The sequence below is a fragment of the Rhyacophila brunnea genome, unplaced genomic scaffold (assembly GCF_057557595.1).
Source record: "Rhyacophila brunnea isolate RB1 unplaced genomic scaffold, BYU_Rbru_1.0 scaffold_16, whole genome shotgun sequence".
In the NCBI taxonomy this organism is placed as follows: Eukaryota; Metazoa; Arthropoda; class Insecta; order Trichoptera; family Rhyacophilidae; genus Rhyacophila; species Rhyacophila brunnea.
In genome coordinates this window covers 27,768,519-27,875,818 of record NW_028232816.1, presented here as the reverse complement: position 1 = coordinate 27,875,818, position 107,300 = coordinate 27,768,519, and the positions used below count along the sequence as shown (strand labels likewise).

At 35.3% G+C, this 107,300-nt stretch overlaps 6 protein-coding genes across 7 annotated transcripts; 2 read left to right on the top strand and 4 right to left on the bottom strand.

Annotated features, from left to right (window-relative positions):
- Positions 1–1,665: 1,665 nt before the first annotated feature.
- Positions 1,666–30,524, bottom strand: SMC2 (structural maintenance of chromosomes 2). The gene is made up of 18 exons (XM_085944091.1): positions 30,231–30,524; positions 28,867–29,016; positions 23,421–23,582; positions 22,089–22,199; positions 21,715–21,836; positions 20,319–20,475; positions 19,497–19,688; positions 19,191–19,335; positions 18,620–18,795; positions 17,702–17,959; positions 16,620–16,766; positions 15,007–15,225; positions 11,931–12,515; positions 10,229–10,423; positions 5,633–5,833; positions 4,521–4,736; positions 3,762–3,971; positions 1,666–2,015 (listed from the first exon to the last, which is right to left on the bottom strand). The coding sequence occupies exons 1-18, from the start codon at positions 30,396–30,398 to the stop codon at positions 1,899–1,901; spliced, it is 3,531 nt and encodes a 1,176-aa protein (XP_085800217.1). The 5' UTR covers positions 30,399–30,524; the 3' UTR covers positions 1,666–1,898.
- Positions 30,525–32,387: 1,863 nt separating this feature from the next.
- Positions 32,388–45,567, bottom strand: LOC147074584 (lipid transport auxiliary protein 1). Its single transcript, XM_085943799.1, has 5 exons — positions 45,293–45,567; positions 44,117–44,279; positions 42,911–43,130; positions 41,492–41,684; positions 32,388–39,030 (listed from the first exon to the last, which is right to left on the bottom strand). Exons 1-5 carry the CDS (start codon positions 45,449–45,451, stop codon positions 38,917–38,919), a joined length of 849 nt encoding a protein of 282 aa, XP_085799925.1. The 5' UTR covers positions 45,452–45,567; the 3' UTR covers positions 32,388–38,916.
- A 581-nt stretch (positions 45,568–46,148) lies between these two features.
- Mettl4 (Methyltransferase like 4) lies at positions 46,149–55,090 on the top strand. Its single transcript, XM_085944104.1, has 6 exons — positions 46,149–46,486; positions 48,502–48,743; positions 50,005–50,133; positions 52,066–52,240; positions 52,738–52,912; positions 53,799–55,090. Exons 1-6 carry the CDS (start codon positions 46,238–46,240, stop codon positions 53,930–53,932), a joined length of 1,104 nt encoding a protein of 367 aa, XP_085800230.1. The 5' UTR covers positions 46,149–46,237; the 3' UTR covers positions 53,933–55,090.
- Positions 55,091–55,095: 5 nt separating this feature from the next.
- On the bottom strand, positions 55,096–86,685 carry LOC147074582 (UDP-glucose 4-epimerase-like). Of its 2 annotated transcripts, XM_085944103.1 has the most exons (8): positions 86,550–86,685; positions 69,601–69,840; positions 68,568–68,681; positions 64,081–64,257; positions 60,507–60,687; positions 58,490–58,578; positions 56,575–56,767; positions 55,096–55,495 (listed from the first exon to the last, which is right to left on the bottom strand). In XM_085944103.1, exons 2-8 carry the CDS (start codon positions 69,835–69,837, stop codon positions 55,404–55,406), a joined length of 1,083 nt encoding a protein of 360 aa, XP_085800229.1. In that variant the 5' UTR covers positions 69,838–69,840; positions 86,550–86,685; the 3' UTR covers positions 55,096–55,403. The 2 variants fall into 2 exon arrangements, with proteins under 2 accessions (XP_085800229.1, XP_085800228.1); XM_085944102.1 differs by lacking the exon at positions 86,550–86,685 and having other exon boundaries at positions 69,601–69,846.
- Positions 86,686–90,337: 3,652 nt separating this feature from the next.
- Positions 90,338–94,523, top strand: Irbp (Inverted repeat-binding protein). The gene has a single exon (XM_085944101.1). The coding sequence runs from the start codon at positions 90,529–90,531 to the stop codon at positions 92,299–92,301; it is 1,773 nt and encodes a 590-aa protein (XP_085800227.1). The 5' UTR covers positions 90,338–90,528; the 3' UTR covers positions 92,302–94,523.
- A 36-nt stretch (positions 94,524–94,559) lies between these two features.
- amx (TM2 domain-containing protein 3 almondex) lies at positions 94,560–102,070 on the bottom strand. The gene is made up of 4 exons (XM_085944105.1): positions 101,896–102,070; positions 99,739–99,980; positions 98,290–98,411; positions 94,560–97,399 (listed from the first exon to the last, which is right to left on the bottom strand). Exons 1-4 carry the CDS (start codon positions 101,981–101,983, stop codon positions 97,120–97,122), a joined length of 732 nt encoding a protein of 243 aa, XP_085800231.1. The 5' UTR covers positions 101,984–102,070; the 3' UTR covers positions 94,560–97,119.
- Between the last annotated feature and the right edge of the window lie 5,230 nt (positions 102,071–107,300).

Below are 107,300 nucleotides of genomic sequence, written 5' to 3'. Positions count from 1 at the left end.
TAGACATATTATTATAAAAAGCTTCAAATTACATAAATTGATGGATCCATACAGTACGGGAGCGTAAAATGAAATAATAAGTTTGGGGGCATTCCTCATTTAAAAACAGAAGTGCGATTAGTTTTACTGGAAGGGATTGTTAGTTCACAGTTTTAACACGTGGACAAGAAGTTCTTGTTTGACAATAAGTATGACTATATATTATAGGACCCTAAAGTTGTGATTATATTGAGATGCATGTCGCGTACTGTCACAGTGACAAATTTAGTCTATGGTCTTGTCATTTTGCAGAATATTTTGAATGACCACCTCTGTAAATTCAATGATGGACCGTGCCAACTCTAATGTATTAGAATTTTGAATTATTATTCATGGTAATTTCAACAGTTTCTACGTGTGCGAACGTTAAAATTACTTGAGATAGTATATCCATAGATAATATTTTGAACAAAACCCAACCTGCAGACCGTAGATAATAGACAACATTCTTATAGAAAATACATGGTGCCAACCGCTAAAAACAAAAAATACGCGATTTTGACATGAATCAAAAACGTGTAGGCATGTAGAAAATGATAAAAAACGTTCATTGAATCATGCAGGTGCCGATGTAGTGCAGTACGTGAGGTGACCTCATTGATGTACTAGTGATTTCGGCAGATTTTGCTAACTGACAATGTTCGTTTAAAGGTTCAAAATGTGCTACGGGATCATCAGTCTGATAACATTTTTAACACCAAGAAAAATGACATTACACACTATTTTCTTGTAGCGGCAGCTTACTGTGACGTCACGTGATAGTACGCGACATGCACCATAACATATTTCGCGTTTTAGAATCTAAGGATAATCTAGAATTGAGAGGGCTAGAACTTGATTTGGGCTGTAGCAGTGATGCCAACCATACTATAATTAGTACAATACTATTTTACACCAAAATACTATAATTTTAAAGAATTCAAGACGAAAAATGTTCTTGTACTATATATTTTTTTGAAATACTATAATTTTTAAGCCTTTGTACTATAATCAGCATAGCAAAAGATGGCAACACTGGGCTGTAGCAACATTGGCAGGATAGAGGAAGGATAACGTCCACATTTGGTCAAAATCGAGAAAAAAATACACACGTATACTTTGTATAATTTTACACAATATGTATTGACCTATACATTCCAAAACGCGACATAACCCTACGAAAAAAAAAAATTTAAGTCTCAATTTATTACAAAAAGCGCCAAGTCCGTGTTTCATAATATTTAAAACTTGGTTGATTTCGCGCGTGTTTAATTCAACCAATAAGGAAACGTTCAATATTGAAAAGGGCGTCTCCCATGCTGTAGCATCTGGTAAACTCATGACAGTGCCACAGAATTATGTGCCTTATGCGGAATAAATTAAAAAGTGAGATACAAATAGCACTACGTCCAATTTTATTTTGCCTATATTTATTACATTTAAGAGTTTTTCGGCTGAAACAAATTGCCATTTGGTTCTAATTTCGACATAGAGTACAACGGAAAAAATAACCTCACGTTAAAACAAATAATTGGAGGTTGAAACATAAAAATGTTGTTTTCCGAAAATATTGAATTGTGAACTTAGACTGGACTTATTGTCTAATTAGACGCCTCATATACAGAAAATAAAATTAAACAATTGTTTTGGAAGAAATTCTGTAATTTATCTTTAAATTAGTCACAATTCGATTTACAGATTCACTTATAATGACGAACTTATTATAATACAAAATGGCATTAGAAAAATATATCAATTCAATAATCATATATGTATGTAATTATAATAATCAATAGGTAAAATTTATTCCTAAGTATGTAGAGGCATCTTCATATTTATTACATTTATTAATAACCAGCTGTACAAGAGAGTATTTAAAATTATGTCTTCTTAGTTTGCGCGGTTCTCGTAACTGTAGACATGCCGTCCACAAATTTCGTACGGAAGAGGACATTTGCATTATTGAACATGCCGTCTTTTAAAGATACAATGATGAACTGAAAAAAATAATAAAACAAATAATTAATATTATCATAATGACTTATTTTGCTTTTGAGATGTAGGTAACATCTCTCGACTCTCTCTTATAGATAATGAAAAGGGATTTTCATTCTACATGTTTAAAAAAGTTTTAAAAATATATTTAATTCTCGGATCCAAAAAAGTTTGGTTAACGAAGGACTCTATTTAAGAAATTTTCCTCTTTTTTGCCATCCAATTTCTTTTGTCTAGACTTAGGCAGAAAACAATGCATCGGAAATTTAATGAAATTTTTCGAAGATGTTGAAGAAAGACTTCTCTGGATGGACCCTAAATATTAATATGAAAATGATGCTAAAAAAAGGGACCATAAGAAAAAATCTTTAAATAAGCATCAAGTAATACCCCTTTTAGACGTGCATGGATTTACCGCCGACAGTAAGTATTATCGCGGCCATAACAAGAAAATGTACGTGTAAACATGTATTATCCTGCAGTTGCAAGATTGCATGCATGAATCAAAAAAGTTCTAAATTTTAATGCGACAGTTGGGATTTTTTCGATCTGTGCCTGTGCAGTAAGAACGATAGTGGCGAACCTGCCGGTGAAAAACGAACTAAACGCGCAGAGACTCTTTGCTTAGACTCACTGCCAATCACACGTCTGTGCGGAGTGAGGGGCATGCGCGGGGTGCCGATCTCGCACTTACGCGTGACATTAGTATGAAACTTCTATACATTAGTATTCAGTCGGCAACAGTCGCAGTGACTTGTTTGTTCGTTGACACTGCGCTTGAATATTGCGAAATCTCATACGAACTCGCAGATTTTTTGCTTTACTTTTTTGTTGTACATATTTTATGATTATCGCTTATCAGTTATAAACGCGTTATTTTCATTTTTCCATTTTCCAACACATTGAGTATTATAAATCATAAAATATTTGACTAAAACATAACCAAACAACCTAGAAGCAACCAAGATTTCGCATGAGAAAAAAAAATCAGCATTTCCCAATCTTCATCCTCATCAGAGTGGCATTGGACCTGTTAACTGATTTTTATGACCTGTAAAATAGTAGGTACCGTAAAATGACAACATCGCGTCTCGCTTACTCTTGAAGAATGAGATTGGAGAGACAGTCAGCACTTTTACGTGTAAACAGTTATTATAGTTATAGTCATGATAGTTTAAAATACGCACTATTGCTCCCAGTAAATCCATGCACGTATACAGGCGCTATTATATCGGATTGCGGCTTCATTTGTAACAAACGTCACATCCACAAGCACTTCAACACAATTTTTGATTAATCGAAAAAGCCAATTGCATATTATGTATTCTTATGCCCAATTTATAAAGTTGCTGAATTCATATCTATCTATCAAGGTTCACTCTGTGTGCTTCCATCTACTTTTATTTTGTTACTTATTTTATTTATTTTCTTAATTTATTACTTATTCTCTGTATTTTTATTTTTTTAAATTATTAACATTTATTTTATGTCATGTCGTGAACGCTTTGAATCTATAATTTGTTATGTTCATTATATGTAAAATAAATAAATTTGATTTGATTTGATTTTATATATGTATGTAATTTTAACTACAAATGACATAACCTAACACAAACTATCCTGAATGATTTAAGATAAAGAATCAAATGACTTTTCAATATGGAACTCCTGCAATGATATACCGCAATATAGCATAGACGTGTTGATAAAATTGCGTAAATCGTACAAAATTTGAGTATGATACTTACTTGGGAGTGCCTAAAATGTTTTGACAGCATATAGCCGATGTTCTGCGTGTGGCTGAGATCCAAAGCGGCATCCACTTCATCGAGGATGTAAAGTGGAGCCGGTCGGAACAGCAGCATAGACAAGATAAGTGACAGGGCCACCAGGGATCTCTGCCCACCCGACAGCTCCCCCAGACCCTCCTTCCAGATACCGTTGAAACCAACTTTGACCTGAAAAATACATCATTGATATAATACACAATCATTAAACAGTATCAATTATGCTACAAACACATTATCATCACACTACATGAGCTCACAGGCACGCACAGCAAAAAATATGCAATGTTGTTTTACTTAGTATTTAAAATGTTATTAGACAGATGCTCTCATCCCGTACCATATTTTGAAATAAAAACTAAAAAATCTGTCAAAATGCATCAGAATCACATTGAGGTCACCTCAGACGTAACACACTACACCACTAATCTCACGCGTGATAGAACATTTTTTATTTTCTACAAGTTTCACATCACATGTATTTTTTATTTAGTGGTTTGGAAGGTAGCTACAAATAACAATGTTTTTGTAGGATCGATTGAAGAAAAAATCCAACTGAGTTTTATTTTCCATCATAACAACACCAAACCCTGTACAAAGGAACCTGTAAAATCTGAAACCATATTATAGACATGGTTAGAACAAACGACATTCAGATGGGTGCACCCTTAAATGGACATATTGTGCATGTCAAAAATTCATTTGAAAAGAAAATCATACCTCTAGTCCATCCAACACCGTCATCCCTTCGGGAGGAGTGAGCTTGGCCTGTGCCCCGAACAGCAGAGTGCTGAAAATGGAGCCAAAGTCCTTGTTAACCTGCTCGCACGCGTTCACGAGCGCCCGCTTTTTCTTCTCGTCCAACTCGCGCATCACCTGCACCAGTTTGGCCCGGTCTTGTTCCACTATTTGTTTCTTCTTCATTACCTCACCATACTGAAACGGTCAACAAAAGATTCATATAATATGTAATGAGCACCAATGGATTTGACATCATCATCATTGATAACTTCAAATAAATTTTTATTTGCTTTGCCGAATAGGTGAGTGTTAATTTTTCTTTTATATAGCGGTTGAAAGCTTTAGATTAAATAACTTTCCGTTGCTATGGCCGACTCTCCCTTACCCTGCAATGGTGCTACAAAAGTTATCTACATCAAATATAAGCAGGTTTCAAATAGCGGAACGGGCAGGACGTGATGATGGACCGAGGAAATGGCGCCACCCTGTGCTTGCCCCAGTTAAAAGGGTGGAGGTAGGCTATGGTGATCTGACAAAAAAATGCACACTAAACTTTATCAGTCATAATTTCTTTTATTGTGTAAACTGTCAATTCATGGTGGAAATATATTGTAGTATTATTAATTTTTTTAATTTAATAAAACGCAAATTTTTATCGTACTTATTCCACTTTTATTTAATATCTGGACGAAACCAGGATTTTCAATTTATAATGTAAACCACCTTTGTCAATTATTAATAACCATGACCTTGCTTTTTCGTACAAGGTGGTTGCTAGTAATTTTGAACAATCACAAACGCCCAGGCTTTGAGAAAATCACATAAATATATTGTGATCTCACCGGGAATCCTATCCAGAGCTCCCGAATGGAAGGCCAGCGCCATACCCACTCCACCATGAGAACCGCCCAGTCATACTTATTTGTTTTCATTGAACTAAGAATACAAAATTGCAGAGTGTGTTATATAGTTAGTTTTTAGAATTCAATTAAGCCCTGCCTAAAGCAAACCAAACAAAAATTATCTTACAACAGATCCAATTGCAACAATATATTATTATAATGTAATGTAGATTAATGTGTATGTAATACCTGTTCTTCTTCTTTCCCTAGTAAAGAGTGCGCTCTGGTGTTGAGGTTTCTGCCGAGCTTATCCTTCCTCTGCTGGAGTTGCGTGGCTCTCTGTCCGGCGGCGCGAGGTTCTCTCTCCCGGAAGTCATAGAGGCCACCCGGCTCGCCAAAGTACTCTCGCTCTGACACTATCCACTCGTACTGGTTCCGCATGCCCTCCATCTAACAAAACAAGATTTAGTATCACAATTCAGTTTTTACCACATCTCTAATCGCCAGTCTTCTCGTTTCTTCCCCGTGTCATACCAGAAATTTTGTGTACCGTATAAAATGAATAATGGGGATTCTTTGACGCTTCGATCTGACATATGATATGATATCGTCGGTCCCTATTAAAAAAGTCGAATCTGAAATTTTGTCATTTTCGGATTATTACGTAAAAGTTATTTAAACATTTATACCACAATCAGTTTTTTTTGTTTGTTTGAAAAATTTCCATATATTCAAGTTAAAAATGACGGATCTGCCGAGAGTGTCCGAATAACCATGTCGGTTCTTACCAACCGACATTGTTGGGTGGGCGTGGGTGAGCAAAATGCGTCGGATCTGACAGTTGCTGCTATGTTCACCGGACAGACTGATGTTTTTATAAACGTTTAGAAAAGTTTCTATAACCCGTATTTTTATTGATTATGGCAAGCAATAGGTCACAAAGGATATTTGATGAAACATCTTTGATTGCTCGTACTGAAAAATAGCATTTTGCAGATCCGACTTTTTTAATAGGGACCGACGATATGATAGTCAAGGTTCAGTCTCTCCTGAGATCATGACCCCAGACCAGGAAGTTTGGCGGGCTCCCCTACCTATCCCTAAAATTAACCTTTTCTATGCCTCACGATATTACTAAGGCAGTATCTGACAGGCCGCAGATTTGTAACGACACACGTTGAATGTAGAGCAAAGCTCTTACTAGTATCACTGTAATACTGGCTTAGTATTTCATAATTATTCAAACACGTGTGTGTTTAATTTTCTAGATCATGCAAAACAATCGACAGTGGCTAGTAATTCGATTTAAAAGTCGGACGAGACAACTCACAAAATTTGTATGTACTGCCTGTCGATCACGGCCTTATAGAGCAAGAAAATTCACTGAAGGCATGGAAACAGTTAAGGGCAGTGTGGTGTTCTACTGTCCGACAACATTAATTAGGCGAGAACAGGAAGTCGCCCTTGTCGCATTTAGAATATTTCTCAGTGTTGTCATTTTTTGAGAAAACATATCCGCGAAATAAGGTGTTAGTACATTTTCTTAATACATTTTTGTTTTAGTACATTTTAAGTACATTAATTTATAAGTCTAATTATTGTTCAATAAATATCAATAGATTTTTTTTTTCAAATAATTTCAACTCTTAATTATTACTATTATATTAGGTTAATTAATACAGCGTAATTATTGAATTTGGAAGGAAATGTATCATTGAACCCACATTAACGGCCCACGTGCTCGTCGTAGGTCAAAATTGAGTTTTTATTGTATTTTCAAACCATGATCCTGGACACTCCTTAAACGTTGTAGATAATCTATTTATATAATTTTGAAGCCTTATTATCCCTCATATTTATTTTAAATATTTGATGACTTTATATAGTATTTTTGTTACATAAAATAGTATTCTTTTAAACCTCTCGCTCTAATGTTTTAGAATATAGTCATATTTCGGTACATAACTGTGCAATGGTGTTGGGCAAGATTAACACATTTGAAAATGATTCTAAAGATACTTATTATAAGCTATGTCTTTGACCATTTAAGTGTGATAAACATCCTATGAATAATGATTGCTTTATAATAATTATTGACCTAAGAATAAGGTAGTGTTTTTTTGAAATACGCCATTTCTTTTGTCATTTCCCAGTAGTTAAGCTACAACATACGGCCGTAGCCATAAATTGACAAACTATAATTGAAGTAGGAAGTAAAATGATATTGACGCGCGTGTTTGAACATGTACCTAACCGACATTTTTTTTATTTTATTTTTAAACGGTACATGTTCAAACACGCGCGTTATTATCATTTTACTCCCTACTTTAATTATAGTTTGTCAATTTATGGCTACGGCCGTATGTTGTAGCTTAACCACTGGGGAATGACAAAAGAAATGGCGTATTTCAAAAAAACACTACCTTATTCTTAGGTCAATAATTAATATAAAGCAATCATTATTCATAAGATGTTTATCACACTTAAATGGTCAAAAACATAGCTTATAGTGAGTACCTTTGGAATTATCTTCAAATGTGTTAATCTTGCCGATTTTTGAATAATAAAATGGCTAATTCTTGTCAAATTTGGGATCACAGAGATTACCAATATAATTTTTTATCGTAAATATTTCAATATAATAATGTCGATATAAATTATACTGATAGTTTTATAAATGCGTTTAAAAATTAATAAATGTAAAAAATCTTAACACCACTGCACAGTTATGTACCGAAATATGACTATATTCTAAAACATTAGAGCGAGAGGTTTAAAAGAATACTATTTTATGTAACAAAAATACTTTATAAAGTCATCACATGTTTAAAATAAATATGAGGAATAATAAGGCTTCAAAATTATATAAATAGATCATCTACAACGTTTAATTAGTGTCCAGGATCATGGTTTGAAAATACAATAAAAACTCAATTTTGATACTTTTGACATGTCCCCCCTTAACTGATAGTATTGGTGCAGGTATTTTTTAATGAAATAACTAGAACACAAATTATGACTAAATAAGTAGAAGTGAAAGATATAACATATTCAATATTATATTGATGACCCAATCACATGTTTTAGAATTTACAAATGATGTCTTTATATCGTATTTTTAGTAAAATTGTTGTAGAAACACATACTGTGAAAATAATTTTCTATAAATTAAATTATATCCACCTTACATAAATTTTAAAACAATATGTACCTACTTATCGGTTTAAAAATACAAGGATAAATCATTAATTAACCAATGATCATTTATACTTAATTATTATACGTCTAAAAATATTAATAAAATAGATTACGATTCACATAACTTTATAATATACAAAAATAATTTCCAGGATTTGGGGAAATATTTCTAGGATCGCAACACTGAATTTTGACATACCTGACATGACAGGAACCCGTATAATGGGCTTGTTTAAAGTATTGTATAAGCTCGCCTTTTAAATACGACTATTTTTCTTCTTCGCAATAAATCAAAAGTTTACTGATAATATTACGAACATCATTTCGTATTGTTTTAGACATCTTTTGAATATAAAAAGCTTCAAATTACGTAAATTGATAGATGCGTCCAATACGAAGTGTCAAAAATGTAATGAATAATTTGGGGGCGTTCCTAATTTGAAACCGGAAGTTCGATTGGGGATTGTAGTTCACAGAATTGCCACGTAGCCAAGATGAAGTTGCCGGACAATACACTGTAGTATTTCCCAAATGATATTTCGCAGAACCCCAGAGTTGCACGAGGTAAAATTAAGGGTAGTTCCATGTATTTTTAGCAATTTTTTGTATTCCAAAGTAAATCCACTTGAATTATATACTGATCGCGACCCACTTTTGTGGTACATAGCCAAGTAACATGCAACTCTTTGCCATATTGCATAAATACACATTTTTATTAGTCAGAAAACACACTACAAATAATTATAAAAATAAATTCTACGCATGAATTATCATTTAATTATATGTATCAATCATCACATCACAGCAAATTGCATCGCATTGCCACATAATTGAAATGTTAATATTCTTTAAGTAAAATAGCACCATTTTTATCATTAGAGCAAATTTGCGGTGTGTTTATCTCACTTAACTGCTCGACCCTCCATGCCGGGCCCCAGGCTAGAGCCCTATCAGCCCCCCTTGTGGGGGCCATGCCTGAGATATGTACAACATGTATCCTAGCTGAGTTCAAAATTAAATCTTCATAGTGAATTCCAAGTGTCCATTAGCCGGCTCGCACATCAAAACTCGTCTCGTCTGCAACGTGTCGAATACGTTGATGCGACGTCATCGTTTTTCACAAAACACATGTTGCCAAATGGAGCTCCACGCATTGATGTAATACGACTTTTTAGATTGAAAAAAACATCTAGTACTGCTAGCAACAAATCGCATGCGTCGAGTCGAAGCCACCAGAACGCATACGCACACCTACGAATTGGTCATTCCTATACCGGCTCGCCGGTCGCCGCATCCCAATATGTCCACGTTTTGAGAGGTTACGAGGGACTGTCTCTAGGTGCCTATGTGCGAGGTCTTCATATGCAACATCGGAGCGAAGTTCCTAGAAGGTTTGATTTATGGCTCTGCAACAGACGAGGCGAGTTTAGATGTGAGAGCCGGCTTACGGCTACATGTCCTGTATAATGGTTGAAAATGAAAATTTAAAGAGTATGACGTCATGATTTTCTTTGTACCTATAGGATTACATCTCCTTCCAGTAAAATAACCTTTTTAAAGAGGTGACCAAGATCCACATCAAATTGTAGAAACAATGGAGAGGTTGAGAATTAAATTCTATGGAATAAATACTTTTATTAAAAATACCTTATCCACACATGAGGTGGCTTCCGTTTGAAGCTTGACAACCTGATGCTCAAGCTCTTTGATCTCCAATTCAATTTCCGAATTGGCTGCCGCTAATTGCTCCTTCTTCTGCGAAGTTTTTTTGATCTCTTTGCTCTGCGACGCAATGGCGGCCTTCTTTGCTTTTACCGTTGCTTGTGCCGCTTTCACAATTTCCTGTTGCAAAAAGAAAACAGATTCAAAACTCTACATAGGTAGTGAGAAGAATACACACAAAATTGGCTGTGATAAAAATTAGCATTTTCACTACACAGCTAAACATGATAATGACCCTCCTCCTGGAGAAAACAGTATCTTAAGGTGATACATCAGTGAAACGGCAAATAATTTTCAACTATGGGCACGACAAAATTTTGGACTCGCTGCCATTCGGAGAGAGAACGTCGAGCTGGAAACACATCAATTTGTTTCGTGATGGCGACGGGGGTATTAATTCTTAAATCGTGTAAAGATGACTAAAAACGTTACCCATTTACTTTAAAAAGAAAACATGTCAATGAATATATTATTATTGTTACTGATAGAACAATAAACAGAACATTAAATGGACACATGTTGGATTTATATGACAAATTATATTTCGTTTTTTTTTTTTTTGCACCCGTTTTGCACCCGCGACCCGCAATCCGCGCATCGCCTAGCCACGATCTTTTTAGACCGTGCCTCAACTGAGGTATAGCCTTAACCAAATCTTATCTTTACAAGGAATGGCCATTTGTTCAATTCATTGGGAGATTGGGTCTCCACTCTAAATCAAACATACAGTCAGTTTAATACAAAATACCTTTTTTATTCTATTATTTATTAATTGTTTAGGATGACTGTCACTGTCACTAACAGAATCACTACTAACTGTTGGCTCATTGTAATTTTTTTCTATTTGTGCGACTTGAATGCTTCAATTACATTATGATGCTGTCACGGCGACAAATTTAGTCTATGGTTTCGTCATTCCGCAGAATATTTTGAATGAAATTCAAAGATGGAGGGTGCACACTCTAATAATAATATATTTTGAATTTTTATTCCTGCTATGCCAATTTCATGCTAATTTCAATTATTTTTAACAGTTTCTACGTGTGCGTACATGAAAATTACTTGCGATATTGCATCCATAGATAATATTTTGAACAGAACCCAACCTGCAGACTAAAGATAATAGATAATAATTTAATAGAAAATTCAGAGAAAACCACTAAAAACAAATAACACGCGATTTTGACATGAGTCGAAAATGTGTAGGCATGTAGAAATTGATAAAAAACGTTCATTGCGTCACGCGGGTGTCGATGCAACGCGGTACACGTGAGGTGACCTCATTGTTGATCTGGTGATTTCGGCATATTTCGCTAACTGACAATGTTCGTTTAAAGGTTCAAAATGTGCTACGGGATGGGAGCATCAATGTGATATGATTTTAAACACCAAGAAAAACGACATTACACACTTTTTCCCCAATGGCAGCTTACTGTGACAGCACGTAACGTAATGATAATATATTTGTAGCATTATGTGAATATTTAGTAATGCAATCATTGACAGAGGGGAAAAGAGCAAGCAAGTAGTACATAAAAATTATGTTCCATAGATACCTTTGGTTAAACTCCGAATTATGTACCCAAAATTGAAGGTCGTTATGGACAAATTGTAATGGAATACATACCTTGATATTGTTGAGCTCTTCATCATGCTCTTCCGCCTGCTGAGTGAGGTCGGCGAGAAGTCGTTCCCCGGCAGCCAGCTGCTCCATCCCGCCTTCCACACTCTTCTTCAACTCGCTCACTTCCAACTTGAGACTCTCAAAGTCCTGCTCCCGCTGCTTCCACAGATTCCTACTGTTCTCCGCCTGCTTCTTCATCTTCTTCATTTCGTCCTCCACAGATTTGAGTTCCTTCTCCCGATGCCCCTTCATGTCTTTCATTTGATTCTCCAATTCCTTTGCCTTCTTGTTACTCTCGATCTGAATCTTTTTGCATTCCTCGATGGTAGCGGCGTACTCTTTGATCTTGTTGTTCAGTTCTTCCACTTCACTGTGCAGTTGGTGCGTGGTGGTCGTCTGCATTCTCTGTTTTACCACCGTCAGTTCGTGACTCTTCAATTCATACCTCTGCTTGAGACTATTATACCTATCGTAGGATTGGTTCAGAGAGTTTATTTCTAAATCGATCTTTTGCAATTCGTTCTGCGATTGTTCAGCTTTCAACTCAAATTTCTTTAGTTCTTCCAACTGTATGAGAACAGAACCTCCCTGAAAAAAAATAAAAGGCAATACGTATGTCAAAGACTGTGGTGGCATCTGTTATGGATGTTTCATTAAAATTAGTTTTATACGCATTTCATATTAGGAAATTTGAAGACATTTCGATTTTCGAATTATATAATTATATGTGTGGTTACCCCACGATGGTCGCACAGCTTAAGCGTCGGCCTATAGCGACGTGGGTCCCAAGTTCGAATCCTGGGTCTAACAAGCACACATTGTTTTTCAATTTGTGTATGAGTCCAGAGTATGGACCTAATAGTTTGAGCAAATGGCTGACATCCATTTCTCGTAAAAAACAAAAATGTGTTAATACAAACCTCCACTCTGTGGAAGTCCATATCATTTTATTATGATCGAACATGTTCGGTACAGTAAAACCTCGATATAAAAGAATACGGATACAACGGACAAAATATCCAGTCAAATGTGAAAATTGTTAATGTTATAAATGGTTAAATCCACAGAACAGATTAACAAATAGAATTTCGATAGACTATATCCCAATACACTACATTTTGACGCAGGGTTTGGATGTGTAAGTGTCCTACGAAAATGAGCCACACATTATAGACGTGCAATAGTGTGTTGCAACCTTAAAATACACTAATATTGAATGAGTGTCAATGCATAAACTGAGAGCAGTTGTCAGAACGAAGGAGAAAGTGTATTCTTTACACATGTTTAAGTTTATCCCATATTCTTCCACTCGAGATCGGTTGCCTGTTACTCCACACCCAGGTATTTCAGTTCCCTAGTTAAATCCAAGTGTCACCGCATGTAAACAATGTTCTGCACATGATAGTCACGTCATACTCTCGCACTCGAATTCAAGTCATAATGCTATCCTGCTCGTATACTGATATAGCACTGACGTTTACAACGCTGGCCGCTAATTCACACAGCTACGCAGCAGTTTAATTTGTTTACTCGAAATGAATGGATTACTCCATTCAATAAGTTTACAATGGTTGGAAGTAGATGAAGGTGACTCTGTGTATCACATCATGAGTGAAATTGAAATAGCAGATGAAGTCTTGGAAAATAAGAATGGAGGTAAAGATAGCGAGGAAGAAGAAACAACACGCCCAAAAACAAAGTTATCAGTGAAAAGATCGCATCTTGACGATTTAATAACAATTATAGACTATTTGTCAGATAACAAAATTCAACTATATTACACGCATTTTTGTAATTTTACATTGTTGATTATAAAAAAACAGCAAAAGTGCAAACAAAACTTGATTCGTTTGATCAAAGCTGGATTACCGAAAGCAAGCGCGTCGACATCGAACATTAATGTCACTCCACAACGAGTGAGTCTAGTATGTATGTATCATCCGAAAATGAATAAACATGATTTTGTTTGTGTTTTCATACAATGGAATTTTGGTTTTAACGGACACCCCTCACCTGCATTAGTCCATTATATTGAAGTTATACTGTATTGGTAAAAAGATTATTATATACTTCTTCTATTAGCAGACCCTAAAACAAAATGGCATCTCATGCTCTGGTTTGAAGTCTGTTGCTTTGTTTACATAACCTACGCACCCATTTCTCGGTGTTTTATATGATTATTCATCTTAAAAATAATGGTCAATGCTTTTGGTTGCCTACATAAAATTTAAAAAAGAGTATCTCTCCACAGGTACCATAAACCAGTCAAAAACTAAATATATGGTCAGCACACGCGATCAGGTACCGCTGCAGAATATAGACATAGGACAGCATGCATATGAAGGGGTGGACAAGTTCACGTATCTCGGATCCAGCCTAAATACCCAAAATAAGACAGCAGAGGAGATAAAAATCCGCCTTATCTCCGGGAATAAATGCTGGCATGCCTGCAAGCGACTGGTAGGGTCGAAAATTCTAGGCCGAAGAAGTAAACTTCTAATTTATAAAACAATTATAAGGCCAGTGGTCACTTATGGCTGTGAGACTTGGTGCTTAACTCAAAACGAGGAAAACAAATTAGCTGTCTTCGAGCGCAAAATACTCCGCAAAATCTTTGGACCCACGTTGGAAAATGGGAACTACAGAATAAAAATGAACCACGAGTTGGAAGAGCTGATTGAACAGCAAACAACCATAAGATACTGTAAGTCCCAAAGACTATGATGGGCGGGACATGTGGAGAGAATGCCTGAAGTTAAAGCGCCAAGGATCATGACGAAGTGGCTACCCCAACGGAAGAGACCCAGAGGCCGTCCAAGAAGGAGATGGGCTGACGCCGTAGAAGTGGACTGGCTTCATATAGGAAGACCCGGTAACTGGAGAAGTGTGGCGAGAGACCGGAGTGAGTGGAGAGCGGTTGTGGAGGAGGCCAAATCCCACCCCGGGATGTAGCGCCGTGGAAGAAGAAGAAGAAGATCTCTCCACAGGTATATATAGCTAAATTTTAAAATGTATAATTTGATTCGGCAATATGTGATGTAAATACGTAACACTATTTAAATAATAGATATATATATACCCTAATACTGGAGCCTCCAGACATGGTACCGGCAGGATCGACAACATCTCCATCGAGGGTGACACAGCGGCGCATGATGCGAGGGTGGTAGGTGACCTGGCGAGCCGTGTCCAAGTCTCTGCAGATGAATGAGTCTCCGAAGATCCACTCCATGGCAGGCCGCAGCACCGGGTCAAAGTCAATCAGGGACAGAGCCAATTTCACATTGTCATCGCCAACCTATAAATATAACATTGTTATTAACTTTTACCCGGACAAGCAGTGTCATACAAAATCTCAATATTAAAGTTATATTGGACACATCAGCAAAATGGGTCAAAGACACGAATGAGAATTTGCAATAATCACCCTCATTCCAATGTAGATACAGTAAAACCTTGTTAATACGATTTTTTTTTTGTTTTTCATTAATTTCGTTTCTGATCATAGATGTGCCTACCAAATTGGGTCATAAAATGTCTTATTATTTTATAGATAGATTATTTTTATTACCTTCATAAAATAAGCAATTTATGATGTTTTAAAAAAAGTCTGTCACAATTTTCAACGACTGACTCATGAAATAGTGTACATTATTACGATTTATTGAATATTTTTATATGCCAGGACACTGAAATAATTTCGAATTACGAAATTCGAATTAAAGATGTGGTTTTATATGAAAATAATGTTCAAGGGACCTTGTTTTCGCGAAAATTTCGAATTACGGCGAATTTCGGATTATCAGTGTTCTTACTAACGAAGTTTTACTGTAGCACAGAACTAATTAATAAGATAGAAATGCGAAACCAGCACCATAGACCAAGACTTTGAAGCTACATTTGGTTAATGACATACGCAAGAAATACAGAGTCTGAATATTGAATACGCGTTTCATTGACGTGATATTATGATAGAGATGTTACTATTGAAAATAACATGTTCTTTAGGATGTGTTTAAGTTTATCCCAAATTTCTCCACCTTCAAGAATTGTAGCTTCTTACAGAAGACACACTCAGAAGTGTCTCGTTCAGTGTTGCCAAGTCAAAATTTTTAATTTCAGTAGAATGTGTAAAAAAAATTCAGTAGATTCGACAAAATATCAGTAGATTTCTGTTTTAGGAAAAAAATTTCGCCGCGGGCCGCAGGTTCCCAATTTTTCATAGTCGGCTTGTTTTTTTTAGGAAAAATATTTCGCCGCGGGCCGCAGGTTCCCAGATTTTCATAGTCGGCTTGTTTTTTTTAGGAGAAATATTTCGCCGCGGGCCGCAGATTCCCAAGTTTTCAAAAATGGCTAGTTTTTTTCCCGGCTGGTGGGAATTTTGTGAAATGACGAAATATCAGTAGATTTCAGAAAATATCAGTAGATTCAGTATATTGCCAAAAATATCAGTAGATCTACTGAAATTTCAGTAGACATGGCAACGCTGGTCTCGTTTGTGTAGCGTACCAAATTACAAAATGCAATCAAATACATGTTATTATTTACGCACGAAAGACGTGAATTCCCAATAATGGGTAAAGTTGTAAATTGTCCCTTTGCTCTTTTGGAATGCAACCTCGAATATAGAATATTTCAGATGGAAATCAATTTATGTAGGTATAATTTAAAAATACCAGTCATAATATTTACCAAATCTTGTGCAATTTTGAGGGTCTGATTGTTGATGACTCTTCCGTTGATCTTATTCAGCGGAATGATGGTCGTCCTCTGTTGCAGTTGACCTTTTTGCAAGATCAATTTGCTCGTCACGTCATTATCCACAATTACATTGTACAGCTGAAAGAATTAGAAACAAAACTAATCGGTAATTTAAGAAATAAATAATACACCATTTGTCAAAATATACAGAAGCCAAAAATTTATCACTACATGAATTAGTGCATCCACATTGACACGATTTGGACAGTGTCCAAATGAATGCATGAAAATTTGTTCAATACACAAGGATTGCAATCCTTACAGGATTAGTATGCACCATGTATAGCATCGAGAGAATCTGCCTCCAGCAGTAAACTGATTCATGATGATAATGAATATCATAATGATTATTGCATTCAACATAAACTTGTGGAACTGTCCACGACACCAATGATTGTTCATGCAGCCAACACTTATCCAAGCACTGTTCTTCGTATGCAATTTAGCAGTGATCTATCGAAAGAATTTCGACTATAAATAAAAGGCGCCATATACACTAATTCTGTTATGACATTTAAAATTATTTAAATTTTAAAAGCATAAGTTGGTTAACTACACAAATATTAATATCGCTCATATTAACATATTATTCACGCAATATGACATTTTTTATGTTTATTGTGATTGCTTACTCGGTTGCAGTTATAAACCGTTCTACACAAATTTTACAGGATTTTTCAATAAAATGAAATAATAATACAGAAGTGTAGTATTATTGACTCCTTTTCTACTCATCGTGGCAGATTATTTATATTCGGCCTGCAAATTGGTAAATAAATGTCATAGCATTAGTCTGAAGTACTTTGCAAATGAACCTGCAATGCGTCACTAAATTTTATAATCAGTGGACCAGTGGTCCTTTTATTTGGCTTAAATTTCATACATTTAAGCAACATCTCCAAAGAATGAGGTTTTTAACATCTTTGCATCTAACTCAGGTGCACGTGGCAATGATATGCAAATCTAGCAGTGAACTAATCCAAACCAATGAAATAGATAAAGTTATTCAATACCTTTCCGCCGGCGACAATTTCCAGAGCAGTGCAGAAGTCGGTGTCCCTAACTTGAACGAGGCGGCAAACGATCCCTTTGACCCTGCGCCTATTGAAGTTGGGCTCAGGGTCCGTATAGTTGAAGGTGCAGCGCCTCAGCTGAGCAGTCAGTTCTTCCGCCTTCTCACGAGCCTTGCGAACAGACGGCTGCAGCGACGCTCGCGTCCGCTGGAGGTTGGAGATGCGATCCTCATCGTAGCCCACGCTCGACAGGTCATGCTGCAATCACATCATCAAATAATTATCAGACTTCCCTGAACATAATGCAATGTTTCCAAACTTTTTTGTCCAAACTCGAACATTCATTGAAGATTATTTGAGGTGATAAATGAGTGTATTACATTACATCACCATGTTCGATCCTAAGAGGATCATATGGGCCTCCACAGACTGGAGGTTGTATTAACAGATTTTTGTTTTACGAGAAATGAATGTTAGCCACTTGCTCAACCCATAAGCCCATACACTCCAAATACACATTGAAAAACATGTGAATTAAGTCAGACCTGAGATTCGAACCTGGGACTGACAACATGATAAGCTGACACGTTACCATGATGTTTTTACATCACTAGTGTTACTGATACATATTATTACGGATGGAATATTTGGTTAACCTAAACAAACTGAGTTTAATTTTATAGATTTTTGACAGGCATAATTCGAAAAGAAACTAATACAGGCCTTATCAGTCGCACGAAGCAACAGTTTTTGCCGCGTACCTGAAAAGATCCTTTTGGGTTGCACGACAAAAATGGATGACAAACACCCCCTACGATATAATTTGCCCGTAATGTCTAAATGTTGGCAACCCTGCCGACGGTGTATGAATGATGCTCATATTAATTTTTCTCTTACACCCATGTCAATCATACTGACCTGAAGTTTGGCTACTTCTTTCTCCATGGATGAAATATTAGCTTGATCCTTTTTGTACTGCAAACTCGTAGCGGAGACGTCCTTCTGAAGAATCTTCAATCTCTCCTCGGAGTGCTTCTTCTCCATGTTGGACTGGCTGATCTGCGTGGACGCCTCCGAAGCCGCTTGCTTAGCACCTGTTCGCAGAAAACATTGCCAAAATATAAATATTAGGCATGTATCATAATTTTCATTTAGCACGGATTAATATTCTTTCTAGCTGGAAATACCAGCATGATTTTGCAAATGCTAATATACCTATAAATGTCTGTGACATGACAGACCACATCATTTATTGTACATAGATAGGCAGACAAATTCACCCTTCTATTGTTATTTAGAATATTTAGATGACCAATCGCATATTACATCATACATGCATAATACTGGAATGTCAAAACCGACGACAAAGCATGTACATAGACAAACGTTTCAATATGCTGACATACAGAATATCAATGTTTTTTGTGGCTACCAATAATTAGTGTTTCTGAATTGCAATCAAGACTTTTCCAAATTGTTTGTTCTTTACCCATAAGCTGGTCTTGCAGAGTGGCCTGTCCGCTCTCGGTGACTTGCAGGCCGGAGCTGACGGCTTGGAAGCGTTCCTGCACACCTGCCAGCAGCTCCGAGTCCTTCGTCATGGCATCTCGGAGACCACCAAATGAATTCTCCATCTACACAAAATACAACAGTTAACATTGTCAGTTTTAAATATATTCATCTTACTTAACTTACACTGGCAAACTTTCAATATTCCAGTTTTTCAACAATTCAATTGTAGTAAAAGTGAACTACATATTATTATTCTATAATAGAAGACATCCAAACAAATCACCTTATCGAGTTGATCTTTCTTGGTGTTGAAAGTCTTGTCATCATCGTTGATGCCGTTCTGCAGAAGCCTCTGTTTGTTCTTGTGAGCCTTGAGGCCATCGTGCACCGCCCTCGTCTTAGCTGCAATATCCGCCTCCTTGGCTTCCTTCTCCTGCACATCCTTCTCAATTGACTGTAACTCGCCTCCGGTTTCCTATTCAACAAACATAAAAAGTTATTCACAATAGTCATTTGTATCCCAAATAGCGGCGAAGGGTGGAGGTATGCTGTTAAGATCGGACATAATATATAGTGCACACTAAGCTTAGTCAATCACAACACTTATTTGTTTTCATTAAACTAAGAATACAAATTGCGGATGGTGCTGGTTGGTTTTTAAAAATCAATTAAACCCTGCCTGAACCAAAAGATATAGTTTAGGTATGCTATGGGCGATCCGACAAAAATAATACACACTTTTCCAGTCATACCAGTTTGTTTTTGTTAGATTAAGAATACATGCATTGCAGATGGTGTTTGTTAGTTTTTTTTTTTAATTCTTTAAGCCCTGTCAAACCATAATAGATAAAAATATTCTTCTATCTACAAAATAACTAAAATTATGTATGATGTAATGCCATAATTTTAGATATTTTATAGATAAATATAGACCAATATTTTTTTACTATTATCTATTATGGCTTGGTTTACTATTGGTTTTATATTGTAAATATTTTTTTCTCGTACTTTTCATAGAATAACCAAATGGAGTTATCCTCCCATCAAATAAATATAAAGTGCACTCCAGATCAGTGAAGAACTAAAGATTTCTTAATTATTTTACCGTGTCTAACTTCTTCCCCATCTCTGCGATCAGCTTATCGATGGTTTTACATTCCTTTTGGTTCTCAGATATTTTCGTGTGCTTGCTTTTTATCTTATCTTTAACATCGTCCACCATCTGCGTCGCCTTGGTGGTATTTTCCTCAGCAGTCACATACCTAAAACGCAATGCAAAGATTAGAAGAAGTCCAATACTATCCTTAACATGAGTCCCGCACCCATCCAATGACATATTGTCACCCATGGAATAGTAACGTTGGCACTATCTACATCACTACTACAGCTAGGGATTTGGGTACCACCAGCTGGATGAGATTCAAACGGATTGTCTTTATGCCAACAGGATGATTAGAGACTACGAGATTTTATTTTAATTCCCACAGTGAGGTTTTATTTTTAACATCCAGGAAACCCTCATCCACTGCGACTCCGGCGAGTGTGAATTTGTTATATCGCGATTCATTTTTAATTGTATTTTTTTGTCCCACACTTTATTGCAAAGTTATATTACTTTTATTTTATGTATGACGTTTATTTTGTTTTTCATATCTCCATTTTTTTAGTCTAGTTTTTCATATAGGTACATGTACAATTAATAATATGGATTGTGACCTGGTACGAAATGATTTGATTGGGTAGGAAAAAGAATGGGGCTCTCCCAATGTGGTGTTGACGGGAACGACACTTTTAAGAAACACATTATTGTGTCAAGATTGACGGTCATTTGAGAGCTTGTTATCCATTCATGGATCAAATGAGGCGTCTAATTACAAAAAGCGACAAGTCCAAAATTCAATATTTTCGGGAAAAAACGTTGTTATGTTTCAAGCTTCAATTATTTGTTTTAACGTGAGATTATTTTTTCCGTTGTATTCTATGTCGGAATTAGAACCAAATGGCAATTTGTTTCAGCCGATAAACTCTTAAATGTAATAAACATAGGCAAAATAAAATTGGACGTAGCGCTACTTGTACCTCACTTTTTAATTTGCTCCGCATAAGGCACATATTTCCGTAGCACTGTCATGAGTTTACCAGATGCTATAGCATGGGAGACGCCCTTTTCAATATTGAATGTTCCCTTATTGGTTGACTTAAACACGTGCGAAATCAACCAAGCCTTAAATAATATGAAACATGGACTTGGCGCTTTTTGTAATAAATCGAGACTTAAAATATTTTTTTTCGTAGGGTTATGTCGCGTTTTAGAATTTATAGATCAATACATATTGTGTAAAATTATATAAAGAATAAGTGCTTATTTTTTTCTCGATTTTGACCAAATGTGGACTTATCGCTTTGTGGAATTAGACGCCTCAAATGATGTATTCAAAAACTTTAGTTATAAATAATGACAACTGTTTAAATAATCAACGCTTATAATAATATGTACTCACTTCCAGGCCACGTAGAGTCGGGTCAGATTCTCAAGTTCCCTGACAACCTTTTGATATTCTTGGAACTGTGTTCTCTCCTCCTGAAGTTTTTGGATTTTCGGAGCTATTTCTTCATTGATAATCTAAAAAAAGATAAGATGCTTTAGGCATTTTTATTTCAACACACCTATTACCAAGAATATAATATGACCTTGAATTCAACATAATATTATGAATGAGAATTATTGAAAAGCAAAATCAAATACAAATAAGAAAGGAAACAAATTGATCTGTATGTAAAGAATCATGACTGCTTGATGCATCATGTATGTCATTTTACCTCTTCCTATAAAATGCCATTCTCACACCAATCTATAGGAATACCAAATACATACATCATTCAATTCCTTCAATTTGGCGTCCTTCTTTTCGATAGTCTTCTGTGCGGCTTGCTTCTTCGCCTCATACATTCTGGTCCCAGCCGCTTCCTCAACCATAGACAATATCTAAAAAAAATTTAAGTGTGAGATGAACAGTATTGCCAATTTAGGGCTTTTCTTGCCAGATCTAGCATTTTTCGATAGGCATCTAGCTTGTAAAAAACGCATCTGGCTTGTGGCATTTTTACTAGCATTTTTTGATGTCTTTAACAGCTTTAAATGTGCTGAAAATACACTAGATATTTAATTTATTTATTTTCATGCACATCAAATTTCCGACTATCGGATACTTAGTGCGGGTAGGTCGGTACCTATTTCAGTAGCATGAGAAATAAAACAACAAACACGATGAAACAATAGGAGCATTCAGTGCGTTATAGTGAATGGTATCATATAATTTAATGTGTGCTTAGCTATGTGACTTCAGTTTGACGATTATCGAGGATTCCACTCTTCCGATATTACCTAATCATTATTTATCACTCGTTGTTAAATAAATAAACTATTTGTTCGATATTTCAAACAAAGGTCTTCTTTTAGTTCTTATAACATGAAATTTTTTTTGCAAGTTTTGCACTTTTTTTCGATACACGAAACGAAAGATATTGACTTTGTTTTTGGTAGAATAAGTAAATTTACTTGCAATTTTATTTCGCAAAATCTAGCGTTTTTTCCTCCTAAATAGCTTGTTTTTGCACCCCGTCTGGAATGTTTTTGTCAACGACAGTTGGCAACACTGAAGATGAGTATCATCAGCAGACACTGGGGTTAGTCAAAATAACACAATTGTTCAATTATTGCCTAATTCAGCATGTTTTTGTGGAAACAATAGGTTTATTAAGGTTATTATCAGTTGGCAACATTCTGCGACATTTGAAACAGCATCTGGATATTGGCTACATAATTTTATTACAAGTTTCTTTAAAAAATCATTACATGATAGATATTGAAGAATATTAATAACCACTTTTACCATTTTGTATATTTTAGATAAAAGGAACTAAAGTAGGTATACTGATTATGGGATAAATTCTTTTTCTCATTTTTTCTACAAATGCTTTTAAAAATTAACAAGAAATCTAAGCGTCTTGTATACTGTGATAATTTTTATCGTAAACCCTGAAAACACATCAAACCTACGATCACAAACTGATGGCTATAGCAGATAATCGTTTCACTACCAATTGGTCGACAACAATAATCGATTTAATTTTACCACTGAATATTCAACATCGATAATTATTTAATAGTTTTTTAAGAATCAAAAAATGGTCATTGTGAACTTACTTCGGGCGGTTTCATATTGAGCACTTTCGTTATCCGGCCCTGCATAATAAGAAAGTGAGGGTTGTTCACATTGAGCTGAACTGAACAAAAGAGATCGGCCACTCTTTTGTTTTGAACGTTGATTCCATTTATGAGGTATTTATTCTTCCCGCCAATTACAACCTAAAACAACAAATTTAATGTAAATCGTGTTATTGACGCAAAATCTCGACTGCAACAGGAATTGTTTGTCTAGATCATGGGTGGCCAACCTTTTCAGCAGCCGGGCCAGACTCTGAATATGAGATTTCCTACCGGGCCGCACAACCGATTTTTTTATTATACAAAACAAAAAAGAAATATATTTTATATATATTAAAAAAATAAAACAAAAAATGACAATCAAACATATTTATTAGATTAGACTTTTTTAAATATTAAAAAATAAACAAAATATGTAATATAAAAATAATAAATTTTAGTGAGAAGTTTGAACTAAGTGCATCGATATCGAGTGAAGTTGTTCCTACACGCAAACAGTTTTCCAAACGCACATCAGTGATTCATGTTCTCACTCGGGATTTGATATGCTTCATCTGACTAAACAGCTGTTCACACGTGTAAGTGTTTCCAAATGGCGAAAGTCGTCATTAGAGCATGTTTGTAAAATGCAGGATATTTCTCCTTGTCCAAATTTGTTTTGTAAAACTCTTCCAAACCAACCTGATGAAATTTCTCCTTTAACTGTTCATCGCATCATATTTCACAATGTTCCATTTGTAAATTTCCCGGTAATAAAATTCACGTCTACGGAGAATGGCGTTACAAATGCAGCAAAAAGCACACGGTGCTTTTTAAAATCTTGAGCCAATATCGAATCTCAATTTGCGAAATTAGCACATCTAGCGGCAGCATTAAATTTGATATTATTTTTATTTTCTCACTACTCCACGGGCCACAAGTTGACACCCAGCGGGCCGCATGCGGCCCGCGGGCCACGGGTTGGCCACCCATGGTCTAGATAGATATGTACATCATTAACATCCAGAACTTGAATAGGCTTGCAAAAAATTTGGACAATCAGAGGAAAGCTACGAAGTTTTCAAATCCAACACAAATCTTTCATTTTTAGCAAAAGTGCTGTTCAACAATTATTGAGACATTCGCGGACACACGTTAGCTAATACATGTTAGTGATATGGCACATATTAAAATTTTAATTTTTTAAATTTTCGATTTAGATATTGTATAGAAATGAGAAAAAGACTTAAAGATATTATGACACTATCTAATGGAAATATGTTCGCACCGTGACACAAGTAGCAGGGAACATATTGTTTTAATCCAAAGAACGACTTCTATAAATGTCGTGACGTATTCCGTTCCACAGCACATGATGTCAATGGACGTCCTGTCATATCCCCCCCGACCATGTCCGATCCTAATAGGATCATATGGGCCTCCACAGAGTAGAGATTTGTATCAACAGATTTTGTGTTTTACGAGAAATGATGTCAGCCACTTTTGCTCAACCTATCAGTGGCGAAGGGTGGAGGTAGGCTGTTAAGATTCGCTATAAATAGTGCACACTAAACTTTGATAGTCATATGTATTTGTTTTTATTGAAGTAACACTACAATTTACAGATGGTGTTAGTTAGTTTTTAAAAATCAATTAAACCCTGCCTAAACGAAACCATAATAGATTTGGTCTAATTTGGGCGATACGACAAAATTGTGCACACTTTTTCATTCATATGTATTTGTTTTCGTTGGATTAAAAATACATATTACACATATTGTTGGTTCATTTTTTTAATTCATTAAGTCCTGCGTAAACCAAACTATAATAAATAAAAAATATTATTCTATCTATAAAATACTCAAAGTTATGTATGATTTAATTGCATAATTTTAGATATTTTATAGAAAGACATGTAATTTTTGACTATTATCTATTATGGCTTGGTTTCTCAGGGTTTAATTGAATTTTAAAATCTAACCAACACTATCTATAAATTGTAGTCTTATTTCAATGAAAACAAATATGTATGTATGAAAAAGTTTAATGTGCACTATTTATGGCGGATCTTAACAGCCTACCTTCACCCTTCGCCACTGCAACCTATTAGGTCCATACCCTGACTCACACACAAATTGAAAAACAATATGTGTACTTGCCAGACCCAGGATTCGAACCTGAGACCCACGGCGTGATAGTCCAACGCTTAAGCCGCGCGGCCACCGTGGGTGTTATATCACCTGTCATTTCACATCTCACAAAATATGACGTTTATAGACGTCATCTCCGCGAATGTGTTAAGCTATCAACCCATGATATTACTAAAATGATTATTAGATGGCATCAGGATTAACCCTTTTACTCCCATTCGGCCGATATTTCGGCCCACCATACCTATGCGAAAACTCCATCTGGGCCGATCCATCGGCCGAAAGTTTGGATCCAAATTTACGATTTATTCCAATTTTTTTCCCGTCATATTTCTTCTCATGTAGACATAGCATTATATTCGGTCTGTGTTAGGTGTGACTAATATTTATTTTAGTATGGCACTTGTTTATAATTATGTCATACCCTAATAACTCACAAGTCATAATTGCTCTTGCCGTCGAACTCGAAACCAAAGAGGGTCATAAAAATAATAAAACAATATTTTTATGACACATTTTAAGTTCTGAGATTTCTTTTAGTTGTTTTATGATTCATATATCACATAATTATGAATTTTGTAATTTTTATGAACTCTGACGGAGCGAACAATGAATGCCCACTGTTTTTTTGGTAGGATGGTGAAAAAATACATGAATAAATATTATTATAATAGATTTAATGCTTTGAAACTTATTTTTTGAAATTACTTCATTCCCATAACAGTTAGTCCTCGATACTGTATCGAATTCTCGTGCGATTTCGTGAATTGAATAATATTCTTGAATACCTTGACACTATACGATTTTTTTTTGATTACTTTATAAAAATTCTAATTCATAGAGAAATAATAATAAGTTTATTTTTTTTTCTGTTACCAGATAAGAATAGATTATTCCAGGGGCGGGCAAACTTTTTGGATGGAGGGCCAAATTCAAGAATTCAAAATGAACGGCGGGCCGCAAGTAAAATACCATTTTTAGATATACACTATTTATTATCACGAAAAATAAACATTACAAAAAAATTAATGAGAAGAATGAAAGTGTTGTACATTTTTTCAAATTCAGGTGTTGATTTTGTGGTTGATATTTTCAAAACTGCTTGTAAATGGGCATCGGAGATATTTGATCGTAAAGAATTTTTATTGAGGTTCATGATCGAAAATGTTTGTTCACATATATAGGTTGATCCAAAAAGAACGAACATTTTTCTTGCATAATCTTTAAGTTGTTCGAATTTGTCTGAATTAAGGGCATTGTAAAATTTGGATATATCTTCACGACGATGCAATTCTCTTAAATCAGTGTCACACTACAGACCAATAATCTCAAGTTGTAGTAGCTCTGTCAGTACACTATCAATATCTATTGAAAATGGATCGCGTACTGTCGCTAAACTTGTCTCAATTTTTCGGAAGTCACCAAATCTTTGTAAAAAATCGTCATTATATTCTGGTATATTCAGCAACTTCAAAGTTGGAAAGTGGTCCACGTTCTTATTCGATATTTGTCGAAGGAACAACTTGAGTTTTAATTGATATCCATTCAAACTCTTCACCATATCGTGGGCATATATTTTTTTTCCTTGCAACGCAGAGTTAAAAGTATTTAAATGTGTCACGATGTTCAACATAGAAAATAGTGGTTACATAGTGTAAGACGAGACGCAAGGAAGACGTACTGAGATAATACATTAACGAAACAACAAATTCTTCAAATTTTAATCTATTGTCAATATTTTTTAAAAAATATATAAAAAAAGTTATTCGTAATCAGAAGTACAATTAATGATGGCGGGCCGCAAAAAAATACCCGGCGGGCCGCAGTTTGCCCTCCCCTGGATTATACTATAAAATTTGATATATCAATTCTAAATAAAAAAATGTTGTCACACTTGTTTTGCAGTTCAAACATAGTTTTATCCGTTCATTTCTAAATAAATATTGATACATTATTTTTTTCTTTTGTTTTGTTGATGTAAACTATCAATATTATTACTTATTATTGCTTTATACACCATTGAGAACACACAAAAAAAGTTTCAAATTTTTAAAACATGTGTAGAATTATATATTTAAAAAAAACTAAATCGACGATTTTTTGGCAAAAAACGCTTGGGAGTTTTCGCATATGCTAGGCTAAATCAGCTGGGAGTAAAAAGGTTAATCCAGATTTTGACATCTAAAATCTTTGCCAAAAAGATTACTCAATAAGTTTCAGAGTTGTATATCACAATTTCATAGATAGCTGTGTATACATTTGGATCATCGATCTTGTATGTCCAGTTTTTATCGAAATTTAGTTACACAAAATGCATTTATATAGTAAAAATATTGTAGGTGTATACTGTTTTATTCAAAAAATGATGTTGCCTTCGATCCTCAATCGATTCGAACATTCAAAATCTGTGCACAAATCCATCGGTATACCAAAGTCAAAATAACCATTTTCTTCCGATGCACAAGAATTAGGCGGAGATAATTTGTAAGTACAGTCGAACTTGGTTATTACGAGAAAGATGGGACTGACTGCATTTGCTTGTTATAAGCGATACTCGTTATATCAGAGAATAGGTATTTTTAAATGAGCGGTCACATAACACAAAAAGTCGCAATTCAAACAAAAATACACAAATAGAATTTTTCCCCAAAACAAGCATGGCATTCATAAACTACAAAAGTTGTTCATTGTAATGAACGCTGGTAGGTACCTACTGACTTCACAAACCTTGGATTTTTTCCATGCAATTTCAACCATATGCGTGGATACTTTTTCAATATTGTCAGCGAAAACACCAATAAGGTAGGTACGACACTTAACTAGTGTCATAAATATAATCCGATCCCGGCGGCATCCTGTCCAGTCGGATTTTATTGCTTAGGGTCGAAATGTTTTTAAACGATTGACACATTAACAGTTTTAAGAAAAATTTTGACGATATTTTAGCTCAGTATACCTGATAAGCAGCTCGTTATAAAAGTGAATAAATGTATGGAGAAAATCATAAACTAAAATGTCAACGAATGTTTCGAGAGTTACAACCAAGATCTCGCTATATCCGTGATCGTAATAACCGAGTTTGACTGTATCTAGTTTTCATTGTATGTACATCACACCTTGACACATCGGCTTGTGTCGGGCTTAAAAATCCCCACCAACTCGCATTATGTTATCCATTTTATGAAATACTAAAGCTCTTGGATGGTGTCTGACTATAATACAACCCTGGTAAATCAAGAGTTAAATCCAGACACATTGAAGCAACAAAATATTGGAAAATATTCCAATGACCTTACCTGCCGAGTGATTGTTATATCATCATACGTTTCGTATCCAATTGGACACTGTTTCTTGTCAGTGTTATCGAATGTAATGGTAACACTCGCTTTTGTTATACCGGCTTGGCCAGACTTGTATACTAAATCTTGCAAACTGCCGGCCCGCACCTGTCAACAAGATATATCAGAAATAATTAAAGATGTCAGACAAAACCTTTATACAGATGAAGCTTAAATATGATGTGTAAGTCAAGGTGTGAAATATTGACTTATACCAGGACATACGCTGCCATATAGGACGCAAATGGGGCAGCCCTCATAATCCAAAGTGCAAGTCACTGGCTTCTCATCTGGAAACTCCCAAGTTCGATTCCTGGAGGTCACAATACATCTGTGCGATTATCTCAAAACCAGATAGTTTCACAGCTACAACTACACTGCTGTTATTAGAACAGAAATAAAAGTCCAATGTTAAAGTGGACATTTTAGCAGAATAGGTCATAGAATTAAATGCGAATTTGTAATAATCACCCTTTTTACAAAGCATTTTGAGTTGATTTTACAATTAGTAGGTACATACAAATACAATTTATGCATTATATTTACTCTGCGTTACAGAATAGGACAACAATGCTGTAAAGACATGAACATGGATTTACAATAATGGACTTACTGCAATGTAGGTAGAGGTCATTTCAACCATATTCATATTAAGTATGCACATATTTATTTGTTTATGAAAAAATTTTAATTGTATGAGGATATCTGGGAGCAGGCTTGTTTAAGAGTGCCCTTTTATTCGTCACATGCTGTATCCATTAGTACATAGTACATAGTACATAAATGCCGCAGCACCGGCTCCATTACACCACTGATTAAGATCCTCAAGCAAAAAAGTCCAACCGTCATGTTATTAATAAATCATGACAACTTGTGTTTCACTGTTCGACTCACGTGAAAATATAGGTTGACATTAATATCTAACTAAGGGATTATACTTTTATGATAGATAATGGATTATTAATAATATACTTATTAATTATTGTGCATCTAAATTGTCATACCTATTCATTGTTTATCAGTGCATCACGGCTGAAGAATTCAATGTCAGAGAGTAGACTACTTACAATCTGGCATCTTGAACAATCTTGAACCAAATACTGTTCTATGAACATTCGGTCACTGGCGTAAAGTTTTCCAAGATGCCATGATGGCTTCATACTAACTAATATTACAAAACTGATCTGGCTAATACCAGGCTAACCATTAAAAAGGATGATTCGGTTAAACAAACAGTGCTTCCATTCTACAATAAGCTAACTGGGTAATGTGTTGGTTAAGGTTAGAGTTTTAAGTCAAAATAGAGTGAGTGCATTGCTTACATGTGATAAATTTGTGATGCCCAAAACAAAACATATCGAATCCAAAATATTGGATTTGCCTGTGCCATTCAGCCCGGTAATAGCGTTAAACTCTCTGTCGAATCCACTCACTTCCACCTTGTTTCCATACGACTTGAAGCCATCTAATATAATTGACTTTATATACATTTTATATTAGTTAAAATTGGGTAATAACAACGTACTGTTGACATAGAAAACGGAGGGAAGAGCCATTCAAAATTTTATAACGAATTTTCAATAGACAAGCATCTTGCTGGCTGTCAATAAAGTGATGACATATACAAAAATATTTTTATCCAGTATCCTGTTTTAAAACTTAACCTCTAAGTAACGTATTAATATTAAATTTTATCACTTCAAAATAAATTTTGGATTAACCAAAATACTGTCATTTATTTATTACAAGTTTGTTATAAGACAAAATCAATTAAACGTCAAGCAATTAGCTTTTAATTAAAAAAAAATTTTAAAAGTAATGCTGCAATCAGGGCTTCGCAGAGTCAATCAATCAAAACTGAACCGAAAACTGAAAACCGTTATTTTTGTCGGAACGAAAACCGGAAATAAAATATCGGTTTTTTTATCCGGTTCGGTACTTGTTCAAACACGCGCGTTAACATGCCATTACAAAATACAACATCAATTCGACAAGCTAATACATAATATACCTATACGGAATAACTAGGTATACTGTTTTTCATTTGGAATATTATGTGTCAAATTCAAGGAGCAAATAAATCATTCACGATCATATGACGCATCTCAACATAATTCTCATAATTATACCTATATAAAAATATATGGCTACCTGTACATCAGTGCATCATAACCCTGGTTTCGGAGCGTGGTGCCGGGTTATCATACAAGTTTGAGATTGGACGGATCGGTCTTCAATCTCTTTGTATAAAATAAATTTTTAATACAAATGAAAATATTTCAAAATTAATAACTTGGAACTGAACCAAAACCGGAAAAACCGTTATTTTTTGGAACGAAAACCAGAACAGAGCCCTAAAATAGAACACATTGCTAACGTAATTCCAAATATTCTATAGAAATCGAATAATATTATTAAGGTACTTAGGCTTGAACAGGATTTTAGAAATTGATTTTTTTAGGGCTTTTTAATCTATATTTTCAAAATAATGAAGCTACCTATCTAAAGGTTCAAAGCTAAAAAACTGCATTAAAATACACGCTTATTACTGCCGGTAGGTGTATGTATGCCGATACCTTGCACGCGCTGCGAATTTTATTGCAAAAATAAAAAATTTAAATCAATTTACGTTTAAATTAATTTAAGTGGTAAAAACGAATTCTGTTTCAATTCTGAGTATGTGACGATATTTACAATATATGTCATCGTGTGTTCAACATATTTGTATGTTTAAAATAATTGATTTACGTTAGTAAAATCCCGCTTAAAGCGGGACGTCCAAAGACGTCATTTTTGTATGAGCGGCGTTCCGTTAACGTCTTAAGACGTCATTGGCAGCCATCCGGTTAATAGAACTAGTATAATATTATACCTAAGTATATACCTTTTCTATGGTAATGATCAAGAGTTTTATTTTATTTTAGCAATAAACTTGAAAAATTCCATGAAAAGATTATAAAAAACATTTTTAAAAGACCACATTCTAAACTTTGTGTACATCCTATGTCAGTGATTCCTAACCAGTGTTCTGCAAGCTGTGTCAAAGGTTCCGTTTTTATTATTCCTTAACTCTATTGGTAGTTATGTTCTGTGCAAGTAGTCAGAGGCGGTTTTTCTGAATAGATTCCGTTAATTTTCCAAAGTTTGGAAATTTTTCTTATGCTGCACTAACGGTAGTGAATGTGTATCGCCTTGTTCTCTTGTCACGCCACTACATATTATCAAGGACTAAACTTTATATAAATTTATAATTTTTTAATACAGCTTAATGGAAAGGAAAAAAGAATCATTTCTAAAATACAACCAACCCACTTTATGGTATTGTATATCGTGGATTTAAGGTGATCCATCGGAGAAAAAAAATAGCGACACGCAGAAAAAGTTATGCACACCCATGGATCAGAGGCAGTAGAGAAGTTGCAGGTCACCATTGCATAAACCATTATAAATAAAACAAATTTCTTTTTATTTTTACCATAGATAATTTATTGTGTCTATAAAACGTTTAACACAAAAACACTACTTTAATCTAAATCTAATATAATACATTATTACTCTTAAGTTGCCATTGTTTTAAAAACAGTTTATACAAGTGCTACCGATAAATAATGACCTTCCGTGCTATTTTAATGGCAATTTTCAGTCAGTGGAATGCTATCGAACATCGGCACTAACGTTAATGAATAATTACTATAACGTGGTTATACTTATAAAATAATAGTTCCTGGAAGGAAAAATATAATGATACATTTTTTTAAATAAGCTGATAATTTCATTCATTCATAATCAACCATAAACCCAGTGGACTGAAAAAAAAACTTTAAATGATAAACTTTCTTAGGCCAATTCGACATTACTGAGTATTAAAAACTACGTTAGTTAATATTATTCAACACAAGCAGACATCATCGATCAACGGATCCAGATTGCCCCAGGACAAAAAGAAATATAAAATTATTTAGGTGAATAGAATATTACTTATAGCGCCTGTAAATGTGCATGGATTTACTTGCACCAATACTGTGTATGTTAAACTATCGTGATAATAACTGTTTACAGGTAAAAGTGCAGACTGTCTCGTCAATCTCATTCTTCAAGAGTAAGCGAGACGCGATGTTGTCATTTTGTGGTTTTTTTTTACCAGCTGGTTCGATATCGTTCTACTGTGCAGACGCAGATATTGCACAGTCCAAATGTTGCGTAAAAATTCAGAAACTTCAGAACCTTTTTGCACAATAATGTGTCAGCAGTAAATCCATGCATATATAAACGGGGTATTAACACGTTTATATTAAAAGAAATGTTTAAATTTAATATTTCCATGTGGTATGTCTAAAAGAGAGGACAGTATGGTGCGAACGATACAAATGGACAGTGATGATTCTAATAATTAGGATCGTCAGGCCACGCACATCCAATAGCCACTCATGGGTGTGACAAGTCGATGTGAACATCCCACCAGTGGTTATAGCTGCAGGCTAGACGTTCATTGGTAGAATTGGATCGCGGAGTCTCCGTGGCGATAAGTAGTAGGGTGGTAAAAGCGGAAGTCAATGGTACTGGTAACCAGAGAACTTTCTTAACTTCGTGGTGAGTCACAGCATGTGCAGACGATGGCTTCACGCTTGCCATGCGCAAATATAATCAAAATTGAATTACCATAGAATCCACCTTCTATCAAAAATAGTAAGTAATAAATTATATTATGGATTTTTGTTTAAAAAATAACCCGACCCCCCATACCATTTTTATTTTGTGAGCGCCTGATTTGACATAGGTACACATTTATTATATACTTGTTGATTTGAGGATGAATTGTTTACAGAAGCTATAAACATGTATTGAATAACAGCAGATGTAGCAAAACTATATAAGTCACCATGTACATATCTACCTACTGTTCTAAAAATTAATATTAACCACTATTTTCACAATGGCATTTACAAATTAATGTCATGTAATTCTTTGGTTTTATAAAAGCTATTAAAACATACATACAATGTTTTTATATTCCTTAAATAAATAAAAATTAATCTTTCAAATTCTAGTATATATACTTTCTATTAAACTGCCAAAGCAGCATACAAAATATTCACTCTGGTCACACTGAGACACCATCTCTTATATATATACAAAAATAATTGATACACGCTCACTATAATAATTATACATAGAGATTCAATATGAATCATAAACAATCATTTATACCCTACAGATGGGGTTTAATTAAAATCAATAAAGATAACTAACACAAACCAAAATAGAATAATTTCACTGTAGATGAATGGACCGAACACTGTGATGGAATATCATCGATTTGAAAAATAATGCAAGAAACATAATATGTACCGATGATCATTTCAAATGTAAAACTCACTAAGTGACATTGTGAAAAATACTAAGCTTTAGATTATTTGCATCAATCTTGGGAACCCTACACATAAAAATAATCAAATTCAATAACAAAAATAATGATTACCTATTCAATAATCTGTTAAAAACTTACTTTGGATATTGGGAATTATTTTTAATTAAAAATTAACCATCTCTGAACATCTTATATTGTAACTAAATGAGTTTTAGCTTTGAAACAATATAATTTACATATTATTATGGTTTGTCTCTTACATTTTTGTAATAATATGCTCAACTGCAGAAATGTTGTGTCCAACATTAATCGCTTCACTACAGTCCAGAACAGTAAATTATAAAACCTTGAATCACAGAAAAGAGATAAGTATAGCATACTATTGTGTATTGCCGTATAATATTATGTTATTCATTTTTTTTGTTCATACATAAATTATCGGCTTACTATAAGAAGTCATTAAGTGAAATTTCGGTTATACTTTCGTCTATATGTGCTTTTATCATTATTTTCAATGACAGTACAGTACAAGTGTCAAGTGTTGACTCATTTTCTTAAATACATACCTTTAAAGTCACTATATAGTATTAAAGAATTATGTTGTAGTGAAATAAACTAGTTAGTGACTTCTTGCACTAAGCGAAAGATATACAGGTTAGGCATAACTATATTTAACATAACTGTCATAAATTGCATTTTATAATGCACCATGTGACTTAGAATCTAGGTACATAAGATATTATTATGTATTGACGATTACAGGCGATGTGACTAATTTACACACGAAGTCATACTTCAACAATAATTAGACCGCATTGTATATTTTATAGATCACGAGCAACGCGCCCACAAGGGAGGGGCTGACAGGGCTCTAGGCTGGGAACCTGGGTATAGGAGGGGCCCGGCCTGGCGGGTTGACCAGTTAAGTGAGATTAACACACATCATAAATTTACTTTAATAGTAAAAAAAGTCTACTTTACTTCTGGGCTATTAAATATTTTAAATATATGACTGTGTGTTGCAATTTGATATTGAATTAAGCAAGTACAAAAATACCTGTCCGATTATAACTCAAAAACTACTGTTTTTTTTTTCCAAATATAAAAGCAAAAAAAAACATGGGAGTAGTTGATTTATTTTTCGAGATAATTGATTGAACTTTTCATTATTTAATATCTCAAGATAAGAAATAAAGAAATAAGTACCGACCTCTCAAATATTAAACAATATAAATTACACCCAAGCAAATACGGATATTTCACGTTATTCATAAAAAACAGTTTCAAAATAATTATCGCATTGCGTGATCTATAAATATATAACGCTGTCAGATTATCACAATATTAGAATATTATACATGAGCTACCTATATTATTAGTGAGCTATAAATTTGATAAAATATGTACTAATTATAAAAGCTACTATCTACATCAAACTCGCAACGAAGTGAATAACATTTATTCTGCAGGTATATTTCGCATTGCTATATTCTTAATAATATAGTACATTTTATAGTACAGACATATTTATATCTTTTCGTTTAGTTCAGTATCGAGTAACATGATTAAATATACAAATTTTACAGACATATTTGTTCTTGTGGTTGGCTTTACAGACACTCGCATCAAGCCAAACGAAAAGATATATTTAACCTTTTCTATGCTTCACTATATTACTATGGCAGTATCTGACAGGCCACAAATTTGTAACGACACACGTTGACTGTAGAGTGAAGCTCACTAAAATCACTGTAATACCGATAATTTGTGACTTAGTATTTCATAATAATTCAAACAGATGTCACTGTGTGTTTAATTTTTTAGATTATGCAAATCAATCGACAGTGGCTAGTAATTTCAGTTTAAAGTCGGATGAGGTAACTCACTGTCAATCACGGCCTTACAGAGCGAGACAGCTCGCTGAAGGCATAGAATCGGTTGAGAAAAGACATCTACATATTACATATTATTACATATACAAAAATTACATCATAAATCAATACTTTTCTTTCTAATACGTAACTGTGAACCATTAACATACTGATGGATACTGCATTATGTACATATTATAAAATAAATATGTTAGCAAAATAAGTGAAAAACATGAAAGCAAATTTGCGATATGCACCATTATTGGAAGGTAGAATTCCTTTTTCATCTACATCATGTTAGCAGAACAGGACAATAATGCTGTAAAAGTGAATTTGCAGCACCCGTATTTCAATGTAGTTAAAGGTAATTTTTTTTTATTTCATACAATATTTACTCACAATACAGTAGCTGACTTAATATTATTTTTTTTTCCCGACCATGTCTGATCCTAATAGGATCATATGAGGCTCCACAGAGTAGAGGTTTGTATTAACAGATTTTGTTTTTTACGAGAAATGGATGTCAGCCACTTGATCAACCTATTAGGTCCATACCCTGACTCACACACAAATTGAAAAACAATATGTGTACTTGCCAGACCCAGGATTCGAACCTGAGACCCACGGCGTGATAGTCCAACGCTCAAGCCGCCCGGCCACCGTGGGTGTCAATATTGTGTACATTAGCAGAATTGGACAAGAATGCTGAAAAGACATGTGACCTAGGGCCGTTTACGGAGGGCCTTTTATTCGTCAGATGCAGTGTCCATCTGTAAGTCAATATTCTAAACAAAATATATACATACATATTTCACTTTTCACTGTTAACAACGTGGCTGAAGATTGTAAAACATCTCTGGAATCATTGATACATTGAATAATTTAGAAATAGTCAGTTAGCAACATCACTTTCTTGAATCATTTCAGAAAGTTAATATAGATCCTCTTGCTCGGTCTTCCGGTAAAATTTACATTACGACAGATTTATCTAAGGTATCGGTCCATATCACGCGTCAAATGTCTTCATATATTGTCATAATAATAAATTCTTTTGTAAAGTTCAAAAAACCCGCACTGAAGCAATTTATCACTCAGATTATAGAATAATCATTCAAATATTTAAACATTATAATTTTTATGGCCCTGATTTATTATTTAAATTAGCTTTTACTTGGCGGAATTCCATTTTGCAAAATGATAACATAAATATAATTATATTAATCCTTTCGACGATGTGCGTTAATTATTTTATCATTTTATTAATCAACTGTTGCAACAATTGATTTTAATTAACTTTGGGTGTGTTTAAATGCCCATCGCAACATACACTCAATTCATTTGGACATGTTTATCTGCTCGGCGCGATGTATGGGTTAAATTATTATCATTATTACTCAAAAACTATTATGGTTGTCAACCATTATCAAGTATTTGAATTATATTATCAAGTGAATAATTTGCTAATGTGTCGATGTGAGTAGACTGACGGTATTGGAACTTATCAATTCACCCAAACCATTTGATATTTTATAACCTGTTTTAAAGTAAACAAGGTTAAAACAGTTTTCAAAAATACTCGATACATATGTAGGTATTATTTCTGGAGTGAGTGAGAGAGACAATACTGTTTCTTTTTGGGAATTAAATACATATGCAGAGACAAATGGTTTATTTTTTATAATATTACCAACCTGATGATGCTGATGAAAGAGAACTCACAGAGCTGCTACACCGGGTAGAGGAAGAGAGTCGCAAATACGGCCTTCTTATTAATAGGAATGGTTGTTGATCGGGCTAACCTTCTACCAATTCCAAGTACACTCCAAAACCTCGAAACAGTCGACGAGTTTGTATATCTGGGATCGACCATCAGTGGAAAGGGCGGATGCGAAGCGGAAATAAGAAGACGCACACAGATTGCAAAAAATGCGATGACACGCCTTACCACTATATGGAAGGATCGGGGAATTTCGATTGCCACAAAAATGATGCTTGCGCAAACATTAGTGTTCTCGATATTTCTATACGGAGTCGAGTCTGAAGGCAAGGGAACGGAAGGCAATTGATGCCTTTGAGATGTGGTGTTGGCGCCGAATGCTTCGCATTTCTTGGACAGAGTACAAGACGAACCAGTCAATCATCCAGAGACTGAAGATAATGGAACGGCTTTCGACAATATGTCTGAGAAGAATTCTGCAGTTTTTTGGACATATTGTCAGGCGCGGACCGGACAACCTGGAGAGAACTGGTAGTTTTGGGTAGCCTCCAGGGAAGGCGAAGCAGAGGAAGAGCGTCTGCGCAATGGAGCGACCGAGTGAAAGAGCTGACTGGGGGCATCATCCATTCTGCTCTGAGAGAAGCGGAAGATCGAGAAGGATGGAGAGTCTTGGTCGTTCAAAGGATGGCAAAATTCAAATGTGGTCACGATCCTCAGCCATGAGTGCACGACCAAGAAGAGACCAACCTGAAGAATCTAATATTATTTTATCGTATTACTGACTACTTATTACTGAACCAAATAACCGTGTGTCGTAACTAAAATGTCTCATCTTATAAGTGAGATGCTTACAATAATTCATTCTGTCATAATATGACTGTGATTGATTCATTGATTGGTGTAAAATACGCTTTGTTATTGTCCTATTTCTCAAACCTCAAAGTTCTTTATTCTTTGACCATACCAAATTCTTCTTCTTCCCCTGATTGTATGTTTTCAAGTTCAATCACAAGCACACAAAGGTTTTGAAGCGGGATAAGATTGTACAGGGTCTATACAGTAGTCTCATTATCAGCTTTCTGTGTGTGGACGACGACAGGTGTTGGCGGTTTGGATTCTATGCGGAGCACTTCATCGTCAAAGTTATACTCGACAGTGTTGGCATTCTGAAATTAGAAAAAAGATATTTTTAATGTCGCTAAAAGTATATATCTTATATTATGACCTTATACCGCCCTTCTAAGGAAGAAGGCAGTAACTACCTCACACACTTTCGAGATAAATGACATAATGTGTTTTTTCTCAAACTTTAGTACTGTGAATTTATAAAAAACGGTGGTAATTTTTATTAGTAAGATGTTAAAATACAAACAAAGTAATAATAAACAAGCAGTAACTGCAATGAATAGGTGCAATTACTGCCTTTTTGCTAAAAAAATGTATTATTTTAGAAGATTCCATTTTTTCACTAAGGATTTTAACGGTATTTTAGTGATAATACTGATTTTAAAGTGAACAGAATATATAGCTTTCAAAATTACCTAACAGATGGCATTCATAACTCAATTTCACAAATTTTGCGAGTTACTGCCTTCTTCCTTAGAAGGGCAGTATAGCGCCTGTACACATGCATGGATTTACTGGCAACAATAGTGTGAATTTTAAACTATTGTGACAATAACTGTTTACACGTAAAAGTCCTGATTATCTCTCCAATCTCTTTTTTCAAGAGTGAGCAAGATGCAATGTCGTCATTTTATGGTACTATCTGACGTGTAGTGAAAATCGGTTAACGTCAAAATTCGTTCGTAATCCATTTTTTTGCCGGCAGGTTCGCCACAATCGTGCAGGTGCAGATCGAAAAATTCTCAACTGTCACATGAAAATTCAGAAGCTTCCGAACTTTTTTGATTCATACATGGAATCTTGCAAATGCAGGATAATACCTACATGTATACACGTACATTTTCTTGTTATGGCCGCGATAATACGTACTGCGAGCAGTAAATCCATGCACGTGTAAACGGGGTATTAAGGTAAACACAGTACATCAGATTTACTTTGTACGACAAACATCTACGTGTCTAAAGATGCCACTATGGCATGTGCAGTAGGTAAAGTGTTAAAAGTACGTTATATTTTTTAATATATCTATCTCATTTCAACGCCTCAAAGAATTATTTGAAGAAAAACTTAGGACAGAAAATAGGCCTTATTATCACGTTTTTATTAGCTCGTATTCGTATTTGTCCAGTACAAATTTTTTCTTGTTTGTCCAAGATTTGTATTGGACGATTGAAGATTTTTAACTAACTTCCCGACTAACTAGACATTTGAAACTTTTAGAATATATCAGAACATGACAAAAATGCATTCTTTTAATACTTTTAGCCATTTTTAAGCAGAATTGAATTCATTTTCAGTTAATTCTGTTTTGTATGGAAAGTTATTTGGTTGCTAATGGGGTTCTAGCAACTAAATTATTAATATATACGTGTGTTACTATGGAAATCAATATGAAATGTCAAAATGTCATTTCAATAATCTATATTTATTCAGTATTTCTATCAAGTACAAAAAAAGTTTTTATTAACGGCCCACATGCTCGTCGTTGGTCAAAATTGAGTTTTTATTGTATTTTCAAACCATGATCCTGGACACTCCTTAAACGTTGTAGATAATCTATTTATATAATTTTGAAGCCTTATTATCCTTTATATTTATTTTAAACATTTGATGACTGCATTAAGTATTTTTGTTACATAAAATAGTATTCTTTTAAACCTCTCGCTCTAATGTTTTAGAATATAGTCATATTTCGGTACATGAATGTGCAGTGGTGTTAAGATTTTTTACATTTATTAATTTTTAAACACATTTATAAAACCATTAGTATAATTTATGACGAGATAATTTTAGTAAAATATTCACGATAAAAATTATATTGATAATCTCTGTGATCCCAAATTTGACAAGAATTAGGCATTTTATTATTCAAAAAATTGGCAAGATTAACACATTTGAAGATAATTCTAAAGATACTCATTATAAGATATAAGATATAATGAGTATCTTTAGAATTATCTTCAAATGTGTCAATCTTGCCAATTTTTTGAATAATAAAATGCCTAATTCTTGTCAAATTTGGGATCACAGAGATTATCAATATAATTTTTTATCGTGAATATTTTACTAAAATTATCTCGTCATAAATTATACTAATGGTTTTATAAATGCGTTTAAAAATTAATAAACGTAAAAAATCTTAACACCACTGCACATTCATGTACCGAAATATGACTATATTCTAAAACATTAGAGCGAGAGGTTTAAAAGAATACTATTTTATGTAACAAAAATACTTAATGCAGTCATCAAATGTTTAAAATAATATAAAGGATAATAAGGCTTCAAAATTATATAAATAGATTATCTACAACGTTTAAGGAGTGTCCAGGATCATGGTTTGAAAATACAATAAAAACTCAATTTTGACCAACGACGAGCATGTCCCCCCTTAATACATAGAATTCTTAAGTTTATGATTCAACAGAAAATTTAAAAATGTGGTATATAAAAAGTTCTTTTTATCTAGTAATTTTTAAGTTTAAGACAAGTAAAATTCACCTGCATGTTGGCATACTGAGAATGTACGTTGGATATTGTCAATTTGTTTGTGGTGGTGTGCGTGACACCAAGGGTAGTGGGTGGCCGCAGTCTCGATGGATCCAAGAGAGGCCGAACAGAGGCTTGCTTGCGATTCGGTGTCCTGTTTGGCGATGACTTGTGGCTATTCCCAAATGGCTTCAGCTGCCGTGCGCTGTTATATAAAAAGAATAGTTGGTAATTAGTAACCGGTCTAGACAAAAACATCCAACTTGTTCAATTGGAAAATAACCCAAATTGCCATGTGATAATAACCTATACATAGTATGAGATAAACAAATGGAAAATTGTTGTGTTGTGTCAAACTACCTGCAATTACTCGAGACAGTCTAATAAAGGATAATCGTATGCTGATGTGCAGACGACGCAATCCGCATAGCAAGGCTTCTTGCACACAGACATTCGAGACGACACCAACATAATCTAAACTCGGAGAAGTCAATAAAATTGCTTAGATTTTAAGCACTTAAAAAAAAGATATGGGTGTAAATGGCAGTGGCGAACGGTGGAGGTAGGCTGTTAAGATCCGCCATAAATAGTGCACACTAAACTTTATCAGTCATACGTATTTGTTTTCATTGAAATAAGACTACAGTTTACAGATGGTGTTGGTTATATTTTAATATTCAATGAAACCTTGCTAAAACCAAGCCATAATAGATAATAGTCAAAAAATACTCGTATTTCTATAAAATATCTAGAATTATGCAATTAAATCATACATAACTTTGGATATTTTATAGATAGAAGAATATTTTTTACCGATTACGGTTTGGTATAGGCACGGCTTGATGAATTTTTAAAAAATAAACCGACAATATGTGTAATAAGTATTTTTAATCCAACGAAAACAAATATGTATGACTGAAAAAGTGTGCACAATTTTTTCGTATCGCCGAAAGTATACCAAAACTATCGTGGTTTGGTTTAGGCAGGGCTTAATTTATTTTTAAAAACTAACTAACACCGTCTATAAATTGTAGTCTTAGTTCAATAAAAACAAATACGTGTGACTAACAAAGTTTAATGTGCACTATTTATGGCGTATCTTAACAGCCTACCTCCACCCTTCGCCACTGGTAAATGGGTAGGTGAACTATTCACAATGAATTTGGTGTAGCAAACAACTGAGATGTAAAGCTAGGTATATGCATGAGACAGAGGATGCATCGTCAGTAAAGCTCGCTTTCCAGGTGACCTGTGACAATCCATTATCTACGTGGAGTGTGAATGTACCTGTAACTACCTATTTAGACGAGTACTTTATGTCCAAACAGCATTGAAATGATTAACCATAATATATTATAATTATATCAACACAATATGCTGAATATAATTAAATAGTTATTATTTTTTTATACCACGCCTGAAATCACTTACGCATCCATCAGCTTGAGCAAGAGCCTATTGTAGGCCTGATACTCTTCATCTCCGAATTCGCCAGGGTCATGTCGAGCATGCTCATACATGTCGCATAACTGATGGACAGCCCTCTGGCCCCGCCCGCCCAACGGGGCTGCCAGGACACTCAAAAGGAAAGCCCGCAAGCTTTCAATCGATTGACGCGTCATGCCGCCACCCGAGCGGGATATTTCACGTTCTAAAACAGGTAAATGACAAACATGAAGTTAACAACACATAACTATACAAATGTATAGGTTCATAGATTGCATTGTTCAATGCAATTGAGTAGAGACGTTGGCAGAAGGACATTTTCTTGGCTACACAACCTCCATAAATGGTGTAATGTCCAATGCGTTGGTGAGCTGATACAACTGGCCCAGGATAGGGAGATGTACTGCAATTTAGTTGCCAACCTTCGACAAAAGACGGCACCGAAAAAAGGAAAAGAATATTATCGCGAGAGGAAATATTATAATATTATTATATTGTGTTTAATCGAAATTAACAGAATGAAAAGGATTATATTTATGTTGATTCTCTGTATGTAAGTATGAAGAAATCATTCAATAAACAATATTTGAATTATAAAATAGATTTTACTTGTTTTAATAAATTAATAAACATGTGGTATGTAAATATAAATGCAATGGCTTATTGTGTCGTGGGTCCCAGGTTTAAATAATGAGTCTGGCAAATACACATATTGTTTTTCAATTTGTGTTTGGAGTCAGAGTACGGATCTAATAGGTTGAGGAAGTGGCTAACATCCATTTCTCGTAAAAACAAAAAGCTGTTGATACAAAACCTCCACCCTGTGGAGGCCCATATGAATTTATTAGGATCAGACATGGTGTAATAATAATAATATAAATATTATTATTAAAATCATATAATATTATTTAAAATATGCAAGCAATGAAAACTTACATATTAGTATAATATATATGTTTGTCCATTTCCCCTTATTCACAGTTTTATTACCAATAAAGTAATAATTACCATGTATCGGAGGCTGTTAGTAAGGCTTTCCATTGCCGAACATATAATATGAACATACAAGCAGTGTTTTTTTTACTGGGATACAGGAATATGCTGTATCCCAACTCTGTTTAAATGTTTTTTTAATTCGATTTGATGACAATAAAATGAGATTAAATGAAAGATATTTAAATAAATAATCACCTAATAATTTTATGTCATCCACTGCCTTTAACCGGAAGTAATGTGACGGCAGCTTGTGACCAGGATCCAAGATAAACTTTGAAGCCTCATCATTCATCAGCTGAGGCTCATGGACTATTTTAGGGATGACTTCTATTCTTCGATCTATCTCTCGTTTTAATGACTGGAAAAATAAAAAAAACATGTCAATAATATTATCAATTGAACGGAGTATAACATACTCCTAATACAGTCACTCATTAATCATTGGTTGATACACTTTATTAGTCAATGATCTGTAACACAGAATTTGATAGGAGTGTTATACGCATTCCGTATTAGTAACAAGTTTATTACTTTTCTTTTTGTAGCCCAGAAAACAAAATGATGGTTTGTCTTCTGGTTTGAAGTTTGTTGCTTTATTTACATAACCTACATAAGTGCACATTTCTCAGTGCTTTTTTTATATGATTATTCATCTGAAAAATAATGGTCAATGTTTTACTTTTGGCCGTCTACATTAAAACGACGAGAGAGTATTTTTCCACAGGTAATTATAGAAAAAATTATATTCAAATGTCGGCTTCAGATACGGAAATATTGAATTCGATTTTAATTATACAATATCCAACCCTATGATTTTAAGTATTCAAAACTTATTATGGAAATATCTGCAGATATAATCATGTATGTAATCAAACTAATTAGGTGAATAAGAGAAATTACAGTGGAATGTCATAATAGAAGTGTGAAGTTCTCTTTAAATGAACTTTCAATGCAGTCACTTGTAGCTTAACTTAATCAGTAGACTAATAGGTCCTTTTTTACTTCAATTACATACATTTAGGCTCCATCTATATAGAAGAGGGTTATCTTTGGTCCAATGTACACCTAAAGCAGAGGTAGATTAGAGTTGTTGGATCCAGGAACCCAGGACCCACTCCGGTTGCCGTGTTTCTGATCGTGGCCCACTTCCACTGAGAACTAATAGCTGTATTTTGAATGTATGTATGAACCAAAGAAGCTAATAGCAAGTTATTTTGGCATCTATGCCTACACTCAGACTTAGATCGATTCTATTACAAACCTTAATGCAATAGGTAATTTATGTCCAAGGTGAATGTAAATAATACAAAATCAAAAGATTAGATTATTCTGTGGCTAATAATATTCCATTATATAGTTTGAATTGCGTACTTTTTTCGCACCATGTCCAATAGGCAAGTGAGGCCCCCTTCTAGATCGCAAAGCAAATCTCATTATTTGACGTTTCGCGAATATGAACAAAATTATGAACAACAAAACTCCACCACCGATTATGATAACAACTGTAACACCGGACAACTCCTCTGTCATTTTGAAGGTGTGGTAATTTTATTGTTTTTGTGAGATAGAAAAATTGACATATTCAATAAGGTTGAATATTGACGAATAATCGCAATGTTGATGATATAGATTTTGAGACATCTCAATCTGACATTTGCAATTTGTTTTAAATTATAATTATGGCTGTCTAGTTGACAGTTGTAAAACCTTCAATTTTTATCTGAAAAGAATAACTATTTTGTAATAATAATAAAATTAAAATAGCATGCACTTTAATCAAAGATAAATAAAGTATTGTAATAAAATCATCTATTATTATAACGTTTTAAAAAAAAAATTACGTTATGCATAATTAAAAGTATTAGTTTGTAGCTTATCAAAGTCAAAACAACTAATATAGTACTTTTGTAAGCGTCTAGTTAACAAACTATATTCTATCAAAAATAAAATATTAATACGCTATTTTAATAAATCAACTTTACTTTTAGAATTTTAATTTGATTATATGCATAAATTTGTAATCGTATTTGTTTTTTGATTAATAATATACAATTTAAATCGTTGTCGTTCCTTGGAAAAGGACTTTACTAAGAGATTGTTTGAAGGCCGAATTTGATTGGGTTGTTTTGATTAGATTTATTTGAACTAGGTATGCTATTTTGAATATCGTAATACAGCCCCATAGTGTTTATTTAGTCTATAGTGTTTATAGCAACACTTAAACGTCAAAACAAAGCGATAATTTCAAACAGCTTTTGCATCGTATAAAATATGCAAATAACAATTCATTATTTATTGAAATCTCTATAAAGAGAAATGAGTATTCTGCATGTCTCTGACGAAGGTTGGATTCTGTGCCACAAAGATTACGTCTCTAAAATATATAAAGCCACTTTAAATGAACTCGAAATGGTAGAATATGTATTTCGAGATGATCTATTTGAGATTAAATTTCCTTTTAATTCAAATCCCTCGCCGACGTCTCCAGTAATCGATGAATCCCCTGCAACTAGAAAAAAGAGAAAACGACTCGCGAAGAAAGCATCTGTGGAACTGGGTCGCGAGGTAACATACTAGCCAATTTCAAATAGAAATTTACTCATCCAACTTATTCATAGTGTTTGTACTTATGTACTATTTTAAGAATTTTAAAGTATCAAGTAAAACGTCATTGTTGCACAAATATGCTGACCTGACAAAATAAAGAAGTTCATGGCTGACCAATGGCCAGAGTTTTAAAAATTTGAAGGAATAATTCATAGGTACCATAAATCTGTAGACTTGGATTCTACAACACATGCCCTATTGTTAAAACTAAAAGTTTAATATGTGCCCCATAGTCTGAAAAGGTTGACGACCCCTGCAATAGACAGTAATGTGTGATACATTTGTGACGATTCGGGGAATAAAATGCTTCCGATAACAAGAATCATACTCATAAGAGCCACACTGCAATTCTTCTGAATCTGTTGTACTTTATTTTCTGTTAAAGGTTCAAAACGTTTTACCCAAAGATGTTGAAGAAAACTGAAGCGTGTCCGGAAACTTGTACGTATGCAGTTCGCCGTATCACACTTCACCGAGTAATTTTGTGTCGGAAATAAATGGCCGTATATTAAAGACCGTCCAACATCTTTGGGTCGAATAGTACTGACATAAAATTCATGTCTAAATAAAACACGGTTCTTGTCGGTTTACACTTTACAGCAGCAAACAAATTTGATAAACTTACTGGATTATTTGTTTTAGGTTAGGTTTTCATTCTTGAATTTATGAATTTTGCCAAAATCAGCTACGAAAATTGAATTAATCCTTTCTATGCCGCAATTAGTTAATTGATAGTAATTAACGTAAGAATTGATGTAATTACAGTGCGTAAAGACGTTTTCGGCAGTTAACCGGTTGTTCATATTGAATCTAATAAAACTGTAGACCGTATACTATACGGTCATCTCTTTTCGATAAGAAAGCTCATGACAAACTGTGCGACAGTGAAATGTTTTACGTACAATTTACATGTAACCAATGTAACCATTATATTATAGAGACGAGTGCCTATGTAATTATTGTTATAGAAATATGTACATATTACATATATATTCTTTTTAACATTACAACAGGTCATGAAGCCCAATGACAAAAGTGTAATAATAGAAGTGAAACGATAACATAAAAACCCAGGCTTTGAGAAAGTCATATAAATATATTGTAACCTCACTGAGAATTGATTCCGGAAACCCCAAGGCCGGTAGACCAGTGCCTTACACCAGTGGTGAGGGGTGGAGGTAAGCTGTTAAGATCCGACATAAATAGAGCACACTAAACTTTTGTCAGTCATACTTATTTGTTTCCATTGAACTATGACTTCAAATTGCAGTTGATGCTGGTTAGTTTTTAAAATTCAATTAAACCGTGCCTAAACCAAAACATAATAGTTTAGGTATGCTATGGCTGATCCGACAAACATAGTACATACGTTTTCAGTCACATTTATTAATTGTTTTCGTTAAATTAAGAATACATAATATTACTACAGATGGTGTTAATTAGTTTTTTTGTAATTCATTAGGCTCTGTCTAACCAAACCATAATCGATAAAAAATATTCTTCTATCTATAAAATATCTAAAATTATGTATGATTTAATGGTATAATTTTAGATATTCTATAAATAGACGAATATTTGTTGAGTATTATCTATTATGGCTTGGTTTACGCAGGGTTTAATTGAATTTTAAAAACTAACCAATACTATCTGCAATTTGTAGTCCAATGAAAACAAATGCGTATGACTAATGAAGTTCAGTGTGCACTATTTATGTTGTATCTTAACAGCCTACCTCCACCCTTCGCCACTGCCTTATGCACTGGTCTACGAAGGCCACTATATATGAGGGTGAAGCTAAAAAAGGACCCCCTACTCAGTTCCATACAAACTTGAAAGGCATTCATTGTTTGTTGTAAAGAATAAATAGCATTCATGACAAATTAAGTCTCATTTCTGCGATTTTGATAACCACGGAAACCTCCATTTGGCAGAAGAAAAGTTTCTTGAATATCAATGCTTTTATCATATTTCAGGCAATACTGATTAAACAAAACTTCACAAAGATTCTGAATTCTTCCAAAAGCAATAATTTATTTGAAGAGGGTCCAACAGGAACGGATGATAACAATTTGGTAGCGCGGACGGCTGCTGGGGAATGCTCCTCCTCCACGGAAATCATGAGAAAACTTGGTATCGTTGATGGTGGAAATAATTCACCGCAAGCCATCTTTCAGCACTTTAAAAATTTTGATATAGTGATACCGCCCAACTGCAGGTTTGTATAATACATAATTATTAAACTTTACAAATTATTAAAACTCTGTCCCTTTGAATGCAACCATATATCTGAATGTTTCACTTTTATAATAGATTTTATTAGATGACTAAGGTTGAAATATCTACTCCTGTCTTGATGAAGTTTTGGCCCTTTACTGGAGTCATCTACATGGGTGTAAGATTTAATATAACACACGTAAAACCCTGTACAAGTAGCGAGGCACTCTCTCTACTAACAAACAAGCCTAGATACAATACGATTGTTAACATAGCGTCATCAGCTGAGGTCAATCCACCGTTGGACGAAGGCCTCTATTACCTTTTTCCACTTCTCTTCGTCATCTTCGTTCAGTGGTTATCCATTTCCCAAGAGTAGTGTCCAGTTTTTTGTCAATTCATACTCTGCTGCTTCCTTATCCATTGGTTTCTTGTGTGGTCTCTCTGCGTTATACCCAACATTCACTTTTCCATACCATGTTTCACTACTCTCTCTTATTATTCACTTATACACATTGTTACACTCCCAAATGGTCCCCATTTGGGGGTGTCTCTGTAAATCTGGAGAAGCCTTAATCGGTACCAAGCCGACAAATAGTAAGGGTTGATTACGAAAATAAATAATAATAAACCGGCAACGTTGTACATGGTTGGCGGCAAAATTTCATATTGACAACAACGCTTCGTAAGGGGCGGTATTTTTTTGGCGCGACAGAACGCTGCAGACAGCCAAATCGTAAACATATACATTTCGTCTTCCGTAAAAAAAATTATATAAAATGTAGTAACCTAGTAGATATTAACGCAAATAAAACTCGTCGCTTCTGACCACAATTCCGGTATGTTATTTGTCCACCTCCAAGTCCCGAACCCAGACGAAAAAAAATAAAAGTGACAGTATCTTTTCACTTTCGAAAATGGAGGGGATTACAACATCTATCAATTCAATTCGAAAATGAGCATAAATTATTGATTTATATCATTTTACCCATTCCAATTTACTTATTAGGTAAAGTACAACATACCTACATAATATTATGTATATTGGGACATACTTATTGGAAAACTATTTGTACCGAAGGAGACTGACACACAACATTGCAATCCGGGGGCGCCTCGGAACATCTTTACTTTTATCAGCAGCGTAATTCGAATTTGCAAGCGCTAGAAGCCAACTTTTGTTCCTCAGACGGAGTGGAACGCAGGTCTGATACTTTTTTAATAATGTAATTATTCATGATAGGCTGTATGTTTATTTTCAGATTCATTTCTGGTGATGTACGAAAGACAATCTCTAATGTCGACAATCAATCTTTTGATCTGGTGGTTATGGATCCGCCATGGTGGAATAAATACATCAGGAGATTAAAGAAGGCTAAAGCTGACTTGAGGTTATTAATAGCTTACTAATTTCGTACCTACAATTTTAAGATTTTCGCAGAAAAATGGTACATATTGTTATTATTGATTTTTTTTAAAGCGACGGGAAGACTGACTTCCGCGTTTACCCTGTCTACTTCTTATACTCCTCATCGCTTCGACCCTTGTATTTTTTGGGTACATTTCTCATACCCAGACACCCCACACTTTGAATCGAACAATGAACACCTTGTCTGCACCTATAACTACGAGAGCTCACCTACAAATTATTGCAACCTTTCGCATCCGCAAGTGGTTATTGAATGCACATGGCCTAATGGTCATTGTTATTAGGATCGTTAGTATTGTCTTGTAAGAAACAAAAAACGTTACAGTTTAACAATATTTACAGTTTATTTCGTCTGACACTGTTTTACACACACAGTGAAACCCGAATTTTACATTTTGTAAATGGACTGACCAAAAAAACATAAATAGGGGGAGAACATAAGGCTATAAGTTGAGGAAAGATCGTGGCTAGGCGATGCACGGATTGTGCAAATGACGCTTGCCGAACGAAATATAATTTGTCATAAAAATTCAACATGCGTCCATTTAATATTGTTTATTGTTATATTACTAATAATAATAGTATATTCATTGACATGTTTTCTTTTTCAAGTACATACATAAAGTTTTTTAGGCATCTTTACATGATTTAAGAATATATTCATCCGACGCCATGACAAAACAAATCGACGTGCACACACCTCGACCGTCAGTCTCCGATTGGCGAGTCCAGGCGACGAGTGCGAAATTTCGTCGCACCTACCGTTGCAAATTATTTGCTGTTTCACCGAAGTACGCTCTTAAATTGGAGATATTGAAAAATTTATATATATGTTACGCCGAATGTGGAAAATTGACTATTACATGAATGGGCAAAATTTTGCGTAAATCATGAAAAATGCAAGCCCGTTGCCTTATTCATGAATTAGGCAAAATATCTGCCGAGTGCGTGAATTCGGCAGTCATTTTTCTGCCTAGTTCATGCATTGAGCATATTAGATAGTAGCGCTACGGTGGTGTTTTTTGCAACTAATTTGCCTAACCTAATTATGTCCAATTATAACTAATAAAGCATCCATATTAAATTTACTTTTTTTACTGTCATGTTGACAGTTTAAGAATTCCATACCCTGACGAATTCACGCACTCGGCAGATAATTTACCTAATTCATGAATAAGGCAACGGGCTTGACTATTACAGGAATTAGGCAAAATTTTGCCCATTTCATGTAATAGTCGATTTTGCACATTCGGCGTAACATATATAAATGTATTCTTTATAAAGCCATACAAATTGGATTGTGCATATTATGTCAATGTGTTCTTTTACTTTTTCGAGAATATTCCCTTTTTTTGGACTGGCAATATTTCTCTTTGCGGTGACTTTTTTTGAACAGGTATTAACAAAAAAAAACTTAAAAACAAAATTTACAAATTTTATAAAAATATGAATGAAAAATATCAGTAACAAAACATGATAGTAACATTATAGCCGTAACGCAAAATGACAAACAATGACCACCTCTATTTGGCTAAAATAAAAGATCGCCCACCAATCACGTTTTTTACCCTGGCCTTGGTCACTGCAGACATGTCTATAAATAGAAACATCTGTAAATCAGTTCAATGATTGCCATACATTTAATCGAATGTGTTAAAATAAATTTTTATTCTTGACACGTGTTTAAGTTTATTCCAGGTTATTTCTTACTCTTGATCAGTTACCTGCTACTCCTTATCCGTTAGGTATTTCAGTTCCCATTATTTCTGAGTTCCCTGGAAATATCCTATGAAATCATGTATGCGTCGCTTTCGGGGTAAAAACACCAACTTACCATTCGTAACTATTGTTTTGTAACTTTTTGCACTGTCAAGTAATTTTTTGTGTATTCCAGTTATGACATGCTATATAACGACGAAATCAAAGACATTCCAATTGCGCCGATCCTGTCCACTGCAGCAATAGTGGCAGTCTGGTGCACCAACTGCGAGGATCATGTGAGGGCTGTTATTGATGAGATGTTTGCCAAGTGGGCGGTGAGACGTGTAGCGACATGGTATTGGATGAAGGTAATTTTTAACATCACAACTGACTTTATAGCTTAGTTTTCCAATACCCTGATAGCGTTTACGATAAGTTTATTACTTCAACTAAAATGAACAGGGGATGTAGCTAAAGGTGGTTTCAACCATTTGGAGACCCTACTTGCTGTACCAATTAAAAGAATAAACATCTTTATTTTAAACAAAAAGCAATTACCTAAAAATGGCATGGGGTTTCATATTCTTAATTCAACGAAAACAAATAAGTATGAATGAAAAAGTGCACATTATTTAGTTGAATCGCCCATAACATACCAAAACTATTATGGTTTAGTTGAGGCAAGGTTTAATTAATTTTTAAAAACTTACCAACACCATCTGTAAATTGTAGTCTGAGTTCATTAAAAACAAATACAAATAACTGACAAAGTTTAATGTGCACTATTTATGTCGGATCTTAACAGCCTATTTCCACCCTTCACCACTTGTACCTTCGTTTTATTTCATATTTTCTTCTCTCTCAGGTGACTAAGTCTGGTGAACCAGTTTGTCCGTTTTCAGGAGGAAATGGTAAACAGCCCTTTGAACGGATTATCATTGGCTCGAATATGGAAGACGAAACAGCGTTGAAAGAAACTGACGGTAAAATAATTGTCAGCATACCCAGCGCTCTGCATTCTCACAAACCTCCGATAAACGGTAACAATTGCAAATATTAATTAGTATATCGTATATCATACGCCCACGGTGGCCGCACGGCTTAAGCGTTGGAGTATCACGCCGTGGGTCCCAGGTTCGAATTCTGGGTCTGGCAAGTACACATTGTTTTTCAATTTGTGTGTGTCAGGGTATGGACATAATAGGTTGAGCAAGTAGCTGACATCCATTTCTCGTAAAAAAAAAAAACAAAATCTGTCAATACAAACCTTTACTCTGTCGAGGCCCATATGATCCTATTACGATCGGACATGGTCTAAAAAAAAGAAGAATATCTGAGGTACTCGGGATTAAATGAGTACAAGTGACATAAAATGAGTTAGGAGCAGTTTTCACATCACCACATCGAGATGTTACTGCTATTCCTAACATTGGATTGTATCCCATGGATATGGTGTATATTCAAGGTCATGGCAATATATATAATTTTAACCGTTTGGCCTGACTGGTCATTCATCAATCAGTAAAAACATTACTAAACATAAAGAAAGATCAAATTTGGTTCTTGGAATAGTAATAATAGATCATTTGAGAAGATCATATTTACAGAATGTTGAAAACAGTTATGTAGAATTTACAACCACAAATTATTTAATCTAATGAAAAAATAAAATATATACATATATTCTTTTTAATACTACAACAGGCCATGAGGCTCTATGACAGTAGTGAAGTGCAACAGTAGTGTATTTGGAAATAGAAGAGAAACAATTGCAAACACTTATTCTTTCAGAAAATCACATAAATGTATTGTGTCCTCACCAGAAATCGAACCGAGAGCTACCTGATAGAAGGCCAGCGCCTTACCCACTTCTCCACGAGAGCTGCCTTGATTGTTACTATAATGTTTCCGTACTTTTTGTTTCAGATTTATTTCTACCATTTTTGAAAAAAGATCATCATTGTCTGGAGATTTTCGCCAGATATTTGTTACCAAATACAACAAGTTTGGGGTTAGAACCGTTGAGATGGCAACATACATCACTATATATCAAAAAATAGTCTGAAATATATAGTTGCCAAAGCGACTGAAATGTATCTAGTATGATCTCTAGTCTTCCCAATCTGTATATAGGTCTATATACGAGGTGATTAAGGCATGAGAAAGACAGAAACTAGACATATTTAAAATATGGTAATGAGGGCGAATGCTGAGACTTTCGCGGATTGCCAAACATACAAATGATTCCATTATCAGCGAACTCCAGATTCAAACATCTGCCTAATAATATGCACTAAAGTTTGTCGCGTAAATATAACGTCCCTTAAATATTGAGTGTTTGTTCAATGCGTGCGTTTTACCTGTGCTCCTGTATGGATGTGAGACATGGTATCTTACTAAGCTTCAAAGGTTTTTGAGCTTTGAGATTCGATGTCTCCGCCGAATCTTAGGGGTACATTGGTACGACCGCGTTACAAATACTCGAGTTCGTGGCACAGCCTCAAAGGTTCTGTTGCCGCGGCCGGCCCTCCATCATCCTGCAGTGGTACTACAAAAGTGATTTACGCGCTGCAAGTCTGGCATTGCGGGAGGCGTAAGAATTGGCAATAGACCGAGGGAAGTGGTGCGAACTTGTGCTTGCCCTATGCTCCAATGCTGGGGCACGGCAGGGTGAAAGAAGGAGAAGAAGAAGAAATATTGAGTGCAGTCGACACGATTTGATATACTTGGGTTTTATGGCCTGACCATCATAAAATACCCTGCTTCAAAACGTTCGTCCGTGGCGATAGCTTTAACATTTCTGTTTATTAATCTTTTCTGTATTTCTATCCCATTAAACCAGTGGTGACATTTATTGGAACTCACAAGCTAAATGAAATATTATCCAAAAAAGCCTATCCTAATAATTTTAGTCGAACAATTTAACCTTGAACATGCACAGATGCCATTTCTTCTAGTGTGTACGAATTACACAGGTCGAATTTGATTCTTGGTATAGTTTCTATTCCTGACATGATTTATATCAAGCCTATCTCACTGATCCCACTCCTATGATTATGACTTATTTTCTGTCAAAACTATCAAGCTTCGCGGTGTGTTTATATTACAATATAGATTATGTTTTCAGTAAATATCGTCAAATGATTATTTCATATTATGTTAATACTCTCAAAGGTCAAAATTGTTTTATCTTTGTTACTTAATAAAAAGCAATGTTTTATTTAAATGTCTTTTTATTTCAAATAATATATATGTATGGATAATAATATAAATACATAATATGTATTACTGGCCTAATGAAAATTTAAACACAAATCCATTTAGGTTTATTATTTTTCAAAATATGTAATCTAATTAAAAATAACGCAAGATGTGACGTGTCAATTTTTGAATGGCAAATTGAATGGAATGTATTCTTAACCATAAGTGCGTAAAAAATCAATAAATACTTTTTATAGAGGATAGCAAAAACTATGTAGTTGTAAGTACTTGTTTGCAGTTTACTCGATGGTTTGAAACCATAGAGTGGTTTCATTTAGCGTGGCCGTTGCACGAGCTGATTTTGTTGTATTTTTTCGTATAGCCATCGGGGTTCATGGTCTGCCATCTCCAGAAATCTGCACCTGAATTCAAAATGATCATACAATTTAGATGACAGCCTAATATAAAGGTAAAACAAAAATAAGATAATTGTGGTTGAAATAAACAATAAATTTCATCATTGTTAAAATTATGTTATACACACCTTGCACTATGTGCCTCACCACTCTTAGCCGGCTCTCACATAAAAACTCGTCTCGCCCGCAACATGTCGAAAACGTTGATGTGACGTCATCGTCATTCATAAAACACACGTTGCCAAATAGAGCTCCGCAGATTGGTCGAATGCGACTTTTTAGTTTGAAAAAAACATCTGAAGGCACATGCAACTATTTTCACCTGACATGCAGCGCAGGTATAATCCCAAAATGTCACACTTCGTCATTCATTTTGGCTTGGTGAGTGATGTCATTGTCCTCGCAAAGCCTTGCTATATGCACATCAGAAAGTTGCATGTTGCGCTCAATTTTGATTTATGACTATTATCCCGGACGAGACGATTTTCAATGTGCGACTGGGCTTAAAAAGCTATGAGACAAACATTGGCTCAGTGGCTTCACGACTCTGTACCTATCTTAAATATTCAATTATATTCCATCTTAACGCTTACATGCATGATGGCAACCCATTAATTTAGATCTTTTCTAATCGATCACACTTAATGTGTAATGTTATTATAAATTAACAGCGTCACCTGTGAACAAATACTATAACTATTTTGTCAACTGCAGAGAACTGTAAGTTTATATCTACACAAAAATATAAAGAATAATACAGTTTTTTGCTGAAAGTCAACACCATGCAATTAGACTGCGAAATCTTTAACACCTGGCAGCGGTGCTCGTGTCATATCTTGTCTATGGTTTTCGATTTTGAAGTATTGTTAGTACTGAAACGCAAGAGGAGGGGATCTAGTTCTCCAAGCCGCCGCTTATCACCGTAAAGATTTCGCACTATAAGTGTTAGTCTAATACATTGCGGAGTTTAATTTAATTGTTTAATCCAAATGTTTGCTGATTATTAAAAAACCATTGTTTGTTAATTAATACTGTCAAGTGAAAAATAGTAATGAATACAGTATGAGAAAAAATAGTTTTCTTACACATGTCCTCCAGCGATAACTTGCTGGTCCAGTTTAGCTCCGCTTTAGCAAGGCTAGGATCCGCCCACATGGCGCAAATATCTCCAGCCCTTCGCCCTTCTATCTTCAGTGGAACATGAGCCCCCGTTACTCGTTCAAAGACGTCCACTAATTGTTGGACGGACACACCCTTCCCCGTTCCCAGATTATACGCCTGTTAAATTCAATGATAAAATAATTTTAATATTCAATTTACTTACTATTTAATATGTTCTGGACATCACAATTTTTTTAATTTCTGGTGCATTTAATATAAATACAATCTTAATTATATTCCATATTATATCGTCGGTGTTTTGTAAAAAGGGCGAATCAACCATTTTGGCGAAATCGAGATTTTAATGAAAATACAATATGTACCCCACTAGTTTCGTTGTGTAAAAACGGCGAATTTTATCTCCACAGGAAAGTACTTAAAAACGATAATCGACTAAAATTAAATTAATTAAAATTACGAAATAAAAAGCAAATGTGACATATTAGGCCTTTTAAAATGTTATATAATAATACTTATTATAATGACAGTATTCTTTCTAAGCTTTATTATAAACTTGATAGATATTTATAATCATCTACAGGTAAAAAACAAATAAATGTCAAAAGTTAAAAATCCTCCTCCTGTAAAGTAGCATTTTGGTTAATTCGCCCTTTTTACAAAACACCGACGATATGTGCAGTCTATTTCCATATTTCATTATTTAAAGAAAACAATGCTTTTGTGTTTCAAGCATAATTGATTGGTTCTAACATTATACTACGTTTACAAGTTCATGGATTTACTGCTGCCATAACAAAAAAATGCAGTTGTAAACACATATTATCGTGCAAATTACAACATTGCATGCATGGATGAAAAATTTTCAGAAGATTCTGAATTTTCGCACGACAATTGGACTGTACGATATCTGCGCCTGCGCAGTAGAACCATAGTGGCGAACCTGACGGTAAAAAAAACGAACTACACCGCGCAGAGACTCACTTTTAGGTTAAACGATTTTCACAACTTGTCAAATAGTACCATACAATGAAAACATCGTGTCTCGCTTACGCTTGAAGAATGAGATTGGCGAGACAGTCAGCACTTTTACGTGTAAACAGTTATTATAGCAATAGTTTAAAATGCACACTATTGGTGCAAGTAAATGGCCAAGTACTCCAAATGCGCCAGTCGCGGTGTTAGCACTAAATGAGTTATTAATCAATAATAACAGAGAATACTTCAAACGGAATACGAAAATAGATAAGATGACTTGCTCAGCCCAACGAGATAACCACACTTAAAACTAGAAACGAATCTCGATAGTGTAAGGTGCTTAGTTTCAGATTAGAAGACCTGTATGATCAAAAGGGTCAGAGCTAATCAGACTAAGCTGACTGACTGTAAGATTGTGATTAAAAATTATAGAGTTAACATAGGGTTTAATCCTTCTCCATAATGCTTGCGATATCCACTCAATGGGCAGCGCCATCTATGGGTCTCTTTTCGAAATCATGCCTCTACAACTACTGTTTATTGACCAATAAATCCTTTGTTGCAATAAATATAACCAAATTGGACATGATTCTAATATTAAATGGTTTCTATTCTTTTAAAGTTAACCTTTCAGATACTACTATCAGAGCATTACCATGACCTTTGGTAGCCACTTGTGAACTCGTGAACCAGCTATTTATCATCACTTCACTAACAATCCTACCTGGTGGCGTCATATTCCTGATTCTAACGGTTATCTTCAAAAACTTTGTATAAAACTATTTGAAAGCAAAGACCCATTTGCGTTTAAGAGTGGATGTTGCCGTGCATAGACATTTTGAGGCCCTCTACGATAAAAAAATTAACAGAAGAATTTGAAATATGAATCACAAAAAAACTTACCTTTAAGCCTAGTTGTGTTGAACTCAGCAGTTTTAACGCCGCCACATGGCCACTCGCCAAATCCATTACATGAATGTAGTCTCGTACACCTAGAATAGTAATAGAAGATAGATTTAGTATACTCTTCCGTCTAATCAATTCTGAAGGGGGAGGTGTTCTAAACACATTGAGAATAAAAATTCTAATTGATGTAAGTTTTGTACTATTTATTCCATATGAGTCGTCTCATCAGTTGGTAAATACACACTGACAACGAATATAGTTAATTCTCGCTTATATAATAAATTAATACAATAAAAGAAGGTAAAAACCTTAAAGCTTCGAGTATAAAAAGTGTAAAAACCCGAAGTGGATACCTACGATACCATTAATATATTCAGTAAGTGCATGAAATTGTCATTACATCTAAAGTTTACAAGTAAAGGCTAGTTTACACGAGTCACTGCGAATGATCATCGCGGACGATCATCCGCCGGGAATTGCATACTGCTTGTTTACACGTGTCACCGAAAGTGAAATACTCAAATCATTTCAAAATTGCGTCAAATGAAATATCGATGCAGTTTGGAATTCAAACAATTTGTGATTATTTGTTATATGAATGCAGAAATATCATCAAGAGAAAGAGGAATAGGAAAGAGGCGTTGGTGGATAAAACCATGGGTAATGCGACGTTATATCATGGGAGTATTTATGTAACCGGTATGTTTTCAATTCAGAATGACAGTTTACGTACTTGTGTAAATAATATGATGACAGTAGTCAGGTGTGCAGTACGCATGCGTGGCATGGGCAGTGGCGTGTGCGCATGCGCGCCACTTTTGAAATCATCCGCAGTGATCAAAAAGTAGAACATGTTTAACTTTATTCGATTTCGATTCCGGATGATCACTTTCAATGATTCGAAGATGAATGTGCGTTTACACGGGTCACTGCAGATGATTCCTCTACGATGATCGTCAAAAGTGAACCGTGTAAACGGGACTTAATGACAGATGGATAATAGACAGGATAATGGACAGACAATAAACAATGGAACCAGGCAATAGTGTGTACTGGAAATGTATTCTGACAAATTGAAAACCGGAGAACATCAACCTAAATAATGTTTGTTCAGGTCGGACATTTTTATTGGCCACAATTTTCAGCTTTGTTAGAAAGAATACAGTATGCAGTATGTAAGATTTAGTATGCAGTACATAATAAAATAATTATAGACAGTTAATTACAATTAAGTAATTACAGAATATCAATTAACACAGTAATATAATATATTAGTCTAACAGAGTGTAGTGTTACTACGCAGGTAACTGAATTTACTAGTGCTAAAGCAAGAAATCCTTATCTCATTAAAGTACCATGGATAAAATTATCATTTTATATTTTCTTTCCTATAGTTTAGAATTCCTCTCAAAACTGACTCTAGTGTTAGGCTAGAAAGCTTCAAAATGTGACATTGACGACATTGTAAGCATTAAAAGCCTCAGGCAAGGAGATCCACTGGCCACATTGTTTTTCAATATAGAGTTGGAAAAAGTAGTAAGAATGACAGACAATCAATGTTAATAAACCTCTATAATAGGCTAGAATGAAAATGTCGTAATAGAAGTATTTGTGGACTTTGAGGAAAACGCCAGCAGTCAGTACACTACGACTCACTGTGATAAAAATCAAATATAATGTTTATATCCAGAACGCAAGATGAAACTTGTGACACTTTCAGATCGCACAAGAGCGCTTTTGGAGGGGAGTTGGCTTTCAATAGACCTGGATGGAGGCAGATGCTAGATGAGGCCAAAACCCACAGGGCTGTAATGTCAGAAAGAAGAAGTTTTGTGACTTCAGATTGTATTTTCTCTGAAGGGCCTTTTTCTTTGTGTGTGTTCGAACTATGCCCCAACATTTGCGTACATAGTATTTCAAGAAAATGTTTAATACTAAATAGTATCTGGTCCAGATTTTATAATAATCATATCTCATAAGATATTTTCATAAACTAATACCATAATGTGAATACCTGTGCCGTCTTCTGTTGCGTAGTCATTTCCAAAAATTGTTAAAGCCGGTTTCTTCCCGAGGGCCACCTGCGCCATGAACGGCATGATGTTAGCGAATTCTTTGGTGGGGTCCTCCCCAATCAGTCCAGACTGGTGAGCGCCCACAGGATTGAAGTACCGAAGTGCAATTATGTTCCACGCCTTTGGGTTATATGAAACAAAATAACAAATATTACTTACTGACTACCTACCTACATTATAGATTAATCGATCCACTAAATTTCCTTGACGTTAATACCTCTTCATACATATTGGTTATAACCCCAGGTCTAACTTACTATAAGATGTGACTTAAGTTAGGTAGGTACTTAATTTAATTTAAAGATTTAATTCAAATTATATTACAGTCGAACTTGGTTATTACGAGGAAGATGGGACCGACTGAATTTGCTCGTTATAAACGGTACTCGTTATATCAGAGAATAGGTATTTTTAAATGAGCGGTCACATAACAAAAAAACGTCGAAAATAATCTGAAAACCATCCCCGAAACAAGCATGGCCTTCATAAACTACAAAAGAAGTTGTTTATTGTAACGAACACTGGTAGGTACCTACGGACTTCACAAACCTTGAATTTTTCAACCATGTGAGTGGATACTTTTTCATTACTGTCAACAAAAACAACAATTAGACACTTAACTAGTGTCATAAAATTAATTCGTCCCTCGGCGGCATCCTGTCTTATCGGATTTTATTGCTTAGGGTCGAAATATTTTTAAATGATCGACCCATAAACAGTATTTTAGCTCGATAAGTTGCTCATTATAACAGTGAATAAATGTATGGAGAAAATCATAAACCAAATTTCAACAAATGTTTCCTCATTACATCCGAGATCGTAATAACCGAGTTTGACTGTATATTGTATTGTATAAAGACACTTGTTTTTTTTTCTTCTTATTTTGGTGACTGAATTAATAGTTAATCGACTTTATACCCCATTTCCACGTGCATGCATTTACTGCTGACAGTACGTATTATCGCGGACATAACAAAATAATGCATGTGTAAACATGTACTTTCATACAAGTTGTAAGATTGTATGCACGGATCAAAAAAGTTCAGAAGTTTCTGACTTTCACGCGGCAACTGGACTGTGTCGAACTGTCGAAAAAAAACGAACTACACCGCGCAGACTCATTTTGACTGTAACTGATTTTCATGACCTATCAAATAGCACTGTACAATGACAACATCGTGTCTCGCTTATTCTTGAAGAATAGGCGAGACAGTTAGCACGTTATGTGTAAACAGTTATTATCGCAATAGTTTAAAATACACACTATTGGTGCAAGTAAATCCATGCGCGTACGTGTACAGGCGCTATTACCCGGACCCATCTCTGAAGTAAAACGGCCATCGTTGATGACACAGAAGATGATATTCAGGAGCAGTTATCACATAGGTATTTGTATTTGCATGAACCAAAATTAAAATATTTTTTTCTTTTACCATGTTTCTTCACAAGGTGGTAGTTGTATTAACAGTTTTTTGTTTTTAGGATAAATGAATGTTAGCCACTCACTCAACCTAACACACAACATGACGTGAATTAACCGCTCCATCATTGTGGGCACATTTGACAACAAGACCTCGTTTACAAAATGTTGAAAATTATTGCAAATAGTTATTTTATCAATCAATTCACCTTGAATTAACAAATAAAAAAACTAGAAATAATAATATGTTATTAAACCTACCATCTTTTTAACAAACAATGTTTTTCTTTTGTAATTTGTTAAGATTAACCAAAAAAAATATTAACAGACCAACAAATAATCAATAATTAAATATTTAAATTTATTATGCATGATTATTTCATAAAAGATGTTTTTTTCACTCTTGTGTTTTATAATTATTATTATTATGTCACAGAAACTTTATACTGACTCTTTCCAATTCAATGTAATATGCTTAATTAATAATTAAGGCCGCTTTGACACGGTCCAAGTACACTTGGACCGAGTGCCATCCAAGTGCACTAGTATGAGACATCTTCATACTAATTATTCCTATCCAAGCTACTTGGACCGGGTCCTACTCATCCAAGTTAGCTTGCATAGGAATAATTAGTATGAAGCTGTCACTTGGATGGCACTCGATACAAGTGTACTTGGATCGTACTTGGACCGTGTCAACGCGGCTTTAATTATTAATTAAGCATGTCACATTGAATTGGAAAGAGTTAGTATAAAGTTTCTGTGACATAATATAATTTTATCAGCTGTTACAGTGTAAAATTATAAGTAATATTTACAATTAAAGTTTCGGATCGGGACCTATGGAGGACTATTTATACAAAAGTATAATATAAGCGGGGTAATTGTTTCTGAAGTCTATCGTGGGTTTAATTTGCATAGTTCGGAACATCCTCCCTACATTATAAATGTGTCGCTGAGTTTCAAAACCAGCTATAACACTCTTTCATTATGTTGAGAAAATCAATAAAAACTTTTTGAACTAAAAAGGTTTTTGAATGTTTCAGTAGTGTTATAGCGGGATTTGATAGACACATTGATTTTGTTTCATAAATGACAGTTAATCGTAGCGACTTTTGAAAGAGGCGATAAAATTTTCATATAGAGATTTTAATAACGAATCCAACGATATATATATCTTAATTATTTCAAAAAAGTGTTATAGCGGGTTTTGAAATTTAGTGACACAAATATTATATTTGACTTGAATTGATATTAAACATCTAATTGTTTAAATTAACAATGATTGTACAGTAACGGTACAAGATTCCAATAATAAAGTTGATATTATGCTTCAAATAACCAGTGCCCATTTTCAAAACTCGGAACCATTTTAATTTATTATAAAGATACCGCTCTTCTATTCTATTAATTTATCTTTTTCTTTGATCAGGGCGTTTCAGCGCTAATGACTCTTCCATTGGCCCTACCTTAACTCGCAGGCTCAAGTAGACTGGAATACTGTAAAACCACTGATTTACTGGCTAAGAAGAGTGAACAGAGTATAATCGTTGAACTCCTGACATATTGAAAATGGCCACAAAATTTAGAAAGAATTTTACTAAAGACAAACAGGAGATTTCAAAACTCTAGTCCAAACCAAGAGCATCAATGTTTTCCATTCACAACGAAATACAATTTTAGAACAAAAAATAACACTTTCGAACAGTTTGTATACTTGTTCACATCCATCTTAGTCAGGATTAAGAATAAAACGTTGTAGGCCAAGTGTCCACAGAAGGCGGCGTGACATGTGGAATGTGCTCAACTCTGGCGGAGGTTTTATCTGGTACAATCAAAGGACACTGTATGAGACCTCCCACTGCACTCTGCAGCTTAATCATACTCGTAATGATATCATCATCAAAGGAATAATATTGCCTATAACTATTTTGGAAAGTCGATCACCAACATATTTTTTTTACATTTCTATCTATTGAAAAAAGTCATGTATTGGCAGAACACGACTGACTCTATGGATCATCCTAGCTCTATGGATTTTGCACCTTTTAGTAATATAAAATTTTGTTAATTTTCATTAAAATATTAATTACTTTATCTGCCACTGATAAGTCTTTCAGCATCTCTTCTATGAAGTATTTTGTTCTGCCATATACGTTAGTTATCGTTCCTGTCGGATGGTTTTCAGTAATAGGCAGTGATTCCGGCTCGCCGTATACGGTGCAGGAACTGGAAAATACTAATTGGAAGCAGCCGTGCCGTCGCATCACCTGTAAATACAATCACACATTGCTTGCTTGAATTTGGAAAATAACATTGACTTCTTCCTCAATGAAGTAATAATTATTTATCTAATTAATAATTGCATTGTGATCTTAAAAAAACATTGACATTATGTCTATGACATTTCTAGAGTTGGCAATACTGCCTTACATGATGTGATGTTCTTTTCTTTATTCAAATATTTTTTTGTCATATCGATTGTTTCTTTTCCTGTCACTGTTTGACAAATTAATATACACTAAACAAATATTATCTTGTAATCTCTAAATCCTAACAAAACCATATTAAATTTGATCAGTAATAAACCTCAATATGGTATTAAAATAGAAATAACCTCAACAGAACTGATTTTGCAATACTCAATAATCACGTTGAATAATTATTGTAAGATATGAACATCAAATAATCTGTGTTTAAAACAATGCAATTAGGTACACATTTACTTGTATAGGTACGACTCTCTCAATATTATTAGTAGTTTACCTACAACACTGTTTAATTTCATTCTGCTTGCCCAGAAATAATGAAAGACTTGGGTGGCTTATTTTTTCCGACCATGTCCGATCTTAATAAGATCATAAATGGGCCTCCGCAGAGTGTAAGTTTGTATTAACAGATTTTATTTTTATGAGAAATGGATGTCAGCCACTTGCTCATACTATCAGGTCCACACTCTGACTCATACACAAATTGAAAAACAATATGTGTAGTTGTCAGACCCAGGATTTGAACCTGGGACCTAAGACGCTATAGGCCGAATCTTAAGCCGCACAGCCATCGTTACTGATTTATTGACCTAATAATATTATGCATAACATAAATTAGAATTCTACAATATTCTTAATAGCTAGAAAGTCATTGTAAAATGAAGATATGAATGACTGCTTCTAGAAAAAGATCTCAATTCTGGTGTTATTCATATCGTTTGTCCATAATATCTCACAGGATTTTTTACAGCACACAGCCAACATAACGATGGCCCAATATTGAACAGTAACAACTCAAAAAACATAGTTTTGAGATAATCATGTTTTAATATTTGAATATTTTATAATACACAAGATTTGACAAGTTTTAATTGGAAACAATTCGAAATGGATCTGTACAAAACTGGTTTTGTTGGAAAGTTTGTAAAATTTCATATGGGTTTTTTGGCTCTCAAGGTATCTAAATTATTTTTTTCGAATTGTTTCTGTGCAAAACTGGCAAGAGCTCATTTTTACGAATATTTTGATACCAATATCGCGAAATGTCGAATTTTTGACTTGTTACCGTTCAATACTGGGCCATCGACAAAATAGAGAGAACATCGCTCTTACCCATGCGCGGCTCCCTCCTTAGGTCAATTAGTCAATGACCTCCCAAAATAAATACCTTACAATCGACAGAATAATATTAATAATATCTACCTACAATGTCATATATAATAATAATCGGTGGATTTGAAATTATAAGGCGTACGCTTTTTTTTTTTTTTATTCTCGATAGGCGAGAATTCCCCGCCAATTGCCGGACAATTCAATTCTTGACCCAAAATTAATATTTTTATAAAATTTTCTCTCTCATTTCTCATACATTAGACAGAGAAAGATAAATTCAATATTCGACGCTTTGAGTTCCAAAGATCCGTGCATTACAGGCCTCTTGCCCATTGTCCGAGTGTGAAACAAAAAATATTTTCAGCTAATTTTGCGAAACAGAATGATAAAGTCGACTGAATTATGGAGTCCCATGCTACTGCCACGCCGAAAATTATTGTATACTGTATTTTGTTCTGACAGTTGACAAATTTTGACCTTTTTGAAATTTTGAAATGCCTTTTGGTTGTTTTAAACGTATTTAAAAAGTTTTTGGTGTAGTTATTATACGAATTTACACACAAAGTTTAGTTTTTAGTGATTTATTACATTTTCGTGAAGTTTTGTGGAATTTACGACGGTTTATTTGTTTGAACTGACACAAAATGTCTAATTCAGTGGATTATATTTTAAACGAAATAAAGAATGAGACATTTAACTATGATAAACGTCTACAAGCGAAGATATTACGCAGGTACATGCCGGATATGAAAATAATTCAAACAACAAAAGAGAAAAGCAAAGATGTTAACAGATATTTCAACAAGAAAAGCTATCATTTTTGTGAATGGATATGTGGTTGCAATGAAAGGAATTTATTTTTTTGTTTTCATTGTTTAATTTTTGAATGCAAAAATGAAAAGCAATGGACAGCATTTGGTGTTGGTGATCTAAAACATCTTAAAGAAAAAATAAAAAAGCATAGCAAGTCAACAGCACACATAAATAATTCTATGAGTTTTGTTTTATTAGGAACAACAGACATCCGAATTCAGTTAGATAGTGCATACCGCAGATCAATTGCTGATCACAATGAAACTGTCGATAAAAATCGTTTAATTTTAACAAAAATTTTAAAGTGTATTCAATTTTGCGGATCGTTTGAGTTGGCCTTACGAGGCCATGATGAGTCTAAAGAGTCTGATAATCCTGGTATATTTCGTGGATTAATAAATTTCATGCAGGAAATAGATATTGTTATGAAGGAGCATTTAGAAAGGTCAACTTCATTCAAAGGAATTTCGAAGACTATCCAAAACGAATTGCTAGATTCAATATTAAAAGTCACTCAAGAAGAAATTAGATGTGACATAAAAAAATCTAATTACGTAGCTATTCAAGTTGACGAAACGACAGACAGCTCTACAAAAACGCAAATGGTTTTCGTTGTAAGATATTTAAAAGACAATATAGTATGTGAAAGATTTTGGAAGTTTGTAAATCCAGAGGTGTGCACGGCAACAGGATTAACAGAAGAAATTTTAAAAGAGCTGAGAATCTTGGAAATTCATGCTCAACAGCTAATAGCGCAAAGCTACGACGGAGCGGCAATAATGAGTGGGAAAACTGGAGGAGTTCAGACGAGAGTCCGCGAAACTTTTCCACTAGCACAGTACATCCACTGTTATGCTCACCAATTTAATTTAGTTATGCAAAAAGCATCCACCATAACCACTGGTCTGAAAGTTTTTTTTGCCACCGTCCAATCATTTTCTGTCTTTTTTTCGAGATCACCAAAAAGAACGAAAATATTAGATGAATTCGTCAAAGTGCGTCTACCGAAAGCAGCTCCAACTAGATGGTGCTTCAATGCTAAATGTGTGGAGACAGTTTTTTTGTACCGAGAAGACATTTTACAGTGCTTAAATTCAATACTGGACAGAGAAAATGACACCAATACCCTAAGTCAAGCCCAAAACTTAATAAATAATTTGGAAAAAAACACTTTTATTTATTGGTTGACTTTTTTTCACAAAATAATGCCTCATTGTCAAATTTTATTTAAACAAATGCAAAAAAGAAACTTAGACGCTATTAAGATAAAAACATACATCGATAATTTTAAAAAATATATTTCCGAAATCAGAAATGAGGCTAGCACTAATCCGAATTCCAGCTGTGCAACGGGTGACCATAAAAAGAGACGGATAGATGACAATAGCAACGCAGTAGCCATTGAAGTCTGTGATACAATTATAGTGGAAATAGAAGCACGATTCACATCTAACGATCATCTCATTATATCCGATTTGTTCAATAAAGAAAATTACGCTGAGCTTAAAAATAATTTTCCCACAAGTCAAGTAAATTTGGTAAAACAGTTAGAAGAAATAAACATAACCAAGTTAAAAAATGAATTATTGGTATTTTATCAACGAGATGATTTGCATGGCGCTAATAGTGCAGTTTCTCTTCTACATTTTTTACTCAGCAATAATTTCAATGAAACATTTTCCGAGTCGATCAAAGTTCTCCAATTTATTTGCGTCATACCAATGACAACAGTTGAAAGTGAAAGATGTTTTTCCACTCTCAAAAGAATAAAAACCTTTCTACGCAATACGATGGGCCAAGATAGACTGACCGCTCTTGCAATGCTCAGTATTGAAAAAAAATATGTGGGAAAAATAGACAATTTTTATAATCGTGTGATTGATGATTTTTCAAAAAGTAAAGAAAGAAAAGTGGACTTAATTTACAAAAAATTATAACGCGTTGTGTGCAATTTCGGTTAACGATGGGTTGGCGATATGAAAAATGGACATTTTTTGAATGGTAAGTAGGTACCCACCTATAACAATTTCTAGCACTTATTATATATTGTATAAAAAGTCAATTTGCAATACGTCTTTTAAGTATACAAAGAAAAGGCAAATTGAAATAAAATATTCAAAATTGACCTACCAGTTTTTTGGGTCTAAGGCCGCCAATGCTCTTACCTCTAATAAATTTAGCATTCCGAGGAGATTGTTTTGGTAGTACATCAAAGGCTGTACCATGGATTCCCCTACAGCCTTCAGAGCAGCAAAATGAATGACGCAGTGTATTGTGTGCTGAAATGAATACAAAGATATTAAATAGTGGATCCACCCTTTTTTAATTTGCGAACCACTTTAATAAAACCCAAGTAACCTGCAACCCCCAGAAATCAAATGGCATTTCTATATGATGATAAAACACCATGTTACACATGGATTATTATTATCAATCATCACATTTTCTCTCACTTCATCTATGATTGCATGTGAATTTGCAATCATCGCATTTTCTTTAACATTACTACTTATTTCTTTTTCATAATGTGGATTACAATGATTTAGAAACAAAGGTTTTCGTCATCCCACAATATTGACAGCTGTGTCGTGCGATATTTATTGTGAGCAAACAGCAATTAGTGAGACAATGTGTGAATTTTATCCAGCCACAGAATTTGAACCCGCAATGCACGGATGTAGGTATAGTTTAGCGATTATCAAAGATGTTGAAAAAGAGCTTTTATAATATGAGAGTGAAAATAATAATTATTGGCTGCATGTCATTTAGCATTTTTAGACGCATTTGTAGCAAGCTTCACATTGTGCTATCACATTTATTTTCCAGCACCACACTGAGATAAAAATGTTTTGCATTAGTGATACAAGCCCAAAAGTTTTTTTTTTCAGCAATGAATATCATTATTTAGAATCATGAAAAATCGAAAATGACATTAGGTTAAGACCAAACAACCTAAATAATATATCAACCAGCAGGCCGCTAGTTTATAACAATATATTTAATGCTGCCAACGCAGAGAATATCATTTTTTTATATTAATCATAAATATTAATCATATTAAAAATGTTTTAAAATAATTAAATTTATGTTGAAAAATAAAAAGATTCTCTACAAAGTTCAAATTTATTTATTTTACATAATATTATAATATCCTTACCTAATAGATAAAATAAATAATAAAAGTTATTTAATAATTACTTTATTGAAAACATTTTCTAAGGCTTCCTTGTCGAGCAGGTCACACTCGTAAAAAGTGACCGGCTTTCCAGTGATCTCCTCAACTTTCTTGAGCGCAGCAGAGCCGTCTGCCCCGCCGACCGCATTAGCGAAGTTGTCGAGAGCCACCACTTCGTAACCAGCTTCCAGGAGTTCCACCACGCAGTGACTTCCGATGTAGCCAGCACCGCCCGTCACCAGTACCGTTTGGAACACCATGTCCTTCATGGAAATGAAAGAGAGGAATGAATTATTTTAAGCAAGCAAAAAATGGTGCTGGTTGATGAAATTACTTCTCCTTTCCATATCTCTATTCCAGATCACTGAACAAGTCCCAAAACACTATATAAAGATAGGTATGTATCACTAATAGGTACAACTTTATGAATTTGAACTTTACCCGCCTGATCTCAAGGTGGTACGGCTTAAAAAATACATTACCTATCTACCGTATACGCAACAATGAATTATTGTTAGCGGTTGCTACCAGCTGTATGTGGTGATATGTAAATTGTACGTAAAACATTTCACCGTAGCACAGTTTGCCGTGAGCTTTCTATCAGAAAAAGATGTTCGTATACTATACGGTCTCCAATTTTATTAGATTCAATATAAACATTAATTCAATTTTCATCGCCGATTTGGGCAAAATTCATGAATTCAAGAATGAAAACCTAACCTAACAAATAATCCAGTATATCGGTTATTTTCAAAATTTGTTTGCCGTTGGCTTCCTGTAAACTGACAAGAACCGTGTTTTATTTAGACATGAATTTTATCTCAGTACTATACGACCCAAAGAGGTTGGACGATCTTTAATACACAACCATATATTTCCAATGCAACATTTCACAGTGAAGTGTGATACGGTGAACTGCATACGTACAAATTTCCGGATAAAACTGTATGTATATTGTATGGGTTAACGGATCTCAGTGTGTTGTCTGATTCCAGTGATGATGTCAGAAAGCAAATGACAAAATAAAAATACTAATACGCTTTGCACTAACTTCGGAAACATTAATGTTGCTCGGTAGTCCAGACGAATATTAGGGGCGGTCCGAACACTGTCTGGTGAATTCTATAATATTTTTGGTTATTCGGATTAAAATCAGATTTTTTTTTGGTAGGTAATCGTACATGGTACCTACCTACCTATTTGAAGGATAGATTTTTAAAAAATCAAGCGGGAACTGTTTTAATCATGGCAGTTTCATGGTGTGGCTGTAGATTATCATTTTTTTTTTTGCAACCATGTCCGATCCTAATAGGATCATATGGGCCTCCACAGAGTAGAGGTTTGTATTAACAGATTTTGTTTTTACGAGAAATGGATGTCAGCCACTTGCTCAACCAGCGCTTGAAATGGAAAAGTTTACGAACCGGAGCGCTCGACAAATTTTCGGAAGATATTTACATAGTCATCAAATCGTATGTGTATTTTATGAAAATAAGTGTGTCAGATTTTCTATTCTATGACCTATCCAGCTCAGATGCTCAACATATTTTTTCCACGAGACGGAGCGATAATTTTACAAATTTCACGAGCCGGAACAGCGCTCCGGTGCGTTCCGTTCCATTTCGAGCCCTGTAACCTGTTAGATCCATACCCTGACTCACACACAAATTGAAAAACAATATGCGTACTTGCCAGACCCAGGATTCGAACCTGGGACCCACGGCATTATAGTCCAACGCTTAAGCCGCGCGGCCACCGTGGGTATCAAATTATTTATACTATTCAAAATATCGGCCACGATTACCCCTTGATTTGGCTGACTGTGTAATTAATTCTAAGGGCCAAAGCACACTGCGAGTGGCCATGCGATGCGCACGTGGCATGAGAGGCGTAAAAGGCACTTGCCGTTTAGGCCCCTACGCCATGCGCGCATCGTCCGGCCTCTTGCAGTGTGCTCCTCCATTAACAGTAAGCTCTAAAGTCTAAACAGATCTTTTGATAGACATTTATGGCTACTACGTGTCAAGATGAGCATCGCTCAGTATCCCTTCGCCAGGTCGGCGACGCGACGCCAAATCCTCATAAACCCACGAAAATTACTTTACATCGCTTTTTATTCTTAATTGTACTTCTTAATATTATTTTTTAATTTAAAAACAAAATTTTCAACGTTTTTAATCGGTACCATTATTTAAAATAAAACGTGATCATTTAAAATGAAAATTATCAGTAAAATGAACTAAAAACGTATTTCTCGGTCAGTTGAAAATGTCCCTCTGAGGCGGACGAAGCCGGTCCATCTATATTTAGTAAAAATGGAATCAATACGATAAAATTTGCGTTTTATTTAAATTAATAATACAATGCGTTTCCACCATGTCAATTCATGGTTAACACAATAAAAGAAATATACTTTCTATATTTTATGGGGAATGAAAGGGAAATGGAAAATGGGATTTTATCTAATTAGATCTTAGCGCCGAAATGGTTGGATATCAGTGCTTTACATCGTACTGTATTGATAGACAATTTAAATATGTTAATAAATAAATGCCAAATTTAATATTTTGTTAATTATTGCGTTTTCAAATTAAATGACCGCCATCTTATAATGGCGACAAGTCGCAGATAGATGAGCATCCGTAGTTATAGATACAGGCCAGCTGTTCATCGCTAGAGATTCAAAAGTGCGGAGTGTCTGGATATGGGGAATGTACCCTAAAGTCTGTAGCATCAGCTAGATTTTGTTACCTCCCCCGTCCTATTGGCGGAAAAAATCAATAATATTAGGTATTTATATTTTTTCGGAATGAACCCACCCTCATACCATTTTTCTGTGTGCGCACCTGCGAGCATTTAGTAAACAACTAAACTAAACAACCGCAGTTAAGTAGGCATGAGTATATTTATATATTATGTCATATATACGTTAAGTCTATAAAATCAGTAATTATTACAGAAATATATTAGGTAAAGTTTTGTCACTGATTGATTACGTACAAGTGACAATCTATTGATCCTTAAGTGTACAACAATGTATTAGCCTCGAATTGAGTGTGTTATTAATTTACTAGCTATTGTACTTGCAATTATTAATGAGCATTATCTATTTTAAACACAATACACTAAACAAAACACAGTATACGTATATCAAAAATCAATGCCAAACACATAAATAAATCATTTTAGGTATACCTACGTTGAAAGTTTGAGAACGTCTGTATTTAAAGATCCATTAACTTTAAAAGACGCACAGGTATTTTTACTACCTAGGCCGCAGCGTTGCCATCTTTTTTATGTTAGTGATTATAGAACAAATGTGTAAAACACTATAGTACAGGAACATTTTTCATCTTGAATCAATCATTCAAAATTAGCTACCAATAGTATTTTTAGAATATTTGACGGAAAATTATAATATTTCACATTTTTCGCGGAATCAAAATAATAGTAGGTATTTTACCTACTATAATTATTGAATTACGGTTGACAACATTGGCCTAGGGTCAGACAACGGTCGCATGTTTTTAATATTACTTTTAACGGTACCTAGTAACTGTTAATTATTCTTGATTGAAAGACATTATAAAGTTATGTTAATTAAAATAAAACACAATATTATAATAATATACTTCTGGGGTGTCAATAAGCGTGCCCGGAAACTTGTACGTATGCAGTTCGCCGTATCACACTTCACCGTGAAATGTTGTATCGGAAATATATTATGGCCGTATATTAAAGACCGTCCAACCTCTTTGGGTCGTCTAGTACTGAAATAAAATTCATGTCTAAATAGAACACAGTTCTTGTCGGTTTACTTTACAGAAAGCGAGCAGCAAACAAATTTTGAAAATAGCCGATATACTGGATTATTTGTTAGGTTAGGTTAAGTTTTCATTCTTGAATTATTATTCACGAATTTTGCCAAAATCAGCTATGAAAATTGAATTAATGTTCATATTGAATCAAATAAAATTGGAGACCGTATTGTATACGGTCATTTCTTTCCGAGAAGAGAGCTCACGGCGAACTGCGCCACGGTGAAATGTTTTACGTACAAATTACGTGTAACTGTCAATAAGTTCGATCGCGAAATGATTTTTAATCGATCGCCAAAAATATTTAATTTATTTATTCACAATTTGGAAGCGGATAGTATGCAAATCTATTAAAATGTGCTGAAAATTTGTACGTCTATTTTAGTTTGACATACTTTTGTGCGAATCAGCGTTTTCGCAAATGAAAATTATAAAATCGAAGTAGGTACAGAACAATTTTAACGGACGCACATTTGGAATCATGTTTGAAAAATGGTTTGAGTAATTAAACCCCCAATTATACAAAAATTTTAGACACCTTACAATGTATGATAAGTAATTCAAGCTCTGTTGTATCCGGAAGCTCAAAATAACATTTATGTACGTATTCAAAATAAAATAACAGTTACCCATGTAAATAAAAATGTTCGATGTATAACGCTTTATTTATATTAATATCTATTAGGTATATACTATACTTATTATACGTCCTTAATTTCAGAAAAAGTAGATCGCAGAGGATTTATCTAAAAAAAAAGTAGATCTTATGTAAAAATTTGTTGACACCCCTGATATACTCGTACTTAGTACTTATTCAACATTATTAAATAGCGATCAGTTTCAGAAGTTGTGTGACTGCTAGTGCCATTTAGATACATAGGTATTCATAATGTCTTAGAGCACGGGTTATCAACCAAAGGACCGCGACCCCTTGGAGGGTCGTAACGTGTTCAAGGCGTCGCCAACTAATGATATTAAACAGCTGAAGACTATGACAAAAATTCATGTCCCACCATTGTCAGACAATGTGAGAATAACTAACTTACGTAATATGTAGCAATCATACCACTCAGCATTAAATAAGTGACACACTTTAATATGTATGTTTTGTTGTCAAAACAAAACAATAGAGTTATAATATTTCCTCATTCATAACTAGATCTGTAGGATATGTTTTGATTTGTTAATAAATGCGACAATATCTCTTGGAATATTCCTATGTATTTGTATAACTTACAAGGGCAATGCATGAATCCTCACTCACTCATCGAGTCCGTCACAAGACGTACTACTATTGCCACAAGTTCTTCACTCGACATAGGAACTCGAATCAAGTCTCTCAGTTAAACAACACAGACAGATCTCGATCACATCTCTAACCATTGTAACTCTCTGTACTCTGCATCAAGACAATAAACATTTACACCCATCTACACCGCTGCCTCTATCAACTCGCCTCCCTGCACATCATCTACCCCCAAACGTATATTATATATATACCTACCTACCAATAAATGAATTATATAAAATATTTTGTATATTCAATGAATTCGACTAAAAGTGGATAGAATTAATAGTTTTGGTATATAGCTACTTATTAAATATTCAACAAACTAATATATAGGTACTCACAAACAAACAGCCAATTATTACCGGCCGACAAGATAAAAATTTAGTCTTCAAGAGACTAGAAAAATTAGTGTAATATTTGGCGGTAAACAAACAGAAACTTGTAAAGAGAATAAAATGTGACGCGGAGCTTGACAATCTATGTGAAAAAAATCAGTAACGTGACAGAAAAATGATGATTGTGAGTGCACGTGTAAACACAGTGAGAGAAAATGTGATGAATTCGGATTCATATAACATTTAAAATTAAATTTTATTATCAGATACTGTGTTTTCTTCCTTCCGCCTTGTTAAAAATGGCTTTACATGATATATTATACCGTTTCATAATAATGTGTACATGCACCGTTTATTAATAAATAAATATAAATATGGCGAGGGTGGCAGCTTACTTGGCTATGTGAAGAGGTTCGCGAGACGAAAAATGTCAATGATACGTGACTTTAAAGAATGAAAATTCAACAACAATTTTGAAAACAATGACAGACAAATCATCAACTGAGATCTGAGAGAGCCTTTCCACGAAGCAAACTCTCAAGCAGTGATTTTTTAGGTACGTGGAGGTCTGGGCGCTGATAAGTTTAGAGGCCCCCTTTTAATTTTTAAAACTAAGATGTCGGTATTTTCTAACGAACTAACCGCATCGTCCGCTTCATGGAAAACTGTTACTGCTTCAAAAAGTTATAATGATCGTATTCGCTCCTTCATTTGCCGTCCCTAAGCAACGTCTGACCACGCCATGATACAAAGCCAACAAAATCAGAGTAGGCTGGGCCAAAGTTCCAGTTTTGGAAACCATCAATTTGAGGTTGTCAACCGGTTCACATACCTGGGTTCCAATATTACAAAAGAGAACGAGGAACTGGAAGAAATAAAAGCCCGAATAACCGCTGCAAATAAATCGTACTTATCATTGCCGCCCATATTCAAATCCAGAAATGTCCACAGAAAAACTAAGACCCGGCTCTATAAAACCGTCACACGCACAGTCGTTGCATACACGTACATACACGTCATGGACACTAAATATGAAAACAGCAGAAATGGTGGACTGCTTTGAGAGAAAGATCCTGAGGCGGATATACGGACCCATGAATGGTGCTGGGGAGTGGAGAATTAGGTACAACACGGAACTATACCGCTTATATGAAGATTCAAAACTCTCCACCTTCATAAAACTCCAGAGGCTAAACTGGGCAGGCCATGTCCAGAGCATGCCTGAGTCACGGATACCGAAGAAGATCCTCGAATAAACCCAGGGGGGAAAAGGCCAGTGGGAAAGCCACGCACACGATGGGATGATAACATTACAAAAGATGCCAACCTGCTGTTAAAAATCAAGAACAGGAAAGACGTGCGGAGGACCGTTCCGGCTGGAGGACGGCGGTGGAGGGGGCCAGGGTTCAACTTGAGCTGTAGCGCCATCGAAGAAGAAGAAGAAGCAACGTCTGACCTGTCTACTCCCATTAAACGCCAATTTAAATATTGCTTCCTACCATGTAACAATTTCGGGGGGGGGGGCGATGAGGACGGTGTGATGAAGACAACAAGCCAGTTGAAATTGAACAATAAATATTGGGCTTGTTGCATCAACAATAGTTTTGTATTTTTTTAGTTTTTTCGAATTTCCCATTTTCCCAACAATTTCCATAGATTTTTTCCGGAAAAAAATATTATAGGTTTTATTTATTTTAATATGAAAAGTGAAACTATGTGTCCTGAATCACCAGGATTTCCATACAAATTTCAGTTAGAACCTTGTAGTAAAGGCGATTTGTTTGAGTTTCAGCTGGACAAAGCTCTAACTGAATTTATGAAATATAAAATTAACCATTAAAAACTAGTTTTAACGTAGTTTTATTGATAGTTACAACATAGCAGTACCATCATTGATATATTCAATCAAAAAAATAATTGAAAACATTCACAATTAACAAAATACAAGCGTTCAAAACTTCAACCAACAGCCCATAACTTTTTTGCTGTAGTTGTCCACTTAGAACCCTGTAGTTCTCGGGTCGCGAAGTAAAAATGAATCAAGGTTTTCATGTGTTTAGCTTGGTTATGTTATAATAATAATTATGTGTTGGTTATTACTGTTTTTTTAATACTTAGATACATACGTACAGTGACATCCCGTGGGGGTAGGCAGATTGAGCGTCGCTTGGGGGCGGCAGTTACTCGAAGGGTGGCAAATCAAGAGGAATCATTAGGTATATATAGAAATAGGTACCTAAACTTAGTAATGACGGAAATATCTTTCCATTAAAAAATTCAGCTCAATGGTTGGAAACAAAATGTATTAAAATAACATAAAAGGTTTAACAGGACTGTATTTTTTCTTCGGGTTCGCGATGTCTAGCTTACTTCCGTTGTTCTTGGACGTCACGTCCTTGATAACCAGCAATGACACGTGTAGATTTGCGAATGATATTTGAATTATAGGTAGGTACAAATTTACCTAATTAATTTATACAAATATTTTTGCCAGTCACTCGCGAGCTTTGAAAGGTGTCTATCTAATGTACCTATCTGAAACCGTGGACTCGCAATATTGTCTATTGAAGTAGAGATGGCATTTAAATTAGATTTAGTGGTACATATTTTGTTAGCAATGTATCCTCATTAACACATTTCTTAGATATTGGAGTCATGACAGGATGATAAAAAAAATACTTTATAAAAAAAATGGGGTGGCATTTTGGCGCTGGTGCCTAGGGGCGGCATTTTATCTAGGGACGTCACTGCATACGTAGTAAAAACATCCATACTAATTAATAACACAAATCATTATTAATGTTTGTTTGTAACTAGTAAGGACATAGGTACGTAAAGTGAAAATGTTTGACATTTTCTTATACCTATTGAACCCTACATAACTTATGTTATGTGTGTGTGTGTGTGTCACCCAAGTAAAGGTTTACAAAATGTTATAAGGGAAATGTTGTAAGCAATCAATAAGGTTGATAATAGATCAATATAATCGATATTGTTTTGTAAATAATTTAATTAGTTGGGTTCTGAATAAATAAATTATTAGTCACTGCCATTTTCAATATTGACAGGTTTATCTGTGTTGTTCTAAAAGAATGTAAATAATTAACCACCCAGGTGGTATATTTTTATGAGTAATTATAATTAATTATCTATGGTTTATCGACCCAAAACTGGTAATGTCCTAAATTTAATATATTATGATAAACACGTAGAAAACGTATTTTTAATGATGTGGTTATCTTTGTTTAGGTCGGCTGCGGTGCAATAAAGACGCATAAATTAAAAAAAGTGTAGTCAGCAACTAAATTGTATATTTCAAAATGACAATTCTTCATACTTACATAGATAGGTGGGTGCAAATTATTTAAATGTCTGTTGCAATCCATCTTCAACAGTTTGATTACAAAAAAAGGTGATGAGACTGATGTTTCCTAATTTTGCAATCATTGAACAATATTTAAGTACGTATAAATTAAAAATAGATCAATAAATTAATTCATGAATAATATTTTTATAATAATATCAATTCATCTATTAACTATGTAAGTATGCGATGTCCGTAGCAATAATAAAATTAACATAAAATAATGTACATACTAGTAAAGTTGACGTCATTATAAAATGTATATCACCGTGGCGGGGATTCATAACAAATGGGGTGCGTGTAGTTAAATCGAATGATAACAATATTATGTTTTAGTATATTTTGTAAATTATCATTTCAGCAATTAGCTATTTAAAATCTAATAAAATATACCTAATTTACACAGCGTATTTATGGTATGGCTGATTGAATCGTTGAATCAAAGTCGGGGATCGAAATGGACCGGAACGCACCGGAGCGCCGTTCCGTCCGGTTCATAAAATCCACAAAATTATCGCTCCGTCTCGTGAAAATATTTATTTGACCGTCTGAGCTAGATATTTCATATAATAAAAAAATAACACGCTTATTTTTATAAATCACATTTACAATTAATGTAGTATAGTATAATATAGTTGATATTTTCGTAAAATTATTGAGCGCTCCGGTTCGTAAAATTTTCAATTTCGAGCGCTGATCAAAGTCAATAGTAATGATGCATTTAAAAGCTGTCAATAATTTTCCCCTGACCCTAATCATCTAATGAAATCATTTAGCAAGTCCTTGAGAAAATATAACTATTTAAAAATGTGGTAATATTGTGGTTAAGTAATTAATATCTACTATCTATCACGATTATTATGTCATGACATAACTATTTTGAATTCATGTTTATAACAAAATTATTTTCGTTATTTTTTTATGAATTATCAATTATTAAAGACAGTTGCGGCTGGTGCAATTATCGAATGGATAGATTCTAAATTTAATATGAAATGATGTCCTTCGATAGTTCGATATGACTTTGAATATGTCAATATTTGTAAGTACCTACCTACGTAATGTTATGTCGTCATAGCGACAAAAAAATCTTAAATGCTTACACGAATAATAATAATTTGTAGTAATTAATTACTAGCTATATAGTACGAAATGAAAACATAGGAAGTTGGTATAAATATCTCACAATAAACAAAAAATAATATAAACTTCACGTTTATTTTTGGAACTTTACCTACGTCCTGCCCCAACTTTAAAAAATACTCCTCCAATTTTATTGGATTTTGATATCCAATTGGAGATTCTAACCGGGTGTATTTGGAATCAACTAAGGCCGCGTCCAGGCACGTGTAATGTAACGCGAATTTCTCGCATGGACGTAGCTACAGACGTGCGTCGACGCAGGGTCTTAGTTTATTTCAATTGCATCCGATAAAACAATTCCAATTGGTGATTCTAATCGGATGCAATTGGAACCAAATAAGACCCTACGTCGACTGCAATGCCGTGTGTCTGCGACCTAAGGATTGTTGAAAAGATCGGTGAAATAGTTTTTCGCTTTGTATATGTTGTACCGCTATGTGACTAGTAAAGTTGTCAAAATTAAGTTTATTTATATTTTTTAAATGTGGTAGGTACTGGCATCTCCCTCTATTTTCGAAAGTGAAAAGATGCTGTCACTTTTTTTTCGTCTGGGTTCGGGACTTGGAGGTGGACAAATAACACACCGGAATTGTGGTCAGAAACGACGAGTTTTAATTGCGTTAATATCTACTAGGTTACTACATTTTATATCATTTTTTTACGGAGGAGGAAATGTATATGTTTACAATTTGGCTGTCTGCAGCGTTCTGTCGCGTCAAAAAAAACGGCCGCTTACGAAGCGATACCGATGCGGCGTTGCCAATATGAAATTTTGCCGCCAACCATGTATAACGTTGCCGGTTTATTATTATTTATTTTCGTAATAAACCCTTACTATTTGTCGGCTTGGTACCGATTAGGGCTCCAGATTCACAGAGACATCCCCAAATGGGGACTATTTGGGAGTGTAACAATACCTGCTTACATTTTGTTTCGTAATATTTAATTTATGTGAAAACGATTTTTTAAATGTTTGAATATTTTTTTGTTGACAGAAGTAAACGATTAATTCCCATCCTTTTTACATAACAGCTGTAATAATAGTAGTGGTATAGCTAAACAACGTTAAGCACGAACCTGCGCAGAAGCACACTTACTTTCGTGCGCATAGACTAGGTGTGTAAACGCTAGTAAAGTATATTATTACAGTGTTACAATGAATACCACATCTCTATCAGGATATTACAAAAAACCTTTACAAAGACAAGCAGAAGAAATTATTGTTTTAATGTGACCGAATATTTAAAAGTGATGAAAAACAGTACAATTTGAAATAGAATATTGTCAAATGACACAACTGACGTACCTATTAGCACCATTCAGAGAGTAATGCGGGTAGGCAAAGAATCGATAGATATGGCATACTTAACACACGTCCACACTGGTAACATGTCGCGCGACAACCTCGTTAAATTTTAAGATAAGTGTGATAATTATCGTAAAATTTCTTAAGCAATTATGATAATTATCGTAGAATTTAACGAGGTTGTCGCGCGACATGTTGCCAGTGTGGACCCGGCATTATAGAGCAAGTGATTTAGGAATATACACACATATGGAAAACATTGATAAGTAATAAACGTTGATGTGGAGTCGGATGACAGCGATGATTATTATTTTCAGAAAAGGACTCGATTTATATTGTAAGTAATTTAATATTTTCATATTGAAAGTAATTTTAACGAATTGCTACGTGTAATACGGGCTGCCGTTTTCGTAACTGACCGAAAACTTGCGAGCCCACCCGAACTTCAAAAACGCCATGCTTATGTTGTCTAATTATAATACGATTTTTCATTCGGAGTTAATACATTATATTTGATTATAATATGAGGCGTAGAGATACTAAACCCGCTCTAGAGACTTTGAGTTTTGAGTAAATCACAAAAAAACTGTTTTGGGCATATTATGGTGATATAAGTGTAATTTTAGATGTTATATTTCATATATTATAAGTTACTTCTATTCTATGATTGTGATTGACAATAATTATTCAAATATGACTTGTGCATTCAATGGTTTGCTACCTCTTTAAAAGATATAGCAGTTTAAAAGATTCTTCGTCTATCTATCGCGAATGAGAAACATAATAGCACATGTGCTATCAACTATGCTAATGCAAATAAAATAAGTCCATATTAATTAGTCCATCAAGAATCTTGTTGGCATTTTCCTCTAGCGGCGCAGCGTTCTGAATAGAAGAATAATAATATCTGTACCTCAGAGGCAGACGGATGCAACTCCATTTTTGGGGAAAATGAGTTTTTTTAAGAATCGTCATGCTAAAGGCTTTATTTATTAGAGGCAGAGAGATGGAAGTCCTAGTCCAAGATATGCATATCATAAATAAAGATGCAAATGCCATACCTACCTTAGAAACAGAAGGATGCAAATCCAATAATCCACTAAGATAAAATTCTCTCAAACCGTCTGCAATATTATGTACTAGACGAAAACCAGCCAGGAGAACGAGCTTTAGAGGAGGATACAGCACTATGGACCATATTCAAGTCATCAGAGAAATCAGAGCGGTAACAGGAATACAAGCTGCCGCTATCCATGGGTTTTGTCTCATAGACTATGAGAAAGCGTTCGATTCCATAAAGAAATTTTCAATACTCAATGCACTCAGAAATCATGGAATCCTCGGGCGCTATATAAATATTTTCAATAATATATTATACAGTAGCGCAACAACATCTCCATAAACCATCGCGCATTTCCTATCAGCAAATTTAGTCATCGGGTGGTATCCAAGAGGTATAAAACATCCGCAAGGTAGACCTAGAGGCCGCTGGATCGATGAAATGATAAAGTTCTGCGGAAAAACTTGGCAACGCAACGCACAGGAACGAGAGAAGTGGAATCAGCTTGGAGATTAGCGAGGCATTCATCCAGCAGTGAATAGATTCAGGCTGGTGATGATGATGATGACATAATAAAATTTTAAAAAAAATGTTTTGCTCTGTTATATTTATACCTATATTTTTTTTTAACTTATAAATTGTTTTATTTTGGCTAGGTAAATAAGATACAAATCCACATTACCAAAATATCTTTAGAGGCAGAAGGATGCAAATCCACACTACGTTTCTTATTTATTTTTTTTAGATATAAAATTGTATTATATTTATTCCTTTTTTACATATTCCAGAAGTACTTTAATTGAATTAGAATAAAAAAAAATAATGATGATTATATGTATATTTTCTTAGAAGTTATGAGTATTCGTTTAAAATAAAAATTGTTTTTTGGCTCTCCTGAACAATTGGCTATTTGGCACTTGCATCCGTCTGCCTCTGAGGCACAGATACGAGGGTGGGTCAATAATTCCTTAGAAAAAAGCATTAAAACAGGTTTTTTTTTTGTATTTTTTTTTTATTTCTCAACATAATTTCCTTGGAGCTCAATACACTTGGTTAGACGTTTCTCAATTTTTTTTAAACCGTCAGAAAAATAAGTTTTCGGAAGGTCCTCAAAATAAGCATTTGTCCGATCGATGACTTCTTCATTTGAAAAAAAACGTTGTCCACTTAGCCATTTTTTTAAGTTTGGGAAAAGGAAAAAGTCACTGGGGGCTAAATCTGGCGAATACGGTGGGTGGTCGACCAATTCAAACTTCAATTCTTCAATTTTAGCCATTGATCGTAAACATGTGTGAACACGGGCATTGTCCTGATGAAAGAGGATTTTTTTCCTGTTTAAATGAGGCCGTTTTTCTTCAATTTTGTTTTTTAGCTGGTCCAATAAAGATGCATAATAATCCCCTGTTATTGTTTTTCCTTTTTCCAAATATTCAACGAAAATAATTTCACGTGCATCCCAAAATACAGTAGCCATAACCTTACCAGCTGATTTTACGGTTTTCGCCTTCTTTGGATATGGTTTGCCTTTGCAATCCACTGCTTTGACTGTTCTTTCGTCTCGGGAGTATAGTGGTGTATCCATGTTTCATCCACAGTCACAAAGCGACGAAAAAATTCCTCCGGATTGCGTTGCATGAGCGACAACAGGGCTTTAGAGGCCACCACCCTATTGCGTTTATTGTCGACTGTGAGCAAACGCGGCACCCATCTTGCAGAAATATTTTTCATGCCCAATTTGTCATGTAAAATAGAAATGACGCTACTTTTTGAGATCCCTGTAACCTCAATTATCTCACTCAACTTTAATCTTCGGTCACTTAACACCATATCGTGGATTTTATTGATCATTTCTGGTGTAGTCACCTCTAAAGGACGTCCTGAGCGTGGTTCATTCTTTGTTGATGTACGACCACGTTTAAATTCATTTAACCAGTTATAAATAGTTGCAAGTGAAGGAGCAGATATGCCGTGAACTAAATCCAACTCATTTTTTATTTCCTTTGCTGTTAACCCTTTTATATTAAAATGTTTAATAACAGCTCTAAACTCAATTTTCTCCATTTTCCATTTTTCCATTTTCCACAAGCAAATTTTTTTTTTTAAATGTACGAGAAACACACAACAACCCGACCCGATCTGATTGAAACTTCGCAGCATACTGAATCGGTAGTGCCGCTGCATGAAAACAAACCGCTTGCAGTACTAGTCGCGCCACCTGTCGGCTTTTCTAAGGACTTATTGACCCACCCTCGTATTACCTATATACATTATATTATTTTATATTATAATATTATCATCTTATGTCCAGGCGCGCACGCAAGTCCTCGGATCCGGAAACCAATGAACTAAGGAGAACCACAAATAAATTATGTGAATAGAATATTACTTGGGTTATCTTGGGTACCGCACTGATTTTATTAAATTATTTTAATACTGCCATGCTACATGTTCAAAAGATGGACAGCGCGGCGCGGATGATACGTGCGGACACTAATGATCCAATTAATTAGGACCGTTAGGCAATGCGCATACAATAACACAGTAGTCATAGCTGCAGACCATTACTAGAATCAGAGCAAGAAGTGTTTGGGCATGGGGAATGTACACGGGAAAGTGCGAGGGTCCGTGGTAGAAGCGATGGAATGCAGTAAGTAGCAGGCGGGTTAGATCTGAAGCCAGTGGCACCGGATAACTGTAAACTTTTTGAACTGAGTCGCATCCGGCATAGGTACTGAAGTCAAAATTAAATTAATATACATATATTCCTCGCCCCCTTCCTCCGTTAGAAAATATTAATAAATTATTATACTACGGTCATTTATTCGCTACCTATATACTCATATAGTATATACAATACATAGATTCTGACCCCCATACAAGATATTTTGTGTGGTAGGTAATAATATATCTGTTAATTTTATCAATTTGATGGAAGGAAACAACTACCTACCTTAAGGTTCAAATAGACTATATTATGACGATCGGGCACATATATGCTAAGAGCGTTTTAGTGTCTATGATCAAATCTATGCCATTCCGACATATTATACATACATATTGTATGAGAGCTATGACGTCATCGTATTTACACTGTGACACCTGTGACACCCTGTGACACAGGACGCCAACATAAGAATCGGGTTTATCGACATATATATGACGGATCGTCATAGAGTGTATTTGAAGCATTACTATAAGTACCGTAGGCATTCACGGCTTAAACATTATATGTAAATGTAGGTATTAAAATTATATTTACTGGAGGAATAGGTAAATTGAAATCGAAAAGAAATCATTGTTCTTCTGATTGATCTCCCCCGACAATTCAATTCAGTTAAAGCTTATTAGCTATGGAATAAATAATTTTTTTTTTGTTTGTATTTATTTCCACGTTATAATAATTAATATACAGATTTATAATAGCGGACAATACGAAAAAACACTAATCGCTAGTTAGAACATCTAGGTACATTGACAAATAAATTATAAATTGATACATTGACAAACATTAAAATTGATCAAATTATCGAATAATTAAATTGTTTTTGTTTTGAATCATTAGCTTTGATTTTAAATTATCAATTTGTTTGGTTGCGTTTGTTTTCCTTTGTTTCTATTTTTGAATTCTAACAAGTATGTTCTAAATATATACCTACCTAATACAAAATAAATAAATATATATCAGTAATATTATGTATATCAGTGAATAAACAGTTAAGTATTTATTAATTGATAGGTGGCTAGTGACATATCCACTATTATTTTTAATAGTAATGAAGGATACTTCCATAAGTTTTTTTTGTCTAGAGATATCGAGAGAACCTGAGATTTTTTTGAATGACTCCTTCGAATACGGTTTGAATTTAAAATATATCATAGGTACATATGTAAAGTACTGCCTGCTTGTTTTATAATTATTATCGAAAGTGAGAGATTCAAAATTCGTAGATTAAATGTATATATTATTGTGAAGTAATTTAAACTTCTTCGACGTTCACAACCGCGTATTAAATAATGTTATATTCTAGGATATTCTAACTAGAATCTAATACGATATTCATTTATCCCAGAACGTCTTTAAACTGAGGAAAGCTATAGTAAGTTATCCTCGTGAACTTCATGGGTAAACAGGTCGTTTACCTCAAATCTTCCAGTTGCACTCTGCAGTCAGGCACATTTAAAAACCATTTACAATAAAAATAGAGACATGCACGTATTCTATGATGCACATGGTCATCTGCTCTCTACACATGTGGGTACACGTAATGATAACCATGCCATGTTATTTTTTCTCTTTGTAAATCCAACAAACAGCTAACATTTTGAACAGACCGAATAACTGTACATTCTACGCGACAAACAATAATTAACACCATATTAACAGGACTTATGTCAAGGTCAAACAGTATTTTTCTCTATATTATAAGTATGATCGGAATAAGAGAAAGATAGTGTGTCATTCATTGTTAATTCATTCCAATATATAAAAAAAACTGTGTTCCTCATCTACCTACATAAACTTCAGCCTTCATTATGTATCCGTCATTATAAAATAAATATACCCATAATTCCAAATTTAAAATGTGGCAAAAACCATAGACAAATGAAATGACTCTTGTTTTAATTCAGTATTTAATTATTAATTGAAAATTTACCTTGAAAAGGATGATATTCTTTAAGTGATTGAGCACTGTATTTAACAAAACCACGACATAACACGTCAACAGGCTGCGAGCCGTTGAATGCGACTGATGTTAAATTGTACGTTGTACGATAGGTAGTCATCGACCATCTCCAATGGTAGGTATATAATAGGTAGCATCTTCATCTTTTTGCCACCTCGACTTTACTGAACCAATGCTAAATTTATAACTTGACCCTTGGTTTCAAATCGTGACGTCTTCATTTTCTGTAACAGGTATAATAAAAAAGTTTGATATACCTTTATGAAAAACTGAAAGTGTAGGTATATACCAAACTAATTACTTTTTTACGCGAAAGTCTTTTTTCGCGTACACAGTAATTTCGCTGATAGGGTAAATAAAATTCAGCAACGAAAAACTGCCATAACCGTTTTAAAAATTGAAAACAAAAATTCTTCGGTTGACAGCCGAGCTTGCTACTAAATTACACCACTGATCCCGTTACAAATGTCAAAATTTTAGAGAACACACAACTACTTTACAAAGTGGAGAACGTGGATAGCTTTGCTTTCGAGTCAGCCGGCCAACCGTGTAAATCACTCATCGGTTATCGAGCTCACCGGTTGACACTTAAATTTAGTACTTACATCACGAATTCTAACAATCAAAAACACGACATAATACCCATATACTTATTATATTATAATATGTTTTACATTATTTGGAGATAGATTATTTACCTATAAAAATATGTCTCTCCCCCCCCCCCCCCCCCATTTTTTTCTCCCACCTCTCTTTTTTCTAAACCACATGTTTTAATATTTCGACGGATACGTAGCGAAAATTCCATAATCAGGTGGGAATTGAACTGGTTAATCGCTTCCCTCACATTTATACGCTCAGTTCATGACGGTCGTATTTGGGCCAACAGACGAGTTTATCGTGAATACGATTTCTCGATAATATTGACTTCGAGACATTAATAATTATGTTTAACCCTACTATGCTGCTTTCATTTTGCAAGTTCCTGTGTACCATTCTGGAAGTCTTTTGGGTCTTCTGCAAATACAACAATGTCGCCTACACAACGCAGGTGACTGACGTATTCGTTGTTCAATATGGAGGTTCCTCGTTGAGCATCTACATAACGTAGAGAGACCACAAAAGAAACTAGTGGGTAAGGAAAATGCAAAACTACGCAATGTGGTGGATGTTGCAAAGCTGATGAAATGGTAATAGGCTGGACATGCCGCTCCTCGAGTGGACAACCGCTGGAAAAATGCAGTTACACAGTAGTACCCATCAATCTACGCGGCATGTTATACGTACCTAACTAAAAGAGCGAGAAGTCCACTCTTCTCGGTCTCGGTTCTCGGCTGATTATTGTGATGATGATAACTCCTCTGTCCGCGTCGCAAGCGAAACATTTTCATATTCGAGAATTAATCAACTTCTTTAAGACGAATGTCCTTAGAATATTGTGTCATCCGTGAACAGCACACAACCTTTCTATTTTTTGTAGCTCTCTAACAAAGCGAGTGCCTCCTCATATTCAAGAAACGCTTCCACTCCCCACGGGATATTACTGGGGAATGGGACAACTGGGCGCCGCACTGTCAAATGAAATAAATATACGTTAAGGTTCAAATAGACAATATGACGATCGGGCACAAATATGCTAAGAGCGTTTTAGTGTCTATGATCAAATCTATGCCATTCCGACATATTATACATACATATTGTATGACAGCTATGACATCCTATTTACACTCTGTGACACCCTATGACACAGGACGCCAACATAAGAAACGGGTTTTTCGACATATATATGACCGATCGTCATAGAGTGTATTTGAAGCATTATACAGAAAGTATACGAGTAATTTTAATCAGTTCCTATCTACTATTCGGTAGTTTTAATTAATTTTGCTCTAAATGTTTTTTATTTCGGATTGAGAATATTATCATGCCTGAGGCTTCATATAAAAATAAAAGAACCTCTTTTCGTTGGAACTTAAACATATGCACATTTAAATTATTAATTTAATTAATATAATAATTTAAATACACGTAATTAATAATATTAAATATATATTATTTCAAAAGTACCTTTAATTCACGAACGTCTATTTATATTTGAATTTTATTCGATTGCCTGGCACCCAGTTGTCCCGGCGCCAAATCGTCCAAGACCCACATTACTGATTGTTACCATGGAATAGAATTTTCAATAATTACAGAAACACTCCAATCCATATGTAGGTATTATTGATCTATCAATTTTGCGGTGAATCAAAGTCAATAATTTTGTATCATAGTGATTATTATTATTTTCATCAATATCACAGCGAGTGGGTACCTAAAAATGGTTCTTTCAAATTCTTACTAAGAGTAATGAGTGGGTATTGAATAGGTAGCTATATTTGTCTTGTGCGTATTATAGTAGTAGATATAGTATTATATAATCTAGTTACACTTTTTTACCACTGTGGTTCGTAAATTTAGTTTATCTATTGAGGTGTTAGAATGTACATAACTGGTCAATTATTTAGCCCGCGAACAATAATTTTATTGCACGCGGAATTCACAAGACTAATAACACTGTCGTCACGTGAGTCTATTCGCGCGTGCAATACATTTTTTTGCGCGGTAAATTATTGTCCGGATACGCTCCACGGTTGTCCACGGTCTCAAGTACCTGAGTGCTCGGCCGTAGTGAATTGGCGGGCGCGACGCGGCGGCGTCTTGCGAAACTCAAACGTATAACCGTGCGTATTATGCCCCAAAAAAGACACTGTCTACGAACATTTTACACACGGTTATTCGTTTGAGTTTCGCAAGACGCCGCCGCGCCGCCGCCCCCGCGCGACCACTACGTTAAATACGTATAATACACACCTTGAAATATTCTCCTTTCAAAACGTCAATGATGACTTGGCAAGTTTCGGGAATTATCTTGCCCAGAGTTTGTCTTCCAATCGCAGTTCTATAATGCAAGTCAGTGAATGTTCCGCCGGCAGCCAAAAATCGCAGGGTTGCACATAATCTATCATGAGGAGAAATAGCTTCCCTCATCATAGTATTTTTTTTTTTAATAAATGGGGAGACCAAATTATACAGTTCTGTGTATACATCCTCCGACATTCGCAAATAATTGCGGAAATCGCTCGGTTGCAAACGCAATTCTCGTATTAAATTTGTGTGGGATAATGTCGTTCGTTTCCTTATCCAATGTTTCACCCAGTATTTGTGTACCCTTTGCTTCGTTATTACATTATCTGCCACCCAATAACCCAAAAAACATAAAACGTCGGTATCATTTAACGCCATCACGATTTAACTGTCAGATATACGTATATTATCTATGCTGTCAAAGTCGACTGTTTTACTCGTCAAATTAATTATATACTCGTTTCGTTGAACGTCTGTTGGCCAGTAGCAGAACGTAGAAAAATCTGAAGACTTATTGTCGTCGGACTTTTGGCTCGCCAATGGAGCGCTGGCATAAGTGTATCGTAAAAAACGTTTACGAAGCAGCGATACAAAAAAAATCAATTAAATCGTGTACGATGGATTACGATCAATTCATATTATTTTAATCCCTGAGTTTTTGGTTGTTTTATTTAGTAATAATTCTAGTATGTAGGTAGGTGCTTGTTTAATTTTATTATTAGAAATTTAATATTTTGAATTTTTGAAAGATCACCACCACCACTACCGGAAACCAATCGGAGGTCTATGGTAGTATATTAATTTATTGTTTATGATTACCGGTGGCCATAGTCTATGCTAGTATATTAGTGTGGCGGTAAACACTATTATGACAGGTTGACAAGTTTGTGCTTGTATTTTTGAAAATTTGTGAGAAGTAAAAATTGTTATCTGATATCTTCACTTTAAATATTTATCAGTCTATAACGGCCTGTTTATTTATGTCAGCGATAGTTTTATGATATCATAAGTACGTGATTTGTAATAATTCGATATCAAAATGGAGTCCGACGATGAAAATCAAGAATCCTTCCAATGGAGCGGTGCAAACGGTTGCATTTTATTGGTAGACGTCTCATCAGACATGTGGGAAGACAGAGGCAACGAAATACCCGTTGAAATAGCGCTGAGAGCGTGTGCCACTCTTTTGAGGCAAATAATGATAAGTGCCCCCAAACAACTATTCGGAGTATCATTGTATGGTACTCAAAAAAACATCAACGGTCTCGAAAATGTCGTTGAACTGATCAAACTGGAAGAGCCAACAGTAGACGCGATGAAAACTATTATAGAAATATCTTCAAACCCTAACATAATTAAAGACAAATGGGGTGTTTTTGGAAACTATAACCTGGCCGATGCGCTCTGGCAGGCCACTCGTGTGTTCTCAGGATGCAAGAAGAAGATTACAGCACAAACTGTGACGATGTTGAGTTGTCTCACGGAACCAGATGCAAATAATCATCGAGCAATATTAAAAAAAGCTTCAGATCTGTCTACTCTCGGAATTGACTTGAACATCATTAACATATCTGATAAAAAAATCCCTTCTGACAGTTTTTTTATGGAGCTGGGTAAAGTTATATCGGATCAGCCGTCTTTAGAATGGGAACCCCCGGCACCATCTATGGTGGTCGAAGATATTGTGCCGTTGATGTGGCAAAATAATCATAGGAAATCTGCCTCGGCGCTTTTGAAATTTCATCTTGGTCCCGGCGTCGAGTTAGGGGTCGGATTATACTACCTTTGCAGGTCAAAGGAAGCTCCAAAGAAAGTTCTACTTTGCAGGAAGACTAATGAAACAGTTGAGTCGTCTTCTGCCTTGAAACGCCAAAGCGATACCACTGCCACTCCTATTCTCCGTTCCGAACTGTGCATGTATCAGCAATTCGGTGACAAAAATATTGAATTCACTTGCTCCGAAGTGACAGAATTGAAGAAATTTGCTGGCCCTCCGATGATTAAACTTCTCGGCTTCAAACCGTCTTCCGTTCTCAACAAGTCCAAATGCTATTTGAAACCATGTACGTTTTTGTATTCTGATGAGAAAAGTGTGACCGGTTCTAATCAACTGTTACTTTGTTTGAGAGATCGGTGTTTGGCTAAAGACCGCGTCGCCATATGCACGATGGTTTCCCGTTGGTACTCCCATCCCAAACTGGTCGCTTTGGTGCCGCAGAAAAAAATTATGAAAGGCAGTTATCAAATACAACCGGATGGATTTCACGTAATATACTTACCCTATGTCGATGATTTAAAAGAAGTAATCGTTAATGGCATTACAGAACCTTCCATGGAACAGTTAAACTGTGTAGAAAATATTGTTGGAAAATTAACGGATAACGAATATAAAAATGGTCTTATAAAAAATCCAAAACTCGAAACTTTGCATACTGCGATTGAAACTTTGGCACTCGATGAAGAGAATCCTCGACCGGTGCAAGACTTAACAATACCCGATGCTGATAAACTGTCCGAAAAGGTAGAGGATTTGAATGAAGACTTTGAGAACTTATTCGGGCCGTTCGGTGTTGCCCCTGCCAAAAGAACTAGGTCCGATAATAAGCCGGCTAAGAAAATCGCCACCGATATAGAACCGCCCGATATCAAGTTACTGAAAAGCAGAATCGAAGGTGAAACAGTAGCCATGTATACTGTAGCTCAGCTAAAGGATATCCTTAAATGGAAGCAAGCATCTGGTCTTCCCGCCATGACTGGGATTAAGAAAGACAAGCTTGTGGAACTTGTATATGAGCACTGTCAAGATATCTAACTTCACACTAAACCATATTAGTAGTACCATAGTATTTGAGAGTTCGATCTAGTTTAGTTTTAGAGTAATCATCAATTCCAAGATGTCTGTGAAATTTACAATTCCTGACAATAAAAACTTAACAATACCGCCTTTCATGGTGCCTTTTTCATGTGTCAATAATTTTGTTGCTATTTATTTTGGGTTATTTTTATATTACGTGATATGAAATAACATTTTGTTTTTATTTATTATTAATGTAATTATAAAAATTTAATGGAAACTTGTTCACTATAATGGCGGGTCCAGACGCATGTAATGTAACGTGAATTGTATGGATGGCACACGATCTCAATGCGAATCCTGTTGTTCAAGTTCTCGAGCACTACGAGCGCCTGTGTGTTCGTGAAACCGACAGCCGATGGATCAGCGCGAACGTCACTACAAGCGATAGATATGAGGATCGTAGTTGTCCATACGACAAATTCGCGTTATATTACACGCGGCCTAAGAGTTCTCTTGTGTGTGTGTTTTTATATCATCACCTCATTTTATTTAGCTTCATGTAAATTGTACATATGCAGTTCACTGAATACATTATCGCCGTGAGTCTTTGCACCGGTAACAGATGATAGTAGGTATAGCTAGCAATGAGACCAAATGGCGCAATGTGTGTGGAACATTACATTAATGGTAATTTTATACTGTTATGTTTGAATACAAAGTTTATTTTCTTGTGATAATTGAACTTTAATTTATAATAAATGCTTTATAATAATTACGGTAGGTATCAAAAGAGTAACGAGTATCCACACCTACTTTTAAATCATTCAGAATTCTTCCGGTACTGTATAATAATTATGTACACTTTACTGGACACGATTTGATAAAAATGAGGGCAATCTGTTTCATTGTTTTGGTGACTTCTAAAAATACATAAATAGCAAAAGATGTTGAATCTTTTCCCTATAAAAATCTTGAACAGGCAATTTCAGTTTTACGTAGTATGTACCACTTTTGAATGCAAAAAAATGTAAATGTTCTCTATTGTTTTGAAGTTTGAAAATCAGTGGTCTTTTTTGCCACCACTCACATTTTGTGTGTTTAGACTCGCATCTCTGTAAAAGAAGATTTCCTTTAACATGTTTGTAAATTAGTCCTAATCGAAAGTTTATATTTTGTAATAATTAATTTAATTTAATATATGTGTCTGTGTTAATTCTTTATTAAAGATAATTATATAGCTGTGTGGGTCTATTCAATACGCAAGGCCGCTAAAGTGATAACGTGATAGTATTTACAGCTAACTAGGGTAGGTTTGTATGGAGTTATTAGCACTTATTGTAACAATTACAATAAAATGGTTGGTATTGTTGCAATAAGTGCTACATTTTAACGGTGCGTCTCTTGGCTGTGATAAAATTTAGAGCGAGAGAGAAACAGTTTTGACTGATGATCAGCTTACTTATTGTAACAATTATAATACCTCAATACATAATGTATGTAATAAATACTATCACTTTAGCAGTCTTGTGTATAGAATGACCCGCTGAGCTATCTAAAAACCTCCAGTGTGACGCAATTGACATAAAACTACTTATATACACAAAAATGAAAGTGTCTTCCAACTTTTTTTATGTCTGAATAACAGGTAGTGGAAGCTCTTCATAGTAAAGTATTTTTAATAGCTCCGTTGTGATGACTACAATATACATTGAAGGTGTTATGGTCTTATTAAAATGAGACATGTTACTTTGGATGTCGCTGTAATTAATTAAGTATGGTAACCATTGAGAGTTTTATTAAAATATGGGGTCTAATCCGCTCGAAATAGACCGAAGCGCACCGGAATGCCGTTCCGGTTCATGAAATCGGTAAAATTATCGCTCCATCTCATGGAAAAAATAATTTGACCGTCTGAGCGAGATAGTCCATAATTATAACGAAAAATCTAACACATTAAATACACATAAAATTTGATAACTATGTCAATATCTTTAGAAAATTGTCGAGCGCTCCGGATCGTAAACTTTTCCATTTCGAGCACTGGGTCTAATATGAATGAACTGAGAATATAAAAAAAAAACGATTTGGACAAAATTGTCACATTGGAGGTTTTATATATTTTGTTATAAATAACTGAATTATTAAAATAATAATATTGTTAATGTTACTCAATTCCTATGTTTTGAAACACGTTTTATACTTCGTACAAATTAATAAATGTGTACTTATGTTCAGTGTATATGTGTTTTATTTAATAAAAAATTCATCGTAAAGGTGCTTAGTATATTTTGAACTATTTATTGATAGTATTTGGAATCTTAATTTAATAGGTATTACATAGTTTGGGTTATGCATTTATAGATCAAGTGTAGGTTTTTGCAAAATAAATACTTTATTCTACCAGCGGTGAAGGGTGGAGATAGGCTGTTAATATCCAACATAAATAGTGCATACTAAACTTTACCAGTCAAACGTATTTTGTTTTCATTGAACTAAGACTACAATGTGTAGACTGTAGATGGTGTTGGTTAGTTTTTAAAATTCAATTCAACCCTGCGTAATCCAAGCCATAGTAGATAATAGTCAAAAAAATTGTAGTTTAGGCAGGGCTTAGTGAATTTTGAAAAACTAACACCATCAGTAATATGTATTCTTAATCAGGGCTCGAAATGGACCGGAGCGCCGTTCCTGTTCGTGAAATCGGTAAAATTATAGCTCCGTCTCGTGGAAAAAATAAATTGACCGTCTGAGCTAGATAGGCCATATAATAGAAAATCTAACATACTTATTTTTATGAAATATACATAAAATTTGATAACTATGATATCTATGTATTGTTCTTCAGAAAACTGTCGAGCGCTCCGGTTCGTAAACTTTTCCATTTCGAGCGCTGTTCTTAATACAATGAAAAAATATGCGCTATTTTGTCGGATCACCCGTAGCATACCTAAACTACCATGGTTTGGTTAGGGCTGGGTTTAATCGAATTTTAAAAACAATCAACACCATCTGCAAATTGTATTCTTAATTCAATGAAAACAAATAAGTATAGCTGACAATGTCTAGTGTGCACTATTTATGTCGAATCTTCACCTTCCTCCATCCCTCACCACTGTCATCTATCTGGCTGGTACAAGTAATCTGTGTGTCCGAGAATGAAGAACAAAACAATAAGCTAACTTCTGTCGCGTTTGTTCAGCCACTTTTATATAAGTATCTCTTGATCTGTTAATGCATAATGCTGACCATTTATTCATTTATAATCACCTTACTTTACAGTTTACACTACTTATCACAATATTAACAAGTTGATTATTAATAACACAATACATATTATTATGTGTGAGATTAAAATATATTACACATTATTTTTTCATAACACAGAAACATACCAAAATATTTACATTCAATGGGACTTGAATCTGTACCCACCACATTCTGGTAGTTGTGCTTTACCACTTACAGCGATACTCAACCCGCGGGCCGCATGCGGCCCTTTAAGCTTTTATGTGCGGCCCGAAACATATTTATTATAAGGAATTTCGTATATCTTGATATTCTTTTCGACACCCAGAGGATTGTCATTATGGTAGACATCAGATCTGGTATAAGAGTATTGCTATTGCACACGATTAATTTAAAAAACACACATAATTTTTAAAATCTCAAAAATGTTTTGTAAAAAAGGGGGGATTTCATGATTTTTGGATTTCATGATGGGGACACACCAGTAGTGATGCGGCCCGCGTTACTTTACAAATATATGCATTTGGCCCGAAGAAAAAAAAGGTTGAGTATCATTGATTTAAGCTATCAAAGCATCCACTAATTGTATTTAAGTGAGTATTTGCATGAAAATAGACATTCCAAATTTTGCATTTTACCGCACTTACAGGCTTATAAAGGTAACTGCCATTTCAAGGGCAAAGACCTTCCATGATCGTGCCTCCCGGAAATTTTAACACAGGTAATCCTCGTTCATCGCGACACAGCGTGTGCGAATTCATTACATCATTTGTAATAATATTTTTTTTTCTCGCACTTATTACATACCAGGAATCACCATATTGGGTGGAATCACGCGTGTATAATCTTTCCGTTTGCTTGCATATAATAAAGTAACGAACTCCAGTAAAACAAAAATAGGCCAGGCATTTTAAGCTAGAATCTTTTTAGTGATATGGAACAAAATAAAGGTTATTTGTTTATAGCTATGCCCAAAACGTATCCTACGCGATCAATCACTACAAACAGACAATTTTTAATTTAATTTAAAAAATATATAAATAACTAGACACCTATATCTACCTAAATATTAGGTAGCGTTGTCCACATGATCTGTCATTTTGTAAAAATTCTGGGTCACGGTAACATTGCAGTATTTGGTGTAACATTTTATTCTGTAATTCAATTATTGCAGTGTTTTATATTATAGTGCAATCATTAATGCTTATTTCATATGAAATTACGTACAATAATCGCCGAACACAATGCATATTAACTTTTAGGCACAATGCATGCTGACATTCAACTCACCAACAACGTTGCGATTACTATCGTACACACAGACATCCATAGTCGAAATCAAAAACTCAACTGTCAAAATAATCAAGCAAGAAATACATTGTAAATCAGACAAGGAAACAGTAATTTTGTATTGGCGTGGCGGATATATTGGGTACATTCATCAATGTGGTGTTTCAATTATTGAAAAGATATTTTTTAATGGTGTGATTTTACTTATAACCACCGTAGATTTATAAAATAAAACATTTTTATTTTATTTATTCATTCCGAAAACGATATGACTCAAAAGCGCAATTAAATAACATTTCAAATGTACAACGATCCGTCAGCAGGTCCCAAATGATGGACAGAAATTAGGACCACATCCAATAGTGTCCACACTCCCAGACCTCCGAAGCTAAAGAGCTTCCCGATGCCCTCTTGCCAGTGGCCGAGGTAGAAGCGATCTGCACCAAAGCCCCCGAGGGCTACACTCAGAGCCAGGGCAGTGCCCCAGCGAGCCCCTCCCGTCCAACTGCAAAGGACCCGCTTGGCGAATTCGCGTTTTCCTAAGCATATTACGTCAGGCAGCACTGTGCAATTGGTCCTGGAAAAATATGAATAATAATATGTGACAAGCTGTAAAAATTAATTTGCAATACAATTTTATTTTTATAAGTAGAGCAATACCTCGCACAGTCCTGCTAATTTAAAAAAATAACAGTGGGTGGGGGCGGTATTAACTACATCTAGCAGGTGCCACTAGTTTCCACAATTACCACGTTTCTGGGCACATTCTTCATACCCAGACACTTCTTTTTGACTAGCAATGAACACCTTGCTTGCAACTATAACTACGGTTGCTCACTATGCGACATTGTGACCTGTCGCATCCACAAATGGTTATTGAACGTGCGTGGCCTAACGTTCTTATTATAAGGATCATTAGTGTCTGATTGTTTCGCCTGCGCTGACTTGCTGCCTTTAGACATGCTGCGTCAATATATTAAAGCAAACATTGGATGCCTCAGATTGCCAATTCAACGATTAGGTATCACAGGCCTTGCATGTCGTAGAATGTCAAGGGGAAAAGGGTCAACCCGTTGAGAAGGCTGTCCGGCAGCCAAAGCATCTTGGCCACAATCCTCAGTCAACCTTGTGACTTTTTGACGAAGAAGAAGTACATAATTATGTTTTTCGTTCTTGGAGGGGGTTCGGACGCGAAAACCCCTCCTTGTGTTTGCACCTGTTCGTCTATCTTCAAGCCACTTTATATTTAGCATTCTGTAGCTTCCGTTTTAAGTAAAAGTTATCAGACACTATCCGCTTCTGACAATCAGTGGAGCACAGGGTCCATATTTCACCCCCATACGACAGCGTAATCCTCAGAAGAGTTACAGTCGTATCTTTGTTTTCCTAATAGGTACATACCCTCAAAGTAGGTAGGTATGAAATAAAATTATTTAACTATTACTTGGATTTTAAGAAATTATTTACCTGTAGTACTGCTTTGGCGATGCAACCGAGTTGCAATTTGCTTTCTGGATACACCTGTGCTCCCAATGTTCTGTCTGATAACAGTAGCGACACTGAGCAACTCTGTCAAAATCCCGTTTTCCCTGAAAATTCAATATTAACGCAACATGTAAACATTCACTTGTTTGAAAATGATTTTAATATCACAAACCCAATTAAATGGACAACTCACTTCATACCGGCGCGCACGAGAAATTGTGCATGAAAGTCATTCACAGATGTATAAGTAGATGTCACGTCACCGTATGACGTATCCATTTCCATTATGCGATACAAGCTTCGAGAATTTATAGTAATATAACCTTTATTGTAATGGCGTATTAGTGTCATGACTCATTGCGTTAGAAACAGATTCTCGGTTACTTACGACTTCTCGGAGATTAGACGCAAGTGAGCCCAGCGCATCACAGGTGACTGTCCAATGGTTTCTGTCATTCAATTGCATTGAATAAACATTATCTTAAAATGGCATTTTATAAATAATAAATAATACTAACACATGAAAAGTGATATCCCATCTTTCTTGGAGTGTTTAGTAGATTTTTTTTACAATTTTTAACAAGGCACATTGGCATTTTGTAACACAATAATAACGGTGGAGTCGAAACCTGACAGTCAGAAATTTTGTATGGGCAGACCCAGCGGTGTCGCCAGACCGCTTGCAAGCAGAATGTTCATTTGAGCGTAGGATACCGATATTAAAATATGAATTTCGCCATCCGGCAGACCCGACACAAAGTGAGTGTCATTTTATTTTCTAGATAGTTCGTCCATATTAATGTCATTGCACAAACCTCATTTATAATGTTATTATGTCGTTTATAATAACACAAAACGATTGCCATAAGTCCCCTGCCCATAAAGTTGATTCTAATTACATCATATATTTTTTACCACTGCTAAGGAAAATGTCTTGTGTATATTGTAAAAGTATTATTTCCACGATTATTAAAAATTAATGAAGTCATCCAAATGTCTTAACCCTTAATTGCTTGGTGTTGCCTTTTAGCGACAAACTGTATAATTTTTTAAGCACCTACCTAAAGTTGTTTGTGTAGATGAAATTTTATTTTAAAACTTGCAGTTTTCTGCAGTGGACAAATTGTACTGACAAAATAGTTACAGTTTTTATTTACAGGTGCCACTGTTAATGTGACTGAATAGAAAAGTAATAGGTATGTACCTACATTGAAAGGTTGCCATAATGCATTTAAGGGTTGTTTTAATTACATAATAACTATTTTTTTCATTGCATAATGAGAATGACAGCAACGCTATTTTGTTAATCTGTCATCCACTAAATAATGTTTTCAAAAATAGAACTTCACAGACGACACGTAGGTACGCGTTTCAGGATTATTTTTTTCGGAAAATTTAAAATTATAATATAAAATAAACAAATTTACTGACCGTGCATATAATCTGAGGCAATGCAGTGCATGATACCTTCACTGAATCTCCATAAATGCATTTGTTTGTAAGATTGCATTTAATACAAGGATATGCCAGTCTATCGCAATCAATATTTGAAGGACAATCGGTTTGAACGTCATCTGTATTGTTTCTTAGTGGGTATGGAATGAAAGACGAGTTCACATTATTGTGTATTTTGATATTTAAATCTTTAATCGATATATCCATATGGTTGTTGGCTGCAAAAACAAGTAAACGATGTAATAATCACAATATTATAATAACATATTATCTGTACCTCAGAGGCAGACGGATGCAACTCCATTTTTGGGGAAAATGATTTTTTTTAAGAAGGCTTTATTTATTAGAGGCAGAGAGATGGAAGTCCTAGTCCAAGATATGCATAGAATAAAGATGCAAGTGCCATACCTACCTTAGAGGCAGAAGGATGCAAATCCAATAATCCACTAAGATAAAATTCTCTCAAACCGTCTGCAACATGTACTACACGAGAACCAGCCAGGAGAACGAGTTTTAGAGGAGGATACAGCACTATGGACCATATCCAAGTCATCAGAGAAATCAGAGCGGTAACAGGAATACAAGCTGCCGCTATCCATGGGTTTTATAGACTATGAGAAAGGGTTTGATTCCATAAAGAAATTTTCAATACTCGATGCACTCAGAAATCAAGGAATCCCCGGGCGCTATATAAATATTTTCAATAATATATACAGTAGCGCAACAACATCTCCATAAACCATCGCGCATTTCCTATCAGTAAAGGAGTCCGACAAGGTGATACAATCTCACCTAAACTATTTACAGCTACACTTGAAGACTTATTTAGAGAACTTGACTGGAATGACGCGGGCCCCCATAAATGGAGAATACGTGAGTCATCTGCGCTTTCCCGATGACAATAAATAGTAGTTTGCAAGACTCAGAAGACCTCCAAAGCAGAATGCAGGAACTCGCTGGAGTAAGCAACAAAGTAGGCTTGAAAATAAATGTGTCAAAGAAGAAAGTCATGTTCAACTACTTTGCGGGCCAAAAAGAGATCCTCATCAATGGCATTCAGCTCGGACAGGTGAAAAACTACATCTATCTGGCACAACAAGTGTCTATAGATGGATGTATATTTGATGAAATTGTTTGCAGAGTAAAGCTAGGCTGGAGTGCTTTTGGCCGCCTGAATAATTTCTTCAAAAATGACCTCCCACTGTGCCTAAAGTGCAAAGTGTTCAACCAGTGTGTACTTCCCGTAATCACATGCGTGTGAAACATGGACCCTAAGTAAAAGAGAGATCCAGAAACTCAGAGTAGCACAACGTGGAATGGAAAGGTGCATGCTGGGCATAACGCAAACGGACAAAAAGAAGAATGAGTGGATAAGGGAACAGACAAGGATTAATGATGTGATAGAGTTTGCTAAAAACCTCAAATGGAAATTTGCTGGACACAGGTCGAAGAAAGAACAATCGTTGGACAAATTTATTCATCCAGTGGTATCCAAGAGGTACAAAACATCCGCAAGGTAGATCTAGAGACCGCTGGATCGATGAAATGATAAAGTTCTGCGGAAAAACTTGGCAACGCAACGCACAGGGACGAGAGAAGTGGAATCAACTTGGAGATTAGGGAGGCCTTCATCCAGCACTGAATAGATTCAGGCTGGTGATGATGATGAATACATAATAAAATTTAAAAAAAAATGTGTTTTGCTTTGTTATATTTATACCTATAAATTTTTTTAACTTATAATTTGTTTTATTTTGGCTAGGTAAATAAGATACAAATCCACATTTAACAAAATATCTTTAGAGGCAGAAGGATGCAAATACACACTACGTTTTTTATTTTATTTTTTTTAGATATAAAATTGTATTATATTTATTCCTTTCTTACATATTTCAGAAGTACTTTAATTGATTGAATTAGAATAAAAAAAATAATGATCATTATATGTATATTTTCTTAGAAGTTATGAATATTCCTTTAAAATAAAAATTGTTTTTTGGCTCTCCTGAACAATTGGGTATTTGGCACTTGCATCCGCCTGCCTCTGAGGTACAGTTATTATTATGTGAGAAAATAAATTTAAAAAAGGAATAATTTCTAAATTTATGAGTTGCTGAACCATCGTTAACTTACCCATTTGTGTGATACGGACGTTGTTTAAAATAAATGTCAACAAAATGGCCACGACATCCCGAATCCTTAAATGAAATGTCCTCATCATACCTGTATCTTTGATTACAGTTAATAAAAGTTGTTTTCTGAATAATATACTATTCAGTATTTTCTGCGAATGACAGCTGTCAAAGTCATAGACTCCGTCCATAGATAATATAATTATTTTCCATCGAATCGACTTACCTATAAGGCTGTTGAGTGAAATATTATAATAACGTATATTTGTGACAATAATTAATATTGAAAGGAGTTTTACCTACCAATAAAACTCTTATTATTCATGTTGACTTTGAAGTCCTTGAGATAGGGTTTGCTCTTTCTTCTTCGCGTGAGGTTATATTCTACTAATTTATTTTCCTTTTTCTTGTCGTTGGTCATTCCTCCGTTTTCATTGACTGGTCATACCCGCGCGTCTATTTTTTATGTATAGAGTTTGGCATCACTTTGTCTTCATTATGATATGACTCAAGGAACCAGGTAGAAGTTACCTGGACTTCAAAGTCAACATGAATAATAAGAGTTTTATTGGTAGGTAAAACTCCTTTCATTATTCGAATTTGACTTTGAAGTCCTTGAAATATCTGTTTGTTATCACCTGGTGTTGGGTATGCCAAATTTCTGTATGTGACAATGATTCATTAACGAGGTATAGACCATCATGACTTTCCATGTATATGGTTGAATAGAGAAGTTAATGGGTTCTTTTCCCCTTCTGATGGTGGTGTATCCATCGTTCTCTGGTAGTTGTCGTGAAATGTCGACTCACTGCGCCAGTTACCTCTCTTTAAAATATCATCTATTGGGTATATTTACAGTTTAAGGAAGCCACCACTGAGCGGACACTGCCTGGTGGTTCTTGTACCCCTGCTTCCAACAGTACTGACCTTATCCAATTCCCTATAACTGTCCTGGTGGTTGGTTTTGGTGATCCTCTTGAAGATATAAATAATTCCGAAATATCCCTACCTTCCCCTCTCCTTGGGTTTGACATGCAGACGAGTTTCCGTAACCAGAATACTGGGTCGATGTTTTGACACGTGGAAGCGCTTAGCTTCCATTCCGATTGACGATGCTTGGCGGTATCTGTATTTGTGCCAAACATTGGCCATACAATTATGTGGTCACTTTTTTCCACTAATCCATTGTCTACTATTACTGAGTAGTGTGAGGTCATGAACCCTTCGTCCCGATGCGAGAAGTAGCCGAGTAGGTGGCTGTCCTGCGAGAGGTTTCGAATAGGTTGTACTCCACCGGTGTTGTTTTCCTAAGATGATCTACCACTCGTCCTGGATCCCAAACCGGTGGTTTGACGGATTTCGTTTTATGTACCGAAATTGCCTGTAACATAATTGTGTTGTACTACCACGTTGATGCTGATATCTACAATGATAATCGGTTTGCAAAATGTGGTTATGGCTGACTTATGCACCAGGATGGTTATGTACGACAAACCCTCCATGTTGTGCATGTAGCCTAGGTATCTGGCCAATTCCGTTGGTTGAGGGCTATTATGATCCATTAGGTTCATGTGACCCATGTCATTGTCTTCCATTTGTTCCAAGCTGGTTTATAAGTTTTTTGAGTCGAAGGACGCCATCTGGAAGTAAGAAGTGCCCTTTCTTCCATCATTCAATTTGATGTTATTTCCACCCCACCCGAAATTATCCATAGTTAAAGGGACAGGTCCCGGGTCCTTGGAGGTGGACGGTTGGTCTCCATACCTACTAGTGTCGTATGTAGGTGAGGCATTGTATAAGGAGGTACTATCGCCCTTTTTCGTAAGTCCACTCCCCAAAAGCATTGTTTCGAGCTCGGTGCCACTTTAGTAAGTACTTCCCTTTTGCTGAGTTCAGGTGCGCTAGGACTCGTGAAAGTATGTTTGGTGGGGGAAATATCCACGCCAGTCTGAAGTCCTACACTCGGCTGAAGGCGTCGTGAAACAGCGCGCCACTGTCTGTAACGTCTCGTGACACATACGTTGCAATGACATGTGCTGTTTCGCTTGCGAACAAATCCACCTCGGGAACACCCCATCTTTGAAACAGGGGGGTGGTTGCGTTGTTGATGAGGTGCCATTCGGGAATGAGTTGTCTGCGGGAGAGATGATCTGCCACGCAGTTGTAATTTCTGCGGAAGTATTGTGCAGTAAACGTGATGTTGGCTCGACTGGTAAATACTAGTATCTGTCGGCATAGGTTTGGAAGGGTGACAGATTTTGTGCCGCCCTCGTTGTTGATGTATGCCACCACTGTTTTGTTGTCTGTCTGCAGAAGCAGATCTTCTGATCCTATGATTGATTGTATCTGAGATTGAATTGCAAACATCTCCTTCCTGTTGGAATGCCATGCCATGCTAACTGGTCTTGTTTCCACGTACCTGATAAGGGGTGTGATTGATGTGTGTCAACTCTGAGGAGCCTATCACCTGGAGCCACCACATGATGTCCTGTTAGGCCTGTGGTGGGATTGTCGTCTATTGGCGAGAATGGGACCTCGACAATTTTGATGACTGGAGCTTTGTAGCCGCCGGCAATGCAACCTTCCTCGTGGATGTAGGATGCGAAGTTAAGTCGCCCCAGAAGGGACTGAACATGTGCTTGCCTGAGGGACCAACTGCCTTTTTGTACCTGCGTTGTGTAAATTCTGAGGATCCTATCGCCTAGAGCCACCACATGATGTCCCGTTGGGCCTGTGGTGGGATTGTCATCAATTAGCGAGGATGGGACCTCGGCCATATTGATGACTGGAGCGTTGTAGCCGTCGGCAATACAACCTTCCTCGTGGAAGTAGGATGTGAAGTTGAGTCGCCCCAGAAGGGATTGGATATGTGCCTGTCTGAGGGACCAACTGCCTTTTTGTACCTGTGTATGTCAAATCTGAGGATCCTATCGCTTAGAGCCACCACATGATGTCCCGTTGGGCCTGTGGTGGATTGTCATCAATTGGCGAGGATGGGACCTCGGCCATATTGATGACTGGAGCGTTGTAGCCGTCGGCAATACAACCTTCCTCGTGGAAGTAGGATGTGAAGTTGAGTCGCCCCAGAAGGGATTGGATATGTGCCTGTCTGAGGGACCAACTGCCTTTTTGTACCTGTGTATGTCAAATCTGAGGATCCTATCGCTTAGAGCCACCACATGATGTCCCGTTGGGCCTGTGGTGGATTGTCATCAATTGGCGAGGATGGGACCTCGGCCATATTGATGACTGGAGCGTTGTAGCCGTCGGCAATGGAACCTTCCTCGTGGAGGTAGGATGTGAAGTTGAGTCGCCCCAGAAGGGATTGGATATGTGCCTGTCTAGGGGACCAACTGCCTTTTTGTACCTACATTAGCAGATGGTGACGGAGTGCTACACACTTCTCCGGCGACAGAAACCTCCGCTTGTTGTGCGTGTCCTACGTGATGTCCAAGGACCCTCATTGTTGGCTTGGGTTCAGACAGGATCTTTTAATATTTATTAACCACCCTAAAGACTGTAGGAAGGTTATCCTGTATTCCACCTGAACCGAGACTGTTTCTCGGATTGGTTGGCTACTAAGAAGTCGTCTAGGTAAGTGAACATTCTCAGCTATTCTTTCGTAGGCGTTCGGCGACCCAATTGGTCAGGGATGCCAACATAATCGGAGCGGTTGGCAGCACGAATAGGAGTCACGTGAATTGTAGGAGCTCCCCTTGGTAGGCTAGTCGAATGAATCGACGATGTTGAGAAACCATTGGTACCTGGAGGGACGCCTGACTTAGATCTATTATTACTAGCCAGTCTTCTGTTTGTAAGACGGCTGGAACCTCGTAATGGTGAATTAGTTTGAATGGCTTTGGCTGTAGGAACGCATTCAAACGCTTTCGGTTGAAAACAGGGCATAGGACCCCGTCTTCTTTCTTGATCAGAAACAGGGTTGAGAGAAAAACTGGGGGTTTGACCCGCTTCTTCTAGAACCCCTGAGTTCTTAAAGTTCTCGATCTCGAGAGTGACCTCTGCTGATTGTTGCGTTTGAAAATCAATTACCAATGGTGGTATCCGCACAAAAGGTATGCTGGCTACGGCTATTATTTTTACCAATGTTGGGGGGGGGGGCACACTACGCCATCCAGACTCCCCGAAAGTCTCTTAGGCGGCCCCCAATGTTGTTGGTCGTCCAGATGCGGTCACCTTCGCTTAGAGTACGGATCCCTGGTGGAGCCCGTACCTCTGATGGAGAACTCCCTTCCCACAGGACGTCGCCCCTTGGGAGTACCCCGGCCATAATGTGAGTTCGAGGGCCTTCCGGGACTCTCAGCTCGGAGGAATCCTTGATAATGCCTCCCGAGTGAAGGTATCCTTCCGGTAAGGATCTGAGTCATGTTCTCGCAAATTTTATTATGCGTTGTCCCCAAAACCCTCTTCGATTTTTTGGTACAGGCTCATCGCTGTTATGATGTTTTGAGGATTGGTTGCCCAATCCACTAACCCTTGCATACCCTTTCAGAAGCTGTCCCGTTGGGAAAACATCTCATTCTGGAGGGCCGCGATGGTCCTCTTCGTCAGATGGTTAGCTGATGACGAGTGGTCGCACCGACGCAACTTGTCATTTAGACCTAACTCTACGACCGTAGGGGCCGCCAAGAATTGTTTTTTCGGCGTTGTGCCACTCCTTGCCGGCCCCCCTGCTGAAATAAGGTACGTAACGAGGATACCTCAAACATCAGCATCTTAATCGACGCTCGTACGTTGAACTTCTCCTCCTGTAGCAGTTCTGCTTCGCCGTCTGGTGTCCATTGCTTTTAGAATATCCTCCTCATGGTCATTCAGATGTTGCGCCATAATCACTGATCACTTAACGTTCACTTAACTATCACTTAATGTTCGTCCAAGATATTTTTTTTTGATAGTTAGAATGAACTGTCAGACGTAACATGTAAACAGTAAGAAATTCAAATCCTTAATGAAGACAAAGTGATGCCAAACTCTATACATAAAAAATAGACGCGCGGGTATGACCAGTAAATGAAAACGGAGAAATGACCAACGACAAGAAAAAGGAAAATAAATTAGTAGAATATAACCTCACGCGAAGAAGAAAGAGCAAACCCTATCTCAAGGACTTCACAAAGTCAAATTCGAATAATATAATCTATGGCACCTGTTCCAATGGTATTGTTTAACTACAGTAGATCATTTAAAAAGCAGTTAATACATTTTTAATGAACTCAATTTTGGTGGAAATTAAATTCATTATGTCTCATTAGGTATTTGAAGCTTTACATACCTATTATTAAATCGTTACAATTAATGACAAAGCTTTGCACACAGTCCAAAGCAGTATGAAGAAAACATGAGTTTCCGATAATAATTAGGTTGCTGACGATAATTATTTGATGTGGT

Bases quoted from the DNA above. Each gene is read 5' to 3' on its own strand.
- LOC147074584 (XM_085943799.1), bottom strand. From the start codon at position 45,451: ATGACAGAGGAGTTGTCCGGTGTTACAGTTGTTATCATAATCGGTGGT. The intron at 44,280-45,292 runs GTACGCAATTCA...TTATTTTTCCAG, and splicing joins TTGGACATGGTGCGAAAAAA to TCATTAAAACGAGAGATAGA. The intron at 43,131-44,116 runs GTGATTATTTAT...TACCTGTTTTAG, and splicing joins GGATGACATAAAATTATTAG to AACGTGAAATATCCCGCTCG.
- Mettl4 (XM_085944104.1), top strand. From the start codon at position 46,238: ATGAGTATTCTGCATGTCTCTGACGAAGGTTGGATTCTGTGCCACAAA. The intron at 50,134-52,065 runs GTTATTAATAGC...TGTGTATTCCAG, and splicing joins AAGGCTAAAGCTGACTTGAG to TTATGACATGCTATATAACG. The intron at 52,913-53,798 runs GTAACAATTGCA...TTTTTGTTTCAG, and splicing joins TCACAAACCTCCGATAAACG to ATTTATTTCTACCATTTTTG.
- LOC147074582 (XM_085944102.1), bottom strand. From the start codon at position 69,846: ATGAAGGACATGGTGTTCCAAACGGTACTGGTGACGGGCGGTGCTGGC. The intron at 56,768-58,489 runs GTAAGTTTTTTT...TGAATTTAACAG, and splicing joins CAACACAACTAGGCTTAAAG to GCGTATAATCTGGGAACGGG. The intron at 55,496-56,574 runs GTAAGAAAACTA...TTTTGAATTCAG, and splicing joins GTTATCGCTGGAGGACATGT to GTGCAGATTTCTGGAGATGG.
- SMC2 (XM_085944091.1), bottom strand. From the start codon at position 30,398: ATGTATATAAAGTCAATTATATTAGATGGCTTCAAGTCGTATGGAAAC. The intron at 16,767-17,701 runs GTATTGAATAAC...TAATTCTTTCAG, and splicing joins AAATTGTCGCCGGCGGAAAG to CTGTACAATGTAATTGTGGA. The intron at 12,516-15,006 runs GTATATATATAT...ATTTTTTTTCAG, and splicing joins CTGGAGGCTCCAGTATTAGG to GGAGGTTCTGTTCTCATACA.
- amx (XM_085944105.1), bottom strand. From the start codon at position 101,983: ATGATGAGGACATTTCATTTAAGGATTCGGGATGTCGTGGCCATTTTG. The intron at 99,981-101,895 runs GTAAGTTAACGA...TTGTTTTTGCAG, and splicing joins CGTCCGTATCACACAAATGG to CCAACAACCATATGGATATA. The intron at 97,400-98,289 runs GTAAATAATTTC...ATATTTTTCCAG, and splicing joins TCGCCAAAGCAGTACTACAG to GACCAATTGCACAGTGCTGC.
- Irbp (XM_085944101.1), top strand. From the start codon at position 90,529: ATGGAGTCCGACGATGAAAATCAAGAATCCTTCCAATGGAGCGGTGCA.